The 128,440-nt window shown below is 47.1% G+C and overlaps 9 protein-coding genes and 1 long non-coding RNA gene across 30 annotated transcripts; 4 read left to right on the top strand and 6 right to left on the bottom strand.

Moving 5' to 3' along the window:
• Positions 1-1,081: 1,081 nt before the first annotated feature.
• LOC121595492 lies at positions 1,082-4,709 on the top strand. The gene is made up of 7 exons (XM_041919521.1): positions 1,082-1,841; positions 2,720-2,813; positions 2,906-3,009; positions 3,404-3,502; positions 3,582-3,816; positions 3,911-4,031; positions 4,123-4,709. Exons 1-7 carry the CDS (start codon positions 1,755-1,757, stop codon positions 4,532-4,534), a joined length of 1,152 nt encoding a protein of 383 aa, XP_041775455.1. The 5' UTR covers positions 1,082-1,754; the 3' UTR covers positions 4,535-4,709.
• Positions 4,710-8,719: 4,010 nt separating this feature from the next.
• Positions 8,720-10,003, bottom strand: LOC121590114. Its single transcript, XM_041909517.1, has 3 exons — positions 9,732-10,003; positions 9,340-9,638; positions 8,720-9,268 (listed from the first exon to the last, which is right to left on the bottom strand). Exons 1-3 carry the CDS (start codon positions 9,790-9,792, stop codon positions 9,182-9,184), a joined length of 447 nt encoding a protein of 148 aa, XP_041765451.1. The 5' UTR covers positions 9,793-10,003; the 3' UTR covers positions 8,720-9,181.
• Positions 10,004-10,676: 673 nt separating this feature from the next.
• Positions 10,677-15,013, top strand: LOC121593381. Of its 2 annotated transcripts, XM_041915671.1 has the most exons (7): positions 10,677-11,246; positions 11,786-12,006; positions 12,240-12,595; positions 13,137-14,105; positions 14,251-14,256; positions 14,386-14,541; positions 14,620-15,013. In XM_041915671.1, exons 1-7 carry the CDS (start codon positions 11,099-11,101, stop codon positions 14,693-14,695), a joined length of 1,932 nt encoding a protein of 643 aa, XP_041771605.1. In that variant the 5' UTR covers positions 10,677-11,098; the 3' UTR covers positions 14,696-15,013. The 2 variants fall into 2 exon arrangements, with proteins under 2 accessions (XP_041771605.1, XP_041771614.1); XM_041915680.1 differs by lacking the exon at positions 14,251-14,256 and having other exon boundaries at positions 10,678-11,246.
• Positions 15,014-17,301: 2,288 nt separating this feature from the next.
• LOC121590026 (ectopic P granules protein 5 homolog) lies at positions 17,302-30,474 on the bottom strand. Its single transcript, XM_041909361.1, has 14 exons — positions 30,072-30,474; positions 29,156-29,967; positions 27,718-29,074; positions 26,829-27,160; positions 25,914-26,757; positions 25,288-25,832; positions 25,107-25,233; positions 23,425-24,420; positions 23,195-23,356; positions 22,671-23,109; positions 21,838-22,603; positions 21,420-21,749; positions 18,768-19,160; positions 17,302-18,695 (listed from the first exon to the last, which is right to left on the bottom strand). Exons 1-14 carry the CDS (start codon positions 30,096-30,098, stop codon positions 18,101-18,103), a joined length of 7,725 nt encoding a protein of 2,574 aa, XP_041765295.1. The 5' UTR covers positions 30,099-30,474; the 3' UTR covers positions 17,302-18,100.
• Positions 30,475-30,986: 512 nt separating this feature from the next.
• On the bottom strand, positions 30,987-61,834 carry LOC121592892 (chaoptin). Its single transcript, XM_041914768.1, has 10 exons — positions 61,359-61,834; positions 36,064-36,297; positions 35,096-36,003; positions 34,219-35,020; positions 34,071-34,145; positions 33,340-33,999; positions 32,842-33,200; positions 32,652-32,766; positions 32,024-32,583; positions 30,987-31,952 (listed from the first exon to the last, which is right to left on the bottom strand). The coding sequence occupies exons 1-10, from the start codon at positions 61,365-61,367 to the stop codon at positions 31,655-31,657; spliced, it is 4,020 nt and encodes a 1,339-aa protein (XP_041770702.1). The 5' UTR covers positions 61,368-61,834; the 3' UTR covers positions 30,987-31,654.
• LOC121592896 lies at positions 59,959-61,344 on the top strand. The gene is made up of 2 exons (XM_041914784.1): positions 59,959-60,166; positions 60,238-61,344. The coding sequence occupies exons 1-2, from the start codon at positions 59,993-59,995 to the stop codon at positions 60,580-60,582; spliced, it is 519 nt and encodes a 172-aa protein (XP_041770718.1). The 5' UTR covers positions 59,959-59,992; the 3' UTR covers positions 60,583-61,344.
• A 5,432-nt stretch (positions 61,835-67,266) lies between the features above and the next one.
• LOC121589648 (phosphatidylinositol 4,5-bisphosphate 3-kinase catalytic subunit beta isoform) lies at positions 67,267-86,735 on the bottom strand. 2 transcript variants are annotated; one of them, XM_041908728.1, is made up of 6 exons: positions 85,318-86,735; positions 85,192-85,247; positions 81,117-82,383; positions 69,225-72,083; positions 69,024-69,143; positions 67,267-68,961 (listed from the first exon to the last, which is right to left on the bottom strand). In XM_041908728.1, exons 3-6 carry the CDS (start codon positions 81,402-81,404, stop codon positions 68,833-68,835), a joined length of 3,396 nt encoding a protein of 1,131 aa, XP_041764662.1. In that variant the 5' UTR covers positions 81,405-82,383; positions 85,192-85,247; positions 85,318-86,735; the 3' UTR covers positions 67,267-68,832. The 2 variants fall into 2 exon arrangements, with proteins under 2 accessions (XP_041764662.1, XP_041764670.1); XM_041908736.1 differs by lacking the exon at positions 85,192-85,247.
• A 410-nt stretch (positions 86,736-87,145) lies between these two features.
• On the top strand, positions 87,146-87,890 carry LOC121595954. Its single transcript, XR_006005223.1, has 3 exons — positions 87,146-87,291; positions 87,386-87,477; positions 87,545-87,890. It is a non-coding gene; the product is annotated as an uncharacterized LOC121595954 (long non-coding RNA).
• Positions 87,891-95,806: 7,916 nt separating this feature from the next.
• LOC121597644 (neurobeachin) lies at positions 95,807-122,374 on the bottom strand. 19 transcript variants are annotated; one of them, XM_041923558.1, is made up of 24 exons: positions 122,080-122,374; positions 119,136-119,309; positions 117,635-117,866; positions 117,363-117,559; positions 117,165-117,286; positions 116,823-117,069; positions 116,599-116,745; positions 116,206-116,511; positions 115,290-115,430; positions 115,019-115,155; positions 114,880-114,949; positions 114,667-114,810; positions 112,819-113,405; positions 109,658-112,724; positions 109,337-109,508; positions 107,051-107,767; positions 106,154-106,263; positions 105,164-105,421; positions 100,548-103,488; positions 100,127-100,467; positions 99,821-99,917; positions 99,530-99,726; positions 99,291-99,442; positions 95,807-99,224 (listed from the first exon to the last, which is right to left on the bottom strand). In XM_041923558.1, the coding sequence occupies exons 2-24, from the start codon at positions 119,292-119,294 to the stop codon at positions 99,134-99,136; spliced, it is 10,632 nt and encodes a 3,543-aa protein (XP_041779492.1). In that variant the 5' UTR covers positions 119,295-119,309; positions 122,080-122,374; the 3' UTR covers positions 95,807-99,133. The 19 variants fall into 19 exon arrangements, with proteins under 19 accessions (XP_041779492.1, XP_041779501.1, XP_041779511.1 ...); XM_041923567.1 differs by having other exon boundaries at positions 122,110-122,374; XM_041923577.1 differs by having other exon boundaries at positions 122,114-122,374.
• Positions 122,375-123,781: 1,407 nt separating this feature from the next.
• LOC121592210 (protein peste-like) lies at positions 123,782-127,266 on the bottom strand. The gene is made up of 3 exons (XM_041913619.1): positions 126,883-127,266; positions 125,638-125,803; positions 123,782-125,544 (listed from the first exon to the last, which is right to left on the bottom strand). The coding sequence occupies exons 1-3, from the start codon at positions 126,991-126,993 to the stop codon at positions 124,310-124,312; spliced, it is 1,512 nt and encodes a 503-aa protein (XP_041769553.1). The 5' UTR covers positions 126,994-127,266; the 3' UTR covers positions 123,782-124,309.
• Positions 127,267-128,440: the final 1,174 nt, after the last annotated feature.

Below are 128,440 nucleotides of genomic sequence, written 5' to 3'. Positions count from 1 at the left end.
CCGGTGTGACCCAGTTTGTGGCGTTGGTGGCGGCGACGGTAAAGGTGTCGGCTTAGTGTCGGTGGGCCAAGGTTCAAGCCTGCGAATGGCGCTCCGCTTGCTCTGCATCCATTTGGTTCGAGTGGACGATCCACATCGATAAGCTTCTGGTCCTTCGAGCCGGATTTTCGGGCGGAATGGAGTCGCTCCACAATGCAACAAAAGCTATGTTTAAATGTACGTTCAGTGCAGAACAGTGTATGTGTCAATGGTAAAGCCATGACGTCACATGGAGCATACATTTCAAGCGGCATTCTTAATCTGCTTTCGAACGGCGGAGACCCGGACCCGATCGTGCCTCATTATGTAAGGTCAGGGAAGCGAACGGATTGTGCCGCACGCAATGCCTGCAAGTGACCTGCTGTTCTGTGAGGCTCGCCACCGACATGTTCGGTTTCGATCGAAACGTCCCCCCACCCCTAACCACATCCTTCCCCTCTGGTAATTTCCACCCCTCGGAAGGACGTGGTGGGGTGAGAGGAAGACCAGCATCAAATGGAGCTGCCCCGCTTCCGCTATTGCCCTTAGTTTCTCTCTCTATCTCTCTCTCTATCTATCTCTCTCTATTGATCTCTCTCTTTCTCTCTCTTTCTCGCTCTCGTTCTCTCTCAAACCGAGAGAACACTACTTATAGCAAGAAGAGAACACGTCAGCCCTCCCACTCCTCCCACATTACCCTCAATCGCAACCCTCCCTTCCTCCTTATGATCTAAAGTGTTTTGCGACAGGTGACTAATTTTGCCACAAAACACCCCTTCCCTTCTCCCCCCAACCTCCTCGAATACTACACCGTTGCGCTCCAGTCATTGGGAGATGGAGCCCGGCGAGAAGAACGCAGAGTTCTTGTGTTTCTGTTTCTACTTGTGCTCAAGGAACTGTGGCTTTAAGAACAAAAACAAAAATAAAGAAGAAGGGAAGGAAGGCAACGGAGACGACGGGCGCTTCTTTCGCAGAGCTAATCGTGTACCGTCGTCGTCGTCGTGGTCGTCGTCGTGCCCTGTTAGACCACCACCATCACCACGCGGTTGGTCGTGGTTGGTGTTAAAATGATGGATGATGGGGATGGGACGACGGTCGAGACGTACTAAAACGGTGTGTAAATGTGTGTGCCGGTTTGTGTGTGTTTAGCGATAGGGCTGTCGATGGTGGAGCTCACGGAGCCCGAAGACGAGCGGGAGCGAGAGGGAGCGGTGTTTCGTTGGAGGGTTTTGCGGGTGGCACTAGCCAAAGCACCAGCGGCCCGCGACACGCGCAGGTGGGCAATCGCAACGGGTACGGCACCTCGCGCAGTCGGTTGGTGTAGAATTATTTATAAACAGGACGGAAGCATAACTAGACCACCAGTTACCGTTCGGTGAGAGTCGCAAGCGGGTTCACCGAAATCCGAAAAATTCTAACGTTGCCTTCTCTAACGACATCGCGCTGGAAGCATAATCAGTCGCCTTGCTCCAGTCATCCCCCCCAGATCGTTGCTTGAAAACACGGCCACGCGGCGCCAGTTCGTCTTGTCGGTTGGGCTGTCTCGGGACAGTGAGCGTGTGTGTGTGTGTTGTGCGTCTTATCGCGTACCGTGGTGAAGTGCGTTTTTAATTTCCAAAAACCCATACTGAACAGTGTGAGCCCAACAAGCAACACCAACGGACGGACGGTTATTTTTCGCAGCCCCAATCAATACACACCGAAGTGGTGCATCAAGCAATCAGCCTGCACTTGCGATGGTAGCGCCAGCCGATCTAGAGCGCCGGGATGCCATCCCGGTGCTATATACGCGTGGCACCCACTACTCGGTCGGGTTTGATGTGGTAAGTTGATGTTGGGTTTAGCTTGAACTGGTATCTGGTACCCATGGTGACCGTTTGGAGACACTTACGATATGATTTTTGCGGCCAAGTGATGTTGCAACTAGTGGTTAGCAAGGAATGTCTCGGAGGGGTTGGCTGCACAGAGAGCTTTTAGGATGCAAAATAAGACGCACACAAGCTTTATCAGCATTTAGACAGTACAAGATGTTGCAAGTGATGCGTGTAAACTTCAGTTATCATCAGTTTTTTTAACGAGGCATATCCATCTGTGTGGTTGAATTGCAATATAGAATACATTCCAAGCCTTAAGTCGTCAAGATATTGCAAGATATTGCAAGTGATATGTACCTTTGCCAATCTAAGTTGACTTTTTTTTAAATAAAAAGGTAATTGTCTGGTTGAATTAACAAATAGGATCCAGATAGGAGATATTGCAAATAATCTAGTGTAATAACCTAAGTTATCATATACATATACATTTATTAAGAAGCTCTACATCTCTGATAGGTCCTTCTGTTTTGGCAAAAAAGAACGCTCCCAACTGCTTGAGTACTTCAAGAGATCACGAGGTATTGTAGTACCTTCGAAGACTTCAGTTATTATTGGTTTTTTTTTCTGATCTCAATACGCCTCGAATCGAAAAAATGAACTCAACTCAATGTTGAGAGGAGTCGATTGCAAACATAGATTTACCCTGATTATCTGTTGCAAATGCTGATGTAAAGAAGCTCTACCTATCTAATCGATCTTTCTGGGTGAATTACATTCAAAGCCCGCGTTTGTTGTGTTTCTAGACACTTTGAGCCAAATTGCTAAACTTCTGAAGAGACTGTTCCGCAGGCAGTAAGGATCTGATGGTTCTTCTTTCTCCAAAACAGGGCCGCACCTTTGCATCCATCATTCACAGCTTTCTGGAGAAGTCGGTAACGCTGAACGAAACCTATCTTCCGCTGTTTAATACCGAAAATGGTCGTAAGTATTCTGAGTGCTGAGAAGTTGGAAGATAAGACAATTCAGGTGGCGCACTCATTATGCTGAAAAGTAAAACCTATCTCTCTTATCAGGTAAAATCTACGTTGACACGTACGAAAGCGTCAATAAATCATTCCCACAGTACATCCGCGAGCTGCAGGGTATTGCGGACGGGGCCAAGGTGGAGTTCCATAAGGTAATCATAGGGCAGGAAGTTGCTACCGCACCAGAGGGCAAGAATATGAGAACATCGTGCTATTCTGGGCCCAGTAATTGTTACTAGAAACGCAATTCGCTTGGGTTATGTAAATCAACGACGACTGCAGGACCGCCAAAAGATCAGAAACAAACCCCGTACGGCAACGGCTAATCACATTAGTCGCTTAGTCGCCATAAATGGTGCAACTAATCCTGTTAGCCTGGGCGTAAGCCTATTTGCAGGAGTTCCAGGAGTTACATACGAGACTGCGAGTCGTACAGCGTCAAACCTTGCCGCATGTTCTTATTAGCTTATCTCTCCCTGTCCCTCTCTCCTTCCGTTAAACCATAAGAGTAATAATCGCCTTCCCGTTACCCGTTACATGTTACAGCTGTTCTTGCTGCATATAGACGATGTCATAACTGGTGGCCAGGATGGTAACAACCAACCGATCGGTTGCTCGACCATTTGTGTCAACGAACCCGACTGCGTACGTACCTCCTCCCGTAGCTGCAACCTCTTCAATCTACAGTGAGTTTTATTTTTCCCTGCTGCGTCTTCTTCTGCAGGTTGTGCTGGGCCACACGGAGGACGCACTGTCCGAGGTGCTGAATCACTTCTATTTCGTGTCGGCCCACATCATCTCGGAGTCGCCGGAAGGCAAGCACAAGGTGGTGGAGGAACGGTTCACCTCGCTCTGCTATGCCGGTCACCTGCCTGGCTACACGATGAACGCCAACCATCACGGGCTGGTCTTTTCGATCAACACGCTCAGCGCTAAAACGCTGGTCGGCGGCAAAACACGTAAGTTCCGGTGTCCGGTGTCGGTTCCGGTGGCGCATTTGTCCTACCCAATTCTGTTATCGCCTTTTCCTGTTTTTTTTTTTTGGTTTAAAAGCGCGCCACTTCATTACGCGAGCCCTGCTGGCGGCGGAAAACTTCGTGCAGGCGCAAGAGATACTGCGAGACCACGGCGTCGGTGCGGCTGATGGGTGCTCCATCAACATGACGTTCCTTAGGTAAGTAGTTTATTGCAAATCGTTACTATTGAAGCCGACATTTGGGTACATTACATTCCCCCACTAATTTACTCCCATCCGCCCCCCACAGACAGGAGGGCGACCGGTTGTTCCACAACGCGGAGATGGGTCCCGCCACCAACGGGGATGAGTCGCAGCTGAACATCTTGACCGCCAGCCCGGGCGAGCACATCATCCACGTGAACAGCTACCAGCGGTTGCCGGTGCCGGAGGTATCCGGCCTGATCATTGAGTCGAGCATCGAGCGGATGAAGACGTTCGCCAAGTACGCGCCGCCGAAGACGGTCGCGGACGTGGTGCGGATGCTGAGCGACGTCACCGCGTCCGAGCACAAGGTGTTCCGGGACCACGGCAAGAACCAGAAGGTGAAAACGATCTGCGTCGGCATTATTGATTGCATCAAGCGCACGTGGACGCTATACGCGGAGAATCCCGCGTACGTGCCGCCGCTGGTCGTGCTGCCGCTGGTGCTGAAGGATTAGATGGATTCGTACCCAGGAGCATTGTCGCTCCAGAAGTTTCAAACACTTACACACACTTACATGCGCGCCTTTAATTGATTTGATGGCATTATTTATGGTCCCTCCCCAACGTGTCAGGGTAAGATTAAACCAATAAATGTCTTTTGAGAACTTAATTTTCCTGTTACGTGCTTGATACCCTGTGTACACGAGAGTTTTATTGCATTTTAATTAATGATGACCATTTGCGGCCGCCTAACACTTTATCGGTTTTATCTAAATCCCGAGTCGGATGCTCTAGATAGCGCACGTTTATGGTGCCGTTCTAATCACTGTTGCAAAATAAAAACAAACAGACAGACCCGTCCGCGTGTCGTATTGCTTAGGGGATGATCTAACCCAGTGGACGGCAAAGCAACGGACTCCATATGAAACTATGTTGTAATGTTTTATTAAGTACGTCTATGAATACAGCCGATCAAGTTTGATTTCAGCTGGTTAAACAATACGTCCACACACACGCTCGCATTTCATGAGATCCTCTATCCTATATTGCTTACTAGATGCTAGATGCTTGCATATTCTAGATATAGAGGATCCATTGTTTTTTGGTTGCTTCCCAATATCCCCATAAAATTATTAATAAAGTAGTCAGTACTAACAGCCATAACATTCTTGCCTTTGGTCACATACGATAATCAGACCATAGGTAATACTATTGGTACTAAGGCGTTTTCTTGAGGTGTGATATGCAGTCATGTTCCATGATCCTGTACAATTTTTGTAAAGGAAACTATCTGAAATACTAGACTAACTTTTCTTCCTACAAAAAAGAGCACACAGCGAAAAGAAAGTGACCAAAAATGATTTAAAAGAATCGTCAGTGGTAACATCTATGAATGAATAAACAAATATTTGTCAGGCCTTCAAAATTTCATGAAAGTTGCAAATATTAAAACATTTTTTTTTGTTGGAAACATAAAATCATACGTTGGTATCAACATTTGACTGTTTTATGCCGGGCGACAAGTGTGCCCACCACTGCATTTCGATGCACGGCAAGTCTACCTAACTCGTAAGCCACCGCTTAGCTGCCAGGCACTTGTCGAACAGTTCTTGAAGGCTTCACCAATTTAGCACTCCCTAGCTTAGCGCACTCTTCTGGTCCTCACGATCCTCACGATCACGCGCGCCCGGCTCATTTACATGCCGTGTGATGTGTGTGTCTTCCACCGAGAAAAGGAAAGGGGAGGGGATGTGGGAGTTGTGGATGCAGGCAAAGAGAGTGTACGACAAGGTAATCGACTTAGCCGGGTTATAGATTATTCATTAACTAACCTAGGTCACGAAGAGCGCGCAAAGTTTGATGGTGTATGCGTGTGTGTTTGCGCCACGAAAACACCGGAACACGTTGCTGTGCAAATGGGGGGAGTAGGGGAGGTCTGTGTTTGGGAAATGTGTTTGTGCAATGGTACTTGGTGGCAGTTGTCAATCCGCCAAACAGATTTTGACCATGTTTTCCAGGCGCTGATTGATTGGTCGGCGCTCCACGCTTGGATGACTTGCGTAAAGTGGGGGAGGCCGTCATTATTCGAGGTTCCAACTAGACAACAACCATTTGCTAAACCTGAAACTCAAACTGAATCGGGTCAGCTTATCTAGATGCGGTGGTTGCTATAATTTATTTCACCGTTTGCTTCGCGTGTTCCCGAAATAAGATAGCGCGCGAAATGCGACCGCACCTTTCGTATGCAAATATATATAAACTTTTTTTTGAAGCCACCACGACCGTTTGACCTCGATTGGTTATCTCTCCCTGTCTCTCGGTTTGTGGGACAACAATGTTATCTCTTCTGCCGCTTGTTAGGCTATTCTGCTTCCTTTGCCAGTGGCAGTACGCTACAATGTTTTCTTGTCAATGTTATGATCCCGCACCCCTTGGAATGAATGAATGGCTAATACGAAAATAATAGTGTTATAATTTAATCTCTTTGCGCCACCGGGTCCCCGGCCAGCCAGAGGGTATGATCTCCTTGCTCATTGCTTGATCGGCAGTTTATGTCGAGCGGTTTCCGTTTCACCCGACCCGAGTGTGCAGGGAGGAGGAAGGTGGACGGTGGCGCGGGGCTGCCTGAAGGTGCGACACCAAACGCTTCTGACCATTAGCGCGCTCATGATCATGATCATTGTCGAGGTAAGACACCAGACACGGTCCCAGACACTGATGTATGTGTGGTATGTTTGTTTAAATGATAATTAGCGCTAGACGCGTCTAGACGCTGGACAGCAATAAAACTATTTGCAAGTGCAAGGGTGCACCGATCCGGATTAGGAGGGGGAAGGGTCAGAATGCGCTTCTCGGTCCAGTGGTCCAGAGGGTGGTGGTGGTGCTGTTGGTATGATTTACTAACCATGAGCAGCACGAACAGCATGCTACCTGTGCGTGTTTTTTTTATTAAACTATTTTTATGCTTCGATCCGATTTCATACATTCGTTATTTCCTTTACTGCCTCCGAGGCGATGTAATGCACCGGAGATAAATGATTGTAATGGAGTTATTAGCTCGTTCGAGCGCAAGGCCGTAAGCGACCAGACAGGTCGGTTTCGGGGCACCGTAACGCCGATGTAGAACGCTTTGGCCCGTTGCGAACGGCCGTAACCCGCTCTGGATGTTTGTTTGTTTTACAGTTCTCTCTCTCTCTCTCTATCTCTCGATGACATGGCTTCGCACGGTAGCACGAGGTGACACATTTGGCACTCATATTAGCCGGTCCGTTTAAGGAATGTCGTTTCGGCTACCGCTGCACGAGAACGGTGGATGGAACAAGGGGGATGTTGCCGTGAGAACTACCGAAATGAAAGAGAAAAAAAAACACGAACTTCAAGCTGAGCAAACAGGTGGTGTTTAACAACTAAGCCTGGTAGAGTTCGTTAGGGTAGACGGTGAGATGTTTCGTCTAATTGATTACACTGCAATCTGCGTGTAAAGGCTTGTTTTCATTCGTCGAGTGTGTTCGGTTTTTTTTTTCTTCATTGCAAAAAATAAAGATGAATATAGCAATGACTCGTACGTTTTGCGTATGCATAAATCAGTAAAAAAAATCATACTCCAGAGCTACACAGGTAGTACGCAACGTTATAGTTTAGTAATTGTAAACGTTTTCTAAAACAATTACAATTAACTTCAATTTATTTAGGAACTTCATTTCTGAGCATGTAATTTCCCAAAATTGTAAAAAAATTCAGATGAAAATTAATTAAACTCCCTGTTGATCAGATCAGATGAAAACTCATGTTGTTACTGTGTTTCATCCTTGTATGTTACTTATATGCTTAGTAACTATCAGACATATTCTATTCTTGCAAATGAGTTGCATCGACGTCGAGATCAAAATTGCTTAAAAACAACGGGTTTCTTTGCCATCGCTCACCTAACACCTGTAAAATACGGTGTCGATGCCATATACACTAAATCCCTGCTCCCTTGGTTGGGAATACTGGAATTCCCCATAGACACTATGGAAAGAGAACGGCTGGCATACAACAGAATCCGAGCCCACCCGGAATAAGGTGCACAAAGCCGAGCAAGGAAATGTGCTTCGGCCAGCCCATAGATATTAAGAAATACAATAGAACCATCAATGTTAGATTTAAGTCTAGTCCATAATGATACGGCCAACCTGGCCGTCCTTACGAGAAATAAAAAAAAAAACGGGTTTCTTTGTACCTAAAGTACTTCGCTTTGAAGAGCAGTTTTCAGCGCAGTACATCAAGTAGTAGAGCTTTACGCATGACATCGCCTACATGCTCTGTGGATTCGAAAGCCGATTCAAGGTCTCGACGACAAACCCTAGCGGGAGATGGACATTTTAAAGGCAACTGTTTACATTTTGAACAATAACTTATGATTCGTTGTAAATTAATTTTAATAGTTTTAACGATGTTTTTTCTCCTACTAGGGAATCTATATCATAAGAAGCTCGTATAAATAAAAGCAAGTTTACTTTTACCATTCCTGTTTGATCTAAAGACAGTTAACTCTATGATTATTTTGTGGATTCAGTCAAATTTGTTAATTCTTCATCATGCATGTTAGCATTTATAAAAAAAAAAATAATTGCGGTTTAAATTGTGATATCATCATTGCACGTAAGCTACCAGTCAAACACAACCTTTTCGCGTGCTAATAGAAAAAACCGTTAGTGTTACTGTTACACGTGTTGGTATATTTCAACAGCGATGACCTTATCTGGTTCTGAGAGTGGTCAAGATGAATTTGCATACATAGAAAAATAATTGGACGGATACGTTTCATACACCATTCAGGCGATTCACTTTAGTTGCCCCGTGCGTAGGGGTTCACGCACGGCTGCAATTACTATAACTACTTTTACCTATCTCTAGAGGCACGATTGTTTGCGTCTGTCTATCGTTTGGGGAGGGAAAAGGGCGAACTTCTACTTACTCTTACGCGCAATAGTTTCGATAGAAAAGTGCAACTGAATACTGACGATTGCTTACATGCTGATGGAATGTACGAAGAAATGGATTGAAGGTGCTAGCAGCCGATATTCGCTGGATTTGTTTTTCCCATCTTCTATCGAAACAGCTGGCAGATTTCGTTCCCCGCCAAACACCGGTGCTTCCCGCTGCTTTACGTCCAATTTTCAGCTAGCCATAGCGCTTCGCAGCAACACACCGAGGGCGGCCAGTGTGGCGAGCACGGTCGACAGCATAGCCGTGGGCGCGGCACTCTATAATGGAAACAATCACACCTATGAGTCAATGACACACCCCAGCGCCCCCTTTCCTCCTCTCCACTCACGATCACGTAGTAGTTGCAGCGGTCGCCGAGGCAGCAGGCGGAACAGGTCCAGTCCTCGTACCAGATGTGCGTACAGTACGGCATGTGCTTGGTGCGGATGCGCTGGCAGATCTCCTTCTTGGCGCAGCGCTTCGACACGTAGAACTGCTTCTGGGCGCCGAGGGAAAAGTATGGCGTGCTGCCCCACCGGATCTCCGTCAGGCAGGCGTCCTCGCCCTGCTGGCAGATCTTGACCGTGTTGAGACACTTTTCCGTGTTGCCGGTCTGGTTCGAGCAGACGTAACACTCGTGAGCGGCACCTGGGGGGAAGTGTCGGGAGCAAAACAAAGACGGCGGCGTCAAGTAGTTTTGGGAGAGCGATAAACCATGGTTTGGAAGAAGCGATTACTTACATTCGCCAACGAGCCCGATCAGCAGCACCGCGACCAATGGCAACAGCTTCGAGTAGTCCATGGCTCAGCACGGGAAATTAGACAATCAGGTGGCAGTGTGGGGAAATACCGGGAGGATTGGAAAACTGGGATGAGATTCTGTGTGCAGGGTGGAAAAGCGCGTACACCCGAAACCCGCAAAAGGCACAAAAACAACGTAAATGGGCTACGAGGGGGAAAACGAACCGTAAACAGCGTTTGACGTTTGTCAGTCACACCCAAACGAAGAATGTGGAAAGGGGCGCGTAGCTGCCCATGCAGCAAAACTGCCCTACGAACGGACGGCCTGTAGATGCGGTCCGCTTACATGGCCCGAACGGTTCAATTTGACGGTTGGTGTGCTACAAATGTTTGCTTGCGTTACAAATGCTATCTGATTATTTAAAACAATCGTTGAAAATAGAGACAACAGAAATATAAACACATATCGTTCATGAGAAAGAATTCATTTCGTAAAACAATAGGTTTTTAACAATGAAGTCACTAAACAACAATGTACAAAAAAGCTAAAAACAAAGCAAAGTAGCAAGTACAGCAAGTGGAAAGCATACTTCTAAAATTAAAAAGAAAATTCAATAACCTGTCACTTTATACCATTGCCTCGTTAATGATACAAGACGAGAAGCATTTGCAACACATTTTACACGAAAAACGGCTGCTGTTACTGTTTGCGATGGTAAAAGATATTGCGAACAAACAATACCCCGTCGCTATATGTGAACGGCCGTCCGACGCCATCTTGTGGCTCCCGTGAAGAAGAAAAAAAACGGCGGTTACATGGTGCGTACGCAAGGCCAAAAGGAAAGCGTGAAAGAGATCGTTGAACCGTTGCTCGCAAGCGCACCAGGCGAGAGCGAGCGAGATGCTTTCCAGACCTGGCAACAAGGCGCACATATCACCACATTCCTTAGCGTCGGTCCCGCAAACAACGCGGTGCGCTTGTATTGAAAGTTGCTATTCGCTCTCCTCCAACTCATCTCCACCTTCCCCGCCGTGCAAGATCGTGCCTGCGTAGGCACGCGTTTGTCGTCTCGGAAACTACCTCTCCAACCACGGCCACCTACACATAGGATACATACACACACAGTGCGCGCGTAGGCCGACCCGCGTGTCTACGGATATACCAACACCGAACCAAGCGCCAGGCACTCCGTACACGCACACACACCAGCGTTAGCGCGCAGCAGGCGCAGCGTATCTATTTCTATTTCTACGTGTCATCCCGTCCCTGTCTGGCAGGCGGTGCGCGATTAGGTTCGATTCCAAATCGCCCGAGCGGCTGTCCCCCTTGCGCACGACGAATCCGGGCCGCACCAGCACCAGCAACGATGGATGAGAGCGTACGGAATAGTACGAAGCTCGATATCGAGGGAGTTAGACAGCAGTCCGCGACCGAGGCACTGCGCGCTGAAAGTGAACCGAAGGAAAGCTACAGGAAGCTCGGCGAACCGGACGTTAATAGGAACGGGTTTGACGGTTGGTATTTAGCTAGAATATTTGCATGGAATGCATGAATGTCCCCTTCCCTAGTAGCTGGCAGTAGAATGGGTTGTTCCACGAGAACACTGAGCACAAGATTTAATGAAACAGAAGCAAACGCTCCTAACGAGGTGTGTATCACATGACCCCGACAGCAATGAAGCCTGCCTGTGGGTCGCAGATCTTTATCTCCATCGATCCGTCCCAGCAATCTGTCATAATCTCATTCGAACAAATCTCAACACCATATCACTACACTGCGCTTGAGCTGATGCTGCGACGGTGCACGTTGGGTAAAGATAATGGACAGTGGGATAACAGTATCGTTGAAGCGTAACCCGTTTTTGGGCTGACGTCACACGGGTCGTGCGATTGCGTAGGCATCATCGGCAGCACAGCACACCGCGCTGTCGTCAATCCGTTTCTGACACTGCCAACGAGCGGAGTTGTTTTATATTTAAAAACCTTCCTCTTACCGCATCCACTGATTCGTTTCCTCTCTGCCCCTTTACCCATCACCACACGCACCACCACAGCTACGACCATCCGGGCGGAAAACGGTCACCACGCGATGCCACGCGAGAACGGAACGGGCGCCAAGGATGGCGAGGAGGAGCGGATGCTAAATGGTGCCGGGGTGGAGCCATCCGGGGCCGAACCGACCGAGAAGGACAAGCTTGCCCAGAAGGAGGTGGAGGTGAAGTTCATCCCGTCGCAGAACGGGGACGCCCGTATTGACATGGAGCTGGAGAGTCAGGTAAATTGACAATTGGGTGAAGCAATTAGCATCCCCCGCGGCAATTACATGAGCACACACGGGTGTGTACCGCGCGACGAAAGTCTCAGCCCCCAGGACCATTACACGTAACAAGTGTCCGCAGACGGGTTTAAGCTTTCGTCCTGAGTGGAAGTTGCTGCTGCAGCGGAAAACATTACACTCATCCCTTGCGTTTTTGGTCGTCTTTCTACCGGTTTCCCTCCCGCGTACAGCAAGCACTCACCGGCATGACCAAGGAGGAGCTGATGAAGTACGCCAACGATCCGTTCTGGGTGCGGCTGCGCTGGCTGCTGTTCGTGCTGTTCTGGGCCCTGTGGGGTGCGATGCTGCTCGGCTCGTTCTACATCATCTACGATGCGCCCAAATGTGCCGCGCCGGTCCCGCTGTCCTGGTGGCAGGAGGGACCGCTGGTGGAGTTGGACGGTGAGCGCCAGTTCGCCGACCAGCTGCCCGAGGTGGAGCAGTACGGTGCGAAGGGTGTGATCTATCGGCTGCCTGCGGATGAAACGTACCTGGTGGAGACGGCGGCCGTACAGGGCAAGCTAAAGCAGCTGGTCAGCACGTTCGGGTAAGTGAGAGCCGCTAATCAGTTCGACCTTGAGCAGGCAATTTCGGGAGGACTTTAGCCAGTTGGGACGGGTAACCGACGGTGAACACAATTTCGGCACACAAATCTCTCTTTAAGCTTCTCAATTAACCGTCTCCGGAAGTGGAATTCCTTTCATCACCCTTATTGGTACGGTTGCTCGTTAGTGTTTGCCGTCTGAGTCGTTATAGTTTGAATAGTGCTACAGATTTATCATTCATTGAGGCTACTTGGAGAATCTAGACAATGAAATAGCAACTGCAGGTCAGATAAACTGATCGGTCGTCTAAGGGCAATGTTCCTCTTTAAGAGATAATCAATGTATCTGAAATGACGGGACGATTCAACTTGTTGATATCAGAGAAACAATTGATCTTACAATGCTGCAGCCTGGAGAGACTTTAACACAATGTTGACGTTCATACTCACTTATGAATTATGTGCATTTCCGAAGTGTGTCTGTTTCAACACTTCCGCTGCCATTTTGTTAATACCATTCCCATTGACATTTTACCATTTGCAGCACCAAGGACGTGAAGGTCGTGGTGGACATCACTCCCAACTACGTCACCAAGGAGGATGAGCTGTTCCAGGAGGCGCTCCAGAAGCCGGACAGTGCCGCCCACTCGGCGTTCGTGTGGCGCGAGGCAGGCATGAAACCCCCGAACTGGCTGTCGATTGCCGAGGAGGGTAGTGCCTGGAAGAACGCCTCCAACAACCAGTACGTGCTGTCCCAGTTCGGAGCGGATCGGTACGATCTGCAGCTCGGCGAACCGGCGGCCCGCGACAAGCTGAAGGCCACCCTCAAAGCACTGCTGGGCCAGGGCGTGCGGGGCGTACGATTGGCCAACGCGAAGCATCTGCTGATCAACCGTGACGGCGGCGACGAGGCGCCCATGAACCTGGAGGAGGCGGACAAGTCGCTCACGCACACCGACTACGGCTTCTGGACGCACAAGGAGACGACGTACCGCGAGGGACTCGGCGAGCTGTTCCGCGAGCTGGTGGAGCTGGTGCATGAGCAGACGGACGGCGAAGGGTTCCTGTCCGTGACGGAGGACATTCTGCGGCCAGAGGTCTTCGCCTTGAACGGGACGCTGCAGATGGATGCCCCACTGTACGGCAACATTGAGTTCGATTTGCGCGAGGGCAGCGGGCCGGATGTGGCGCGCAAGTTGCGCCACGACATCGAGAACGCTTACCGAACGATCAGCGAGTACGCGGTGGTGGCTAGCGGGGCCGGTTCGGGCAAACCCTGGCTGCAGCTGCGCTACGATCGGGCCTCGCTCGAGCACGTGCCGGCGTCCGAGTACACCGTGTTCCACTTCCTGCTGCCCGGCGTGCCCGTTTTCCCACTGGACGTGCTGACCCGCGGCAACGTGTCTAGCGAGAGCGTGGAAACGTTGGAAAAGTTCCGCGCCACGCCCTCGTTCCAGCACGGGCTGTTCAACGTGTACACCGATGCGAACGCGTCGGCCATCGCATACACACGGTAAGAGGGTTTAAACCACTGGCTTTAACGCTGCCGGATCTCGCTAACTAACCCCTTCACACATCTCTCTCATCTTCTTTGTAAAATGCTTTCCTATCGCTCTACGATGCGCTAACAATAATTCACAATTACACGCTCAACACAGCTGTTTGTAAGTGACCCGTTTTCGTTACTAACACCCATTTGTTCTGTATACCTTTTTGAGTTCAAATGTAGTTCGATTTCGTCGACTCAATTCAAGCTGCTAACTGCTATTTACTTCATCTCTCACCTTTTTTAGGCTAAAGTCGGGCAACCCGGGATACTTCGTCGTGCTGAATCTCGCTTCGACCGACCAGAAGACAACGTTTGACTTCAGCGGTATCGATGGCATCGGCAGTGAGCTGACGGTGGTGCTGACGAGCCAGAACTATGCCGTCCCGAATGTTGGCGTAAAGTAAGTCACCACTCACCCTTCCCTCGGCCAGTTGCTGGTCTTAACACCCCATGTTTTCGTCTTCTTTTTCTTCCGTAGAACCAAGGTACCGGTCGATGCCGTACCGTTGTCGCCGAAATCTGCCCTGATTGCCACCTACGTACCGACCAAGTAAACCCTCAACCACTCAACATCAAGCGTGGAGTGAGTGAGTGTGTTGGCGGGCACGGTTGGCGGACGAATAAAGTCTCTTGGACGTATAATCTAATACCTATCCTTGCTTGGGAGGTATATGCGTGTGTGCATTTTGCTATTCTATTATCTATCGCTTTAAAGCGCAGCTGCAATCGCGCTGCCGCGTTCAAATTTGGTCACTTTTTTCCGCCCTTAGCCGGAATGGGTGTTTATCTCAAGTACGTGGCAGTTTTGCAGAGGTGTACGCTCAGCTTCTCAATAAAGTAAAATAGCCATTAGGCTATAATAGCATACAGAACTGGTACAACATGTTATCAATTATTATTAAGGTATGTGTAATTGCCGTAGGTTTTTTTCACACAGAAAGAAACGAACATACATTTACCATCAGAGCATTTAGAGGAGTCAAACTCATTTGACCATACGGGACCAAATACAGTACCAAATGTTCGCCTTGCTTCTCTCGTTCGCTTGTCACTCTCTTCTTCGGTGCATTTTTTGCTGTAATGTAGTCACGTCCGTTGCAATCTGATAAGCTTGTCAAAATCTCTTCCGTTGCAGTCGACAAATGGTAATTTGAGCTCCTCCGTTGCAGTCTGGAAACATCCATGACTTGATCCATTATTTTTATTCTTCTTTTATTAATCAATTGCACTGTTTTATCGCCTATCCTTTCCTTTGTGGACGTAACAGAAAATGCTACGGTTCATTAAGGCTCATCTTGAATTATTATGCTACCGTGGCTATCCGGCTATCCAGCGGGACGTTCTGAATGGAAATCGAACTCGGTTGGGTTTGTAGAAGGTCCACGGATATGTCGAATAGACCACCCGGCAACCATCACATACCATTATGTTTATTTTTCTGCCTTCTCTCACGAATGAATGTCCTTGATAGTTCGAATGTATTTTGTGAGCTTAGTGCGCAGCGTTAGTGAAGCGTTCGATGGTATAATTACATTCACCGCTTACTTTTAACATGCCGGTTGGAGACACGTATCCTTCACTGTTGACACAGATAGAAAAGTTCACATTAGCGAAACACTGTAACTGTATTAGCATGTGACATTGTTACCGTAACATCTTTGATCCTTGACGCTCTCTAGTGCCAGCTGAAATGCGTATAAAAAAATTAAGCGATCGGCCGAGAAACCGTTCTAGCAACGTTGCAGTTTTACAATAGAACGTGTCAACGTCGTACATCCAGTAGCGGACACCCATCCTATCGTTATTCACATGCCGTTGCAGATTCTCATTAAGACGATCGTGGCAAGAATGACTCGCTCCAGGCTGGGCCTCTTACAAGCGTGCCGAAAAAATATTGTTTCTCTGTGAAAGCTGTTTAACGAAATGGGTTGGTTCATAGTTGTTCCTCAACCAATCAGTGTTCCAATCGACATAAAATAAATTTCCGGGATGTTGATTTCCTGGTGTTGAATTCTCGGAATCGCACCCAGATCTCCGAACCGCTTCCGAGAATTGTTTGATCGGGCTCGAATTCCGGATTAACAGAATCGACGAGAGGGGCGGTTACGAACCGTCTGGTGCTGTTTTTCAGCAGCTTGAGCCGAAAGCTTTTAATAAGACCAACGTTCATTGCTCATGCCTACGTGCTCGTCCAGCCGTGCTCCATGCCTCAATTGCTCAAGCTGAGCGCCATAGTTCTTACAGTGCCCAGCCCAGCCATTTTCCATCGATTTTAGTACCACGAGGGTATGGTTTAAACCGCGAATTTAAACCGCACGCCATCGCACAGTTATTACAATCCAATAAGCGGTGAGCTCGTCTGATGCATTTTGCGTGCACAAGAGGTGCTTGGTTTTGATTGGCTCTAACATTTGGATAAAAACTGAGTTGAATACAGAGATCGGTTCCAGGATGGAGTGACAGCAGACTTTTTCACACTTATCTTTGTTTTCAATTGTAGCTCATGGGTCCCGTGTCCTCAAGTAATTTGATCGAGCGTGCGCACAAACCGGCTGTGGCTTCTAAGCACTGAAGACGTACGTCAGTGCCATGCGATTGATATGCAGGATCTTATGTTGGTAAGTGATGTAAACCGACGTTTCTGTGCACTCACAGTAATACCATCCTTTTCTGTTGTTACCGTGGGCCATTCTATTAACCACTTATATAATTGCCTGATATTGACAATGAAGAACGTTTTGGTGAAGGTGATAGTTGGTGGTGAAGGTGGTAGACAATCCCACAGGATTGTCTAGAAGATTACAACAAAAAGTGCACAACGATGGTGAAATTGTGAGAAAATGGGAACCTCGCACTTAAATCATGCAGTTTGGGACTTTGCAGTTTTGCGCGCAACGTTTTAGTGCGACCTCCTGTATTAACTCACCAGGTAAATAATGTAAATAAGCAACAATGCTCCTCGAACCAACGGGAGCTGACGCGTAATATTTCCAGCGTTAGATAGGAAGAAAAGGAAAGTAAGATAGGAAGTAAAGTGAAAAAAAACTAGTATGTCGTAGAGCTACGAGAACCTGATACGGAATAGCACATACGTACACACACATACAACTTCATTTCGGATGCTAACACTTATCCTAGGGAATGAAGAACAACCTTAACATTCACCTACAGATTGCCGTATGTTTTTATTTTGACCATACGTAATAAGAAAAAAAACCTCCCACATTCTAGCCATAAGCAGGGAAATACCCTCAACGCCCTGTTGATAATAAAGTCACTTGTTTATCAAAATTTTACGAATCACGTCTTATTTCGTTCTAACCATTAGCACAGCAATATTGATTTGAAGAAAAAAGAAAGGTGTTGAATCTTTATCTTGGGCATGAATGATGGTTGAGCAAAATGTGATCTCAAAACCGACAATGACATTGTTCTTCTCGCTTATCGTCGAATAAGGCAGTTGAGCCATTTTGTTTGTTTGTTTCTTTAGTGCGATGCAAAAAGGCTGGAGGCGATTTGAGGAACATGTTCTGTAACAAACAAGATAGATTCAACAACAAAAAAAGAGAAAAAGGAAACTGAAGCTGTAATTCTGAATAATGTGTTCTTAAGATCTGAACACATTCTGTACTCTGGTTATGTTCAAGGCGTTAGAACGTCTACCTAGAACTTACTAAAAATAAAAATTAAATTTAACTTTAAAAACCACTCGATTACCTAGTGAGTCGACGTTTTGCTAACACAATGCTGAGTATATAGTTGTCCTTGATATGATATGAAGAAAGAAAACCTAAACATTCTTAGCGCAACAGCTAAACCTTGTAACGATCAATAATTGCACATTTCCTCGATCATGCCAAGGGTAATGCTATGATAACACAATAACTTAACTAAACTGGAATGAGGTAAGCAAACTTCCCGTATTCCTTCACTCAACAAAAAAATCCACACCTTAGTTACTAACGCTGAGCAACGATAGCCTCCTCTAGCGTGCTCAGAAACGGTTCTGCCTTACCATCTAGCGATACGATAATGTCTTTGGCCTGCTGCAAAGTTTGGCGCGGTTCCACGTCCACCCCGAGCGTGTCTACGATCGCTTGGATTCGGACCTGATACTCTTTCGGCGCCGATGCACCGCAAACGGACTTCAAATTTTCCACCGCCGCCGACGCAATTCTGTCCCTGGACACTCGCTTCTCCGGTGCGCTCAGCAACTTCGCCAGTGTGAACGGTTCGGTCGCCTCGCTGTAGTCGTCCGGTTCCGGCAACTGTGATGCGTCCCGCCCGGTTCGGCGAGCAGCGTAAGCGTGCGCCAGCAGCACAGCGAACGCGTACGCGACTAAACACCGGGTCGCGCTCACCCGCTCGGTGGCCGTTTTCTCCTTGCCGAGGATTTTCTTCAACATCCCCACCACCCAGAATGAGCTGCTCTCGCTAACCGTGCCGAACTGGGCGATCGTGCTGCGGATGGCCACGTGTGGTTCCGGTCGCAAGGTAAGCAGGGCGTACGCTAGGGTATACCAAAGCGGGTACAGCCGATATTCGATCGGTTCGCTGGAATGGAGAAGTATATGTTCGGTTAGATTACTCTAACCATTACTCGTCAGTTTCGTTACGGTACAGTACCTGATCTTGAGCTCCGGTAGAGTGGCGAGCAGTTGTTCGACCAAACCGAGCAGGGCTACTGGATCGTCTCGCGAAACGTGCCAGTGATGGAGGAAATGAAGCTCCAGGCACAGTGGTAGGCAGTGCTGTGCCAGCAGCTCGTATTGCCACCGAGAGATGGCCGTGTAACCGACAATGTTAAGCGCTTGCAACCATGCCGGTTTTGACGGAAGTGCGAGGCTTCCATTTTCGGCCGACCGGTCGCAGAGATAGTGGCTCAGGGCAGACTCCATCAGCCGCATCCAAGGCACGGTCTGGCTGTCCAACAAGTTGGCCGACTCGAGTACGCACTGAGTCAGCAGCTGCGAGTTGACATCACTGTCCAGCAGGCGTATAAGCTCATCTACAAATAAACTGGAGGAGAAACAAACTAATTTTAGTCTTTGTGTAACTTAACCATAGTTTGTGTTGATCATTTTTCAATGTGCAAATTCATTTGTTATTCCGTCATGAATATTACTGATTGCAATATCTACAACACGATGGCTGATGGTTAATTATTCAAATCTTTTCATCTTAAAATATGTCAACGTATGATGTAATTCTCATTTAAGGTTTTCTATGAATTTAACGATACCGACTGTTCCGATTGTTACCGTTCCAATTGTTTCGATAAATCCAACCGTTCCGACCGTTCCATCCGTTCCTATACATCCAACGGTTCCGGCGGTTCCGAACGTTCCGACCGCTCTGATAGTTCCAATCTTTCCGATACATTCATCGATTCCAACTGTCCTGATTAATCTGACCAATTCTGATAAATTCGACCCGTTCCGACCGTTCCGACCGATTCGGTCGTTCAATCCGTTCCGATGCATCCAATCGTTCCGACAGTTCCATCGTCTCCATACATCCAATCGATCCAACCGTTGCGACTGTTCCATCCGTTCCGACGGTTCTAATTGTTTCGATACATTCAATTATTCCGACGGTTCCGATCGTTCCGCTACATGCAACGATTCCACCTGTTCCGATTGTTAATCAAACCTAATAGGTTCAAAATTTTGAACATAGTTCCGATCGTTCCGATTGAGGAACGGAACGAACCTTCTAGGTGCGCTCCGAAACACACCTCACTAGAGAAAAAAGATACACATCACATCGAGCGCATTGAATGAAGTAATGTGATGTTTGATCAGATTTCGCGAATCGTAGCTCGATAATAGTAAATCCGCGATGCTCAGACATTGCTCTTACACATAGCTTCTAGACGAGCCACAAATTTCCGCGACAAATTGTCTACGATCTCTTTGTCGCAAAAAAAAACCATCGTAAACAATTTTACATACCGTGGTCGGCGTGCTCTACTGTCGCATGCTGGAAATTGCTCTCGAATCCTGCTGGATAAAGACGTTGGAGCCGTTGAACGTCTTCCGTCTCTTTCTTCTGCTTAGCACAATGTGAGCGAGAGGGCGTTAGAGTGCGTGTGCGGCAGAACAGTGCGCCCCCCAGGCACGCAGTTTTAAACACACCGGCTAGTAGACCACACATCAGCAGCTTAGCATTGAAAGCCACCGGATCAGAGAAAATTTGTCATTTCATCTCTGCCAGTCAACGCCCGAGCAGCCATTACAGCAGCAGTGTTGCCAACCCTGCAAAAGTTCAACGAGCAAGATTTGCATCGCAAAAATCTCCGGACGCAGGTGTATAATTTGGTGACTACAACAAGTGTGCCATTCCCATTGTATTGTACAACGCTACCTCGCCCACCAACCGGATTCCGAGGATGATCAACGTAATGCACTTGAGGATCATAAACAAGCTGATGGAAATCGAAAGTTTGCTGAAAAGGTTCCCGAAGGGGAAGCGACGCAACGGTTACCTGCAGCAGGTGGCGGACATTCGATGCGATGTGCAGCGCAATTTGGATCATCATTTTCCACTAGACGGCGAACTGACGCGTGCCAAATTTCTCCTGAAGATGGTACAAAATGCCTTGCGGGAGTACACCGTGTGCTGTTGCTGCTATCGGAAAGAGAAGCGATTTGATGTTTTGTGAAAAGGATGCCCGCGCGGGGAATGTCAGCGGAACGGCAGCATCTTACAAAGGATGAGATTCACCAAAAATGGAACCTGTTACCAACCTGTGCCAGTGCCGTCTGTTCATGGCGTAACAAATGCGTTTGATGTTACGACCTAAATAAAAGTAGGTGGAACCGTGTCTGTGTGTGTCTAATCGTACTTCATGGAACATCAACTATCAGGACTGCCGAGAATCTTCCGGTGGGTGGTAAACAAATTCTAACTAAATTATTGAACTAATGAACTTCTCATTGTACAGTAGAAAAAGGTTTTGGTTAAAAAGACCGAAGGTTGCCGGGATCTAGGGAAAAAAGGGGTAGAATATGTGGATTTTCATTTTCCAGTTCGAGCATTTTTCTAACCAACAAATTGTCCAGCAATGAGAACAATGAAATGTTCTGTCACTTACAGGATCACAGGAGAATGACGCGCGAACTTTGTACCCAGATCGTTGACGTTCTGTTGTGGTAGTATGGAATTTGCTCTAACAAATCCGCCATTTCGCTACAAGGCGCACATTTCCTATTTTTTCATGCTGATTCATCTAGCTACTAGCGGGTAAATGAGGTAAGGATGGGTAAAGAACTGTACCTTAGCGTATTTTCGGTTTGCCACTTTTTGACACTGGTCAGCAGCTCAGTCATCAAGGCGCGCGCCTCGAGCAACCGGGGACAGTCCGAGCAGCCGGTGCCGCACTCGTCCGGCAATTGTGCCAGCACATCCGCTATCGAGGCAACCAACCGCTGTACGGCCGCGGTCAGCTGGGGTTTTCCGTTCGCCACCTTGCTGGCCACCCGGCCGGCATTCATGAGCATCCGCACGATGACGCCGATGTACAGCTTGCGCTTCAACAGATACATGCCGCCCGGCACGAGCTGGTTCGCTTCGTTGCACCGCATTCCCGTCACGATTTCAAGCAAGCTGCAAAGGGAGAACGTGGAGCACGAGACGTTTCCGTCAAACTGATGAATGATCAACGCGTACTTTACTGTACGTATGCTTTACTTACAGCGTTAGCGCATCGTCCAGCTCGCGGTGAGGCACCTTCGGCTCGCGCAGCAGAAAGCCGGCTTCCGCGGTCATTACGAACCAGTCCAGTGCTGGCGTCAGCTCTGCAACGTGCATCGGCATCCACACGAGGCGGGCAAAGTGGTGCAGCAGCCGCACCATAGCCGTGCGCGTTTGCTCCTCCGACCGTACCACCGGCTCGTACGCTAGCCGTACGCAGATCGCGATCGTAGGGGCGTGCGTGCGCCGTATCCATTCGGGCAGGGGATCGAACGGTTCGCCGAACCAGCGGCAACGCACGAACACGCACGCCAGCAGCTCGTGGCACTCGGGGCTGTGGTGCTCTAGCATGGCGTGCATCCGCTCGAGCAGCAGCTCCGACGGCAGCAGCCGCTCCCAGGGCAGATCGAGCACGAGCGTGTTGTACACGTACAGGGCCGAAATCATGATGCGCGGATCGACGAACCATTCCAGGTACCAGTGAAGGAAGTACAGCAGTATCTGGCTGCAATGGTCGGTGTCGGCGTACGCTTCGCGCACCTGCTCGATTGCGTACTCGACGCAGTGCAGCAGCACGCCGAACATCCACTTGGCCTTGTCGTTGTTGCAGTGTCGCACTGTGTCGATCACGGGCGCCATGGTCGTCCTGCCGTACGGTGTGGTCGGCGAGTATCCACCGGGCCGGGCGTGGGCATGGACGTCCGCACCGTACGGTACGATCCACGGCTCAAACATGCGATACACGGTGGGCAGCAGGTTGTCGTGCACTGAGAAAAACAGCAGCATCGCACATTAGAAAATCGGTCAAACAAAACGTTCCGTCCACGCGCTTACCGCATCCGATGCGATTGTCACGCATGCCAGCGGCAAGCAGGCTGTGTGCAAACATGCCCAGCAGCATTCCCAGCACCTCGATGTACGCGCCGTGCCGTCTGTACATGCCGTTCCATGGGAAAGCGCCATCGCGCTGGCGCACAAAGTGCTCGGTCACGGCCACCAGCAGATGGTGCAACAGTTCCGGCCCCAGCACCGGCTCAGTGCAGTTCGCTTCGGCAAACTGGCGGTGGGCCTGGTGCAGTGCGTCCTCCGCCATGCCGAGGTACAGATCGGGCAGATGGTGGGCCCGTAAACGCAGCACGTTCAGCAGCCGTAGCAGCATCACCGGCGGCAGCGTGGGCCACTGCGAGTACGCGTTGATCGTGTGCTGCAGCAGTTTGCCAAAGTTGTCGGGAAATTTGCTGCTCGCCAACGTTACCAGGTGCGAAATTAGGATCTGAAATTTAAATGAAATAAAAAAGCGTACATCCAATATTCCAAATATTGCTACCGTGCGTATAACGTGCTTGTTGATGACATACGTCTGCAAACTTTTCGTCCTGCTCGGCTTGCTCGTCCGATCGCACCGGGCTTACGGTATCCGCGGGCCGCGCTTTGTACAGTCCGATCACTATCAGCTTGGCAAACTGGTCGAGCTCGTCCGGCGCGACGTCATGCTCCTTTAGCCACCGCGACAGGTCGAGCTGTGCGAGAGAACAGTAAATCGTGTTAGTGTGAGCCCACACGTTGCGTTGGTCCCGACCGCGCGTACCTTGCTGCCGAACATGTCCACAAACAGGGTCCGCTCCAGACTGCCGGTTTTCTGCTTCACCAGCTGGCCGTACACCTGCAGCAGCGGCCGGCACGGAATGCGACCATCCTCTAGTAGGGCAACGATCACGCTGGATGGTTTGTGGCCTGCCTCAAGCGCGTCCGCAAACAGCTGCCCGACCTCTTCGAACATCAGCTTCGACAGTTCGCTCCGGTACGTCTCGAGGCTTAGCCGGACGGCGAATGTGAGCGGCGGCACAAAGTTCGCATCGGACACCTCGTGCAGCAGCGTGCGCAGCATCGTCCGGATGATGGCGTTCAGCGACTGGACCGCGGTCTGGTCCGTCTCGGCGCAGTAGTCGACGAACAGACTGTTCCACAGCTCGCGCAGCAAGATGGTGTGGTGGACGATGTACGGTGGAATGTTGATCGCCATCTGCAGGAACGCCTCCAGCCCGCGCAACCGTGCGTCGATGCGCTCCTGCACGGTCTTGTCCAGTGTGGCACACTTCGTGTGCACCTTGACCGTGGCGGCACCGGCACAGTACAGGACGCTACACTTGGCCTGCTTTACCAGCTGCCTGTCCTCGTTGACGTACAGCTGCCGGTACAGCTCGAACAGCTCGTCCCGGCGCTGCTCCAGCTCGGCTTTCGTCGCCCAGTACGTTTTGTCGATGTGCTGCCGCACGATGCGCAGGCTCTCGGTGATGCGCCTGACTCGTACCGCCGCCGGTTTCGCCAGAGCGTCGCGCAAATCCTGCAGCTCACCGCGCACCTCTACCACCGGCACTGGGAGTGGATCGGTGTACGCGTTTGCTAGCCGGCGCTGGATGGCCTCGACTGGCGCAAGCGCCGGTTTGCCGGCAGCAGGCCCTTCCGACGGTTGTGCCTTCAGCGGTTGGGCCGGATGGACGCGGTAAAGCGCGTACCAGCGTTCCACCATCAGACGGTGCAGCGTGACGAGGGCCGGCTGGTTGACGCACTCGGGCCAGCATTCCTTGATAGAGCACAAACAGTTGATTGCGTGAAATGGGTTGAAATCGAATGCGGTTACGGTTAGGGGATAGCGTCTGTTTTTATCCGATACACGTGCTCACATTTTGAACCTCACATACAAATGTAGAAAGCATTAGTTTTTGATTGAAGACATGCAATTGTATCGTTGCTGGGAGGGATAAAGGCAATGAATTCCGGCAAATAATTAGCCTTTGACATCGATATGATAGCTTGTACGATTTGTAACTTAAATTTTAACGTAATCTTTTTGGCGTTTATTCCAATAGTAAAATATCGCAGACACAATTTTCATAGCCAAAATGGAATGAACAATGTATGAACAACGACACACAAACGTGTTTTTATTCAATTTGAACGTCATTTCCTTGCACTTCGTTAATTTTCGCATAGAAAATCCTATTGGATTTTATTAAAAAAAAAAATGGATGTATGTTACGCTCTCCAGCCAAACATATCACCATCAAATAAAGATCTCCAAACGTAGACCATGCAGGCCATGCGATTCATAAACATAAACTTCAAACACTACTGAACTTTAAATCAACAACCAGTCACGAATAAACTAACAAATATTGTTTGAAATAATCCAACCACAAATGGTCATGGTTGTTCGTTTTGATACTTTTTCATTCAAACGCTTTCCGACCACCGACTCTATGTGTTTACCTGCACGCCCTGCAGAGTCGCCTGCAGATGGGGAACGGCGTACTGCACTGGTAGATTGATCGGATCGTCCATCGCGATGCGATTCAGCTCCGGGTCCACCAACCACAGCTGGAACGCTTTGACGAGACTGAAAAGGCGCATAAGCTTTTATACGAAACATCGCCAAAAACGCAACGCTTACCGCAACATTTCCACCGCGGTTTTGTTCGCCTCCTGCGCGCAATGGTAGTGCAGCTCGAGACGGCACAACATCTGTTTCACCTTTTCCATCAGACCGGTGTCCGCACCGTACAGCCGATCCGACACACCGTGCACCGGGTCGCCCACGTCCGTGACGCGCGTCAGCAGGACGGCGAAGAACTGCTGCCAGACGGCCAGACACAGTGGGTGCTCCACGCTGACGCGCACCAGAAAGCGGGCCAGCTTGCAGTAGACCAGCGAATCGGCCGCAGGACAAAAGTCTTCCTCGCGCGTGCGCAGGCCTCCGCTCACGTCGCGCAGTGCAGCGTCCAGCTTGAGCGATTCCTTCCGCTTGAGAGCGCGCAGCAGCCTGGGCCAGAGTTCGGTGTCCAGTTCGAGCTGACGGTGCTCGAGCTCGAACACAAGCAGCGCCAGGGCCACGCAATCGTTTGGCAGGGTGCCGTACAGCAGCGGCGGCTCGGTACCGATTATCTTAGACCAGAGCGAGTGTATGCCCGGTTGCTTTTGTTTCACCTGCGCGAAGGACTGGCAAAGGGAGAGACGGGTGATTAATGCACATGTTGCACTTAAGATTGGTGGCTGAATGTAGCACAACCAATGTTTTACCTTGAAAAATGGGGCCAGCTTTTCGCGCAACGCGTTCCAGGCTTCCGCGTGGCCGAACGAAACCGAGGCGAGCACGTTCAGCAAACGCAGCACTTTGGCACTGTTCGTCCAGCTAGAAATTTGCGTCAACCAGTCGCACCACATGCCGACTAACGCCGCCGGCGTTGCGTAGCCGCAGCGCCAGTGCGAAACCGCTTGCGACACCAGCATCGTGCCCACTTTGCCCACCTTCGCCTGATCGAGCAGCTTCAGTGCGAGCATCTGTTCGCTCTGTTGTGATTCGATCGTGCTGGTGGAAGGCTTCGGCGGCGTCCAAACCAGCTCAACGTCATCCTGCACCAGCTGTGTCAGCAGGGCAGCGAATCGCTCGCTACCCAGCAGCGCATGGGAACACTCGGTAAACAGCAGACTGATCAGCTCCAGGCAGCGCACCACGACCGTGTCGAGGTGGTGATCTAGCAGCAGCTGCAACACGTTCACGCCGTCCTGACAGAAGACGGGCACCCAGTGTCCGATGGTGGTGGTAAGCATCGCGCACAGACACGCAACCGGGCACCGCTCATCAACCGCCGCCTTCACGTCCGGCAGCTGCTCGAGAGCGGGCACGTTGCGCACCTCCACACTGGAGGGATCTTGTAAGATCTGCTGCACGATGGGCAGCGGCTGGTCGAGTGCGTGCAATCGCAGCTGCAGCAGCACAAACAGGCAACGCTCCTGGTAGCTTTCGTATTCGCTTTGCTCCGTAGCGTCGGAGTTTGCTTTGGCCGGTGGTTGATTTTTGCGAAACGCCACCACAACGCTGTACGCTACGCGGTTTTGCAGCGCCTTTGGTACATTCAACCCACTAGAGGACGAAAGCGAGGAGATTGGTTGTAGAAACAATGTAATGCGAATGCTCACATTTACTGACGTTACCTTATTTCCCCATAGTTGATGTACATTAACAGCCCCAGCGCTAGCTTGTGGTACACGTGCGCTCTGGGATAACTTAGCAGCAGCTCCAGCATCACGTTTACATCTGATTCAGTTGGATCCCACAGCATAACCAACTTCCTTTTGCTACTGAATACGTCCAGCAGTCTGCTTCCCTTCGCCTGCCAAGCATCGGCGGTGGGCTGAGGGTTGTCCGCCGCTAGCGTTTGTAGCATTACCGAAAGCACAAACACATTTTTCTCCACGATCGTATGGATCTGCTCGATTATCAGCTCGGCACAGACGAGTTCGGCCGCGTCGACAGCAACCAAAACCTGGGAATGAAGGGAGGAAGCATAGAAAATGGAAAAACGGCGCCGCGAAAAACCAATTAGAATATTTTGACTTCAATTCCAAATGAACTGGTTCGACTATTCCCTATCTCTATCTTATTTTCGTACTAGATCTCTTTTTTGTCTTTTTATTTGCTTAGTGTTAGCGTAAGAATTAGCTTTAATTAATTTTGTTTTGCATTGTTTGTTGCATGCATTGTTGCACAGCCTTCCCGGTAACCTTAACTTTTGGTCTTCTAATTACATAAATTGCACAAGGCAGATGCTAATATGAATTAAATTGTTCATGCCTTTGCATAGCCCATTTTACTCGAGTAAACCTTCGAAATTTAATAAATGAATGAGGTTGTCCAACTATTTAATTCTAAACATGTTGCTATAAACTTCAAACGTGTTCTAATTTGTTTACATTTAATTAAAAAAAATTTCTATAATATGAATCAAAACGCTAACGTATACATCTTTAATTTAAACTTCACTGCACGAGTATAGCACATATCTCAGGAGCTACAAATGTACCGGGCAGCTAGCATACATACCTCAAACAGTGTTTTCGTGATGGTGCAGATGAACTCCTTATCGCTGGATGGATCCCGTGCGAGTGCAAGATCGACGAACGGTTTCAGCACGTTGTACAGATTGTGCGCTGCCTCCTGGCCGAGCAACGCTTTGCTGAATTGGTCCGTAGCGGTGGCGTTGTGCGGGATGGGTGGCTCACATTCATGCTCAAAGTCTGGCCCAAGCGTAAAGTCCCGCTGCACCATGCAACGCAGCATCCACCAGCAAGCGCGCGAGCTGAGCAACGCGAAGGGCAGCGTCGAAAGGTGCCGGGCCAGGGCCACGCCTGCTGCGTAGATGCAACGGGCCGCACCGTACACGAGCGTATCGAAGTGTACCTGCACCAGCTCCACCTCCTCGGACGTATGCGGCCCGTGTGTGTCGCGATAGTAGCGCAGCACGTCTCCCGCAAACTTGACCGTATCGTTGATGAGCAGCGCCAAACGTTGCGCAAAGTGGCTGTATCGGGCGATCCGACCGTACGTCGACAATCCCTCGCCGAGCACGGCCACCAGCCGGTTGGCGAGCGTGACTAGCCACAGCATTTCGGTGGTGGGCAGCTGCCGCACGTCTCCGCTCACCACGCGGCGAATCGCGCGTGACGTAATCGTACCAAACAGCCGCTGGAACGGTATCTGGTCAAGCAGTGCGAGCAGATCGCTTTCCTTAATCGGCCGCACCCGCTTGTCCGGCGAGCTTTCCTCCCCGTCGCTATCGACCCATTCGAAGTTGTCGGCCACTTTCGACCCACTGCCACCCGCCTCTCTAACCGGCATCTTCTCTTGAGCGGTACGGCCCTCTGCTTCCTCTAGCGGCGTTAGGAATGTTTGGCGCTCCAGGATAGGACGCAGCAGCACGTGCGTCAGGGTAAGAATGGCCTGCAGCTCACCGTCCAGCAGATCGGGGCTCGATTCTTTACCTCCGACCGGTAGCGGATGCACCAGCACGTGTGCCCACGTGCCGATACCGCTGGGAAAGCGCAGCAAATGAAACATCAGCCAGACCCGGTCGTGCACGTTGCCCGCCCCCAACATGTTGGTGCCGACGTGCACAAACCACTTCCGCAAATCCTGCACGTACTCGCATCGTTCGCCCTCGTCGCACCCGCTACCGGACGCTTCCGTGCGCAGCGCATTGCCAATGATGCGTAGCTTATGGCGTAGCGCCACGGTCGGATTTTGGCCGGCCTTCGGCGGGTCCGAGACCTTCTTCTCCACCATCGAGCGAGTGTGGTGCAGGTGTATTAGTGCTTCCTTCTCCTTCGTCAGACAGCGATCCAGCAGCGAGGACATGGTACCCTTCGCATCCTTAAACCGTTCCACGTTCAGCGAGGCGACTCTAATCATTCGGAGAGAGAAGAAGGAAAAAGGAACCTGTTTGGATTGGATTCGAGCTTGTGCGGTGCTCCGCTCCACTCACCTGCTTTTCAGTGACACACTCACCACCCGCTCGTCGTCGCACCGGCCAGTCGCACTGAACTTTACCTGCTGGAAGTCCCAGCATCTACCCTGCAGGCTGGCTATTTGCTGGTGGGCCACCTTGCGCTCCCGCACGATCTCACAGTAGCCGTGGTAGCCGGCCCGATACGTCTGAATGCTCATGTGCAGGTCGCCATCGTACCCGCCCGGATCCTTCGCCACGCCGTGCGGGCTTTCGGACCGGATAAACTGCTGCTCCATCGCGTCCAGATGCGCCCGGTCGGTCTGTAGGGCGGTATCCTCCATCTGTTGGATGCATTGCAGGTAGAGTGTGCGGGTTCGCGGTGCACTAATGCAGGGCCGTTCGATTGGTTGCGCGCTGGTGGTTGAAAGACGTGCTAACGTTTGCTCGCCGTCGCTCGCTTCCAGCTTTAGTTGGCTCAAATCGGGATAGAGCATGGTAGTGGCCAGGTTGGTGACAGCTGGAACACTGCAGGGCGGAGCAGTGGGAGCAAAATCGCCACCCATTTCATCCTTCGTTTGGCTATCTTCATTCGCTTCTTGTGATTGATATTTAGTTTCTTCCACCGCTGAGAGTTCAATCGATTGTTCTGGATCGTTGCTAAAGGACGCTTCTGCCACTTCTTTGCATGCCGTCTGTTCCTCTGATGGCGATGTTGGTGCTAGTGCTGTTGGTATAACAGTTGGTTCGGTCTCTAAAACAAGTTCATCGTCAGCAGCAACAGTTTCCTGCACTTCCTCGGCCTTGGTAGCAGTGAATTGTTTTACACTCTTTTTGCTGCTAGTTTTTTTCTACTCGCACCATCGACAGCGCACATTGTTGCCGAAGAAGAAAGTAAACAACCGGAAGGTCAATTGTTACAGAAGATTGCGACGCTGATTCAGTTCGCTCTTACCTTAGTCCTAGGCTTCACGGCTTCCATTGTTGGACCGAGCAGTGGCTCAACCGTGTGCCAGAGATTATTTGAATAGCCAAACTACTCTTGACTTAGTACGACTCACAAACAAAGCTCTATTGTCGATCTACCGTGCACAAGATGGATTAAACGATGACCAAGCGCACATTCTGCATTTATCACGCACGATATTTGGTAGGAATGGAACATCAATACCTTCACTCACAATTTTAAAACGGTCTAGCTAAACTATTCACTAATCGTAGGTTGTGAAATCAACACATTAATTGCGCACCTACCCGTTTGTCCTTCGTCATTATTGAAAAAATCACAACGAAGCCCTACGATACAACAAAACAAAGAAAGGGCACAGGGGAAAATAGATACGGATTGAGCATGTTTTGAAAACACAACACGTTTGACAGCTGATCCGTGCATAAGCTGTCAATGGACATCGATCGGCGTGACGCTCAAGTGCAGTTTACACACGCAAACGAGTTTCCGTCACAAGCTTTGTTTGAATTGGCAGTTAAACGCTGCTGGGTGAAATTCTGCCTACGTACGGTGTTAATAATGTTTCATCACTCACATTTTCATTTATGTTTCCCATGTATTCTGCAAAAACCAAAAACATCTCTTCTATTTCAATTTAATATAAACAATACCCACGATTCTTAACCAGAGGTCCTCTCGTGATGGGCACAGTACTTTGATGAACTAGTTAATGATGAGTTTAACGAACCTTTATTAGTGGAGGGTTAAAGGATTCATTTCACGACCCGGTGCGAACTAGTCGGAACCAATCCCAAATGATGAGTAGGCGCGAGAAAGCATAAGCGACTCCGACCCATTGGTGCAGCGAGTTCGTGTATTATCTTCTTATCCGGCGCTATTACAAGTAATACACGCGATCAATTTCAACTCATTTGACGAAGCTTTATTAATGGTTTGTTCAACAACAATAGTCTTAAATGCTATATGCGTTCTAGAATTTTTATAAACCCAGCAAATGCATGAAATGAACAAGACACGACACATCTACCGATTTGGAACGACGAATAAATAAGTTGTGAGGCGAGATAACACGAACGATGACAGTGAGATGCTTCCTTACTGGTAAATGTCCCCGGCAGTCAGTTGGTAAAGATTCCTGAGTAGTGGAAGGTTGCATTTATTCCCGGACGAGCCATTTGTTGAACCGCATATCAGTCGGTCTTTTTCGTCCCCAGTATTGGTACATTTGTGAACGTTAGCAACATTCTTAACATCAGCAAACGGGCAAACACGTGCACATACAAAATGGGGGTTGAACATTGCGCTAGTTGTAGAGTGTTACTTATATTAAAAAAAAAACAAACAAACAAACGCCATAAACGACAAACTGGGGAAGGATAAAAAGGATGGAAAGGATAAAGCATTCACAGCTCCTCGAGCTCAATGTCTAGTTCGCTGCTGTAGTCGCAGCCATCGTCCAAGTAGCTGCCGACCACGGTAGATCCATTTCCGCCGATCGTCTGCTCGCTATAGAGCTGCTCGAGGTAGTCGTAGAATTCACTGTACATTCGGAACAGGTAGCGCATGAGTCAGATGAGCAGGACGATGAACACCAGCACGAAGGCAATCGCGGGCACAATACCGAGACGGTTGCCCGTGCTGCCCCAGCCACACTCGAGATCCTTCTTCAGCACTTCCAGCAGCAGATCGTTGTTCTTGTTGCTGCACCGGGCTTCCCTCAGCTCGTTCGCCGAATCACCACAGTCGGAGCCCTTGGCGTAGGCGAGCGGGGTCGCGTGCTTGAAGTAGTTCGTTAGGCTCGTTTCCGTCCACGGGTTGGCGGGGCATAGGTACTGTCGTCGCTTGCGCTGCCAGAACTCGATCCACCTGCCAAGGAGGATAAAAGAGCAAGGGTGACATTAGTGGGAGCTGTATGTGCTGTGTATGTTTCCGCTTACCCTATTTCGCAGTCGCAATTCAGCACGCTGCCACTGATCTGCAGCTCGGTCAGAAAGACGTGCTCCGGCAGGGCCAGATAGTGGGCCGTGTTCGGGTTGGGCACGCTCTGCAGCAGATCGTTGTCCTCATCGATCGTGACCGTTATGTTGCGCACCGGTTTGCCCATGTGGCGGAACAGATTACCCGGCAGCGCTACCAGGGAGGTATTGTGCAGCCGGAAGTGTAACGTAGCAGAACGGACACCCTTGAGCACTGTGTCAGAGAGCCTGCTGAAGCCAACGCCACCGAAAGTAATGCTCTGCAGCTTGCGCGGTAGTACACCGTCCATCTCGCGGCGTAAATCTGTTGCTGCCACGGCGATGGGTTTTGAGGCTTTCGACGTGGAGCCGACCGGGCCACCCATAACGCTAATGGGCGAGGGTGGTTTGGGGGCCTCTATCCATAGGTCGCGCAAATTGTTTGTATTCTCCAATATGCGGGGAATGTTAAAATTGGGAAGGGCCGGAAAGGTTGATATTGTGAGCGAGCGTAGATAGTGCAGCTTGTTCAGGACTCCTGTCTGTGAAGCGTGCAAAATGTTTTGTGATAATCTAGAAGAACGCCCATCTAAATATCCCTAGATTTTACCTCTATAGAATGCAGGTTAAGATTGGCAATGTCCAGCTGTTCCAGTGTGTCCGCCGCTCCAAGCAGGCTCGTGTTGGACAGTGTTGTGATAGGATTTCCCGAAAGGGACAGGCGCCTGGAAAGAGAGATTAGCATAAGTTAACATATTGAAACGATTTTGATACCAAAACGAGTGTTTGTGGTAGCATACTTAAGATTTGGCAGTGAGTGCGTTATCAATGGCACACTAGTAAGATCGTTTTCCGACAAGTCCAGCTCCCGGAGAGACGTCATGTTAGCGGCCAGCTCTGGCGGAATCGTCGGCAGATCATTGTGGGAGATCTTGAGCGTGCGCAGCGAGGGATTGGACAGCTCCGGCACCGAGCTGAGCGAAACGTTCGCCAGCTGCAGCTCAATTAGACTGTTTTCCAGCCCTACGAATGCTTTGCCCATCACTTCCAGCTCGTCGTTGTGGGAAAGATTCAGTACGGAGAGTCGAGGCAGGGTGGCGAAAGCCGCATCTTCCAGCCTTACGAGCCGATTGTGAGAAAGATCCAGCCAAGACAGCGACTGCGGAGAGCAAAAAAGTGTAAACTCGTTGGGTTCTTAGGCTAAATGCAATTTTAATTTCTGCAAGACCATGCTGTTAAGCCATGAACATAACATCTATGTCAAGGGAACAGATATCAGGCATTCGAACGATACTCACGCGGAATTTGTTGCTCAAATCGATACTGTGGATCGCTCCGATGTGGTTGTGGCTTAGGTCGAGTTCGCACAGCGACAGTGCCGCCATGTTTGACAGCGCCGTAACGGGTATCTTGGTAAGCTGGTTGTGCGACACGTCCAGCCGCTCCAGACCCTCGCTCAGCAGCAGACTGTCGGGCAAATACTTTAGGCTGTTGTGGGCCAGCTCTAGCACACGCAGGTTGTGCACATTGCGGAACAGCTCGGCTGGCACCTCAGTGAGTAGGTTGTGGGAGAGCTTCAGCACCTGCAGCTTGCGAGTGCTGCGTAGTGCGTCGTACTCCAGCTCCACAATCTCGTTGTTTGACAGATCGAGCCAGCTCAGATGTGGCATATTGCCAAACAGCTCGCGCGAAACAGTGGACAGCTGGTTCTGGCGTAACACGAGCTTCATCAGCGACAGCTCCGTCGGGCGGAAGTAGCCGGGCATGATGCGGGAAATGTTGTTGTTGGAAAAGTCCAGTGCCCGTATGTTGGAGTGTATGGTGGGTTGCTGTGGTGGCTGCGGCTGCAGCTGCTGCTGCTCCCGGTGCCCGCCATTTTCGGTGGCGTTTTCTACCGTGCCAAGCGTTTTGATCTTGTTGTTGCTAACATCCACCTCAAGCAAAGTCAGTGAGCCAACCTATAACAGAAGAACACAACATTATATTGCAATCTTCAATGCCTTCAACAAAGCATCTTCCTGAAGCTTGCCTGATCAAGACACATGAAATCGAATGCAGTAAGGGAGTTGTATGCCAGATCCAACTTCTCCAACTCCGGCAGATTCTGTAAAATCGTAACAAAAAAGAACAGATTAGAGCAAACCGTACAAACCCTTGCGAAAAGCATATCTCCCAACCTGGAACGCTTCGTCTGCGATTTTGCTGAGCCGATTACCGCGCAGGTTGATCAGCTTGAGGTTACTCAAGTTCATGAAGGTGCGCTTTTCGATCGTTTCGATCCGATTGTCCCCCAGCAGCAGCGCCTCCAGCTCCTCCAGATCGACGAACGTGTGCGTGATCAGCTGCTTGATGTTGTTGTAGCCCAGCGAGATCATCATTAGCTTCGTGTGGATGTCGGACTGGAACGTACCCTTTGCGAGCGCATCGATCTGGTTGTCGTGCAGCTCCAGACTGACCAGATTGCGCAGCAGATGGAAGCTGGTGTCGCCGATCGCCTTCAGCCGGTTGTTGCTCAGATCGAGCGCCTCCAATGCGGTCAGCTTGCGGAACGCTTCGATCGGAAACACAACCAGCTGCGAGCCGAGCCCGTGGGACGCCCGGAGCGACACGAGCGAGTGACCCACGTCACTGAACGCGTCCGGCTCGATCGAGTCGATACGATTTTCGCTCAGATCCAGCCGCTTGAGACCACGCACGTGCGTGAAGGCGTGCGCCTTGATAACTTTCAGCGAGGCCCTGTTCAGCCGCAGCTCCTCCAGCTCCGGGCTGAAGTTAGCGAAATCGTCCGGACCGAGGCTGGCGGACGGGAGGTAGGAGGTGGTGAGCGATCGCAGGTTGCGCATATTTCCCAGCTCGGCTAGCGTGATCGGCTGATTGCGTTGACCCACTGCCTCCAGCCGGTTCAGGTTGAGCCGGGCAAAGGGAGATGCATTGCGTTGATCCGAATGGCGCAGCAGATTGTCCTTCACGTTTAGGTATCTGTAAACGAAACAGAAAACAAGTGGATGTTATCACGCGCGTGTTTCAAGATTGGCTCTGACACCAATACCGTACCGCAAATTTTCAAACCCACGGAACTGGTTGTCCGCCACCTCGGTCAGATTGTTGCCGGACAGATCGAGCACCTGCAGATAGTTCTCCAGGCCGGAGAACGCTTCTGGCTCCAGGTGGTCCAAGTCGCAGTGTCGCACGTACAGCTCGCGTATCTTGGCCGAACGGAACGCGTTGTCCTCGATCAGGTTGAGTGGATTGCCATCCAATAGCGTCACGTTGGCCGTGTCGAACAGCGTGAACGAGGCAGCCGGCAGCGTTTCCAGCTCGTTGTAGCTGAGATTGAGCGAATCGAGCGTTAGCCGGTAGTTGCCACCGGGCATCCCCGGCATGCCCTGCTGTTCGTCCTCGTCCGGGGTCAGATCCTGCAGCCTGTTACGCGACAGATCGAGCGTGCGCAGTCGGCTCAGCACGCTCACCGCATCGTACGGCACGTGCTGCAGCAGATTGTCCGCCAGCAGTAGCTTCGACAGCTTGCCCAACCCATCGCGAAATACGTTCGCATCGAGCTGCATCAGCCCGTTGCCGGACAGATCGAGCGTCTCCAAGTTAGGCAGGCCGGCCAGTGTGCTCGGGGCGAGCTGCGTGATCGAGTTGTCGGCCAGGACCAGTGACTGCAGCGTGCTCTCGATGCCGCGGAACGCGTCCGGCGCAACCGTGGTGATGTCGTTGCCGCGCAAGCTAAGAAGCCGCAGCTTGCGCAGATCGCGTATCGTGCGCGACGGTATGTCTACCAGCTGGTTGTGTTCCAGCACAAGCTCCCAGAGCGAACGCTCTAGCCCGTACAGTGCCTCGTCTGGCAGCTCCGTGAGCGGATTATTGGTGATCTCGAGCCGGTACAGACCGGTGGACTGCAGGAAGTATGGCTCAAGCTCGCGCAATCCCGTCCCGTCCATGGTGAGCATGAAAAGCTGCAACAAAGGTAGCATCACGTTAGCATATGAGTCGGTAAAAATGACGCATCACACTACCTTGGAGCTGTTGATGACTTTCGGCACCGCCGGGAACAGCACTTCACGGCAGTTGACGATGCCCAGATCTGGCGCACTCTTGGAGCAGGTGCACAGTGGATTGAACGCGCACGGTGGATGGTTCTGCGTATCTATCTCGCGGGCTCGGGCAAGCGAGGCCCAAATCATTATCGCTACCGTGACGAGCACGAGCGTGTACCCGAACTTGAACATGTACTCGAGTCCAGCGTCACCCTGCAAAGAGAAGCCGGAAGCTTGCGGGTTAGCAATAGCCTTTGAATAGAAGAAGCATTTAGATAACAATCTTGACCAGATTCACAGACTGTTAACAGTTCCAATCAACCTATGTTACATTTAAACTGCCCAAAATATTTTCACATGCATGTAGTAGTTCCAGGAAGAAGGTATTAAAAAAAATGAATATCGAAATGCCCTTGTAATAATGACGGTGAATAGCACTAGCACATCACGCTAGCACGCACATCCTTCATACGAGATCTTGGTGTTCTGCTAGGCAACAAGCTCACATTTCACGAACATCTGGAAAGTGTCATCTCCAGAGGTAATCAATACTCTTGGGGGGTAATCAATCTCAGTTTTAATTTATGTTGACACATGCTCTAATTATAATACATATTTAAATCCTATTTAAACGCCCTGCTGCCTCCCATGCGACAGACACAGGATTTGCCGACCCAGTCGGGTCAACCGTGAGGGATATTTTAACATATTATATACAAGAATGCTTCAAATTAAGCACCATCAGCATCGATGATGGTCTGTATCCGGCTCCGGAGATTTAATTTTTGATAATTGCGCTTTATTAACAACATGGTGGGTTCAAGCCTAGAATGGACCCATCCTCCCCACCCCGTAGGAACGATTGACTATCCGGCTGCATGATTCATTTTAAGTCTCGAAAGTCTGTATGGGGCAGGCATAACCTCGTAAGTCGTTACGTCAAAAAGAAGAAGAACAACACTTACGAAAGACAGCAAGAAGCATCGAATGAGCGTTTGTAGATGATTATTAGTATGATTAAATTACAACTAAAAAAAGTAACATAAAACCTAACGAATTCTACTCGGTGCTTCGTACGCTGGAGCAAACTAGCCCTTCGCACGTCAGCCTTTTTCGCTTGCAGCACCCAAGCTGCCCGAGTGGTCTCCACTCCTTCTTTTCTGTCGTGTTGCCGTTGCGCGTCAAAAACAATCACTTTACTGGAACCAAGCCCAAGCCTATCAATAACGTGTGATAGTGATGATACGGGCAGCACACTGGCCGACCACCCGTGGGCAGGTAGCGCCATAAATTTTCCCCTTTTTGTTTGTTGTTTTTTCGGCCCAGCCTGTTGGCCTTTAACCTGGTGAGCAGGCAAACTATTTAAAAAAATATCCCAAAAGAGAGAAAATACACACTAAAATACTTAGGACGGTTGGAAAGAATGGCAATGCAGTAGTAGCGCTGAACCTAACACTAACAACGGCTAAGCATGGTAGTGGTATTTTTGCTGTAGTGATATGTAGCTGTTGCATTCACGAGCTACAGGATGGCGTCAGAATATTCGCCTTCACATAGGTGTGGCCGGTAGCCTGTACGCCTGATGTAGAGTTGTTTGCTCCCGATAGTCGTCGCACGCGCTCACTGCGTTGTTTATTGGTGTGCTTACCCTTCGTAGTTATCGGCGGCCCCGCAGGATGATTCGTATATCGCTAAAGGGACACACTTACAAAACCATTTATTACCGCTCTGCTTCACCCATACCTCGTTTACCCCTCAGGACAGTCGTCGCATTTTACATTTTGATCTAGGTGTGGTCGTACGTATCGCCCTAGGATGAGCGTTAGCTGTATTTGGTTTTATCGCTTGAAGGCTATTACGTAACCAATAAACGTTGCCATGACGTAAGACGTTATCCTGCATAGAGTTGGACCGAATTGTGATGAGTCGTTTATTTTATAAACAAAAAAGAAGGGATAGAACGTAATGTGATGACCAGTCTAGTATTGCTATGAATTAATTTACTAGTTAGTAAAACTTTATTTTATTTTTTTAACCGCTCTGTATTGTAAGTGATCCTCTTGTTAATCGCCCTTATCGGATTAACCCTACCGAAAGAAAAAAGGAGTTTGTATCCAGCAGATTCGTCACATCGCAGCATATATTCGAAATATCGTAGTAATTTCACGATCTATCAAAGTTGTGGAGTGACATGCGAGCAAGGTTTCAAAATGCAAAGGATTTGAAGCAGATTATTCAACCTGAGCTTTCTATGTCGTGATATGCACAATCCTCACCTTGAAAGCACTCAAATATATATTGGTATACAGTTTATAAAAATGGCAACAGTTCGGTCTACGACTCCATAAATTGAAATGGACCATAGAACAGAACCTCTTTCTTGGGAAGTTCCGGCTGCTAGGGATTACCATAAATTATAAGCAGTACAAGGTGAGAATAACAAACATACTGTCGAAATAGTTCGCATCGTGAGGTCTGAGGCAAAGTGGCGGACTCTTCTGTGCCCTGGAAGGTGTTATACGAAGCAACGGCTAGACAACAAATAGTATGGCATTTTGTATAAAGATAATTGAATAACTTCAGATAGTCATTCTCGTTATTGGATCAGCTTCCTTCACTGTATCTATCGAAGGTTCTACAGCCTGGTTCAGCTTTGACGATTAAAGTCGTCGTTGTGTATTAAGAAAAAAGGTGTAAGAAATTTCATCTATTACTAACTACGCAATGCTCAAACGTTTGTAGCTCCGGAGACCGCTCAATTGAACGATGACAGTTTTTGAACGGCCACTGCCTGAACTGTATTTGATATATCCTAAAGACCTACAGTGCAGCGTTACTTTGGAGACTACAAACTCCTGATACAAGTGAAGCATTTTTCAGCTATCCTCTTCATCATTGGCAAGATTATTGACAAGTGCTAGATCATTGACTTACTGCACCAAGCTGCTTTCTCAAGCAATAAGAATATTGTCAGCTTAACAATAAAAAAAACTTTTCTTCCAAAAAGCAGTACAGTTAACAATCTAGATCAAACTACTTTTTAACAATTCGCACGGGCAGTAAAACGAAACATTGTAGAATTGTCTCCCAATTCTTCCAATTAAATTATTTCACTCAATTACTTCCTCTGATAGCACGATCAGAATGCGCCTCTTAAAGCAAACTACATATCATATTTTTAAAGGGTTATGGAAATAAGCGTACACGCCATCCGAGAATGACGAGAGCGGAACTATCTACCACGCGCAAACCCCCGGTGCAGAAACGAAGGAGTGAGCTTAAGCGTAGACTAATAGGGAAAAGGAGGTCGCCTCACCTTACGACGTTAAATGGCTGTAACGGTGCCACCCGTCGTTCATTAAATTCTACCTATCCTGCGAAAGGTTAGAAACAGTTTGTTAGCAGTTTTACGATTATTGCCATTCTAACCGGCAAGATGGCCATACCATAAGGTAATGATGGTCGCGCCATGATCACCGGCACAAGGGACGTTGCACAATTTTAGATTGCGATAAAATTACAACCACGCTTTATGAGTTGTCTCTACGATGCAAATGTTTGCACATGGTTAGCTTGTGTGACAGGATCATATAAATAAAAGTCAACAAACGATGTATGTCTTAATACATTCAGAACACGTTTTAGATTGAGTTACAAGTGAAAAGGCATAACAAAATCAGAGAGGATTGTAATTTACAGCCATTACACGCGAATTGCTGAATCTAAGTTGCGAATTGTTGAAACAATTTTTATTCTTCTTTACATCTATTGTACAGGCAAACGCTATTATGGAGTGACGAGTCGAAAATGTAATGCTATTTGATTTTAAAGAGTAAATAATTGTTCATTTCTTAATGTTTTTCCCCGTAAGAACATTTCAGGTTGCCAAGTAAACATTTTACTTCTAAGTCGACAATGTTTGACAGTGAGGATGCATTTGTTTCAGTAAGCCTCTAATATCAGGCTGTCAGAAAACACAATGTTTGTGGCGTTAAAGCCCTATACATCAAAATGATTCAAGCACAACCTACCGTGGGCAGATAATGATCTACTTAGGCTAACGATAGGCAGAAGATAGGTAAACAGGGCGACCAACACGCTCGCCACGCTAGGCGAAATACAAACAGCATAAAAGCTGATATTACCCCGCATCGGACAAGAAATTAAAAAGGGAGTGTCAACACCGTTAGTGCACATATACAACATTCCGATCGAACGAATCTACGTAGCTGCGTATCCCTGTCGTGGTACAACAGGGCAACATGGACATGTTAAGGACTTCTCTTCCAGAAATTTCTCGAAACAAGCCGTCATACGATTTGTGTCTCATGTGATATTGGGGATAACTATCCCTTAAAATACTTAAACATTACCTGTTATGAACAAAAGCTGATTATATACTTCCTCTTAACGAGGTTGGTTCAAAACAACTCTTTTGCAAATGTCTATCATAGCCACTGTTACGGGTGCCTCGTTTGCACCATCAGCCGCTACGTCATTTGTTCCTCATTTCCGATGCGATAGTGCTGCCCTGGTGGTGACGGATAGCATTTAAATGCCAAACAAGCTATTATTAAAGGCCACACTAGGGCTGCAAAGGGGACAGGGAAGCTTTCTCCGGTAGTTGAAAGATAGGAAAAATAACCAGCAACTCCTAAAATCGCAAGAGGTGCCTCGCCTCGCCCTGACGATCGTCGTAAAAAAGGACCGATCCCGGTGATTGTGGTGTCGTTGTGCAAGGCCGGTTTACCTACAGGGACAGGATCAAATACAGACACTAGGTATGTGTGTATGTAAGTATGTTTGTGTCTGTGTGTGCGTCTATTTGCCAGTTAGATGGTTAGAAAAAGGTACATATTGTCGTACCGTACAAGTCCGTACGGGCAGAAAATGCTCGCTGCGAGCCGAGTCACTAATTTGACACACCTTCCAAGGCGCCGTCGATTCGATTAGCGGGTGATAGGATACGGCAAATAAATGGAATGCACACACACACTGTGTCACCCATGCACAGAGGCATAAATTGTGTTAATTTACACCGTTTATTTAACAATGTTGACTTACTTTACTTACTTATCCGGCGCTACAGACGTCTTTGTGGTCTTGCGATTTCCTCTGTCCACCCGGATGGTATACCAGCCTTAATGATTTAAAAGGATTTGGTTTGTCCAAATCCATGTGCATAACATGGCCGAAAACTTAAGACTAAAAAACAAGATGGTGTTCAGAGCAGAGAGGATTAGCTAAACAGGATTAGAGATTTCTCGCTTCTTGCCTATCCAGCATTCAAAATGATAATGTTTTAGCAAAAGATACATGTACCTTTATATGACTATGACAGTTATGTAACACATGTAACCAAAATTTGGATACTAATAATAGGAAAATAAAATAATGTTTTATCAAAAAATCCCATACAGAAATAGAGGAAGTGTTATGGACTTATGTCACACTATCTAACATCTCAACGAAACCATGCATTTGTTAAATTATTTCAGTGTGTAAATTGTTAAAAAAAAAATAACGCACATTTACACAACCTGCATGCCTAGGATGACATTTATGCATGGTAAGAAAGTGAAAAACGTTTCAATAAATAAAAACGAAACGCTCCGCGCACGAATAATTTCTACCCATTACGAGAGGTTTTTTTTTGTTCTTGACATTTTTCGCCAAGACAGCTAAGCGGTTAAAACAACACGCTGAAACCTGACCCCAGCCTGACACGAGCCGTTTACCATGGTGCACGCGTCAACAGGGTGCGGCCAATGGCGCCGTCTACCGTTAGGGCCCCCCGGAAATAAGGGTGTGCCATACCGGGGCCATTGCTTATCTTCCCAACTGACTGGGACGGGCCGTTTTTCCTCGCGCAACCAAACCCGTGAAACTACATTCTGCTGGTGGAACTCTCGCCAGCTCCTTACTGCGGACGCGGATAGTTCTATTCAGGGGAGTGTGCAGTGTGTGCTGCCGCAGCTAACCCCACACCATCCGGGCCGGGTAGGGGAAAGCGTGGAACTCCTCATTGCCGGTTGCCCAGACTTGCCGAGCAGCAACAAGACAAGAAGCTACAGCGCACTACCAACCAGGCAGCATTGTGCAAGTATGTGCCTCCCTTTGTGCGAAAGCGTAATGATCATTATGGCGTGGCGAGTGTGAAGGCCCAAACTATCCGCACACGATTGCGTGCCAGATAGCTAGAGATAGTGAGCTGGGGGGAAACGGAAAATACAACAACAACAACAGCATGATTCGGGGAGCAGCCTGAAGTCTCGGTCGGGGTCGGGGTCTCCCTCCCTCTACCTTCAGTTCAGGATTATCGCAGGCACACTATGGGTTTTTTTATCGTGATGAACGTCACCCCGCACGACTGGCTGAATCGACAGCTTTGCCACTCGCGCTGGACTCGCGAAGGTCAGCCCAAGGTGGTCGATGTTGAAGTGCGCCATCTTTTCTTTCTGTCCGGCAGAGGGTAGATTAGGGGTGGGAAACTTCCCCACCCTCAAGTTAGGAAAAGAAAATGAACATAGACACACACACACACACGCACATACACACACAATGCTCATGACTGTGTTTGAAGTCGTTAATGTCCTACGAATAGGATCGTTAAGTGAGTTCTGGAGGACAACGATAGCAAACGGGATAGCGATAAAAAAAACATCATATTGCGAAAGAAACGGAACAGTTTGAGCCGAGGATCAAACAATTTTACCAGCTACCAGCTTAGACCGTATCACGCTTCTGTGCGCAGAACCTGTCGACACTATCTAGTTCATCTACGGAATGGAATACACCGCTCAAGGAGCTGGAACCATAAAAACGTGATTATGATAGATAATAGATTAAAAATGGAATAATTGAATGGAAGGCAGGACACAACAGACTGCGCCAGTGATAGGGGAAGAAAAAAAAGAGCGTGATAATCGTCGTACAATATTTGATCAACAACACAGGACAGCCGAGCTACAATATCCGTAAACAAGGGGCACATTTTACGACGCATATAGCTTATATTTTGGTATCGTGGAACTAAAAAAATGCATACCGAGAAAGTGGTCCTCAGAAGTATTCAAAAAAGGTAATGGTTAAAATAATCCACTATGAAGGCATCAAAACATCCAATCTTGCGCTAAAGAAATAATTAGAGAAAGCTTTTTTAACAATCATGTTGATTATACTTTAAAACTATCGTACAATATAAAAAAAACAATGTTTGACAGCAATATTATTTGCATTGGATATTTATGTTTACATAATGAAAGTCTGTTTGATGTTTGGCAGACGACACATGGATAGGATCCATCAGGCTGATGCTTCAATTTCTTTTCCAAAGCACACGACGAAGTTTCATCATCCTGATGATTATGATGTAAAAAAGTCGAAGAAGATGAAGATTGACCACGCTTTATTGTGGCTCTGTTTACAGGCCGGATGAAGCCACAATCCGTGGGGACACTTGTTTAGCATGATTAATAAGCCGATCATGTGACTTCATGGATTGATTTTCCATTCCTTAGTTTATTTATTTTTGTTTTTTTTTTTAATTTTCGTATTTGTCTTTCAGGGACAAGGAAATACATTTTATATTCACATGTTTTTTTCCTGAGGTTCAGCTACGCTGTAGCAGAAGATAATTCACAGTGGTGTTCTTAGTGTTAAGTCTAAAGAAACGTAGCATTTGACATCCACCAGGCGCCTCCATGATATTTTAAATTTCAACAATATATTGTGACATAACTAATGAGTTGTTTTCTAATTAGCTGTTGAGTTTTGAAAGTATTATTTTTAGCTGTCAATGCATATTAATTCAATCAAATGTAGAATAAAAACCGTGAAGCTTGAATAACACACAGTACACACTATAAAACGAGCTGCTATGTTTGTTCAACTAAAAAAAATAAAACACCATTCTGAAATCAACAACTCTGGTATGTTTTTTAACGAACTCTTGCTACCCTCTTCTGAAGACGCTCCCGAGCCCTTCCGCTTTTACAATCGGCTTTCTAATACAGCGTGTAAATGTTACAACATTGTTTGTTATCGCAAAAGGCTGACGGATAATAAGGCAGTAAGATAAAAGGATAGAGCGAGAGACGGTATTGTTAGAGAAGCAGAGGTACCAATAGTGTTAGGGTGAAAAGGTAGAATAACACACACACACACACACACACACACACACACACACACACACACACACACACACACACACACACACACACACACACACACACACACACAAACAAACGATGTAGCACCCCGTCGAGCGAAAACTACATTCGAGATAATTGGAGAGGACCTTCTGCCATTCCGTCACATCGCATTCCCCTTCGCCCTTTAATTTCGCCCATTCCTACCCGTTTGCCGTAACCGCCCCACCATGCGCACCACAAGCTTCATGGCGTATAATGAGCGGCGCCATTGATACGACACATAAATTGTCAAGTGTAAACGGGCCACGCGTTCGACCAATCTAGGACACATGATGAATGACATATATCCTCCGGAATAAAAAAGGGACAAGCAGTCAATGCACGGACGCAGGGAGGTGTGTGGTGAACCAACACCCACCAAACAATACAACTACACCAAACCCCAAAACCAACGGCTAGTTCAATTTTTTGACATCATTGCCTGATCGTTTCTCTGCCTTTAGCACCCTTTCCGCTATTTTTTTATTCCTCAACAAAAAAAACTAAAAAAAACGCAATCTGTCAAAAGTGTGGACCGTGCTCTTTTTCCCTTTTCTCCCGTCTCTTTTTTATATTATTTTTACTTTTGCTCTTATTTTCTGCGCGGCGCTTCTTCGGTTTGACACGTGTTTGAGGATATGTCGCCACTCTGACCAACGACGCGGGACACCGCACCAGCAAATGGAACAGGGAAGCCAGGGGGGACCGTGTGCGGCAGCTCCCAATAAAGCAATGGCAATATTCGAGTGAGAGAAAGAGATGGTGAGAGAGGAGGCGAAAGCCGAAGGAGGAAGCAGGCAATATGAAAGACCATTAGATGCTTCCGTTTCCCGGCGTCCCGCGCTTTTCACCGTATCGGGTTCGTTTTACGCCTCGCCAAGCCCCATATTTTGTTACGGGCAATCGAAGTCCTCCTCTCCGACGATGGGGTAAGCCGGGTAGATTTACCCAGCCGAGGGAAAGGCCGACCGAAGGAAGGACACAATTTCCATCATTTAAACCGGACGCGGCAACCAACTGTTCCACCCGTTTTTCCGCGTCCGCGTGTTTGCGCTGTTTGGTAAAGCACGTCTATCCTCCTCCCTCATTGCCTCACAGGACAGTGGCAAACGGCGGAAATTGTCCGAATGACAACAACTCGGTTTGCTTTCCCTCCTTCCAGCGAGAGTAGTTCATAATAATCGCAAACAGGAAGAGTACGAGTGCAGGATGCGGAAGCTGTTAGCCGCCACGACAGGCGACGATAGGTCGGGGAACGGGATTTGATGGGTCTGGCGATGGTGTATCTGGTCACTGGGAGTGAAAAACAAAACATGTCAAGGTACAGGGGGCTTTCCTTTATTTTTTGGCAAAGGTGACCATCTGGATGCCTCTTCCCCTTAATGCGGTGTTTGGTTTCGTCAAATGTCAACCCGTAGATAGGAGAAAAGGGAGAACAGACTTCTGATTCCCATTTTAGCAATACCCCTTTAGAAGCAGCAGCAGGAAAAAAAATCGGTGGATGACATTTACTTTCCATTACTTATCTTCTTTTAAGGTGACATTTTAAGCGTGAATTCTTCTATTCCGTCCTTAAATGTTGATTGAATCGTATAAACGGCGATGTCGGGTTTAAAGACATTTATTTACCCCACCCCAGTGTTCTGTGTGATTTGGAGTCAATTTTTTTAACCTTTAATTTAACATCCGATTTACTTAAACCTACTGCTAGCGATGTCTTGAGGAGGATTTTTAAGTCCTTAAATTGCCTATTATCTTCTGATTGTGAGGGTTTTTACGATACTAGCCAGCTCTTTTATATCGAGTTTGACAGTAGACGGCTGAAATCAGGTTCACACTTCATACGAAAACACATACTACTCAAATGTTCATTTTAGCCTGAAAAAATGTAAGCAAACATCGATTCGTCGCATGCTCAATCAGCTCATGGATGACTTAAATCTTTCAGTCAAGCATTTTGTCAAAAAAGGTGAAAAATGGTTTCAATGGATATTTTTCATTAGAATAAACACTACAATCTTCAGCATTCTGGATTAAACTATAGCAGGGGCTTGTAACAGAGAATCTTCAACGCTTCTCATCGATATATCTAATATCTGATAAGGTCCTGCCAAGCGTTCGACATTGGCACACAAAGTCAGGTTTGACATGCAAGCAAGAGTTTAAAGCTTTGAGCAACCCAGGTCATCTCTTATGTTTGTCTGTGAGGTTATTGTGGGGCAATTAAGAAGTATTCTCTTCAAAATGCTGGCTCAACTCCAAAATTCCTTGACTCCAAACCGTTAGGTATAAGAAATATCACTTTTTCAAGATTTTAAATATGAGCCAATCCAACTAATTCAGTTATCTCAAAATGACTGTATTAACCATTTTCAGTGAGGACCAAAAAGTTGAGTTGAGGCATGCACAATGTAGCACAAGGGTAATAAAGTGCGATGAACTAGTTTCCCATTCTATTTTGGTCGTTCTAAGATCATCTGCAAGCCATAAACAAAATGGCACTTGCAATGAAATATCTCTACTAGAGCCCTTTTCTCCTCGACGAAAAAACGGCTAGACTGTGTATTGCTGGATGCACAAATTCTAAAATTTTCGAACGCGACGCTGGTTTGTTGGAATCATGTGTTGTGGTTCGTAAGCTAGCACTAGCAGGTTGGCTAAATGGGTCGTACAATACAACCCATTGCTAGTGCAATGCATTCCATCGGTAATTAGTGCCACACATGTCGCCCAGCTCCACAGGTATTCCTGCTGAGCGGCACACAACGAATCAGCTGTTTCCTATTTACCCGTCAGCGCGCTGTACTGTTGTTGCCGTCCCTCGGTACACAGCGTCCTCTATGTGCCTTGAACTCGCTGATTACTACAATTACTTACAAGACGCTTAATAACCCAACAGAAGGAAGAAAAACAAAACTTCTAAACGCTACAAAACAACACCTTCGATTGTTTTTCTTGTTCGGCTCCGCGCCGTCACCCCGCTGGCGACGATGCAGCATAGCGTGTAATACCTTTCTCCCACGGGCATTGCCCTCCCCTTCCTCAGCACCAGCAATAGGGGTGAGTGCGTGCGTGTATCTTTGTGTGTTTTGTATGCGGCGAAGGGCCACAAGCTATACAAAGCGAACAGCGTGTAGATGCGTGGGAGGGCACGTATGATGAGTAAGTGAGCCGGACGGGCAGATGGATGACTCAACCGTATCGACCCGAAAGCGAGAGTCCAGAAGACGAGCCTCATCCTCGTGCGGTCGGGCGCACTATGGGCGCACAGTGGATGGAAGTGGACGGACCACGAAGTTATTGAAACAGTACATGCAATCTTTATTTTGGGAAGCGCTGGCACTACGTACCCACATTATATCATTTTGTTTAACATGTTTTTACACAAATTGAAAAATACAACAAAAACAGTGACATAATTGCTTCTTTGCATTATGGTACACTGTGGCAGAAAATCGAAATAAACATATTCTATCTAAATGCAGCTTCATTTTAACTGCGTTGCAAATGCTACAAACCGACCAGTTTGTAACAAAGCGCGATTGTGCTTTCCACGCTAAGTTAGCTCCACTCCCGCTGGACCTGCTGCCCACGCCTGATCCAATTGTGTGTATGTGTGCGTGTTTGTGCAGAAATGACCGAACCTATTACTTCACCCATGAGCGAAATGCAAATACAAAAGCATACAAAACGCAAGAGAAGAAAGAATGGGAGGACGCTGGGGTAGAAGAAAAAAAACCTCAACCCCACCGATTGGGCACGGATAGTGGGACGCGGGGCGCCTATCTATTGTCAAGACGCTGTCAAGACTGTTGTTGTTGAGCGACCAGTCCCTCGCTGCGACCCGGTGCAGCAAATCGATCGCGGCACGGAACCCCCGAGTGGACCGATCTTCTAATGCACCGAGCCCATCGTGCACGCGTGTCGAGCGTAGAAAAGAGGCTGTCAGAGCGAGACCGATGCGAATGCAGGGGATGATTGGTAGGCGTGAAAAAAGGGAACACTGCACAGGGAAGTATACCCCGCTTTTCAACCCTCTAGTTCTCTTTGTTCCCCTCCTGTCTTTCGTTCCTTTTCTCTCTCTCTCTCTCTTTCTCTCTCTCTCTCTCTCTCTCTCTCTCTCTATCTCTATCTCTTTCATACACTTTTTGCCTGTCTCTAACTCTCTTCTCTACAATATCATCCCTTACTCGGTGTCTCTTTCTTTTGCTGATTCATTTGTCGTTACACAACCCTCCCACCCTGCGAACCCGCCAACCACCAAGAAGATCCGCCCGACCATGGCCCATTGCCATTCCGTGCCATATGTACCCTCCAAAAAACAGTGACGGTCTCGGCCGCTCCCGCTCAATCGCACGGCGCTCTTTTGCGTCATCGCGACACGCTCCCCTCGAACAGACCGCATGCGGGTGGTACTTCTCTCTCTATCTCTGTCTCTCTCTCTCACACTCTCTCTCTTTCTTTCTCTTTCTCTCTCTCTCCCTTTCTCTCTCTAACTATATCTTATTCTCTATCACTCTCTCTCTCTCTCGCTGAGAGTGAACCCATCCGGCATCCCGCAGCCCCATTGCTGTGCCCGTTTCGATCCAACTCACGCGCGCGGGCCAAACCCGCGCTTGGAGGGGACTGTTTGCTGGAGAAGATAGGAGGGAAGGAGACGGGCATCATCCTGTGCACGGGCCAGGGAGTGTGCTCAGGGTGCCTGGGTGCTCATCAGCAGGGACGGCGTGTGTGTGTGCGTGCGCGGGCGCCGGCGGGGACCACCCGTTTTCCAGAAAAGCGGCCCCGTGAAAAAGTGTTGTGAGCGCTGCTGGACGCTCGGCAAGTCACAGTCGGCTGTTGTTCGCTTTCGGCGCCGGACGCAACTCAAGAACCGGAACACCGGAGGAGTTTTTGGCGAAGACTTCCAAGCGCGGCACGCTCCTGGCTGTTGTTTCCCTTTAAGACATTTATAGCTCTTTCCTGTGCCCCAGTGTTTGTGTATGTGTGCAGCCGTGTTGTTGTGATCGATGTGTGTTCTGTTCTAATGTGTTATTGTTCTTGGGTAGTGCGCCCTGTCGGAGAATGCAATTAGGTACAGTGAGTGATTGTCGGACTAGCCGGATAGACCAACACAACAACGGTGTTATTTGTGTGTCTGAGCGTAGGTCAGAACTTTCGACAATAGAGGTAGGGCTAGGTTAATTTCCATCCAGAGAGCGCCCTAGAGTATGTCGTGAACTCTTCGGTGTGTATGTGTGTGGGTAGGTGTGTATGTTTTCCACATCAACTCCAAACTGTGTGACACATCTGTCCCTTGGAAGGCATTCCAACGCCTGGAACCTTAAACCTCCAACACTCTGACAATCAATATCAAGGCACATTTTCCCCCCGTTTCAATAATTCAAACCCCTTTCCGTGCTCCAACGCCAACACTACACAATAGTCGAACGCGGAAAGCTGCCGTTTCTGGTGCACTCTGGTTGCCTCTTTCTGCCTCGGAGACGTTGGAAAGATTGGCCACGCAAGGTAGGCCAGGATCATTGTTGTTGCCTTCTTATGCTTTCCAAGTTTCGTGTTGCCGAGCACGCGACGAAGGTACACTCAGCTGCTCAGCATATGCTTTTCGCTCCTAAGCATCTTTGCTGGAATATATATATACATTCATCATGTATATATATATTATAAACCCCTTTCCGCTCGATTCTGATGCAATATTGCAGCAGCCTTCAGATACATTCGTCACAAACACACGTGAACCGAAGTACACAGATGACATCAAAAATTTGCATCCATTTCGCGCATCACGATTGCGAGGCTGGGGTGACTGGGCAGGCAAAAACCGACTATTCCAAATCGGCCCGCCAGTCGAGCAGACCTATATATCGGGCGAAATAAAGCTGGCGTCGTCTGGCTGGGACGTGCTGTCGCCAGATTGGCGCTGACACGAGCAGATCTAATGCAACAGCTTCCTCGCAGGGCGCGGACGGGGGTGCCAAGTTATATCCCAGACGTTTGCTCACTAGAGAGTGGGATATAAGGGGTGGGCAAGACAAGACTGCTTTATTACTTTGGAGATGCTGGATGCATTAGTGTTGTCTTGGAGCAATGGGATTGGAACTAAGCGAGGTGACTAATTCTCTTGGAGGTATAAGTCTCTATTGATTGATTCTTCAATTTCAAATTCTCCAAACTGTGTCACCTAGAAAGAGTCGCAAAGTTGCCTAGCTTCGAAAACCCCAGAAAGCACCATTGGATAAATAGATGCTATTGGTCCCTCGTAACGCGAGACGTTGCGAATAAAAACGGCAAACATTGAGAATCGTAGTCGTGCACTGTCTTTCGTTCGGATGATGGTCAAGCGCATTCTCATGTGACGCTAGTATTGCAGTGTAGACCATGTGATGCAGAGTCGCATATTACTGTGACCCACCATCGCCCAGCTATACACCTTTTCGTTTGTTCTTCCAGTAAAAATAAGAGATTCAAGAAGACACCACCGGCAATGCCTCTCAAGTGTGTTCCAGGTCGCACCAGCAGCAGCAAATTGTCGCTGTCGGACATCGAAGTCGTTACCATCCACCAAAAAACCTCCAGAAGACTTTCAATCAACCCACTCAAAACCAGCGGAAACAAAGAACTCGCGGCAGCACACCGCAAGTAAGAAGCCACCCTTTCCCCTATAATCCCTCTAACCTTCTCGCTCCCACCATCGACCATTTCACGCGCTGTTCTAATTCGCCTGGTTGCTGTGCTGTGAAGGTCATCCCCGGCACCATTCTGGACACTGGAGAGAGCCCCGAAGTGAGATGAGCGCGATTGCTGCTGTGTGGTCGTCGCACTTGCACACATGGCGTTATCGGAAACCCCTGCCAGTAACGCGAAACGTGACAAACTAGCAGTAACAGTCAATTACCAATGTATCGAAGGCTATCAGATTTCGAGCATGGCGATGGTCAGGGAAGAGTGCCCATCGAGAAGAACACACTTTTGTTGCAACAAAACATTCATCCAATTCCCTAACAACTGCAGCCCCAGTCGCAGCAGTTTGGGCCTTGGGTGAGGGGGCGTGGGTGAACTGGAACGGGAATAGAGGAGAAAAATAAGAAGAAGAAGAAGAAGAAGAAGAAGAAGAAGAAGAAGAAGAGGAGGAGGAAGAAACAAAAACCTTCTTCCCCATAACACACATACGAATGTATGCGGGGCCACAAACTGTACCAATTTTTATGTTCCTTTGTTTGAAATCTCGCACCTCCGTGACCACCCTTTGCGCTTTGTACGCTTGGGAGGTTTTCTGCTAGAGGTGGGGAGAGTAGTTTGAATTGTCGTGCTCGTTCTTTGCCTCCTCCGCACACCACTTGTTCGCATTTTGATTGTCTGCGGTTGGAGTTTTTCTTTTTTGTTTAGTTGGTGGGACCTAATTTTATGTGTGAGGCGTCTTCGCTCACCCGTCTTCGCCGGACCCGCTTCCCATGCCAGTTTGATATATCTTCCCATCTGGCACCACCGCCGCCGCGGCCCTACGGACATGCCGAATCCGTCTCAGACTTTGGTGACGGTTTGTCTTATTAGTTCTTTATTCTGTAGCTCTTACACAGAATCGCTCGGTATCTCTCGCACTCTTGGATTTCTCGTTCAACTTGTTCCCATCCTCAGCAACAATTGCACGCACTATAAACGTGCCGCTGCCTTCTGCTCGTCAAAAAACGACCCAAACATGTGATACACATGTGCATTTCATTGGGCAAAACTCGCCCGTCCCACCGGCGTGTTTAATAGCGTCCAAAAATAGAAAACCCATTTCGCCGGGAACAATTAGAGTCGCCCGAGCCAGCCCAACCGTCGCTCCCATGCCGGGGTGTTTAGTTCCCTGGATCCCCCTGCGGACACTTCCGGCCATTGCCGACACTAGTCTTATATAACTTGGCCGCTTGTTTGGAGGATAGAGTTCGTGCTCGCGAATATGAAGCGGCGAAGCGGTGGAATTAATACTTTAACTCACACACACACACACACACACACACACACACACACACACACACACACACACACACACACACACACACACACACACACACACACACACACACACACACACACACACACACACACACACACACACACACACACACACACACACCACACACACACAACACACACACACACACACACACACACACACACACACACACACACCACACACACACACACACACACACACACACACACACACACACACACACACACACACACACACACACACACACACACACACACACACACACACACACACACACACACACACACACACACACACACACACACACACACACACACACACACCACACACACACACACACACACACACACACACACATACACCTACTTGGAGCGATTGCATCAGAACTGTAAGCCACTCATGGCCACTGCTCTGCCGGAGGAAGGTGGTGTTAGATGGGCATGTATCTCTCCGCTCCGCTCCAACGAACATAAATGCACATACACATTGTTGGTTTGGTTTCGGTTTCAGCAGCGCCGAACACGGTACACGCAGTCACGGTTCCACATAATTTACATGTGTGGAGAAGGCGCATAGCAAAATAAATTTAAAAGAATCAGAAAAAATATACAAAAATCGAACCACGTTCAGTATTCGTTCGGTTTATGCTTCCTCTTGAGAGGGAAATTCCGAGGGACGTTTTAAGACAACAGAAAGGCACAGCTGGGAGTGTTGTGTCCTTGAACATTCCCGCCAGAACGTCCCGTAATCTTCTTTCCCAACACCGCAAGCAGCCCAAGGGGTTGGGATAGGTAGGTGGTAAAGCTAATGGTGGCCGTACACGAATAAGCAAACCGCTGCGAAGATGGGTAATTCTTCTTTCGAACTCTTCTTGATCTAATGCCGTTGGAAATGGTGAAATTGGGAGCCTAGCAGGAAAGGGGCACTTTTTGGAAGCATTTTATTCTCACCCCTTGGGCCCTGGTTAGCCGATGGGGCGAATGGAGGAACTAGGGGGGGGGGGGGTGTTCGTTTCGCGCACAACGAACACGCAACGATCCGAACTCGGAAACGACCCCCGATCGGCGAGATACCGCGTGGGAGTGGTACGTGCTGGAGAGTGCGGCAACCATATTTTGAGTACCTCCCGAGTAGAAGTAGGAAGGACGAGGTGGACCGAGCAAGATGCCGTACCGTGGTGGTTACTGTTACAACCATCCTGCACCCGCGCTCGCTGTGTGTTGAAGTTCTCTTTTTTTAATTATCATTGTACTTCGCTTGCTGGCTCGGTACAAAAGAAATAACAACAACAACAACAACAAACCCACTGGGGAAGCACGACCAGTCAAACGGCCAGCCTAGTACTTGAAGACATCAATCGGGGCAGAGTTGGCCCAGAGTGTGCACTCGGTACGCGCTCTATCAACAATCATTTAGTGTGGCAAATTGAAAGGCGAGCGAAAGTAGCGGCACTTTAATGGCACTAGGGAATGGGTGGGCGAGGCCAGGTCGGCCCTAATGAAGGTTGCTTCAAATAATGGACTGCTCTGTCTTCAAGAAAATCGGGCAGCGGTCGAAAATTACGACGACATCATGGTCCGAAGACGGGAAACATGTAGAAGCAAACTTGATGTAGAGCAAACAATCCTTTCCCCCTGTCCCTGTCAAGATATCATGTCTGCCAGGCCGAAGTGATTGCTGCTAGTTCCTAGCACAAAAGCGTTTTTCAGGGCTGAAAGTATAGTTTTGCCCATCATGCTCTGCTAGTGTTGGAGAGATCGTACGACTTCGTGCAGTACTGCTCGAACGAAGCGTTACCCCGAGCTTGAGATCGTCATACGCGCTTGATCTCCAGCCATTGCGCAAACGATGGGGGCGATCCGCCTCCACACTGCAAAACCGTTGCAGCATTTCATACCAAATACAGCGTTATTGCGGAGGGCTCGGCAAAGCAACGGGCGCGGGTTCGAGGGTCGGCCGTAAGAAAACCTCTACTGCGTTGTCTGCGGTCTCCCCATTTGACCGCAGCTGGCACGGGCTGGAACCAGTTTTCCGCTGCTCGATGCCTTTTAGAACTTTGCCCGCAACGCATCGGGGTGGTTTGACGAAGGGTTTTGCCGTACACATTGCCGTATTACCCCCCGGGACAGGGGAATGAAATCTGAATCTGTTGGAAGTATAGTGGGCGGTAGTTGGAGAGGACCCAGAAGAAACCAGGTCACTGGATCTTCTGGTTCACTCGCTCTGTTTCGCTCTGTTTCGCTCTTTCGCTGGACCACGCGCACGCTAAAGATTGTCGGGTTGTCGTACCCTTTCCAAAACTCACCCGCAACCGGCTCACCGACCGCTTCCCGTGCATCTGCGAAGCTCTGACTGGCTAGCTGGCTGGCGCTACTAAGACACCCACAAGCGGCCAGAAGGTACAGGCAGAAATAACTACTCATACTAACATGCACCACCCAGCAAGGGATGCCTGTTGCACGGGGTCAAAGCAAAAACCAAACCCTATCGCGTCTTCTTTCCAATGCTCATCTGCTGCTCGGTTTCTTTTTTTTCGATAGCGTGCCTTTCAGTGTATGTCTGTGTACATTGGGGTTTTGTTGCGGCAACTTGGGCTCGTGGGTTTGCTTTCTTGCTGGAGCATCGAGAGATGCTGCTGCTGTTACTCTACCATTCTCTCCCCCTCCATCACCCCAGGGAACAATAGATGGAAATCGCGATCACACACCCGCGTTGATGATGATGATGTCATATTCAACGCTCTCCACGTTTTGCAGCCAGATGTTCGCTACCGGAATGCCTTTGCCACCCTCCAGCTTCTTGCTGATATCGTAAGTAATCTCCTATACAAACATACACACACATGAAAACACCAGTTGTATTCGACTGCAGCACTCGGCTGCATTCCAAAATCAGTTGTAAATATTTATTCTTTAGCTTATATAGCCCCAAATATACGTCAGGCCTGACAGGTTCGCTCCACCGAACTGGCTACGATTTTGAACGAAGCCAGTAATGGGCATAGCGAATTCTAATGTCAATTCCAAATCATTCCTCTCCGATACCTCCATCGCAGGGGGAAAAATCGGGGAATGTAGTCTTAAAATAGAAAAGTAACATGTACAAAACACTTATCTTACTTCTCGTATTCAAAGATCACGTGTGGGCCGGGGACCTTGGTACGATTAATAATCGCGGGAAGAGGAGCTCCAAAACACCAAACAGAGCTCGCCGACAGGAACAAACAGACGCGCCAGTAGCGTTTCGGTTTTGGGTTTAGCCAATAGGCGGGCAATAGACGGGCAACAGAAATACAACACAAACTACGGGAACTCCTCTTCAAGGTCTTTTATGACGTCCCCATTACAAGTCTGACGAGGGCGAGTGTGCATTTGGCTGCTATATAAGGGCGTAGGTGTAACGATGCGTACCTTAGTTACGCACCGACGACCACAAGTTCAAGCAAAGCTTAGAAAAGGAGAATGGCAACCACCGAAATTTACAAAGCATTGTATATGAATGGGTTATTAAGCAGAAATAATAACTTTCGAGACTAAGCTCGTACATTTTCGAACAGTTTAGGTAAATTGCATCAGGATGACTATTCTATTGACACATAAATTTGAACAAAATCGGGATCCAATAGGCTTGGGATGTACTCCCAATTCAATATTAATCGTGATGAAAATACTTGAGAGCCATGAAAAGCGGTAGAAAGGAATCGTGAGCACACCGTCATCAATGACATTCCATTTTATGCATCTCCCGTTTTATTTGATACTTCCCATTTTCCCCCATCCCAAACAAAGCATATCAATAACTTTACATTGGATTAATGAAAGTCCTGCTGCTGTTGGTTTGTTTTTTGCTTCTTTCTCCTTTACCGACACCATAGCGTGATGTTTGATGCTCAAGCATGCCCAAAGCAGCTATGCGGTCCGTATCTAAATGTGAACTAAAACTGTGTCTCCAGTGAACAAAGTCTCGTGGGAGTTCAATTCCGTGCAGCGAACACACATCCCAGCCGAATCATTCAATTTCTGTGGAGCCAAATGCTCACACTGTAGAGCTTGGTACCCTTGTAGTGTGCTGCTTAATTGAAATGAATAGCGAGTTGATTCTGCCAGCCTCAAGGTTCATCCAATATCAATTTAATTAGCAGGAAGCATTGTAGTGAGCGTTGACTGCTAGCTGAACAAGGATTAGCGCGCAATTTGGCGGTTGTTACTGTATTGGAATTTCAGACATCTAATGCGTGAAATTCACCAGATTTACAGTGCAGAGTTCAGGGTACGCTAAAATCGTTACATTAGGCAAGACGATGCAAACATCTGGATTGCTACGCGGCCATTCGTAACATCTTACTTTAGCTATCTGAATCTATAAATCTATACCCATAAGAACGAACCAGGGAAGCGCATAAATGCAAACCTCTGAACGCTGGAGTTCGAGCGCAAGCCTCACATCACTCTTGGGCGAACTAATTCAATTAAGTGTGGTGTATCTTCTTTTCCGTCATTTCCTTGCTCTTTGCTCTTTCCTCGCTATGTGCTATAAGGCAATATCTTGATCACGGTCTTCGTGTTCAAAGAAAAGGCCACATTTCCTTGGACACGAACCAGCAGCTTTCCCTGTGTGCAAATAAGGTGTGCCTTCGGGTAGATAGTCTTCCCATCATATGCTAGGTGGTACATTAATGCCTCAATAATATGGTATTATCAGTAACGCTTTTTGGTATCCGGGGCCGGAAGCAGTGGCCGTATTATCGCGAGCCTTAAGTATACCGTGATGCTACTAGAGCGTCTAGACTTTGCACTATAGCGGAAAACCTCCCACCTTGATACGCTGCCCAGCGGGCTGAGTCATCACAGGCATCATGTTATATTGCTGTCTATGAAACGGGTGTGCGCGCGCGCACTACATTTAACGGCATTGAGTGTGATAGACTTGGAAAATGGAAATACTTTCACTTGCGAAGAGTAGTACCATGCATACCCACAAGCGGAGGGAGCACCATCTTATGGTATGAAAAAAGGAACGATGGTCGTTGAGTGCAAACCAGGTCCCCTACCGACCCAATCGAGGATCCTGCAGCTAAACCTAGAGGGGTAGTGCATATTAATGTCCTAATTAAATTACCGCTCAGCACGGCACGGCGTACCGCTGTACTCAGGCCTTAAGGGATCTTTTAAACCACCAACACGGAAGGTAGTAAAAGAAATTATTTGAAGCACTTGAGGATTTTGTTGTTTCGCCTGCATTAAGCAAGGGGACAGTACAAAATGAGGCCATCATGGGTGATGGGTGCCTCATCCTTACGTTTTAATTGCTAAACCATCTGCATTAATACGCTACTACCATATGGTAGAGTCTTTGAGAAGGATGTTTCTAAAATAGCAAAGAGTTTTATGAAACTTGCCGCTAATTAGGGTATGAAGGGCGGATTGAAATATTAGTGAGAGTTGCAGTATAATGAAGCAACGGGAAGACGGCGATTAAAAGTGCGATGTTTGCTATGGAACCTGTTGATCGATATACAACGCGCCGTGCCGTGATAGGTGTGGAAACTAACAACACTGCGGTTAGCATTTTTGCTTACATTAAGATGGAGTGAGAACTTGATTCGTATAGGCCAACATAAAGAAATTCAGCCCCCTGACAAACCAGGGAGAGCCTGAAGTAGTCTGAAGTACTGCAAGTATATTCATGCTGAAGCAATGATCTACACCAACTTGTAGCATTTAATCATCAATCTACCAAATTTGTATGTTTGTGTTTGTATGTATGTATGGAAAGTACAGTCGTCAACTCGTACGACTTAACAACATGCCCGTCATGGGTTCAAGCCCCGAATAGACCGTGCCCCCATACGTAGATCGCAGGATATAGTAACAATAAGTCACTGTCAGGCCTTGATCGACAACGGTTGTTGTGCCAAAGGAGAGGAAGACAGAAAGTAGATTGAGAATCTTAGAAAGGGACTTCTACTTTTGGATTGCAATAACGAAACTCTCCATCCTTTAGAAATGACTGTACTTCGTCTAAAATGTTGTATTCACCTTCATGTGGAGGGCAAAACTTGAAGTACAGCTAATCCAAACTAATGCTTTAATGTTGAGATGAATAGTAATGACAGTCTCTAATTACTTTGACTGCAAATTGCAAAAACCGTCCCTGAATCTGGCGATGTATTTAGAATAGCTTTCTGAGTCACTATCACACCTGCTATTAGCAAGTAAGAAAAGGTAGTTTAGTCATCCACATCTTGTCTACGTCACTCAGTTCTGGGCCCGATTGTTTTTTTGTTCTTCTCTCTCTATCCCACTCTCTCTCCCCTCCACCTCCTCTCCCACTCTCTCTCTCTCTCTCTAGCCCTTTTTCTATTTGTTGCTGTACAATACCCTACAATACACTAAACTCAACCCAACCGTGTCCACGAGTGCCAACTGTGGGTCGATCGCGGTCAGCAGCTATTTCCCTCTTCCCATCAATCTCCCTCGGAGGGTTGAGCCGGAAACGGAAACCCTTTGTGCTGTCAGCTTGGGTGATGGTGGTTGCATATTATCTCATACTTCCCACCTCCTCCCCCCTCCAATTCTCTTCTTCTTCCGTCACTTTTTCCAACCAGCATGCAGATTAATGTACCTCTATTGTACTTCAGCTTTTTTGGGATGTGCATTTTGAGAGGATCGCGTCATCGTTCCGATTCTCCGATTTGGCGATTTGGGCGGGAAAAGGGCCAGAGGTGGTGGGCACGTAGTTTAGAAACATGGCGTCTCCCGTTCTGGCAAGAGTTATGCAACAACAACACACACAAACGCACGGCAAACAAAAGCACAGTGACGTGGCGTTACACGAGCAGCCGAAGCTGAATGCCTTATTTCACGTTCTCGTTTTTTTGTGTTTGCCCCGTCCCCACCACATTGTCGGTTGACAAAGTGTGTTGCGGTTTTCCAACGCCAATAATGCCATATGAAATCAAATCATCAGATAACGCTAGGTCCCATTGAGGAATTGTTTTGAGAACATTTTTCTTTGCATTCTTTGCTAAACCTACAAAATGTTATAACTAACCAACGTGGACAAATTCTTACCTCCAACTTTAGTCGTCGTTGTACAGTACTGCCACTTTTTACCCGAATTACTTCCGTTGGGGTTAGTGGGACAATGTTTGAATAATTTACATGGAAGCCCGAGTCTCTTCCTTTGTTTTTTTTTTTTCAGAAAACTGATTGGAGCGACATACAACTGCAACATAACAACAATCGATCTTCGTATAACAACAAAATTAGTGAACTGATCAGTGAACTGCCACCTTCTGCCATCGTCAACTGCTACACAGTACCTCGGTGTGGTGACTGTTCACCACGAACCATCATCGTATATAACCTTCCCGAGAAAGCTTTAACCAATTTAACTGCCACACTGCACAAAAGCGATAATTGCATCAGGTGTTAGTAGTACTCAAAACGAACTCCAACTCCAACCAAGTAAGCTACAATGTAAACTAACATTTGTTTATCTTTCATCTCATTAGAATGAAATCTAAATACAAATTAATTCTCTCGAATTAGTATCTTTGTGAGCAACGATCTATGTTTTTTCTTCTCGGTGAGATTAGATTCTTATCTATGTGTACCTTCTGCAACCGACGGAATGATTTCGTGTACTAACTAAAACTAACCCTTTCCAATGCATAACGATTTCTCTCGGCCCAGCCTGAAATTTGCTAAACCTGATGCGTGTTCGAAACCAAGGTGAGCAAATATTCAGGTGTGTCGACGAGCGGTCACATTCGTCGCTCCTCCTTCTGGGGGTTAGTTTGGTTATGCAGGCATACAGGCACACGGGCACTAGGCTTCGTGGCTCCACACCTTCGGCACCGAATGGCTTCCTGTACGCTGATGACAATGTAAGTTAATTATCCGCAGTGCTAAACGATATGAAAATATTATTAACTGCATTTTTTGCCATTTTTTGCAGACTAACAGTACATTAGGTGTGGCGCACCACCACTTGAAAATGTCATCAGAGATCTCATGTTTGGTGGGGGAAGCACGATTATTTCTCATTTACTATCCAAAGCAAAGTTGTTGCCCAGGTACAGCACGCTTCTTGCTGCAAGTCACCATTGGACCATCCAGCGGAGTGCTCAAGTCGGCAGCACCGGTACCGCAAATAGCATTCCAATTTCCTACTTCCTGCCACCTTCTGCCACCGTCACCTGCTACACAGTATCTCGGTGTGGTGACAGTTCACCACGAACCATCATCATTCGGATATAACCTTACCGAGAAAGCTTTAACCCCCGCGCAGCGGACGGAGTAGACATTCAGTATCTATAGATTGGAGAACGACAAACACCAAGTGGAGGTGTGGGGAATACTAGGGCAATATCACATACTGTGTGTTAGGCTCCAGAAACACCCGTTCAAGCTAAAATGTTGTATTGCACGCAACGCATGCAGAGCGAAGACAGGCAAAAGGATGTTAGAAAAGTAATTTCCGCTTTCACTATCTGCACATAAAGCATCGAAGGCACTAAGAACGAGTCCAGCAATGACTGTCACATTTTTCAGGAAAAGCGGATTTTAATGCCACGTGCTTCTGCGTTGATACTTCGTTGGAGAGACAGGACGTGGAAATGTAGCTCACGCTCGCTCAAAAAGGCAAAAGAAAACCGATTAACACACGCCATGAACATGACTCCATCAACTATCGATCTTCAAGTAACGGCTCCACTATCTCACGCACATTACAGGATTCGACAGTTTCGCTTGGAATCCACGCCTGTCACAAAGTCTCGTCCGCCATTGGAAACAAGGCCGTAGGGGAGGCAATATCGACGCTACGACTGTGCCAAATTAGATTAGTAAAGGCGTAATTCAATTAGAATAGCAAACGTCGAAGTATTGTTTCGTAGTGTAGGGGCGTGAAAGAGTTTTTTTTTTTTTTGAGACATGTTAACGCGACGATTAGAATCCGAAATTATTCATTTTTTGGCTACATTATACTTAATCGAATACATAGCACATGAGCTGCGAAAGAAATTCTTAACAGGATGCTAAGCGTATAGTCAAAGGAAATATAAAATAAACACCAACCCGAGCCATTGAGCCGTTTCGCTGCGTCGACGATCCAGCTGTTCTGCAACGTGGCGGTTGATTGATCGCAGCAGCACTAGAGCACACCGTGTCACTAATCCCGGCGCACTTTGTGTTGTATATAGCGAACAGAAACCCAAACTGTCCGTATGCGAACTCTGCTGCTGTAGCTTGATTGTTGATGGCAATACGGAACAACAAAAGAAAGACGGTTCACAACTGATCCGCACACGCGGATCCAGTAACACCTGGACCAGGAGGTTAGGTTTTCGACACTCGCGCTCTCACACCTGTGAACGACCCTGCGTTTTGTTATATCTTCAGGTAACGTCAGGCGACTCGACCAAACTGAACCAACACTTTGACCGTTGGGCAAATCCGGTGGCTACCAGTAGGTGACGACCAGTTGCAAGCCCTTTTTTGAAAACACCAACTGCCGAGATCACAACCGGACAGGTCCGCGTTCGATGAACTAATAAGCTGCAATGGGCGCACTGGGCGAACTACGCGCGCTCCGTTGTGGTCATCTACGTATACGTTCTGCCAGAACCCCCGAAACCCCCCAAACCGAAATGTGTCCCGGGAGGTGTGTGTCTGTGTGGTGCCTCTGTCTCTCGCTCGTGGTGTGCGGTCTTAATCTAATTATCTATGCACTGCCGCCTCCATATCGCTAGGCCGACTTTGTTTTACGCTTCCCCCGGTGCGGAATGTCCCCGGGTGTCTCAGGCGTTTCCCCAGGACTGGAGTGGAGCGACACACGTCGTCCAAATTGCTGAAGGACGAGCTCGGTATATGAACTTCGAAGGGTGATGCAAAAAATTGGAGGCACCCCCCGGGCTGGCTAACTAAGGCTCAAATACGCAAAACAAAAAGTATTCCGTACCCTAGATGGCCGAAAATCCTCAATCGAAGCCAAGTAAGTCGGCAAGTACACGTATACGCTGTTGCAAAGTGCGCGCGTGCGCTCGTACCCCCATTCTAATTTACTAATTTTTCATTTGCTTAACCTATTCCCCATCTTCCACACTCCGGCATGCTGGTAAGAGCGAGCGCAGAGTCTCATAATCTTCGGACCGAATCCGCCCGCGAAAGGGCCACTAATGAACGGGAAAAGAAGCATGTGTGTCCGTTTCAGCTACGGAGATTCGCCGCTTAGCAGCAGTAGGCACCCATTCTGCCACCATGGGGGTTGTTAGTCAATTAAAGAAGATGCTCTCCATGCACTAGGGCGGACCTAATGCATACTTTGGTCCGGTTAGATTTTTAACCCCGCGGGGCAATCTTTAGAGTTTAATTGTAATTAGACACAATTTAGGTTCTATGGAGAACTTTTTTTTTATTTTCTTGTGCACCAGTGCCAGTTTCCGTGTCGAACTTCGAACCAAGGGTAACTCTAAGAGATCAGAATGATCCATAGATGAGTGTTTCAGTGCAAACTACAGATGTAAGAGTCACACTCTTGTTGTCTATATACATTTTTTATTGTAAGATGATCTGAAGCAGAGTCCGGAGATATATTGTTGCACTGCTAAATCATCATCCTAGCCTAGTAAAGACTGACGTAAGAATAGGTAGATTACGTAATCTTGGTCAAACAGATCAGTCTTAAATCGTTTTTAAATTCATTCGTATGTCATGTTTAATTTAAAAAAACGAATGTTTCAGACAAATTTTTTACAGTATCTTTTAGAGACTTGCACTACAGATGATAACATATAATGTCCAGAAGTGTACATTGTGCAGCATTTGCAATAGTAAAGTAATGGCTACCTTGGGTAAGCCGACACGCATAGCACTCTTCTGCAATAAACTCAGCACAGTACAGTGTGCCAAACCCTATAAGCTTGTGTACCGTCAGTCAGCAGACATCCGAACCTGGACCAACGCAACGTTCCTGCCCCAAAATCCAATCAGGCATTTGCAAGGATTCTATAAACGGATTTACTGACATCCGACACCTCCTATAGCGAAACCGAGCCAAACGGTCTCTTCGACTTGCTCGATGGGCCGCCCTCGAAACAGAAAAATAAAGCAAACTTCCAAGTAGCAGAGGCTAAAAGTACCACCACCACCACCAACTCCGACCGTTGTAAGAGATCATTTACATGCGAAGGCTCGTGTAACAAAACATCTAGCTAACCACTTCAATCCTCACTACAGAGAGCGTACGGAGAGAATTTGCGACTCCCGTTGGGTGAGGTTGCACACGTCAGTGAAACTTGATCGACGCAAGGTTTAATTCGTTTCGATGCGGTCAATTTGCTGATCGAAGGAGGGGGGGGGGGGTGTCGGGAGGAACAAACACTAAATCGATGATTCTAATCTGCTGTTACTGTTAACGCTTCTGTGTTTATTTATAAGTCACGCAACAAGTAAAGGAGAGGTGCACCAGAATCGGAGATCACTTCTCAACAAGGGAATAGAGTATCGGCTCTAGAGAACGCATAATAAAGCTAATAGATGCTTTAAACATGCTTCTGAAGTAGTTTTTTTTATAGATTATCTCCACAATATTGTGTCACATTCAATCTATTTTCCTCCTTCAAGATATAAAATCTAGTGAGATATATGAAAGGACTGTAAACAGGACACTTAACGAAAAATGTGAACTCTTTTCCTAAATGTGTTTGATCGGATTCCGCCAACAAAGTAGATCTATTTACAATACGTCCGGGTATTTACCATACGTCTAATATCATCGTAGATGCAATACGTAATGTATCGAGTAGCCATCTACAGATGCTGTAGAGTTAAATCAATAGGCGGCGAACAGGATCTCGTTAGAGCTTTTCGTTTATGTTTTAAATTTTAGCATAACAATAAAGGCATTTCGTGAAAAGTACAGTGATTTTATTTCCCTTCTTCATAAACTGTTTCTATCCTTGTCCGCGTGCCCATTGCAGGCACACGTACACATCACATAAACACACACACACACATACACACACATACACACATACACACAGAAACAATCCTTTGCACACCTTCCATTATAAACCAACGCTCCAACTTGCTAGGATCATTCTCAATCTCAATGTGTTTTATCATTCGCTCTCCTCCGTCTATTACTAATGCCTGGTGCGTGAAATTCTTCGCCTCAAGCTGGTTCGCATAACAGTTTCCTACCTGTTCTTATACGCCTGTACTTTATGTGTTTGTGTGGTTTAAATGTGAAATGTCTGTTCTTTTCTGATTGATTGTGGTATGACATATACTAGATACGTGCACATCTGCATCTTCTGCTAGCCTCGCGCATGGGTGTGTTTGATATTTTGGAGCAATCGATACTCCTGTTTACGTCGTTGGGGGAGGGGAGAGTCGTTTTCAACCGGCTCTTCTCCCTTCTTTCTATAATCTTCTTCACTGACCCTTGCCTATCACATCCTCAGCTCAGCTCCGGCAGTCTATCCTTAGCAACAGTGTTTGTTGATCTCTTTTATTTCTTGTTTTAATCCCTGTAGCGTCACCATTTGATTCATTCGTTTAACCTTCTTCCAGTGTTATTTTTTCTTCCACTTTCTACTATACCGGAAGGTGAAAGTCGATTAAGTTTGCTATATGATGTGAATCAAATCGCTGCTTCTCGCCTTCCAGTTTCACAGTTTTATCGCAACGTCGTACTAAAACTCGCACAGCAGATTGAAAAGCTGTACTATGGAGGATTTTTTAAAATGATTAGTCATTATAGGATACATCTTACACGCTAGTAGTATTCAATTGGGTGCCTACAAATATTACATGTTTAATAAAATTATGTGGTACAATATAGCCCGCCCTTCCCTGCTCTTTCTCTGCGTCTATATACACACGTTACATCCAGAACCTATCGCTACCTATTGTTCGATCTATTGATATAAATGTTCACACATCACTTTTGCGGCTGTGTGATGTGCAACATATTGTATGGTGTTAGTCTGCTTTTCCATTTAATGATTTTTCTCTTGCCAACATTAATTTTGCATAGTTTTTATACATTCATCGTGCAACGCTTTTTATCCTAGCGTTTGTTGCGATTTCAGATACGCATCCGCGGTTTGGTCAAGTTATGTTATTATGTTAGTTATGTTTCTTCTTTTGATTTTGCAGCGTCTTCTAGATCATGATGACACTTACAAGGTGTTTTCAATCAAGTAACCGAAAAGTTCAATCGCTTAGGGGATTGTTCACTTCCACAGTGTGCTTGCAAAATTAAGTAAGTTAAGCTACAGTTTTCTGAAACTATGAGAATTTGTATTAAGCGAGTGGCATCCAGAGTGTTCAAAACTTTGCACGTAACCGCAAAAAACGACAGCGCGTCTTTCGCGCATGCGTAAAATTCCTACAAGCAAAACTTAATACAGAAAACATAGATATTTGAATTTTTTTACACGCATGAAAATCACGCTTTCGTGAATCTAGCTGATCTAAATCGCTTAACGCTGGCGGTTCTTCGTGGGTTTCATCAGTCAACTGTGGCAAGGCAAAAAACATGGGGCTGAAAATGATTGAGCTTAAGTAAGAACATAGAACGAAAGACCGAAACATTGCAAAGGGCCACATGAATGATCAATAAGTTAGAGATAAAAAAAGCTTCAAAATAAATACTCCCAGTACATATCACAAAACACATGAGAAATTCAAATATCAAATCCTGGGCAACGGGCTCTGAAATTCATTCAAGGAGTCCTCAAAGTGTTATCAACAATTACGATAGATTTTCAAGTTGAAATTCCACATTGGAAAATTTTAAGGCAAGTTTCAATCTACAGAATGTCCTAAAAGGGCAAAGCTTCCAAAGGACCAGAGTGGCGCCATAAGTAAACTTTGGAGGTACTGTTGCTTCACCTAATCGCATTTTTTAATTGAAACAATATATATAGAGAATAGTGCTCATAAAGCTCATTCATTTACGGCCTCATTTTCTTCGCCTGCAGATGCTATCACCTCTTCACAGAACTGTTTGCTATGTACAATTATCAGTATGTCTCCTCCTCCCACTAGCTTGCCACAGGTTGTCTGTTGTCGGTGTAAACAAACTATACAATTCACTAAAGCGCACTTTAGTTCGGTTTAACAAAATCCGGAAACGTTATGTCTCACTCTCTTTCCCTATTGGTAGCGATTCATTGCTTCATTCCCTCATTTTCCTATCATTACGTATGTATGCATGAGCGAGTATATCGTATACAGTGCACATTCGATAGTCCGCACACCTTCTTGGATTCGCCCTTTTCATGAGATGATGACTGCGATCGGTTAAATTTAATGAAATATCAGCCAGCAGTTAAATATCTAACTTTTTTGAAAAATGTCAGGCTTTTCTGTAAAAAAAAAAACGTGAACATGTATACCGCATACCAATTCACCGCATACACTCATGAAGCTGGAGAATCCATTACAGACTAGCGAATGTGACACTGTGAAGCAAAAAAAAATCTAAAATATCATCTAAACACTAACTCATTTAAAATCGTGTAACCGAAGGGCTTGCATCGAAGCTACCTACGCTACCTTGGCGTACACCGCTATATATGGTGCACATAATGAAAGCAAAAGAGCTTTTTGTAGATCGGAATACCAGGTATGTTTATTTTTATGTTATGGAGCTTGCTGGGGTAGTGGGTGGGCTGCAATGAGTGGTGCCCGAAAGCACACCAAAATGCACCCCGTGTTACTGTGCACTCACTTCGTTTGGGTGCGAATGGAAATGATTCAATAAAATAGGAGCTTCTCTTCCTCTTCCTCTCTCTCTCTCTCCCTTTCTTTTCTGTACTACTGATATACATTACGTATGGTTGTGCTTGTAGAATGGATTGTGATGCTATATAAATAGGTGGAGTGTAAGCGCTCCAGTACATTTTTCCTGCACTAATTACACACGCCCGTGTTAGAGCGTTCGCATTTTTGAAAAAAAAAATCATGTTTTGTGTTTGCTTAACGTCGGGGGAGGAAAGGGGTGGGGGTCTAGTCTGCTGCATAAAACGGAGTGTTGTGAGTGTGTTTTATGACATACATAATGCTGTTTACCAGGGTGGGGGCTCTTGAGCTAAAACTTTAAGAAAAAACAAACATACACACAAAAATATGCTTACTGCTTTAGTGTAAAGCTCAGACAGCTGCACTATTGCACGAACAGTTTGAATGAATTCACATTAATCTTCTAAAACACGTAAACTAAAAAACAAAAAAAAACACGCATACACTCACACAAACGGGACACAAGGTTTTGTGATCGACACAACTACTCTGAAGACGTGTGCCACGACTGGGTGCACTTGTTTCCTGCTACCTTCGATCCTCGATTACTGTCGCATAAGGGACACACTTCAAGGGGCTTTTTTCAATACAGAGATAGAGTGAACTTGAACGAAGGAATTTTATATAAATCAGCTAGAACACACAGATAAGCTATGGGCATCAAACGATGAGCAATAGAATCGCTCTAATGACTTTGGAATATGTACAGACAAATAACGCGTCTCGAGAAGGTCAATGAATAGCCTTCGGTCGGAAAATTTCATTGCGTATGTCGTTTGATGCTACCTACTTTCAGCATCTGTTCAGCCGCAGCAGTAATGTCAACGAAAATGATGCAAAATTGCTTCCCACTTGTACGCCCTATCTCTATTTACAGCCTTTGCGCGTGCCCCTCTCCGGTAGATGAAGTTGTCACAAGAAACGTAAGCGGGTTGGAAAATAGCAATAGCACAGGTGCATCATGTTTTGCATTGTATTAGCAATGGAAGCCTATTCAGCTGTTTCTCTCAATTGCATTTCGAGTAATATTTCAAGCGTGGAAGTTCCTGGTCATTCGTTCGCATCTTGTGGTTTCTTAATACTGTCCCCATCCCCCGTACGTTTGCGTATAAGCAGCGTGCGTGAACATGTTCAGTTATAGTTGTACTGAGAAGTGGTTACAAAAACAATAAATGAAAAATATACGTAACTTAGTACAGTAATAGTAACCCAATCGGTTGTTGACCGATTCCAGCTTGCACACGCTCCCTTCCTCAGCATATTCTTTCTAACAACACACATTACCGTGCCTAATTTTTTTTTCAAATGTTACCTAATGTATATAGCTATAGCATGTATAGCATGTGTGTCACATACACGAAGCCTTCTTTGCCTTTTCTGTGAATTAACTCGCTCAAGTTTGCCGTCCTTTCTTGCATTAGTGTCACACTCCCTTTACGATGTCATTGTTGCTGCCAGTGCACGTGCCCAGGCAATTTATAACAGCGCGCCAATGCCAATGCCATGCAGATACGAACGTGCCAAAAAAAATAATAATAAAATCAACGAACACGTATCACACCACGTCGGAAACGCAAGGTCTTGGAACCTCTCCAACAAAACACAAATACCATCAGCACTCCCTACTCCTCCCTTGTCTGCTGCATCACTTTCCGCCGCAATTCTGCCCACTTTCGCACCTCGCTGCTCACTGCCAAAGCTACATCGTCTGATGGTTCCGCCCGAGATGATACTGGTGTCACTGTCGATTGTTTTTGGAGAAGTTGTGCGATGCCCAGTTGAGCGACGTTTTCCACGAGTTGGCAAGCGCTTCACTGAACTTGAGCTTGAAGTGGGTGCGCGCCTCTTCTTCCGTTTTGTCCAGCACCTAAAACAACACAAGGTGGGCGATAAGAAGAAGGGACACTCGCGTGGGCGCGCAATACGTACCAGTGTTTCCCGCAGATAGTTCAAATCCTTTTCGGACGACAGCTCCGGGAGGCCAGTTGAGATCATCATCGAGAACAGCGACAGTATCAGACAGCCGTGCTGACGTAGAATAAGGAACGCCTGGCGAAAGCAAAGAAGCAACAAAAGCCAAAACAATCAATAAAGGGAAGCGCTTAAAACGCCATACCTTCCCGCACGCACCTCTTCGCAAAGCGTCTGGAAGCGACAGAACTCCTGCGCCTCCCGATCCGTCCGGCCGTTGTTGATCACGTACACGAAATCGTGCGTCAGCACGAACGGCACGCGCTCCCGCCGGAAGCCAAACTTCTCCTTGAAGTGGCCCAGTATGTGCCCGAAGTCGATGTGAAACAGCTGGCCCGTCTTCTTCACCATAATGTTGTCGGAGTGGCGGTCCGCCACCCCCAGCACGTACGTCGCCACGCAGTAGCCGGCGCAGCTGAGCGTAAACTCCTGGATCGCCTTCGCCAGCAGGTCCTCGGTGCCGTTGTGCTCGCGCAGCCACGCCAGCAGCGAACCCTTCTTGAACGGCGAGGTGGCCGAAAACATGCCTCGCTCCTTCTGGATGTTCGCGATCGTTTCCGCGTTCAGCACCACCTCGATCAGGCCGAGCTTGTGGTCGGTGCTGATGCAGCTATACGGGTTCATCCGGAAGTCGTACCCGTGGCTCTTCCAGATCCGGTCCATGATGCGCAGCATCTGCAGCGTCAGCATATCCTGCCGCAGGTCGTCCCCGTTCTTGAAGATCATGTGTATGTCGTCGCCGTTCGCGTCGCTGTTCTCGTACACGATCCAGAGCGGGCGCATCTTTGAGTCCATCACCTTGCACCGGTCGGTCCGGACCGCCTTGCACCGGTAGCTCGGGTTGAGCGGGCTGATCAGGTCACTGGTCACGTGGCCCTCCTTGGCGAGCTGCTCGATCAGCAGCGTGCGGCCCTTCTCCTTGCTGCCCTTCTTCACGTTGTCTGAGCAGGTTTGCAGGTAGCGCAGGCACTGCATCTGCTTCAGCAGCACCGCCACATGCTCCGGACTGCCGAGCAGGTACGCCTCCAGTATCAGCCCGAACCGGACCTGCACCGACGGTACCGAAATCTCGGACCGCAGATGCCAGAACAGATAGTGGCCGATGTGCTGGTTGTGCAGGGCGCGCTGCAGCAGAAAATACACCAGATCGCAGTTCAGGTACGACTCGTGCTTGAGCGCCTGCACCAGCTGGAGCAGGTACAGCAGCAGCTCGTCGTCCTCGATCGTGCGCAGACAGTCCACGGCGTACCGGCGCACGTACTTGTCCGCGTACGCGTAATCGAGCAGCTCGAGGGCCCGCTCGACCAGCAGCTTGGGCCACTCCTGCAGCAGCGACACGATCTCGGACACCTCGTCCCGGTTGTTCCACTCGACGCAGTAGAGCAGGCAGGGCAGCCCCTGAGGCATCTGCTTCATGCACTCGCGCCGCTTCGCCCAGATTGCGTTACGGTCCTGCTCGTGGATGTCGTTCAGCCGGTCGTTGTACATGTACGCCGACATGATCGCCCGGATCGATCGCGTGTCCTCGGCACTCTCGCGATTCAGATGCTCGTTGCGATGGCTCATCTTGGCCGCGTGTGACAGCAGCTCCTCTTCGCCCGGGTAGACGATGATACGCCCCTCCGGACCGTACGTGCCGAAGCTCAGCAGCACGGACACGACCATGTTGTCCCGGTTCGGGTTCGGCTCGACCGTTCCGAGCGGATGCAGAATGTCCTCCGACTGCGCATCCTCCGCGTAGTCCCACGTGTACAGCGTCACCGAGTCCACCTTCAGCTGGTTCTTGTAATCGTACACCATCGTGTTGACCCACGCGATCGGATTGATCAGCCCGTCCTTGGTGCGGCGCGTCCGTATGCCCGTCCCCTTGGCCGTGCGCATGTTCTCGTACACCACCAGACACAACCGCGCCATGCGCGGCACGTTGCTTACGTTGATGTCGAACAGGATCGTCTCGTTCCAGGTCGCGGCGCCACTGTTCACCGTGACCGTGCGCGTGCGCTCCGTTTTGCACAGCGACTTGCCGCCGTGAAACAGACCGAGCTGCACGCCCAGCTCCTTGTCCGACTCGACATTCAGCCCGCGTATCTCGTGCACCGTGCACTGCAGCTTCGCGTCGATCTCCCAGCTGGTGATGTACTTCACCTTTCGCAGCGTGTGCGACTGCTGCGACTGGGTGCTGTAGGTACTGCCCGCGCCACCGCCGTACCCGCTGCTGCTGCTGACGCTGCCGCCGTACAGCGAGCTCGGCTTGGCCGACGCCGACCACTGCGTAAAGTCTTCGCGCGCGTCGTAGATGTCGTTCTTAAACACCTCCACCGTGCGAACGAGCCGCGGCACAAACGTGGGCGTCTCGTCCCGCGACAGACAGTCCTGCACGTACTGGAAGCTGATCATCGGGTGCGCCCCATAGATGTACTCTTCCCGCCCGCACACCTTCAATATGTACTCCGTACTACTGTTCTCATTGCGCGCCTTCGACGGGTTCTGCTTCTTGAGGATGCGTTTCAGCACCTCGTCCGGGGTCGCCCGGCACGGTACCTTCACCGTCAGCTGCATGTCGGTGCTGATCGCCACCACGCAAAAGTCGCCGTTCGTCAGCCGCCGGCTGATCGGCTCGGGAACGTGAGCACCGCTGACCAGCTTGGCCGGGTACTGGTAGGCTATCCGCTCCATACGCGTCATTACCGCCCGCCGGCTGCCGATATCCTCGCTCAGCATGCTCATCTTGGCGCGGAAGTCGTTCACCTCCGGGTTGACCAGCGTCTTCACCGGCAGCTTGCTGTCCAGCAGGCTGCTAATGTTCTCCATCAGCTTCGTGTTCTCCGACACGTTGCTCTTCTCGACGAAGCGCAGGATGCCGAGGGTGGGCTGCACGTCCATCAGCCGGGTTTCGGCCTCATTTTCGTACGTCGTGTTGCTGTTCGTCCGGCCCGCCGCCAGGGTGCCGAAGCAGTACTTGTTCTTATCGCCCAGATGGCAGTACAGTGGGTACCGTTCTGCCTCCTCCCAAACGTCCTGCAAATATTACGGGGGGGAATTAGAATAAAAAGTTTGTTTTCACAATTGGATCGTCTAGCAGCAACGCTATGTAGTAAATGTTTGCAATCATCATAGTTTCAAGTTCTGCATCTTTTTTTTATCATGTCCTGAAAATGCTCTAAATTCTTGAAAAAATACACAAAAACACCAGCATTAAACATTATCGTTTTGGCTTCCGTCCCAACCTTGTGAACGTTTTTGAAAACCGCCGCCCAGATTGGGTCTAACGATTTGACGTCTACTGCGATTTCGACGGCCTGTCTGTATAAATATCTCGTACAACGAGTGAGTCCCTGCAAGGGATTAAATTTGTTACGCGAGGTCCCCTTTTATTTCCGTGTAATTTCTTTTTTGTTAGAAATCATTGAAATACGGTATCGTTCGCTTCAATTCTGACGTAAAGTTAGATGAAGAAAAACCAACAATTTCGAAGTCGAACAAAAGAGCCAATAAATTGTGGTGAGTCACTCGTCACCCATAAATAGCAATGCAACAGTCTGGAATTGTAAACATCATGCGTTGTTCGCTATATTTTTAGCATATATACATCGCGCTGAGGTGCTTCCAACATGAGGATGCATACTTCAGTCCCAGCGTCATAAACTCCACCCATAATGCATTCCCTATGCCTTGTTTATTTCCACATGTCTAAAGTATGCTATGTTATGAGTGTATTGTATTGGCTTATTGTATGTTTACATATTCTGCATGTTTTCATACTATCAAAACACCAAAACCAACAAATAAGATCGAAAAGTTTTGATCAAACCTGCATCTATCAGTAAATTGCGGACAGTTGCGAATAAAAGCTTAGAAAAAAATCGCCCAAGTCGTAGACAGCAACCAGATGCATAACAAGCTCGTCTTTATGTGCCTCTATGGCGTCATCCATCAATAAAGTTACGTAAAAATAGCTATTTTCGACACCTTCCTCACCTAGTGTAGCAAATGGTAACTTAGGAAGAAACGTAACGTAACCCCAGGATATTAACTGCTGATTGATAAAAACCCCTCCCTCCAAACCCCTTCAAACAAGTCACCACACTCCATCTTTCCTCTGGTATGATAAGAGCATGTGATAAGCGCCCAATAAGAGAGAGGAGCATTAGATCTTCTCACACTAGCGAGAGCGAGACAGAGTGAGGATCGATAGAGCTACCTCCTGATTTTCATGATCTCCTGGTACGATGCCTGGTATTTTGGTCCGCGCTAGCAGCGTTTCGATTGGTCGCAGCATCCCGCAAATGTAGCGGAAGGAGAGAGAGAAAGGATATTCACTCTCCTCGTCATCTTTCCTCTCATATGATAAGAGCATGTGATAAGCGCCTAATAAGAGAGAGGAGCATTAGATCTACTCACACTAGCGAGAGCGAGACAGAGTGAGGATCGATAGAGCTACCTCCTGATTTTCATGATCTCCTGGTACGATGCCTGGTATTTTGGTCCGCGCTAGCAGCGTTTCGATTGGTCGCAGCATCCCGCAAATGTAGCGGAAGGAGAGAGAGAAAGGATATTCACTCTCCTCGTCATCTTTCCTCTCATATGATAAGAGCATGTGATAAGCGCCTAATAAGAGAGAGGAGCATTAGATCTACTCACACTAGCGAGAGCGAGACAGAGTGAGGATCGATAGAGCTACCTCCTGATTTTCATGATCTCCTGGTACGATGCCTGGTATTTTGGTCCGCGCTAGCAGCGTTTCGATTGGTCGCAGCATCCCGCAAATGTAGCGGAAGGAGAGAGAGAAAGGATATTCACTCTCCTTGTCATCTTTCCTCTCGTATGATAAGAGCATGTGATAAGCGCCCAATTAGTGAGAGGAGCATTAGATCTACTCACACTAGCGAGAGCGAGACAGAGTGAGGATCGATAGAGCTACCTCCTGATTTTCATGATCTCCTGGTACGATGCCTGGTATTTTGGTCCGCGCTAGCAGCGTTTCGATTGGTCGCAGCATCCCGCAAATGTAGCGGAAGGAGAGAGAGAAAGGATATTCACTCTCCTTGTCATCTTTCCTCTCATATGATAAGAGCATGTGATAAGCGCCTAATAAGAGAGAGGAGCATTAGATCTACTCACACTAGCGAGAGCGAGACAGAGTGAGGATCGATAGAGCTACCTCCTGATTTTCATGATCTCCTGGTACGATGCCTGGTATTTTGGTCCGCGCTAGCAGCGTTTCGATTGGTCGTAGCATCCCGCAAATGTAGCGGAAGGAGAGAGAGAAAGAATATTCACTCTCCTTGTCATCTTTCCTCTCATATGATAAGAGCATGTGCTAAGCGCCCAATTAGTGAGAGGAGCATTAGATCTACTCACACTAGCGAGAGCGAGACAGAGTGAGGATCGATAGAGCTACCTCCTGATTTTCATGATCTCCTGGTACGATGCCTGGTATTTTGGTCCGCGCTAGCAGCGTTTCGATTGGTCGCAGCATCCCGCAAAGGTAGCGGAAGGAGAGAGAGAAAGGATATTCACTCTTCTCGTCATCTTTTCTCTCGTATGATAAGAGCATGTGATAAGCGCCCAATTAGAGAGAGGAGCATTAGATCTTCTCACACTAGCGAGAGCGAGACAGAGTGAGGATCGATAGAGCTACCTCCTGATTTTCATGATCTCCTGGTACGATGCCTGGTATTTTTGTCCGCGCTAGCAGCGTTTCGATTGGTCGCAGCATCCCGCAAATGTAGCGGAAGGAGAGAGAGAAAGGATATTCACTCTCCTCGTCATCTTTCCTCTCATATGATAAGAGCATGTGATAAGCGCCCAATAAGAGAGAGGATCATTAGATCTTCTCACATTAGCGAGAGCGAGACAGAGTGAGGATCGATAGAGCTACCTCCTGATTTTCATGATCTCCTGGTACGATGCCTGGTATTTTGGTCCGCGCTAGCAGCGTTTCGATTGGTCGCAGCATCCCGCAAAGGTAGCGGAAGGAGAGAGAGAAAGGATATTCACTCTTCTCGTCATCTTTTCTCTCGTATGATAAGAGCATGTGATAAGCGCCCAATTAGAGAGAGGAGCATTAGATCTTCTCACACTAGCGAGAGCGAGACAGAGTGAGGATCGATAGAGCTACCTCCTGATTTTCATGATCTCCTGGTACGATGCCTGGTATTTTGGTCCGCGCTAGCAGCGTTTCGATTGGTCGCAGCATCCCGCAAATGTAGCGGAAGGAGAAAGAGAAAGAATATTCACTCTCCTTGTCATCTTTCCTCTCATATGATAAGAGCATGTGATAAGCGCCTAATAAGAGAGAGGAGCATTAGATCTACTCACACTAGCGAGAGCGAGACAGAGTGAGGATCGATAGAGCTACCTCCTGATTTTCATGATCTCCTGGTACGATGCCTGGTATTTTGGTCCGCGCTAGCAGCGTTTCGATTGGTCGCAGCATCCCGCAAAGGTAGCGGAAGGAGAGAGAGAAAGGATATTCACTCTTCTCGTCATCTTTTCTCTCGTATGATAAGAGCATGTGATAAGCGCCCAATTAGAGAGAGGAGCATTAGATCTTCTCACACTAGCGAGAGCGAGACAGAGTGAGGATCGATAGAGCTACCTCCTGATTTTCATGATCTCCTGTTACAATGCCTGGTATTTTGGTCCGCGCTGGTAGCGTTTCGATTGGTCGCAGCATCTCGCAGAGGTAGCGGAAGGAGAGAGAGAAAGGATATTCACTCTCCTTGTCATCTTTCCTCTCATATGATAAGAGCATGTGATAAGCGCCCAATTAGTGAGAGGAGCATTAGATCTACTCACACTAGCGAGAGCGAGACAGAGTGAGGATCGATAGAGCTACCTCCTGATTTTCATGATCTCCTGGTACGATGCCTGGTATTTTGGTCCGCGCTAGCAGCGTTTCGATTGGTCGCAGCATCCCGCAAATGTAGCGGAAGGAGAGAGAGAAAGGATATTCACTCTCCTTGTCATCTTTCCTCTCGTATGATAAGAGCATGTGATAAGCGCCCAATTAGTGAGAGGAGCATTAGATCTACTCACACTAGCGAGAGCGAGACAGAGTGAGGATCGATAGAGCTACCTCCTGATTTTCATGATCTCCTGGTACGATGCCTGGTATTTTGGTCCGCGCTAGCAGCGTTTCGATTGGTCGCAGCATCCCGCAAATGTAGCGGAAGGAGAGAGAGAAAGGATATTCACTCTCCTTGTCATCTTTCCTCTCATATGATAAGAGCATGTGATAAGCGCCTAATAAGAGAGAGGAGCATTAGATCTACTCACACTAGCGAGAGCGAGACAGAGTGAGGATCGATAGAGCTACCTCCTGATTTTCATGATCTCCTGGTACGATGCCTGGTATTTTGGTCCGCGCTAGCAGCGTTTCGATTGGTCGCAGCATCCCGCAAATGTAGCGGAAGGAGAGAGAGAAAGGATATTCACTCTCCTCGTCATCTTTCCTCTCGTATGATAAGAGCATGTGATAAGCGCCCAATAAGAGAGAGGATCATTAGATCTTCTCACATTAGCGAGAGCGAGACAGTGTGAGGATCGATAGAGCTACCTCCTGATTTTCATGATCTCCTGGTACGATGCCTGGTATTTTGGTCCGCGCTAGCAGCGTTTCGATTGGTCGCAGCATCCCGCAAATGTAGCGGAAGGAGAGAGAGAAAGGATATTCACTCTCCTCGTCATCTTTCCTCTCGTATGATAAGAGCATGTGATAAGCGCCCAATTAGTGAGAGGAGCATTAGATCTACTCACACTAGCGAGAGCGAGACAGAGTGAGGATCGATAGAGCTACCTCCTGATTTTCATGATCTCCTGGTACGATGCCTGGTATTTTGGTCCGCGCTAGCAGCGTTTCGATTGGTCGTAGCATCCCGCAAATGTAGCGGAAGGAGAGAGAGAAAGAATATTCACTCTCCTTGTCATCTTTCCTCTCATATGATAAGAGCATGTGATAAGCGCCTAATAAGAGAGAGGAGCATTAGATCTACTCACACTAGCGAGAGCGAGACAGAGTGAGGATCGATAGAGCTACCTCCTGATTTTCATGATCTCCTGGTACGATGCCTGGTATTTTGGTCCGCGCTAGCAGCGTTTCGATTGGTCGCAGCATCCCGCAAAGGTAGCGGAAGGAGAGAGAGAAAGGATATTCACTCTTCTCGTCATCTTTTCTCTCGTATGATAAGAGCATGTGATAAGCGCCCAATTAGAGAGAGGAGCATTAGATCTTCTCACACTAGCGAGAGCGAGACAGAGTGAGGATCGATAGAGCTACCTCCTGATTTTCATGATCTCCTGGTACGATGCCTGGTATTTTTGTCCGCGCTAGCAGCGTTTCGATTGGTCGCAGCATCCCGCAAATGTAGCGGAAGGAGAGAGAGAAAGGATATTCACTCTCCTCGTCATCTTTCCTCTCGTATGATAAGAGCAAGTGATAAGCGCCCAATTAGTGAGAGGAGCATTAGATCTACTCACACTAGCGAGAGCGAGACAGAGTGAGGATCGATAGAGCTACCTCCTGATTTTCATGATCTCCTGGTACGATGCCTGGTATTTTGGTCCGCGCTAGCAGCGTTTCGATTGGTCGCAGCATCCCGCAAATGTAGCGGAAGGAGAGAGAGAAAGAATATTCACTCTCCTTGTCATCTTTCCTCTCATATGATAAGAGCATGTGATAAGCGCCTAATAAGAGAGAGGAGCATTAGATCTACTCACACTAGCGAGAGCGAGACAGAGTGAGGATCGATAGAGCTACCTCCTGATTTTCATGATCTCCTGGTACGATGCCTGGTATTTTTGTCCGCGCTAGCAGCGTTGCGATTGGTCGCAGCATCCCGCAAATGTAGCGGAAGGAGAGAGAGAAAGGATATTCACTCTCCTCGTCATCTTTCCTCTCATATGATAAGAGCATGTGATAAGCGCCCAATAAGAGAGAGGATCATTAGATCTTCTCACATTAGCGAGAGCGAGACAGAGTGAGGATCGATAGAGCTACCTCCTGATTTTCATGATCTCCTGGTACGATGCCTGGTATTTGGTCCGCGCTAGCAGCGTTTCGATTGGTCGCAGCATCCCGCAAATGTAGCGGAAGGAGAGAGAGAAAGGATATTCACTCTCCTCGTCATCTTTCCTCTCGTATGATAAGAGCATGTGATAAGCGCCCAATTAGTGAGAGGAGCATTAGATCTACTCACACTAGCGAGAGCGAGACAGAGTGAGGATCGATAGAGCTACCTCCTGATTTTCATGATCTCCTGGTACGATGCCTGGTATTTTGGTCCGCGCTAGCAGCGTTGCGATTGGTCGTAGCATCCCGCAAATGTAGCGGAAGGAGAGAGAGAAAGGATATTCACTCTCCTTGTCATCTTTCCTCTCATATGATAAGAGCATGTGATAAGCGCCTAATAAGAGAGAGGAGCATTAGATCTACTCACACTAGCGAGAGCGAGACAGAGTGAGGATCGATAGAGCTACCTCCTGATTTTCATGATCTCCTGGTACGATGCCTGGTATTTTGATCCGCGCTAGCAGCGTTGCGATTGGTCGTAGCATCCCGCAAATGTAGCGGAAGGAGAGAGAGAAAGGATATTCACTCTCCTCGTCATCTTTCCTCTCATATGATAAGAGCATGTGATAAGCGCCCAATAAGAGAGAGGATCATTAGATCTTCTCACATTAGCGAGAGCGAGACAGAGTGAGGATCGATAGAGCTACCTCCTGATTTTCATGATCTCCTGGTACGATGCCTGGTATTTTGGTCCGCGCTAGCAGCGTTTCGATTGGTCGTAGCATCCCGCAAATGTAGCGGAAGGAGAGAGAGAAAGGATATTCACTCTCCTCGTCATCTTTCCTCTCGTATGATAAGAGCATGTGATAAGCGCCCAATTAGTGAGAGGAGCATTAGATCTTCTCACTCCGATCGATAGAGCTACCTCCTGATTTTCATGATCTCCTGGTACGATGCCTGGTATTTTGGTCCGCGCTAGCAGCGTTTCGATTGGTCGTAGCATCCCGCAAATGTAGCGGAAGGAGAGAGAGAAAGGATATTCACTCTCCTCGTCATCTTTCCTCTCATATGATAAGAGCATGTGATAAGCGCCCAATAAGAGAGAGGATCATTAGATCTTCTCACATTAGCGAGAGCGAGACAGAGTGAGGATCGATAGAGCTACCTCCTGATTTTCATGATCTCCTGGTACGATGCCTGGTATTTTGGTCCGCGCTAGCAGCGTTTCGATTGGTCGCAGCATCCCGCAAATGTAGCGGAAGGAGAGAGAGAAAGGATATTCACTCTCCTCGTCATCTTTCCTCTCGTATGATAAGAGCATGTGATAAGCGCCCAATAAGAGAGAGGAGCATTAGATCTTCTCACATTAGCGAGAGCGAGACAGAGTGAGGATCGATAGAGCTACCTCCTGATTTTCATGATCTCCTGGTACGATGCCTGGTATTTTGGTCCGCGCTAGCAGCGTTTCGATTGGTCGCAGCATCCCGCAAATGTAGCGGAAGGAGAGAGAGAAAGGATATTCACTCTCCTCGTCATCTTTCCTCTCGTATGATAAGAGCATGTGATAAGCGCCCAATAAGAGAGAGGAGCATTAGATCTTCTCACATTAGCGAGAGCGAGACAGAGTGAGGATCGATAGAGCTACCTCCTGATTTTCATGATCTCCTGGTACGATGCCTGGTATTTTGGTCCGCGCTAGCAGCGTTTCGATTGGTCGCAGCATCCCGCAAATGTAGCGGAAGGAGAGAGAGAAAGGATATTCACTCTCCTCGTCATCTTTCCTCTCGTATGATAAGAGCATGTGATAAGCGCCCAATAAGAGAGAGGAGCATTAGATCTACTCACACTAGCGAGAGCGAGACAGGGTGAGGATCGATAGAGCTACCTCCTGATTTTCATGATCTCCTGTTACGATGCCTGGTATTTTGGACCGCGCTGGTAGCGTCTCGATTGGTCGCAGCATCCCGCAGAGGTAGCGGAAGGAGAGAGAGAAAGGATATTCACTCTCCTCGTCATCTTTCCTCTCGTATGATAAGCGTATGTGATAAGCGCCCAATAAGTGAGAGGAGCATTAGATCTTCTCACACTAGCGAGAGCGAGACAGAGTGAGGATCGATAGAGCTACCTCCTGATTTTCATGATCTCCTGGTACGATGCCTGGTATTTTGTCCGCGCTAGCAGCGTTTCGATTGGTCGCAGCATCCCGCAAATGTAGCGGAAGGAGAGAGAGAAAAGATATTCACTCTCCTCGCATCTTTCCTCTCGTATGATAAGAGCATGTGATAAGCGCCAAATAAGAGAGAGGAGCATTAGATCTTCTCACATTAGCGAGAGCGAGACAGAGTGAGGATCGATAGAGCTACCTCCTGATTTTCATGATCTCCTGGTACGATGCCTGGTATTTTGATCCGCGCTAGCAGCGTTTCGATTGGTCGCAGCATCCCGCAAATGTAGCGGAAGGAGAGAGAGAAAGGATATTCACTCTCCTCGCATCTTTCCTCTCGTATGATAAGAGCATGTGATAAGCGCCCAATTAGTTAGAGGAGCATTAGATCTTCTCACACTAGCGAGAGCGAGACAGAGTGAGGATCGATAGAGCTACCTCCTGATTTTCATGATCTCCTGGTACGATGCCTGGTATTTTGGTCCGCGCTGGCAGCGTTTCGATTGGTCGCAGCATCTCGCAAATGTAGCGGAAGGAGAGAGAGAAAGGATATTTCAGAAAAAGAGAGAGAGAGTATCCTCGTTTGAACTGGCCCCTTAGCAATAACGGACTATTTGATTGCGTGGTAAATAATTAGTAGCGATATCCGTTTTAGGGCAGCATAACCGCGAAGGTTATTAAATAAATAAGGAGAATCAACGATTAAATACTATCCATTTGTTATTCGAATAAAAAAAAAAATAAACATTTTATTTTGCGTTAAGTAACAGATGTTAATCTCCCCCTCTACCCCATGTAACAAATCGTAAATAAATAATGCTAACAACATCCTTGAAACTATAATAAGATTTGAGGTATTACTTTGGGCACTTACCGACTTCAGTTCATCCAGTGTAATATGGATCGGTATGTACATCGTGATCATCACGCCGTTCGGCATCAGGAAGATCAGTTCGGTTGACTCGTCCGGATTCTTCCAGAATCCGTAATCAAACCGTGGCCGCTGCTGTTGCTGTTGCTGCTGCTGGTGGGCCTGCTGCTGTTGTTGCTGCTGCTGCTGCAGATAAATCCGGTGTGGAACGGACCAGCTAGAATCGGTTCCCCCCGGCATCGTGGTAGTGTTACGCTTCATGGTAGTCGTCGCGTTTCGCATCCGTTGCATTAGCCGCACCCCCTTCTTCCGGTCTCTAGCAATCCGCCTCCTCTAGACGCTTTTTGAGCTCTTGGGGTGGCACTTGCTCGAGAGTGCCTCTCACAAGAACAATTTTATTTCCTGTCGCGCAAAAGGGCTCGCCGATGCGCATGTATTTGAGCTACGCACAAAGTGGAGGATAAATTCTTCAAGACAAGCGTAACTCGAGCACACCACAGTAAAGAGGGAACAACAAACCACAGCCGCGCCCCACCTCTTGTGTGCCTGTATGTTGTGGAGTGTTGGTTTCCTGCCACCGTCAGCCTTACTGCGGTGCCATGGAATGATCCCGTTTATGAGGGGGTGAAGCGCGTGTAGATGGAGTAAGAGACGCAAGAGGTTCGCTCGGTGTTTCTTTTGATAGCAAGTCGTCTCGCCTAGTCTAAGCAACTGGTCGCGCTTGAGGCAACAATTATTTGTTTTAAGCGTATAACACTGTTAACGTTACTTTACGTATGCACACGGTCCAAAATATCTAACTGTATCGTTTTACTGTTCATTTGCAGAGATGAAGTTCGCGGGTTGCGCTTATCGTCTTTTATACACAACTTTTTTAAATCATCACTAAATACTTGAGACAGTACAACTCATATTTTGCACGTATGGTAAATCACACACCTAGCCCCTTTTTAGACTTTAGCGCTCACAAACACACACACACACACACACATACACAATATTGCACTTCAACCAGGATTCATTCCTATAGCTCAAATTTGTTACTTCCTCCTTTACAATAATTTCTCGCCGGAAATCGGTCTACCAAGCGGCTTCGATCGCGGAACGGTGAATGGCGAATGATGTTTCGCTTACTGCTCAGAGGGATCTTGCCCACTAAATGCGACGAGGGGACTCGTTTTGGCGCACTCCTTCCTTCAGCAATGCGTGTAGACTGCTTCTTAGCCAGTTGCTGGGCGCCCATCTAGCGTCAGCTCACAGCATGTTAGCCCTAAAAAGGAAAAGAAACACAATACATTCAATTAAACATGCTGATGACCTCACACAGCGATCGAGATGGCGCGACGCGGGATGTGCGCATACGGTCAACTAGATACATGCGCCCTAAGACTGTAGGCAAAACGTTAGCAATATTTATACAAAAGTAGCTGGATAACCGCGAGGCGGCACAAGCATGGAGGACGCAACGGAAGACGAAATGGTCGTAAAAATGAGGCAACCGGCGTCGCGAGCTTGCCTCCATGCGCGGTTGCGTGTAAATCAAATGAGCAAACCCCGCGTTAGGATTTCCATCACATTTGTCTTGTGTGCGTTTTGCTGCGTCGAATATGCATTGTACAGATTAATCCTGTCTTGCGCGCACAGATTTGGCACATACGGCGTGTGTTCGTTGCGGATGGGCAAAGCTGCATACGGGCTCCGACTGTGTTTTTTGTTTCTAGGCAATTTGCTCTTAGCAGCATCAACTCATGAATGCACTTTTATCTATAATACCAACCCAATTCGAGCAATCTTTAAACTCTCACTGCTGACACTAACACTATACTTTTGCCAAATTGAAAATGCTCAACTCTGTGTACGCACAGCAACGCTCTTCCAAACTAACGTCTTCCCACTATGCCTACACGAATCGTCACGAACGGAGACACACTACGGGTAGTTATCCTTCCAAGCAGCCTCAACGACTGTCCGTTGCCGGCAGAATGTTTATTGCCTCAACTCCAACTCCAATGATCCTAGCCGAACAACACATCAGTAGAACAATTTCCCAGGCACACAAAAACAAAGCAATCAGTCGTGTTTTGCTACTTTCTTTGGCGGCTACGAATTACCCGCCAAGGTACGAGGAAATCGTGCTGAAAATAGGAGGTAAGCGATACACATCATCACGAAGGACGGCCCATTGAACATTAATGCACCTGGAGCTGGCCACCAACGGGCTACCGTGCGCTTTCGTATTCGTGCGCTTCCGTTGCGTTGAAGTCTTTTGGGTCAGAGCGAGACACAATTTTCGTGATAATTTTAACTATACCGTTACATCCACCGTTCCGGGTTGCTATCGAGACAACAGCGATGGAACATTATCGGGCGAGCAGACGAATCAATTTTAAATTGAAGTCTGATCTTTTGTTCCACTTCTTTTTTCGTTGTGTGTAGCATGCCTGGCGCGTGCTTCCAGCTAAAGAGCTGAAAGTCAGACTGTTGAATTTGGTCGGTCGACACACGGGAACGATACATAATCTTTCGTTTTTTGTTTGTTTCTGAACTTGAAAATACATGCTTAAAATCGTTAGTCAAATTATTAGCATACAGCCCAATAATACTGTTTTCATCTGATTCTTGTATAACACGTTCAGCCCGGTGGCAGACCCCAGGACCTGCCAATGAACTTTCCCATATGCTGGTGCCAGGCCCTGGGGCCTGCCATTGGTCTTTTGCTAGGGAAACAAAAAATATTGCGTTTGGTCTGGACACACTTGCTAGGAGACGTGATAATGACCAATGTACGTTTATGTCCAAACTTATTGTCGGTGGCATAGATTATTTGACTGGCACCAACCTACGAGATTCTGTTGAACCGTCTTGACATTGTACACTGGGTTTAATCTGCTCTTTGTGACAGTTATTTAAGTTCTAGTTTAAATTCTGTGCTAAAGCCGCTTGTTTGGCCAATCACTTAAATATAATAAACAATTAAACAATAACTGTACTCTTCTCGCAGCAGTGGGCAAGTAAAACAATACTGTTCTAAGAATGATTGCAGTTGATAAAAACCTCATCCCACATACAACAGTATTGATGAACGGAATAGAATGGAAATTATAGCGAAAAAACTCATTTTTTCTACATGCATGTTAGGATCAAAATCCACAGCTTGCGTTCTAGATGCCGGCGGAACGGAACGGAAAGATCAGCGCCGGGCTGAACGTGCTAACGTTGATTCGAAAACCGAACTAATAGTGCGTCACAATTTTTGGTTCCATTTCTTAAAACTCGCGAATCTGCCAAAGGGGTTAAAAGATAATGAAAAATGATGGCAACAAACATGCATCTAACATTGAACAAAGGTCTTCACTTTCGCAATACCATTTCGGGTCGGGCCGGAGCTACACGCCTAGCGGATTAATAATAGGCAGGGTTATTTTAATCCCTTTTTTAGTATGTTTACAGTTGACTGCTTTGTGGGCCAGAAGTGTAAACAAATAGTGCGTTGCTCTCCCAAAAAGTGCGTTGCTCAAAAAGTGCGCTAACGCGGTAACGTTATACAAACAGAAACGGTCCTAGCCGCCTTGCTCAAGATGCTCATAGGAAGCATTATAAATTCATCTAGTGCCCACGACCCCCCCCCCCCTCCCCCACTGCTAACGACACTTCCAATCGAGAGGTACGAAAGATGCATTGTTTATGTTTTCGTTGGTGATTTAACTCGTTGATGGATGATTATCGCAATACACCAATTCGGAAGCTAAGCTGCAGCCATTTAAACAAGAAGTTAACTTTCGAGGCTAAAATAAACAATATGACGGCCAGCAAGTGGGCAAATAGACAAATAGACAAAATTCGTTTTGGACCGATAATATATGCGATTTTCCTCTCATGGCCCAACGTATCTGCCGTGCTTCGTCCCGCGCCGTGCAACACAGAAAGTGCAGACAGATCCTACTATCCCCGGACTGTCCGGGTATTTGTATCAACCATTGCCTTGCTTGCCTTTTCAAAAGGATGCAATGAAACAACAAACTTATAACACTAAATCGCCCAAAGCATTCAGTGATTTTCTCGCTAACAACACACGAACCCGCATTCGGTCGCGCAGGGTGTCCAATCCATTTCCACCACAGCCGATCAGGGAGCCTAAAAGGTGTAAAAGCAAATCGATCGTAGCATTAGCAGTAATGGTTGAAGGGAGAGGGACATGCCTTACCCGCCTGATGGATGGTACCATCCTCCACTCAGTGCCTGCCGCTGCTGTCCAGTGACCGACATCTCTTCATCGGGAACCATTCGTACGGGTGCTGGAACTGCCGGAGTTGGAGGTGGTGGAGGCTGGCGGGGCGGACGCTTTCCGGCTGCAAGTGCATCATGGTGGTATGTAGTTTCGTTGCACACATCTTGACACACACATACACACGGACAAGACGGACACGTAAAACAGGGAAAGGTGCAGGTAGCGTTGATCGCGTTGCCCGTGAAAGGTTTAATAGAGCGTGGGGTTAAAGGGGGGGGGGGGGGGGGGGAGTAGGCTGGCGTTGGTTGGTAGGATGCTATTGATTGTTGACACGGGCACACACAGGCGCACACGCACAGGGTTACGCTTGATTGGAGTAACAAATTCGTGTCACAAAAACGATGCTTTCTTTCCTCCGCAACCCCTGCACCACCTTCCTTGGCAGCATCAGCTGCCCTAGCAAACGATGACAGTCCAGGGGGATGGGGAGCCCGCTAGTTGTTGCAGGATCTGCTGGTCAGTTGATTGCAGAATATCGAATACGGTCGCCCTGCACACACATACATAGCACACTTTACACACACATATATGCACACACTGTCCGCCGATCCATCGCTGGGTTCGTCAATCGCACGGATGCACTACTGGTTGTGGTAGTGGCTGCTGCTGTTGCTGCCGCTTGCTTCTTCCTGCTGTACACCGTCGGTTCGGTCCGGTAGGGAGGTAAACAAACAATGGCAACACTCGCACACAGGCCGGGGACGGCGGCGATGGTCATACGGGTGAGTACACCAGGGAACACCTCAAACAACCTGCACACACACACACACACACGCTCACTGACTCACTCACAAGAACTTTTCTGTGCCGTTGTTCCGTGCCGTTTGCCGTCCCTTGGCCACTTGGGTGTGCGTGTATGCGTGCGGCATCATCCTTTGGTTTTCCGGCACGTTGCGCCGCGTGGGGTCACTGAGCCCCCTCCTGTGGAGCCCCCTTCTGTGTGTTGGGCTTTGGCTGGACGTGGGGACAGTGTTCCGTTGTTGCTGGTGGCCTCTATGATTGGCGACGACTTGAACGTTTTCGGTGAAGACGCACTTGCGTACCGCGTTGGATGGTTGGAAAGCCGGACACGACACGGACAACGGCCACTCTTTTACCTGCAAACCTTGGCGTGCCAGACCAATAACCAATGGATCGATACACGGATGGTTGTTTTTGTTGTGTCTGGCGTGCGTGTGTACGAGCGCGCGCGCGGTCACCGGGTGGAAGGTGTGTATGTGCATGTGTGTGTATGTGCATGTGTGTGCGTATGTGTACGCGCGTTTACAGCATCGACTCGAAAAGGTCGGCCAACAAAAACACAGGGTAAAAGGGGGTAAAAGTAAGGCTCAGCCCTCTACGTTGCAAAGGAGAAGCGCTTTTGCTTTCGCTAACGTACACCAGATGGCGCTACGGTCGCAGCCAGCACCGAATGACCCAAGCCACATTTTTTCGAATGTCAAAATCAAACCAATCAGCTGATCATATACAGTAGGTGACCGCTAACTGTATGCGTTTTAACTGGAGTGCTTTTTAACTGGAGGTTCGCTAACTGGAGTGATTCTCAGTTAACGAACACTTAAACGTCAAAACATGAAAGATCCGGAATCTCATGAAGGAAAATTTGTGCATTTTTCAAACAAATTTAGGGTCTTTTGTCTACGTTTGCTATTAATTAATGTTATTACACGAATTACTATACTTTATATCAACATAAATGAAAAAAAAAAAGTTTGATATGTTTATTCCAGTCAGCGCCAATCAAAACAATCAATCCATAGAAACGTCACTCCAGTTAGCGAACGTTGTTCGTTAGCTGGAGCTTGTTTACCTTTTAGTTAGCGGTCACCTACTGTATATACAATTTGTGTTAAGATTTCGTACCAGTGCGTGCAATAAAACAAGCAAATTGTGTGTAATTTGAATTGAGTTTCCGTTTGATATTTTCATTAACGATGGTAAGTTGACGCTCATGTTCGAAAAGACAACTTTGAGTTCGTTTCAGATGTTGACGCATTTCGGCGGAGTGGTACGGAGCAAAGGCATGCAAAGGAAAAAAGAGGAGCAAAGGCGACCGTTCAACCAGATATGCTTTTAGTAAGTGTTTCATATGTAATTTTAAAATATATTTGATACACTAATATGTGATCGGATGTAATTGTAGGCTTTCCTCTGGACCATTGATGGAAAGGTTCGTTTGCTAAATCGGATGTATGGAGTGCACGATGTGTGTGCAGTTGCGATGGAGCTCGAAAGCAAATATCAAGCGATTGCTGCAACATTGTCGACAAAAGATACTGTACAGCAGCCTTCTAAGCTGTTAAAAGTCCAGCACAAATCGATGCTACAGCATCGAAAAGAGAAAAAGCTCAGAAACTGTATCATTGCATCGGAAACAAGGTAAGATTATAACGATGACGATGGCGACGACAACGACGAATAAGTGCGTGAATAATCAGTCTAGCAATGGTTTCATCCGCACTTGCTTGAGGATAATGTAAAGGCAATCATTTTTAATGTATTATACAATGTATGTATACAATGTATACATAAAATATATAAACCAATTATGTTCGAAACAGGGACTAACGTTGCAACTAAATGGACAGTGTTTTCAGCTGTTGCATAAAAATATCACAAAAATTGAAAGAAACGGATTATGTATATATCGTTATGATTCGTAGGTATGATATGATTATGTTTGAGGACGTTTTTTAAGAGATAGGATGAATGACTTTACATCATTTGACTGTATCTATTTTTAATTAAATAATATTTTATTCTCTTTTGAGGAAAGGGTTAAAACGCAAGTATTGCAGCACAAGGCATCGTTCGCCGTTTTATCATTCTTGCTATGCGGTATTAGCAGATATGCTTCCATGGCCGTGGTCAAGTTTTGTTTAGTTAAGTTGCGAAATCGCTTTGTCCTAAAGATGTTTGGAGTCGTTATCGAGATGTCCTCGGCCTACTGTTGCCGTCTACATCGCATTACTGTTTGAACAAGTCATGTTGCGCAGTCGCATTACTGTTTTTGTTCTGGCAATCGATACACATAAATAAGCATAAATGTTATTAGGTTTAAAATAAGAATGCTAAGAACACTTTCAAGCAAGTGGTCTTAGTGGATACATCTTGTGGTACTTAATATTGTGTATTTACCTCTTTGACTGATTATCAAATAATCTCGTTATTATCTGTTCAGCACACTCGGGAATGCTTTGCTGGAAAACACGACACCATTACTATTATCTAACGTTCGCTGTCCTCTGTACTTCACTTCCACAAATTTAATTTACATACCTTGGTAGCTTTAAGATAACAAAAAGCATTTGTTATATATTAAACTATTGTGAATGGCAATAGTAATAATCAATTAGCACAATTTCCAGCAATGCAATAGCTCACAGTACTAAAGGAAAACAAAAGTAGAATAGATTCACGTTCTTTTGCATATATACTTTATTAAATTGACCGCACAAACAACAGTTAACAAGAGTATCATTTAAAAAAAGTTTTGGTATAGGGAACAATACGAAGAAGAATAATGTAAAACAAATACAGCCAAATAAGAGTCCACTGCGAGCTAGAAAGGAGAACGATTCATTCCATGGGTAACTTATTGTAAGAGTTGATGTAAAATATTAAATTGTTTTTTTTTTTTGTTTTAGTGATTAAAACCACCAGTGGCTAGATAAAAGATAAATAGAACAATATGTGAATCTACAATAAACGTAGCAAGCTTCCCTTGGTTGTAATGCGCTAATGGGAACTACTATGGAGAAAGTCCAACCTTCAATCTCTCCAGTTTTTTAATCACAACAACATTGCTTCAATTATAATTCTCTTGCGATGAATGTAAGCGTTCCAAACTGTGCCAGCATTTGATTCAATGACAAACTAAGACAATTCTTACCTTACCATGTGGAGTGAAAGGACCTTACTTGTTAAGCTGAAATGAAAAAACTTCCTTTCCAGTTGGTATATACAAAACGTATAAAAAAATACCAATTGAATACTCCAGCCAGCACCACGAGGAGGTCGAAAGGAAATGGCCAGCCATGCTAGAAGAGAAAAATTATTAGTATGTCTATATGAGGTTACGCAAATATCGAAAATCAATGTGTCACTTTCAAAGCATCCAATAAAGGCTGAAAACAATCATCATGGTGCATTTTGCGGAAGTGATACTCCACCAAATACTGGTTCAGATGCGTAATGCGGTTAGTGCCTTTTTTCTTGAGGAAATCTTTAAGCCAACGCCATAGATTTTCGACCTTTTGCGTATGAATAAATTTATTGTCGGGATGAACGAAATTTTTTGAATGGTTAATCATATCGTGATTATACCCAACCTCGGCAAAAGAAACATATCCATCCCAAGTGTCGGTTAGGATTGTTGTGCCCTCATCTACGTTGTTGCATATTAACTGAGTCAACGTATCAGCATTCCGATGTTCAACTCGCTCCAAAAAAATTTCGTTCGTCTCCCGACAAATTCCACCAACCAACCACTCTCCGTCACTCTCTGTACGAGTGAGTCGCCCACGGTTGTACTTACGGGAGGTTATTTTCGTCTCATCGATTTCGACTGTCTTGCCAGGGCCGCCAATTTTTGATGGCGCCAGCATTGCGACAACATCGGAAAGGAGGAGACGTATATTACGGAAATGATCAATTACCGTTATCTTGCTGAGCTGCAGCTGCCTCGCCACTTCTGCCACGCTTGCATTAGTGCTCCACAGATACAGCAAAAGGACCTCCTGCATCAGTGTAAGTCTGGATCCTTCAAAGAAGGATCCAGCACGGACACTGACTTCCGCGTTTTTGCACAAACGTCCTGTGCAAACCCACTTGCAGCGATCCTTTGTCCCCTTGATGTTTGTTCGCAGCCGCATCGGTTGCTCGCACTTCCGACACAGCTGAACAGCCAGCAATAGCTTATGGTCTATAAGCCATTGGACTGCAGCAACGGGCTCATGAAGTTTAAGCACCAGCGATGCAAACGTTTCTGTCGCCCTAAAATTGGTAGAATAAAGTTGAAAAATTATCAAGGCATGTTCGTACATTACTCTTAATGTTCACCCTTTTGTCTTCTGATATGGCGGAAGAACCACAATAAGATGGGGCAGTAAACAGTATTGATAACGCAACCAAATGAATAAAAAAAAGTTGATCCGATATTTTTAAACATGAAAATAATATTAAGTGGAAACACATTGTAACCATTAAACCATAATTAATGTTCTAAGTCTTAAGCCAAACCGTGGGAATGGCGAAAACATTAATCAAACACTATTCTATAACAAATTTTACTAAAGGGTTCACATTTTCTGGCGGTCCTATATGAACTGAATATTAGATATTAGAATCGAGATAAAACCGTAACAGAATCTAGAATGAACAGCGATATAGCGAAAGGCAACGATAAGGGATTGTTTGAAGATTAAAAACGGATAGACCCCTCGGGCCGTTGTTTGAAGACCTCTGGTCTAAATTATCTTAATTCTGCATTTTTAAAATTAAGCGAAAGGGTAAAGCCAACTGCATTGGAGCCCCTAAAAATGAGTTCCCATGATGATGAATGTTTCACATAACTATCAATTATCAATACTCAACAAATGAACAAAGCAAAAATGAGAGCACAAATTATTTGTGCTGAACAACATTTACCACAAAAAAATTCAACCGTGATGAAAATAGTTTAAATTATAGCAAATTAGAAAAAAATAACAGCCTAACAAAGCAACTATTCCTTTACACAAGCAAAAACAAGTTATCTCTCAAATCGATATTTTTGATAAATTAAAAAAAATCAGCCACTTTCTAACGAAAATTGATGAACATTAGTTACATAGATGTTGGTGGATAAAAAACTACACCGACTGCTACACACATTGAGTACTCGGGTACACATATGAGGCTTGAACACAAGCCGGATGCACTAAGCTTTGCAACCGAGCGAGCTGACGGTTGTGCCACGGGGCCGCTCACATGGATTAATTTCGTATGTTTCAAATATTAATTACCAAAACATTTTTCTTTCACTCAGATGCGTATACACATCCTTTCTAGCACATTTGCAGCCCTGGAACCAAATTTTTAACTTTTTATGCAAATTATATGCTACAGAGCCTTCCTCAAAACGCACTGAATCTGATTAAACTCGTCTTGCGGGGATCCACTGTAATACATATTGGGTTAAAAAATCGGAGACAAACCATGCACAAAAACAGAGAAAGAAGTCAAAAATCGCACACATTAATTCAAGGAAGGGGGAGGGACGGAGGGCAGGGGCAGGTGTTGAAAAGAGTCATCCGACAGATGCTGGTGGGGGACACATACTCTCGAGTTCGGATGACTGGAGCAACGTATGCCATGACGTCAAACGGATTACGTCCGTGCTGTACACTACGACTGGGACCATCCGGATAAAATGTTTCGGTCCTACGACAGACCGCGTGCTGGCCAAAAGGACACAACCAAGAGCGAAGCAAAGGGGCGGTTCGCTCGTAACACTAAACATCATCAAACGAAAAATATCGAGACTAGCCCAATACTTCAACGATTGCCCCTTAAAATCGATAGAAAATGTGTGAGGCAAAGGGAAAAAACGAATCCGCCCGAGTGCGGCGGCAGTCAATCTTTGAAAATTTAATTCCAAGAATAAAAAGATTTTTTTTTACCTAAAAGTTACTATAGGAACTGAAACTGAATCAGGCAAGCATGACCACAAACAAAATAATAAAACAATTATTGACTTGACTTTTGCTATGGGGGCACGGCAGATAGAAGGCTTGAACCCAGGACGGACAGGCTATAACATCGTGATAATTTTGATCGGCGTTCTTCTTGTAACGTCCTTTTTTATTTTCCTTAACTTTATTTTGTAGCGATTGGTTTAACCGTAGGCAGATTGAGCTGCTAAAAATGCTACCGCCAACCCCCCCCCCTACCCCCCCTACCCCCCCCCCTTCCCTCCCCGTCCATACATCACCACCACCAAAAACGGGCCTTAGCCACAAAACCCACTGCTTTACACATTCAGCACAATGGCGGTCCCTAGGAACGGCCGTTTGTCTTTCGCTGGGAAAACAATCATTTGCCATAACTGTACTTTACCAGCGGTGCTCAGGTACAACAAACATGTTCCATGAAATATTCCGGTGGCCAAACATCTTTTTGCACACACAACATAATTTATGTAATAAGCAACGTTAAAAATGTAGCAAAAACTAAATTGTTATGCGATAATGTTAAGTTGAAATTCAACTGTTTGCGCTGATGGTGCCGACGGAATGAAAATTTGATGAAAATCGGCATCGCGCTGAACGTGTTAACGCCCGCAATGCCCGATACCTGCCACCGTTTTTTTTTTTTTTTTGTATAAAAAGATTATAACACTTACATCTTTCGATACAACAGAATCACTTGTCCAATTGAACACTGAATAAAAATCTGAATAAAAATCTGAAATTGATGGAAAAATTAGCACAATTTGGAACCGCTCTCTAAATCACTCCACTGCCCAAGAACACTGTCGAGTGTGTTTTGATGTGTGTGTCGAAGAAGCGCGCCAATTTCATATAGGTGTATTGATTATCCATATCGCACACACAGCCCCCATCCTGTGTATGTGGATCGCTACGATTTCAATACAAGCTTTACTAGGAGGTCCCGACAAGCAAAAACACAATGCGCAGACCCCAAGTCGTACAGCACGGACGCACACTATCTAGTGCGATAAAGGCGACAAATATGGTTTTCATGAACATAGCTGCTCGAATGGTGTAAAAACCAACACATTATAATGTGTTTGTGCATTTCAGTAATGCGATTTTACATTTGCATAATAATAACTACAAATCTGCACCAATTGCATGCTGTTTCATACGCTTTAGACTAGTTTAAATTATGTTTTCCTAGCCCAGTTTATTTTCGGCCTGATCACGGTGTTCGAACGACAGTCAAATGGAACAGCGGGATTCAAATGGAACAATGAATGTTTGTTAGACCGTGTTAAAATATAACATATTTATTACTACTCCAAAGTCAAAAACGGATAGTTGATCGAGGTCAGCGTAGCGGCTGACATGTTAAACATTTTACTTAAAGTCGATTAAATGTTCATTTGTTCTAGTAAGTAGTCATGGTTCCAATATTTTGTTGTTCCATTTCGATTTGTCATGCTTTAAACACCGTGATCATGCCGATAGTAAACTAGGCTACGAAAACATCATTATTCAAACTAGTCTAAAGCGTATGAAACAGCATGAAATTGGTGCAGGTATGTAATTATTATTATGCAATTGTAAAATCGTATTACTGAAATGCACAAACCAATATAATGTGTTGGTTTTTAACCATTCGAGCAGCTATGTTCATGAAAACCATATTTGTCGCCTTAATCACATTAGATAGTGTGCATTCCGTGCTGTACGACTTTGGTGCTGCGCATTGTGCTTTTGCTTGTCGGGACCTCCTAGTAAAGATTGATGGAAAATCAATGAATCAAAACACACTCGACAGCGTTCTTGGGCAGTGGAGTGATTTAGAGAGCGATACAAAATGATTTAGAGAGCGCGCAAAATTCAAAAAAGTCTGATTTCTATTCAGATCTCTTTTAGATATTGTTAGATATTTGAAATTGTATTGATCACGGCGTACGTTGAATTGTTAAACTTTGCTATTTTATTCAAAACATAGCAGAAAAATACAATGAAACAGAAGGATTGATGATAATGATATCGGATTGTATTACTAATAAGACAAAAGCATAACATTTTCTGCGGCGAAAAATAAGGGTTCACTTCATACCTTCGTGATATTCTTTACAAAGTTTAGTTGACGTTGCTCTTTGTAGTCAGTTTTGATGAATGAAGAAAGAAAGTTTTATTTTCTTATAATTTGTGTGTTAGCTTGCTTGCGGAATGCACCCTTTTAAGTTTTTTTTTTTTCATTATAAACATCTAACCCATACACTTGCGGCCATGAGAAATATAAACTAATTAAGTACCTGGCATTCATTTTATGTGTGTATATCTGTTTTTTTCTGTTTCTGCACAACAACCACTTCTCCCCACCTAGTTCTTCGACACGTAGTGTAGCGTGTGAAAGTGTTTTTTTTTCTTCAGATTTTTTGGTAATACCTGCTTGCCGATACACTTACTGCAAGTTTGAATTGTTACAATAATGTAAACCAACCGCCCCCCCCCCACTACAATAGTTAGGATTTAATGTTCCGTTAAATTAAGTACGTATGATGCATCTTCTCCTGATTGCCCGATTATTGCGTACATATATACGACCCCGCGGGAATGTGAAGGATTGAGAAGCACAAGAAAAGAGCTTAATTTTAGGACTGGAAATGAAACTTTACTATAGGTATGAAACATTGGGGGCATTTTTTTGCCTATCGTTTGGAGCTTGCATTCTTCCTTGCATAGCTTGTGTATTGACCAATACTACCATAAAAAATCTGATTTTTTTACACTTCCACTGTTCGCCTTTCAAATATTGTATTCTACACATAACATACCCCGGAAGGAGGAAGAAAAAGGAGGAGGAGGAGGTTCAAAAATATTGTTTGAAACGAACCAACCGATAAGAGAACTTATATAGTGTTTTAGGAAAAACGAATTTGAATGTCACGAAAGGTTGAAGACGGGTCACAGCGGGACGCGGGGTACATAAAAAATAAACAATCGAACAAATTATGCACATCAATAATATTACTACTTACATAATTAATACAACTAATAATGCGTTGCCCTTGCTGTTTTAGCTTCCTCTCTCCATTATGTCATTTCAATGTTGCTGATACCGCTGTTTGGCCATTGAAAAAAAAAAACCTCTCAAGGCCTTTCTTTGCTTTGTCGCAAAGGAACTGTGATTTAAGTAAACGTGTTCCATGTAATACCATTACAGTTAACGTTTGTTTAAGTACATACATACGAGCACCCGAGGGTCAGGTTGCAATCGACAAACAACATGATGTATCAAGTAGCACACCGGCAATTGCAGGCTGGGCACTGAGAGGAATGGCAGAAGTCTTTCACTCCATCGGTTTTTGTTTGCACACGAGATGAAGACGATATTGTAAACCGTGTCTTAAAGCGTGTGAGCTACTGCGGGGTAACATTACCGAAACGTAACGAAACTCAAATTACGCGTTTGCACAGAAAATGCCTTTATAGAACATCAACAAAAAATCCCTGTGGACAGGATTGATTTTTGAGTGTTTTTTTCTTCCTCCCTTAATTGTTACTTTTTTGTTTTTGTTTTCGGCTATTTCCCTATTGCGCTTGCAGTGTGTGTGTGTTTTTTTGTTTTGTTTCATATTTAATAATTAATCTACAAATGTCCAATAAGTGCACAAACGTGGGTTGCACATAAGTTCCTCGGTATCAAATGCTAGCCTGTATTTTTCTTGCTTTGGTACACACACACAAGCCACTCCTCGTACTGCTAACGTTTACGGCGTACCCTCTCTCTTCCGTTCCCATTTGCCGACATTTGCCCACACACCTTTTTCCATTCTACTCGTCGGTACCTGTTTTCTTCATCTTTTCTGTTTTACTTCCAGACGTAGCTTAAGAAGTTTAATTAATGTTTGCTGTTTTAAGCGTTTATCAAACTTACTTTTTTTGTTGATTTTTTCCCCATTAAGTACTTTTTTTGTTTTTTAAATACTACACGAGCACATTTAGGCAGGATTTTTGTTTTTTGTGTGTCTTTTTCTTTTAAACATTTGCTTACTTAGAATGTTGTTTGCTTTCTGTCTCTGTTTCTTATTTTTTGTATTTTCCTTTTTTTGCAATTGATTTTTTGTATGTTTGCTTTTCCTTTTCTGTGTTACTACTCCTTTCAGCTTTTGTTGGCTGTGTGTGAGTGTCTCCCATCCTCAGTCTCCCACAAGTTCTCATTACTGCTGATATCGATTTGAATGTATCGTACTGTGTGCGTGCGTGCGCGCTCACTTGCTTCCGACTTTCACTTGTATTGTTTTAATATTGTTCTATTTAATATTATTTTGGCACGTGAAATAAGGTTTTGCGTTAGTTGCATTTTTCTCTCGCTCTTCCGCTTTTTTTTCTTTTTTTTTAAATATCTCGCATTTTCACTTCTATGACTCGTGTTACGTTTTAAGCGGCGAATTTGTGTATGTGTATGTGTGGGTATGTTTTTATGTAAAACGATCGCGTTTACGCGCGCTTCACCCTTTTTTGTAGTTGCTGGTTGCCTTCATTAAACGTTATTACACTACCGATCAAATTAAAACCAAATACGAGTATGTGTGTGTGCGCGCGATTAAAAAAATAACAAAAAAAAAAATAACCGAAAGCCATACTATTTGGACAATGGGTTAAACGAACGGATTCATCTGCCGCGAGCTTTACGGAAGATAATTAATTGCATTTGCAAACGCGCGTTTCGATGAAGTAGGGGGGTGGAAGGAAGAGGGGGATGATATATTCGGAGAGCTTTTTCATAGTTAATGTTTTTTTTTTACGTTCAGCTTTGGTTTCTTTACTCATATGTTTTTTAATCGTTTGTATGTAATGGCTAATGTAAATATTCGCGGACGGATAACCTCAGAATGTTGCATATCTCTCTAACTCTTTGCTTCGCCTTGTGTTTTTTTATCGATATCTCTCACCCTTCCGTTTTACGTCTTGTCCTTAACCCATTAATATTACTACTGGTGATTTATGCTATAATTACGCTCGTCTATACGCCTTGTAGCTTTTCACCTCCACCATCACCATTGCACTACCATTTGGGGAATGTATCTTGCGAATAGTACATACACACAAATTCGCCAATTTCTCTACATTACCGTCATTTCCTGTTTTTTTTTAATGTGGCCACGCGCTAATCAGAGGCCAAAACCTGCGGCATTTGATTTCGTTTGGGTATGTTTGTTTGCTTGTTCTTTTTTTTTTTGCTTTACTTTTCTACCTTTGCACTTCTCTCACTCTTACGCCCGTATAATGTAAATGCAGTGTATTACCTCTCCTCTGTTTAGTTCCACAGTAACCGTCTCCCCCCCCCCCATCCAATTAACATCCACCCCCACCTACATTGCAGCAACTTGCTGTTAGCTCAATATATGTATAATATATATATTTTTTTGTTTTGCTTTATAATCGATTTCTTTAAAAGGCTGTTATTAAAATCTTTACAATTTGGCATTCATGTACTAATGAACTTGCGTTAATGTAAATCGGTGTTCTGTATATGTGTCAGCATGTGTTGGTTTTGTGTGTATGTGTTTTGTTGCTTTACGGTAGTCTAGGTAGTTTATCGATATTGTTTACAACTAAGTTATTGCGTTTCATTTGCTTGCTTATCCTTTCCTGTTCCGCGCCAACAGCCCTATTAACGATATTTGCTCGGGATCCAAGAGTAAATAGTCCTTGCAAAAGGACAATTGTAAGCTATCGGGGCACAGAACGCATTTGCTTGCTTATATGCTGCCAAATATAGAAAAAAAACCAGTTTCTTAAAACATCCACACTTGGACGGGGTTCACAAAAAGAGGAACGCTAACAGCAGTACAGTATCACACACATATGCACACGGACACGTAGGATAAAGCTAGAGCTGCACTGGATTAGCTCCAAGAATAAATATAAAAACAAAACATTACTCCACCTCAAGCACAACATGTACAGGATTCAGTTAAAAAGAACAAATAGAGCTGCAAATCTCAAATAAAGCTTTATACCGTATAATCAACCGTGTCAACACGACAGGCAGCACCTGAATCATGCCGCTGCGTGTGTCCTGTCAGCAACGTGACAAAACGATTCACCTAAGAACCCCATGCAGGTTTCACTAACTCACCCTCACATGATCAATAATCCGAGGGTTTTTTTTCTCTCTACGCATGGTTTCCATATAAAGGCTAGCTAATTTTAAACCTCCTATCCGTTGTTGTGGCTGTGTGATTCTTTCCTTCCATCCTTCTCTTCGTATTAAAATGCTTCCCTAGTTGCTTCATGTTAATGCAATGCAGTAAAACCACGGAAAGGTGGGGTAAGGAGAGTAGGGGGGTGGAGCTATCGGAGTGCGGTGAACGGGGATTTTATGTGGGGTATCGTTTGCCTTTCTGCTCTCTGCTGCACCTATGCCAGCCCCACAGCGACAAAACATCTTGGATGTATGCCCCACACGCACAATGGAGGAATCGTTCGCTTCACCACTTCAACCCTATCGTCATCATTGGAATGCTTGAGTTCCAGTTCTGTTTGCTTAGTCTTTTGTGTGTGGGTAGGTACGTGTACGTGTGGTTAGGGATGTCACGTACGTAAGTTGTTTTTTGTTGCGATTAAAAGTATGGTTTAAGTACATGCGTCGTTCGCTGCGTCACACTATTTCGTCGGTTCTGTTCAGAAAACCGAGTCGTCGTGCAATTTATCACTAAAAACTATGTTGCGATTAAGGATGCAATTAATTGAGTTTGGCAATTTCTAAGTGTCGGTGCACTTCACGGTTTGTGGCTTGCATGTATGCGCGTTTGTTGTGTGTGTTTGCTGTGGTGTTACTTGCACCACTACAAAGGGTGAAGGTAACACGGCTCGAAACAGTAACCAGAACCTTTCCCGCGCCTGTATTCCGCTGTTCTGACGGAAAGTTGATTGCACTGTCACGCACACGTTCGTCCTGCGCTCGGCTTCCTACTCGGTGCTGGTGCCGTCACGTCACATTTCGGTTTGGCTAGCGCCTTCAGATCGGAGCAGCAACGGAGGCTTCAGTAGCGCTGCTGGTACTCGTGATGCCAGCGGTTGAAGTCGATATGGAACACGATGATGGATCCAGTCGCCAAACCGGCCAGCAAATACCTGTGCGGGGAGTAGAGCGCAATGGTTACTATTTGGGTAACGATAACATGTAGAAAAACTACTTACTTCTGGTCGTGCGTAAGGGCCAGCGAACGTATACCACTGTTGCAGGCCGGGAAAGCGTACAACGGTGCGAGGTTGAACGTTCGCCACACCTCCACGATGCCCTTGTTACCGGCGGTCATTAAATATTCGCCATCCCGAGACAGCAGCATGCACTGGTAAGCACGATAACGAGAGATAGAGAGAGAAACAGTAAGCTACAGTTTGCAACCAAAATCCTGTCGCGAAGGCAGAAAATCTACCTGCAGATTATCGTTGTGCGACTCGTAGCGCAGCAGCTTTCCGTTGATCGTGTACGCGGCCACGCTGCCCTCGTCATAGTTGACGACGATGAAACCTTCGCGCGAGAGCGTTATGTTTTCCGGCGAGATGAAATCCTTCGGCGCCTCCAGCGACCGCAACAAATCACCGAACGTCGTGTGGACTAGTACCGGGCCGTCTGGAACAAATAAAATTAAAAAAAAAAGATGCCAATCAGAAAAAGTTTACTGGACAAAGGGAATGAGAATGAAAGGGTTTTGTGGCAAACATACTTATCGAACCGGAAACAACCAGACCGAGCTCGGCACTGATCACCACCGATGTGACGGCCGTCTCGTGTCCTGTCAGCGTAGCGCGAGGTGTTGGTATCTGGAAAAATAGTTGATATTAAAAAACAGGCGATCGAAACAGTACAATACGAAGATGAACTACCAGTTGGTCAAGTAAGTCAAGTATGTTCAAGTATGTATCGAGACAAACATTGATGACAACGTGGTCTTACACCAGGTGATGCCTTAGAGACAAAAACGACTTGGAATTGGAGGCAAAATCGCTCAGCTCCCATGCTGGAGTCTTACCTCGCCCTCGCCAACAATCGACTGCGTGCGGGCATTCCAGTGCCACAGCAGTATGGTGCAGTCGGCCGACCCGGACGCAATATAGCAGTCGGACGTGATGTTACACTCCGACCGCGACAGGCAGGTCACCACGCCAAAGTGACCGAAGATGATCTGCACGATCTTGGCCGTCTCGGTAGAGAACACGCGGAAGCTGTTGTCCCAGAAGCCGCACGCGATCAGGAATCGGCTGTCCACGGTGGTGACGTAGCAGTTCGACTTGATCTGCAGCTTCTGGCTAAAGTTGTCGCCCAGGTGGCGACGATTCTGCTGGTTGCTGTTGTTGTGTCCATTAATTTGTGCTGCAGAGAAAGGAGAAACGCCCGAAACGATAGGTTAATGATGCCACCAGATTGTGTTGCTAGTTTACAAGAATACATACACAGCAGCGGATCCATCGTGAGCGGCAAGTTCGCGTTCAGGTTTTGCGTCGACTCGGCGTAGCTCGGGCTCTGGATGCTGGCGGTGTACTGGCAGTTCCAGCGATTGACCGCAAACTGGTGCCCCGCAGTCACGGTGACGACCGACGGCAGCGGCAGCTGCGGGTACGTGTTCGCCGAGATGTGTATGATCGGCGAGTTGAGGTGGAACTTGAGCGACATGCACACATCGTCCGGCATCGTGTTGAACATCATCGGCGACAGGTGCATGGCGGACGACCGGGGCGGATGCGGTTCCATCAGCAGCAGGCTGGGCGTTTGACCGAAGTTGCGGATCTGATTCTCGATCGCGTCCCGCGTCACCGGATCGCCGATCGTGTCCAGATCAACGCTGCCCTCGTACGTGAGGTAGTAGAACACGTTCGTCGCCCGCATCGCTTCCGGGCCGCGCTGCTTGTAGCCGAAGATGAGGTCGATCCACTGGTGCAGCTGGCAGGAGACGAACTCCGACTCGAGCGCCATCCGGTTGATGCGCACAAACTCCTCGGGCGTTTTCGCCCACGGCGGCAGCTCGACGTCCCCGACCGTACTGCCGTCGTCCCGCTGCCCGAGCCGGTAGTCGGACGCGTTGTAGAACATCTCCGGCAGGAAGTACCACTCCGGGATGAGCTCCTTCACGTCGGACGTGTCGCGCTGGCAGTTCTTCCACGACAGCGCGACGGACGAGAACAGCCGATCGGGATGGTCAAACTTGCCGCCCTGCAGCGCCAGGAACATCGTCGTGAACGGCTCGATGCGGATCAGCCAGTTCAGCACGAAGGCGGCGGTCGAGTAGTGCGTGCCGTAGTGGAACGGCGGTATGCCGGGTGTGTCCCACGTTTCGTACCGCTCCTCGAAGTACTCGCGCCGACTCGGATTGAGCGCACCGATCGGTTTGGAAAGGTCGCGATAGTTCGACGGCTGGCTGAGGTCGAGCTCGCGCGACTCGTAGTTGGTGATGACCCACGGGAACACCGGGTACTGGTTGAGATCGTTGTACGTGCGGCCCGCGATCGTGTTCAGGAACATCAGATACTCAAAGTTGGAGATCTCGCGCCGCTGCCACTTCTGCGTCATGTTCGAGTTGCGCATCAGCTGCCGGGGCGACATCATCGACGCGCGGCGCGTTTGCGGGATGCCGTACTTGATGCCGACGCCCACCCGCGGCAGCGCCTTGATCACCTTCTTCACCGTGTGCTGGTCGGGGAAGGCAAACAAGATCGAGGTGCGACTAGCAAGGAAGATCTCGAGCGCGACGTTCTGCAGCAGATAGCGACGGGAAAAGATGGCCCGTATCTCGGAGAAGTACCACTTGCCGTGCAGATGGTCGCAGTACTTCAGGACCTCCTGGTCGATCTGCTGGAACTCGCCGTTCTCCTCGTCCACCTCGAAGTACATCTCGGTGGAGGTAATTGACATGGTGCCGGGCGCCACCAGACCGGGCGCGATCAGCTTCGCCTTCGTGCTGATGTTGACCGGGCCGGTCAGGTCGAGGTCCAGCTCCCGGTCCTCGATCAGCAGCTCCGAATCGTCCAGCAGGTCCGGCTGCTGCGACCGGGGAACCGCAATCTGCGAGTAGATTTCCTCCCGCGCCACACCACCGCTACCACCGGCTAGTCGGGCACTGGTCGGGGTCGTCGTGTCCCCACCACCGACCGCTTCATCTGCGCTGGCTGCTGCGGTGCTGGCGGTGCTGGAGGTGGCCGCTGCCGCCGTTCCCCCGGTCGTACCGTTCTCGAGCGACGCCTTCAACGTCGCCTGTGGATGGCTGGAGCCGCGCGGGTTCTGCACCATGCGCTTTCGGCGCCGCGCGTCGTCCTCCCACGCGTCCAGCTTCCAGAAAATTTGCTTCTGGTAGTTCGCGTTCATGTCGCCCCACGCTCCGTGCCGGTTGCCCATGATGTTGCGCACCTTCTCCAGCAGCCGGCTCGCGATCACGTTGTCCCGGCGGCGGGCCGCCGTGATCAGATGGTCGCACATGCGCTCCTCTTCCCTCCGCTCGAGCAGCGTTTGGGCGCACTGGGATTCAAAGTCAGCATGCTTTAGCACGTCGTCCGCCCGCATGCGGTTCAGTATGAACTCGGCCTCGTTCGCGACCCGCACGATGTGGTCCTTCATTGCGTGCGACAGCAGCCGGCCCTCGTTGATCAGCTCGATGAACGCGAGGCCCGCGTGCTTCTGCAGACTATTCTGCCACTCCTGCGAGCAGAGCAGCATCACCAGCTCCACCACCGAATGACTGTTCTTGAACGTCGTCAGCCCCTTGCCCTCCATCAGCAGCTCCTGGCCGTGCGAGCCGACGAGCGTTTTTGACAGGAACGGCGCAAAGTCGACCATGATTTCGCGTAACAGCGGACAGACTGGACCGAGCGCTATTTCCAGCTTTTGAGTGAGGCTGGCCTCGCGCGACGGTATTGCTAGCGGCAGCTGGCTCACAAACGGCGCCTTGAGGTTGAGATCCTCCGGCCGGCCGCGTACCGAAACCCCGGTCGGACCCACCACCTGGCCACCGTACCCGTCCGGTACGCGTACCACGGCAATGTCCGACTCGTGCTTCACGCCGCCGGTACCGACGGCCCCACCGCCCAGGTTCACGCCCGCTCCCGTGACGCCATCCATCCGGCCACTAAGCGCGCTGGGCATCGGGCCGAGGCTTCCCGCGCCCGTACCGACACCGCTACCGTTGCTGCCGGGCACACCGCTGATGCCCAACGCACCACCGTCCGTGCGCGGCGGCTTCAACTCACTCGCCCCATCGTCGTTCAGGTTCACGTCCGTCCAGCTTTCGTCGTTCGAGTTCGTCGGTTTGTTATCATCCGGCATAATTTCGCTCGACGTTTCCACTTCCTGCGGGTCGTTCTCGGTCGAGTTCAGATTCAGCGAACCGCCATCGGAGTCCACGCTCTGCACACACGAACACACACGCACACACATACGGGGGGAAGAAATGGTGCAATTAGTACGCTTGTCGAGGCGTGATTTGAGCAATTGCTTAGTCTGGTTAAACCATTGCGTATCGTTTGAGCTAAATTACAGGATTTCCCAAGTTTTTTGTGCTGCTAATATTGGTGTCTTCGTTATAAAATGACATTTTTAAAAGTGTTGTTTAAATTTTATCAAACTCTTTCACAACTAGTCTATTATCGTACCAGTGAATACAGTGACGGCTCTCTAAAGCGAATCTTGAACGGATCTAAAGCTTAGATAGATATTCATCTTAGGGAAAATTAATCACAGTGTTGGAGTATGGAGTATCGAAGCAGTAACTATGGACGTATGGGATTTGACCGCAAAATAAAATAAAAAGAACTGTTTTTCAAATAATCCTTAGAGAATTAATCTACGTAGCTAAATCGCATAGGCTACGAAGAGAATTTCCGTCTTAGAGAGACATGCATGGGCAAGAAACAGAAAAACAATCAATAAGACACGTATCGTAGACTATCAAAATGTTCTTCTGAAAGAAACATTTCATTTGAAAGAGACTACATTTTAGAATGATTTCACTCTATTTAGAGATTTTAAAGGCTATAAAAATGGATTGACCACAACTGAGGAACAGCAATTTATTACAAATTTACTAAACAACCTGTGAAAAAAAAATGATTCGTACGTACAAAGTTGAAATAGTTAAAGGTAACGGTATTGTTCACGGTTGGAGAATATTACAATTATTGAGTGAATCATGCTATACAAATTCAATTCTGGTTAAAAATCGTCATTCAAAAATTACATTTAAAAAATCAAGGAAAGTTGTTTAAAAAAATGGGAAATCCTGTGAACGGATCATTCTTGTTTTATTTATTTTATGCATAATGAGTGCTAGTTGGCAGGTGAAACAAGCTTCATGACCAGCTCTTAGGGGACCAGAAAAGCGGCGATGCACATCCTAATGCTGTTTCAGCTACAAACTTTCCACTAATTACCGGAAAATGGTTTCAGAAACAGGAGAAAGATGGAAGTTTTCGTTTGTTTTGACATATTTGCTATACACATTCAAATCGCTTGATGGACTTGCCTCGCTAGTACAACGCTTGACATGATATCGTTCTGAGTTGTGAAATTAGCACACATAATGTACGGATTAGCAAAGAATGCATTTTGTAAGCACATGCGATACAGTGTAACAAACCGAAAAACATCATTCATTGCGTACTATAGATGTTAGTACGTGCAAATTAGCACACATAAATTTATATTTTACATGGGTAAATGGGTGGGATGATAGCTTGAATCCTTTGACACACTTTAGCCAACGCGGTAATCGAATTTTGTCACAACGCGTCAGTAAAAAGTACCAAACAATTCTCGGGCATCTCCGAAAAGGTACAATTAACAAACCAAAACCACACACTAACTGCAGGACAAGCAATAAGGACAAGTAACATGGAAAGCATAACTACCACCACTACAGGGAAGGGAAGAATTTGGAGGTCGCAAACCCCAAAAACAAGCACTACATTTAGTCTTCGAAGCGAAGGGGGTAGAGGAATGAAGAAGAAATACGGAACCGGATACAGGTTTGTGCTGTGCCACAGATCATCTCGCTCGCTGTGCCGCGCTGGTTTGCCTCATTTACCTTCACCTGTCCCTGGGGCACTGCACGCTGCGCTAGCTCCGAACGTTCGTCGCTTACGGCGATGGTTGCTGTCGCGGACGGTGCTATAACTGTGGCCATGGTGCCGGTCAGACCGACCGACGAGAGCATTGGCTGCTGGTAGCAGGAATGAAGGTGCGGTTCGCCTGTGTTAGCTGCCACAGGTAGCCCTGGATGATCGGTCGGATGAAGTTGTTTCACCGTCGACGTACGCCTCGAGTTGCTAGCGGAAGTTACGGCCTTACCGAATGGGAATCGGCACACATACACGTATAGTTTAAATAGTTTAATGGGTAGAGAGCGATGGTTATCAGAGAGGAAATAGAGTAATAGGGAGTATGAGGATTTTGAAGTTGTTTGGGTGTTTAATATAGCATCCAATTAGGAAGAGATAGAAGGTAAATGAGCAAGGAGTAAAAAAGTTAATTATAAGTAAACTATTAGGGACGTATTAAAAGGAAATAAAGGGGGGGGGGTAGGATGTGAGGACCATGGTTTGATCATTAGAACAACAATCCAGTTAATATTACTATAAGCATGCAACGCAGGAAGTATTGTAACATTTAGCGTATTTAGAACTCATGCACAGTTCAACACTAGCAAAAAATAAAGGTACACTAGAAACTCAAAAAGTTTCCAAATCATAGCGAACGTTTCAGAAATATATGCAATTAACAAGTAACCTCAACAAGAGTTTAACCATTAAGCGATTATGACCATACGTTGCACTGCTGGATAGCTTTCATTGTGCAATTTTACTCGTAATTTTCCAAAGTTAGTATCAACAATGCTAAAACGCGCGTCAAAATACGACGAGTTTTGCAAAAGTTGTTGAATCAATCAGATCAATTGTGCGAAAAAAAAACAAAACGGTGTTCAAACTCGACAGTTTGCGGGTTTCTCGCTTGTCTTTTACGATCGGGACATTCGAAGCGTTCGATTATCTTTCAACACTTCTTACCAAAAACTCACCTTTATCGACAGTGGACCACTGGAGTGTGAATCGTTGTCCGCTATAACGGAGGAGTTGTTCTCGTCGACTACTATCACCTCGTAATCACCTTCTTGCATGGATTGAGTTCCTATACGGGGGAGGAAATAGAAGAAAAAAGTTTAGTTTTGGCTTCGGTGACGAAACCGTCATACGCAAGAGTAGGAAGCATTTCCTTCTTTCTCTATTAGGTAATGTTTTTGTGTTTGTGTTTACCGCTCTTACGACGGATAAACAGGAACTAAATTTACACAAAACACAACAAAATCATTGAAACCATGTAAACACGGCCGACAAAATACAATCCAAAAAATAAAGAATCGAACAGAACAAAAATGACCGCATCGTAAAGAAGGAAATTAAAAACTATGGTAAAAAAAAAACAATTCAATAATAAAACAAATCAAGTCAACAAGAATGCACAAAACGAAAAGGATAATGCAAATAGAAACGGCAAACCTAGAACTAGTAAACAAAAAAAAGACAAAACTTGCAACCCAAAGGTAGAACAAATAAACAAATCAGCGGCAAACAATTGGCAAAATAATGCAAACGAAAGCAACGAAAAGGAAAGAAAACAACATAGACGAACCAAAAAGGCAAACGAATGCTAATCGGGTGTGTGTTTAGGTACAGAGTGATGCGCGCGTGTACAATGTGTGCGTGCCTCAAATTGTGTAAATGTTCCCCGTTGCATCGATCGTATCGGAAGGTCGAACGATTACACAGTAATTTTCCGGTAAAAAATTACTGTATTTCCGAAGAAACATACGACGGGGGGAAGATTTGCGTGTGCATGTATGTGTGTGTTGGGACTAAAAAAAAAAGACGGTGATCAAAGTGACAGTGTGTGAGCGACAAGAAAGAGTGTGTCGTGCCTTTCGATAGCTTGCCACCGTGACCAACGCCGACACCATTGTGCAGACCGGTAGTGACAGTGGTTCCAGCAGTCCGTCCGACAGCGCGCAGCCCAACGACCGGTGCGCCACCTGCACCGTACGAGCCGACCCCTCCCGTATTAACTAGCGCCGTAAGAGAGTTGTTGTTGAGTCCGTGCTGCTGCTGGGTGTAGTGCTGGGGCTGCTGCAGATGGCCACCGGCGATGGCGGCAGCAGAGGCGGCGGCGGCAGCAGCAGCCGGTGAGTAGCAGTTGAGCATTTCGCTGGTGAAGATACAATTGCCTGGCCCGGTACCGAAGCCCTGTCCGTTGTTGTTGTTGTTGTTCAGTGTGTTGTTGGTTGTCGTGTTCGTGGCAGTTGCTGCATGGCCGTAGTACAGTGGCAAGCTGCTCCCGTTCACGCTGGCCCCGGCAACGTCCTTGTGGTTTATGCTACCCCCTGAAGTGTTGTTGTTGATAAGGTTGCTATTGTTGTTGTTGTTATTGTTGTTGTTGTTGTTGTTGCTGTTAAGCAGGCTGCCACATCCGCCGGCGGACGAGGAGCCGGACGACGATGAGATGGTTTGCGACGAGGAGGAGGTGATGGTGTTGCTGCTGCCGTGCACGATCGTCGGCTGGTGGTTCGGATGGGATCCGGGTAGGAACTGTGGGTACACGTGGTGCGACCATTGCGGAAACAGTGGCCTATTGCTTGACTCTGTTGTATTGATTTTTTTTATTTTGGTTGGTTTTAGTCGACAGAGTTCAATTTCAGTTCAGTTGGAATCGCAGGGGTGGGAGGATGTAGGTATAGTAAGTGTTAGTATAGTAGCAGCATTTAGTAGTTGAAGCGTAGCAGGTTTTGAATCGAGCAAAAAAGTTGCACATTTAAGATGGCGTGAGCGTTAAATGGGGCAGGATAAGTACAAAGATAGTACGCAGTATTCGCAACACACATAGTTGAATTGAGCAAATTAATTGGTTGGATGACGTTTCGTTTGGTCATTGGTGCGTAATGCAGACCAAACCGAGGTTTTGTTTTTATTTTCAAAGCAGCATCAAAGAGATAAAAAGAGAAGAGACAGAAAGAAAACACAATGGGGAGAGAGAACATTTTCTTGATTTAGGTTGGCATGTAAACAAAGCTGAAAAATCGAGTTGGTCGAGTAGCAGCTATTGAATCGATATTGATTTTTGGCTAACGGCAGAATAAAAATAACAAAAATAATATACTATAAAACCCATAAATGTTATCGCTAAAGCTATGTGTCCAAGCAAAACTGGCGGGGGCAGTATTTTCGATTTGGATATATTTTGAGCGAGGTTAGTGAATGTTACTACTTAATGAAATTTACGATGATATTTGTACAACAAATACATTTTTTTCTTTTGTAAAAAAGCCAAAGTATTTTTTATGTGATAATTTATGTGTGAAATCAGTACACGCAACTGCACCAACAAACTGTACATAGCCCTAAGAAAGATACTTAGACGTTGTAAATACTATAAAATTTGCAAAAGCTAACATAAACTTGCTCAATTCTGTTCTCAAGGTGTTAAAATTATTGATTTTCATCACTTTTAGTTTGTTTATAATCAATCACACTTCCCTAGGGGTCCAATTACTTATAAATAGTTTCTAGTTAATTGACTTAATAGGTCAACTAAAAACTAGTTGTTTGCTAATTACTTTCAAGTATGTTTTATTTTAATCCGATAGCCAGTTACTAGAAGCTGGAACTCATGGAAAGCTTTTGACTAGTAATTAACTACCATCCATCGAATTTCAAATTTCCCATCTCTTATTGTTACCCTCCGTGTAATAAGCACCAAGGGGCGGTCTCGTGGTACAGTGGTCAACACCTACGACCTAATAATGAGGGTTCAATGTCTGCATGGATCTAATCCAGACAACCTTTATTCGAATTTTCGAAAAATAATCTTGGTGACAAGGCATTAGTTGATTCATCACGTAAAAAAGCTTTTTGTATAAACAAATCTCATCAGAGCTCTAAGAAGAAGGCGAAACTAAACAGCTAAGAAGCACATACTGATCTGGAAGTGCTTTCAAACCGTATTACTACCAACGAATGTCATATCATAAAAAAAGTACAGCACTCTTCGCTGCTGAACGAAAGCCACCCAAAACAACAATAACAACAACGAAAAAGAGATTCTTGATAAGAACGCAAAAGAAAAGAAAACGAACCAAAGACCAAAAGGACCGAAAACGAAAGTTCCTGGAGGGGGTGGGCGAAGGTTTGTACGACGCACTGTGTGTACCTACCCTGTGTTGGCGTCGAGCGATGGATGACCGGCGAGGAGTTGCGGTGTATCTGCAGCTCGACCGGCGGTTCCAGGATGTCCCGATACTTCGACACCATCAGCACCGAGATGAAGTACACGATGGCGAGGGACAGGAACTGTGCCTGCTTCGTTTCCTCCTGAAAGAGTCGTTTCTTGAGATTATAATTAGTTGCACCTTGACGCATCGGCAGGCCAGCCCGAAGCATGGGCCATAACGGGGGTGGAGGGAAGTGTGTTGATGGAAGGGATCTAGGATGGGATTTGCACAGAAAGCGAACGCACACCTGGTTGTCACACTTACCACATCGCGGTATATGACCGCCCGCAGCCGATTGATGTCCATGTCCTGGAGCAGCTTTTCCGGATCCTTGACGGGGCTCATCGGCCCGGACAGCGACTCGATGATCGTCTTGGACGTTGACTGGGCACCGCGTATCAGCGCCTGCAAATGCACCCCGCCCGGAATGTCCTTCAGCGACATGCCGTTGTAAAGGCCGCGCGTACGCTCCTTGCACTCGAGACAGTTGCGAACCGCGCAGGTGCACACCAACCGCAAACACTGGCGTAGTATGCCGCCGGACGACATGTTCTTCTCCGCCTCGAGCTCGCTGAAGTTGAGCGAGCTGGCAAAGATCAGCACGTCCGCCATGTTGACCAGCCGCTGCAGGAACGAGACGGCCACGTCGAGCGGCATGCCCTGCGTCGGCTCGAGCACGTCCAGTTCGGAGTTGGGCGAGGTGGCACTGGCCAGCAGTGGCAGCAGCCCACCGCACGCAATGATCAAATTGTCCGCCAGCTGCGAGATCAGATGTACCGTGTTGACCACGAAGATGGCATTCTCCGCCGAGTTGACAAAGTCGAGGACGCTCTTGGTCGAGTGGCTGCGCCACACCTGGATGTCGGTTTCGAGCGAGAAGAGCACGTCGGAGAGCAGACGCTGATGGATGTAGGACCATTTAAACTCCGGGATGCGGAACGGGGGCCGGGTCGGGCCGGGCGAAAACATGGGTCGTGTCGATGATGACTTGGAACGCTTGGCACCACCACCGCCAGCGGTACTACTGCCACCTTCGTAGCTCATCGGTTGCACCGGTGGCGTTTGTGAGGCCGTTGTCGGTTGCTGCTGCAGCGGCTGGGCGGCTTGTTTCGGGTGCGATTGTGCATCGAGATACTGTTGTGTATTGGTGGACACGCTAACGGCACGCTTGGATCCGGCACTGATCGTACTATTGCTGTTCGGTTTGCCACTATCCGCCGTACCGGCAGCGGCTCCGTCACTGGCAGTGTCTACGCTGACAGCACCACCAGCACGCTCATCGGAAGCATCGAGCGGTTCCTCCGTCTCGGCCACCAATACCTCCCCATCATCGTCCTCTTCTTCCTCTTCCTCTTCCTCTTCTTCATCCTCCTCTTCTTCCACTTCTTCTTCGTCCTCCTCGATCAAACTCTTGCCACCGGCGCGCTGCTTCTCACTGATTGCCATACCCTCCATCGCATCTGACACCACGGAAATGCGCTGATGCTCCTCGCCCTCGTGAGCATGGTGATGATGATGGTGATGGTGATGATGATGGTGAGGATGGTGACGATGGTGATGGTGGTGGCGCTGCACATCAGTAGCACTGCCATCCTGCTGTTGCTCGCCGACCACTGCAGTGCTTGCGCCTTTCTCCGCCTTCTCGACCGCATCCGTTATGATCGATTCCACGACCTCCTGCATCTCGGCAGCAAGTGCCGTCGCACCGTCACCCTCCTCCTGCTCCGATGCAGGGAAGCACCGATCAAGGAGCTCCTCCACGATGCTGTCCACTGCGGCAGCCACCTTCCGTGCGTCCGGTTCGCCCTGCAGCACCGGCGACGCTGGCACGGTCGCTCTATCATTTGACCTATCACTGACGCACACAACTGACGGCGAGCTGCTGACGGTGGACGGTTCCGACGTGCCGACCGGCTCAACACTGCCGCGGGTCGATTCGTCGCCACACTGCTGGTTGCTGTCGGCGCCAGCATCCATATCGCCTCCTTCCCCTTCGACCGGTTTGAGCGAGTTCTGGTTCATCTTTACGACCTCGTTCACCGCCAGCTCGATCTCCTCGTCTTTGATCACTGGCGAGGAGGTCGGTTCGGCCGGTGCCTCTGTGGTCTCACCGTGCTGCTGCTGCTGCTGCTCCACCAGCATATTGGCCGACTTGTCGATGATTTCATCGACGATCGTTTTCACCACATGCTCGGTGGTGGTGGTGTTGGTATTGGTGGCTGACGTTTGGCTGCCGGCGGCCGGTTCGCTGCCAGGCGCCTGTTGCTGCCCACTACTGAACGCTCGCTGCTCATCTCCTTCCTCCTCATCCTGCTCTTCATCCTCTTCCTCTTCCTCCACTTCTTCCTCTTCCTCATCCACCCCATCGACGTCGTCGTTCTCTTCCTCCTCTTCACCGTCCATCCCATCCTGCGGGTCATCCGCCAGGCAAGTTTCGTCCTCCTCGAGCAGGTCCGGTTCGCCTCCCCGCACGTAACCATTACTGCCCGCCGGCGCGTCCTGAAACGCGATCGCCTGCTGCTGCTTCACCATCACGCTCGTGTCGATCATCGTTTCGCCCGTTTCCGGCTCGCAAACGCACCCGGGCGCCACCGCCGTCCCTGGCGGTACCGCCATCTGCTTCACGCACTTGCCGTGCATGTCCAGCTCGCCCTCTTTGCCGGTGCCGGCACCGGTGCTCCCGTTCGCACCGTGCTCCCAGCCGCTGATTGTGCTGATCGGCCGCTGCTGGCGCAGCGCCGGATCGGTAATGTTGTCCGTCCGGTGCTTCTCATAGTGCTCGTACATTTGCGCGAACTGCAGCTTAAATTCCTCGTACGACACCTTCGAGTGTACGATCGCGAGCGTGTCCACCCAGACGCGCCACCCGCCGTACTCGTACTTGATCGCGTGATGGAGCAGCATGCGGAACAGCGAGTAGACCATGTCGGACAGCTTCTGCTCCTCCGAGTTCTTCGGATGGATGTACGCCATCGCGATCAGCCACTCCTGCCAGACGCTCATCTGCAGCACGGTGCGCCGGTTTTCGCGATTGTTGTTGCACAGCAGCGTCATGTCGGAGAGGAACAGCTTCTTCACCTCGATCAGCTGCTCCGACTGCTTCGACTGGCGGATTAGCGTGGCCACCACCTTCAAGATCATCGGGTTTTCCAGCCGGTAGTGGCTTTCCGGTTCGGGATGCTTGGCATACAGTATCTGCTGCGAGATGTGCTCGGTCATAATCTCGTACAGCACGTTGTACGTCGGCAGCGAGACGGACTCCTCGTACAGCAGCAGCCGTTCGGCCAGCAACGTATACAGATTGTGCGGTGACATCACATCGTACTTGCGCCTGTCGATTCGGGGGGAGGGAAAAAGAAGTAACAAAAACCACAAAATACGCATTAAGACGCAACTCTGGCTGTCAGCAATGTTACGAAACTTACTTGTGCGTGCTACGCGACAGGAAAAAGCCCAGCAGCTTGAGTGCCTGCAAGCGTATCAGCTGACTTTCGGCGGCGAGCAGCTTAAAGATGGTGCGCACGCCATGCTTCACGTCGAATGCCGGCACCATCGAGCTCGGATGCTCGGACATAAGCGAGATCAGCATCTGCAGCACGTCGTGCAGGTTCTCGTCCTCGTGCATCGTCATCAGATAGTTAAGGATGCTCTGCAGCTCATCGTCCTTCGCGCCGTTGCCGATCATGATTAGCTGCTTCAGGAACAGCAGGATATACGCACGAATCGCAAGGATGTCCTTTTGGGCCGGCCGGGGCCCATCGAGACCCTTCGGCGTGATGCCGCTCTTGGCGCGCGGGTTCACCACCCAGTAGTAGAACTTGAGCGTGTGCACCGTCTGCAAGACGGTGCTGACGCGCCGCACATTGCTGTAGATCTGCGTGTCGCTGAGGAACTCCGTCGCCAGGTACGCGTACAGGCGGGCCTGTACCGTCGCGGGCGTGTAGATCCACAGTGACGGATTGAAGAGCACGTGATCTAGCAGCTGCCAGGTTAGGAAAGAGAAACAGAAGAGCTTCACTTTAACTTTGAATTTCGTCTGCCCTGCCACAAGCCGATTCAATTTAGGCATGCAGCAAGAGAGTTAAGTTACGCAACATCAACGTACGAAACGGTACAAAATATAATGCAATTGAAAATCAAAAACAATATACAGAACATTCCCTCTAACTAATTCAACGCATCACAACCAAAGCACGGCGAGAGATTAAAAAAAAAACGAAACAATTACATTTCAACTACCAAAACATATGAAGTTAATAATTTCAAGACTAAAGGTTGTATTCAACCCTCAACAATCACAAAAAAAGATACATAAATAAGAACAATCCAAAATGGAACATGTTTGTTTGAACATTTGGCAGTGTATAAGAAATATACACTTTCACAAACAAAATAAACAACAAAACAATGATAAGGATGCAAAAAGTTGATCAACATAAGAAGGACATGCAAGTTAAACGGAATCAGGAGCTTGTTTTGTATAGAATGCAAAACCAAATGTCTTTTTTTTTTAATTTGATGATTTTTTTATCTTTTACTACATCAAAAAAGTTTATTTTTATTTTAGATATACAGGCTTATTCTATTCTGAACTCGATTCGATTCGAGTCGAGAAAATGAACTCCAAAGTGAACTTTTCCATACAAATGAACACACAAAAATCATCAACTCGACGTCGAGACGACTCGATTATAAGAATAGAATAGCGCTGATAGTTTGTGTTATTGATTATTTTAGTTCGAGTACTGATTCCAACGTTGCTGTGACAATTAAGAACGAGTTAGTTTTAGTATGCCATACAACAACAAAAAATACATCCATAAACACGATGGAAGTTAAAAACCAAAAACCTAAAGCAAATACAAAAACTGCTAACAATTAGACATGGATAGTAGATAACGATCAGTATGAATCATGCAGAATTGAAAACGATTCATTGCACGGATATGAACTGCAAATGTTCGACACGCGGCTGGCTAAACGCTATATCCAGCCTCGCTTCTTCTCATCGCCAACGCACTATTCACGTTTTGGCTTGCTTAAAAAGCGTCAATCGCGAACATTGAGAAAATCTAAAACATAAATGTTATTGCCGCCACAGAGACAGTTATGCTTCCTTCCGGGGTTTTTGTTTGTTTGTTTGTTTTGTTTGGTCCTTCGTTGTGTGTGCGTTGTGTTTTCGTTGGCCAGGGCGGCATCGCTTCCGCTCCTTGCGCCACGTTTGCAGCCGAGCTCGTACCAGTTGCCGGCAACGGAAGCTGGGCCAGACGTACCTGTTTGAGCAAGAGATCCGAGTTGGCGGACAGGCAGGTCACCAGATACTTGGTAAGACTCAGGAACGATCCCAGCACGTCTAGCGAGAGGTGATCGCGGGAGGAACGCTGAAGCATGAAGGATATCACCAGGAAACCACGATTCTGTAGAAGTGAAAGAACAAACAGTAAAGGTGATTTCAGCGCTGGACGTGCAAGCTCCCGTGCGCTTACCTGTATCATGTGCTGCTGTACCGTTTGTGAACTTTCGACGAGTTCGCAAATGAATCCAAGCAATTTGGCACTAAGTAAAGAAAGGTAAAATGAAATACTTAAATAGTTTTCAAAAACAACACAGAATTCCCATTCCTACCATAGCGTTGGATCCTTTCGCACATCTGTGCCTTCGTAAGGCATATCAAGCTGGGAAAAGAGAGGAAACAGCACCTGTATACCGCCGATGGAATTCAGCGTACAGTGGATGGAATGAGTCACGACAGCCTTTACGTCCTAGAGAAAACAAAACAACAACAACAAAACCGACCCGAAAAATAAATCAAAACGATTAAGTGATGCATGGCACAATCCATGAAAGGGTATGTTAGCAATGGGCTGTGATGTAACCCCAGTTACGCAATGCTTACCTGCAGCATTAGCGAGTGCGGTGTGTGCACGAAGTACGACAGATTGCCCTTGGGAGCCGACTGTAAGCACAGCTGACCGTCGGTAGCGACCGGATTGTACATGAAGACGATAGCGCTGGACAGTTTGCCATCGTACAGTACCTAGGGTGTGGGTATTATTTTAAAATACAACCGGCGATCGACCGTTATAAATGACGAGGGGGGGGGGAGAGAGAAAAAGCAGAGTATAAAAATGTTGAATATGGCGGCAGGATACAAAATAATCCGAAAGGAAATGCGCACTTCTGTATGGTGAACGCTAGAGTTCGCTCTCGGCACCGCTCACAGGTTGGAGGATGGAGTTTTGAAGCGAAAAGCGACGGGCAAAACCGAAAGTACTAACTAGTAGGTGGATTGGTCTTAAAACTGAACAAAAAAGGATCTTTTGCTGATCGGGGAAAGACGCGATACAGCACTGGGAAAGGTAAATACAAAATGAAAACGAAAAGCAAGAAATTCATGCATTCCAAAGCTACATATTTCTAACTTGATTTTTCCCTTTTTTTGGTTGGCTTGACACATACACGCGCGCGCGTGAGAAAGTAGGCAGTGAGGCATCCAAAATGAAAATGCGGGTTCGGAAAACGCCACGATTTGCGATAAATTTCTCTTCATGAGACTCGGGATGTTTCATGTGTTGACGTGTAAGTATTTTTTTAACTGAGAATCACTACAGTTAGCGAAACTCCAGTTAATCTACTGTACCATACACCGTTTCCCTGGTATAAATAATTGACATGGCTTACTGTTCGATTGACTACCAAAATCTACAGGAATATTTACTAAGGTAGGTGGGTTATCGAGGGGTGGGAGGGGTTGGGTTGGAAAACAGAATTGACAATATACGGAACATAAAAAACAATAAAAGCATGCTTACGGATACTAAATCAAACGGTTCGCCACCGGAGCCCGGGGCGGCGGAAGCAAGCGCAACACCGGGACTGGCCAAGGCCACGGTCGTGGATGAGGAAAACGAGGATGGGTGGTGGTCGGCAGCGGCGGCACTAGTAGCAGCAGCGGCGGCAGCAGCAGTGCTACCACTCACGAGCGTTCTATGGATAGTGGACTCGGTCGGAGCCAGTGGCGTTGGGGAAAGCGACGATAGGATGGCTTTCGCCTCACTCACCCGCTTGTGGTTGTCCGGCAGGTTCAGATAGCACTCGTTGTCAAAGCGGAACTGGGACTGCGGAATGGTGAAAGCGACGATGAGTAAGCCATTGTTATCTGTGAACGTCGAGGGTGGAGCTGTTGGGAGAATGGAATTCCTTACCTTGTAGCCAGGGCCGAGCCGATGCATTGCACAGATCTGCTGCGTGGTTAGTGCCTCCGAGAAGAGATAGATGGCGGCCATCTGTCCGCAGAACACGCGCTCCTCGTCCAGCTCCGGCGTGGCGCCAACGTAACACTTGTCGAACGGCTGTGTTGACAGTGAATGGTGAATTTGGTTAGCGAAACTAGTTCGATGCAACTGCTGTCGCGATCCTCAGTACTCACATCGTTCGTCGACACTAGCCAGGCCATTTCCGTGCTTGACGCTAGCTGCCCATTCACCAGGCACTTGATCTCACTCTTCGTCCACCGGTTGTAGATATATACAATGGCAATCATGTACCACTTGCGCGGCTGAAACTCGTACTTGACGCAGTGCTGGAAACCCTTACCCTTCACCTTCATGGACGTTAGCACCAGGCAGTTGCCCACAAAGTGTGCCGTGTAACCGACACCCTTGGACGTTTTAAAACTGTTTCGTTAGCGCAAGAAAGAAAAGAGATCGTGAGCTTGGCGAAGAAAGGGTTACGATGTGAAAACCAACGACAGGACGCGACTAGAACGTACCAGTATAGGTAGGGCTTTTCACGCTCTATGTTAACCGAGTTGATCGGATCCAGCCGAAACCAGGTGCTAAAAGTGAATCCGTTCTCGTACGGCCATTTCGCCAACGGTGGCAGCACGATTGCCTACGCAAGAGACGCAAAAGACAGAGATGAGTGCGTGATACGAACTGCAGCCGTTCGGAAACCACGCGTTACGTACCGAACCCTTACGGCCTGGGAAGCTGAAAAACACGTCAGGTCCGTTCCGGTGCGGCATCTGCTTCAGCACGTTCAGCAGCTTGGCCGAATGGCGGGGCCATTTCCCGTTCACCGCCTTCATTGCGCCGAACAGCAGCTTCAGCTCCTTCACCGTAATACTGTAACTGGCGAGCACACCAAGCATCTCGATGAGCAAATCTAGCGATGCAATGGGAGAAAGGAGAGTTAGGTGGTTTAAGTGGCGGCTCAGGGGACTCGGCGATTCCGACATACCGGCCACGATGGGTTCGGCCTGCTGCAACCGTGCCAGCACATGCTCGATCAGGCCGATCTCGGTGCACGCCTGCAGGTTGCGGACGCTCTTCTTCAGGATCGCGATGAACACGCTCCACACCTCGGCCTGCAGGTTGGCCGGACAGTGATCCAGCAGCTCGAGCATGTGTTTCACGTTCTGCGCGTCCTGCACGACGAAGTTGAGCTCCATGTCGAATTCGCCACCGACCAGCTGAGTACGGGGAAAATGGTAAAGCGGGGGATTAGTGATTCTTGTAGCTAACAATTCGTTTTCGCGGGAGCAACATCGCTCCAACTTTCACATCAGAACGCACAGTACAGCCCGCGCGACAGTGGCAGGAGCTGAAAGTGAACGTTATCAGAGTTTGCCGGTGCGTTTACGTTGCTCTCGATCAAAGTTTATCGACGGACAGAGAGAGGTAGACAGAGATAGAGAAACCGAGTGAATGTGTTTACTGCCAATAATGGTATAACTTATCACGTTGCTCAATCGGCGTTGCAATTCATTAAGGCATTTCATTGCAAATTTGGAATTTGTTTTGTAGCAAACGGTTATTTACTTCCGTTGATAATTTACCTAACATTTTGGAGCTTTACTGTTTTCTACTGTACTCTGTTTTCAAAGGAAAGGTGAAAATTAAGCATACTGCAAAGGGGAATTGTCGGCGCGCAAACACCAGATAGATGAAAGTTGGTGCCGTGTTGGGCTTACTACCAGTGCTCGAAGACGTCGTGCGTCTTGGGATTCGAGATAAGAGTGCCAACTACCGATAAAAGTGGCACGATAAGGCTCCTACCCTCTCTTTCTCTCTCTCTCTCTCTCTCTAGAAGGTGCACCATAAGAGGGGGACCAGAATCGACACTTGAAGGTTTCCATCCGCGGTGCGGCGAATCATCAATCTGCTACTAGGCGTTGGAAATCAGAGCGCTCGAAAGCTATTACTTTGTCTGATAAAGCTGTTTCTGATAGTAGCAGCAGACCATCGAGCATCGTGTAGGGATGTGGGAATGAAGTTGAGGATCTACTCCCAACTATCTGCTAACAAATGCTGCTACTACTTTCATTTCATCCCCAGGGCAAATCTTTTCGCCCATGAAAATTTGTTTGTTTGTTTATAGTTTTTTTTTGGTTTAAATTTTCCGTGAGCAAGTGCAAAAAAAAAAACTCTAATTCGTTATCATGCCTGTGCTAATTGTTTCATTGATTTAATTTAGCTCCACGGTACACCTTTCCTGGTCGGTTTTTGACATCAATCCGATGTGTTCGGACGACAAAGCTGCTCGACACCCTACGAGTACGGCCGTGACGACACTGCTCGTTAGCACCATCCATCGCTCGTGTTAATTTAGCTAACCTGAAATGTTGTTTCGGTAACGGATCATCTTCCACAGACAGCCTGTGACGTTAGAGCTTAGATTCGAACAAAACCTTGCAATTCTCCGACAATTCAGCCGGAAGCTTTACTTCGCGCCCTCTTACCAGATGCAGCACCGTGTTGACCACCTCCCGGTTCGACACCTGCCCCACCTCGATCAGCCCGATCAGGACGGCGAACTTGAGGTTGTCCGTCATCGACATTTTCACCACTTCCTCGGGTCGCTTGATGTCACACAGCGGCGGTCTCGTAAGATCTGCCATGGTGTGTGGCGTACTCTAAAATGAGGAGAAACAATAGATGGATTAGGAAAAACAAACGAACATGCAAACGTTATTGTGATAATGCTGTTGCTGAGTATGCCGAGGAACAGGAGCAAAATGACTAGAACAAGGGAGGTTGCACCTTCCACATTAATGGTATAAATACACGTAAATTCCGGCTGACACATGTATGCTCGGGCGCCGATGATCGATGGGTTATGGGTGTTTTTATTCATGTGCGCCTGTTGTATCTGTGTGTGTGTTTTTGTGTGTCTAGAGCGAATAGCGAAAGATAGCGCGAGTTGTTTGCGTAGAACAGTACTCCATGTCTTGCTCGCGCTCTGCTCTCTACTGTGCTCAGCTGCTTCCACGTAGGGCGCTGCACCTGCAGCTTTTGTACGAGATTTTTTTTTTCGCAAGTGTGATGTCGCGGTTCGCGACAGCGTAGATATACGTCTGTGCAACATATATCGGTACAACACGACAAATGATAAAGCAAACATCATAAACACAAATACACACACACACACATACAATGGCCGCATGATAGAATTCAACCCCATAAAGTATCGCTCCACTTCCACTTCGCATCCCTTTCCTCATCACCACCACCACTCACTGTTAAGGGGGAAGAGGGTAGCAATCGAACACACAAACACAGTGCACCGACGGAAACATGCAACCGCACTGTGTTTTGTGTGATTGTGTGTGTGTGTGTGCGCGCGCGGATGTATGTTGAACAACCCCTTACGTCACCACGTCAGCCGAAAGGATTTTTGCGTGTCTGTATTTGTGTATGTATGTGTGTGTGTTTTTTGAATGCTTTTGAAAAACGGTTGGTTGTTGATCGATGATGTTGATTGAAGCGTTGAGGGTGCGTGTGGGCGACCGGTGGTTTCGGTACGCACTAGTCCTGTCCCCTGCCTTCGGGACACTCCAACGGGCGCTGGGGTGGCTGATTGTGACACCCAAGCGAGAGGGATGCGCATGTGTCTTTGCTTGTATGTATGTGCGTGTACCGTGCCCATCGGTCCTGACCACTGGAACGGTCAGGCGCACACCGGATACCCATCCCCGAGACACGATGTGTCTGCTGAGTGGTTGATGAAGGTTTTCTTTTTGCGTTTGTATCTTGTCTTCTTTGTGACCCCATCGAAAGCCATCATTTTCCACCACTGTGCTCTAATCGTCACCTCCTCAAAAGGATACACACACACACACACACACACACACACACACACACACACATGTAAATGTACATCAATGAGTAAAACAGGTTCATTCTATGCGTGTTTTTCTCGTCTTTGGTCAGAAGTCGTACAATGGGGTTGAAATGAAGAAAGAAGGGGTTGCAAGCGGACGATGGGTTTCAAAATTTTATCTTGCACACGTGCGCTTACAAACACACACGCGCACATAATCATACACTTTAGGAGATACGCACGCCAAAAAGCACACACAAACACGTAGAAACTGAGGAACGGATGCGCGCGCGCACACACTATACACACTCATTCACACACAGCTACAGACACACAAACGCACATCATACATATACAAATTATTTTTCCCTATATTAGCCCTTTCCGACTCTCAACTGTGTGACTTTTTTACATTCTCTCTCGCTCTCTCGGTTTTTGGATTTTTTTCCGTTCTGCTTTTACTTATTCATAGTCGCACATACATACATACACACACACACACATTCACTTTAGATGACAGTTCGTGGTAGAATGTAGGTGGAAGACTTGAACGATATGAAAAAAATGGGGGAGGGCACCCACAAGGGCGGAATGTGTGCGTGCGTGTGCGTGCCTGTTGAAGATAAAAGAAAAAGGAAAGGGGGATGAGATGGGGAGCTTTAGGATGGAAATGGATCGCACAATTCTTAGCGGCCGGTGTATGCGAGATTTTACACACACACACATACACGTACACTCACACATACACCAAAAGGTACCAAAAGTCGATGACGACGATTCCGAAATACGTCCAAATCCCATTTAGATAAAGGTGCTTTGATAATAAAGCAAAAGAAAAAGGAAAGAAACGCCCCGCTCCGTCTCCCCCACTCTCTTGACTAACACAAATACACACGCGCTTCACAATGGTGGAGCAGATGGGTTGATCAAGAGAAGGGTGTGAAAACCCCCAGATGGACGGAGCTTTCGGGAGTGCTTCCTTCGGACGGGATTTTCCTGTGGGGTGAGGGGAGGATGACAAAAAGCGAACACTTTTCTTTGCGAACATATCCTTCTGTACTTAATTGCTCCATCACCGCTGCACCATCCCCTTCTCGGGTGCTCCTAACAATGCTCCTCTCTGGAAAACGGGAGCGAAATGGTTGCACCACCTGGTTTCCGGTTTACCTTTCCCAGCTCGGTTCCAGCGTTTTTCCTCCGTTTTCCCTTTTACCCTTCTTCCGCCCGTTCACTCTCCAGACGTTTGCTACGTTCTGGATGGCAAAAAGATGGACACTAGCGTTGACTGGCTGGCTGGATGGCTGGCTGACTGGCTGGATGATGATCGATTTTCACTTTTTCACATGCTTCTTCTTCCGTCCTTTAACTTTCCTACCCTGTCTCTCTCTCTCTCTTCTGCCTTCTCTTCCCCCACCCCGATTACTTCAGTGTTTGCTGGCTCGTCGCTGTAGTTTGTATCGTACTATCGGATTTTGCTCTACATGGGGCAGTGATGATGGTGGTGGGGTGGTGATAGTGATAGTGGATGGGATATGCATGTGGAGGTGAGGGTGGCGGTCTCCACCGAAAAAAGGGCCACTCACTGTGCAGCGGTGTCCGCGTCGTCGCCGTACCTACACTTTAGCCGATGTGGAGTGCGACCCGCCGTAGCCTGGTTCCCTTCTGTACGACCCAACTGGAGAACACAGCTGTGGCCACTGGGTAAGCCACCATGTACACTTTTGCTGCCCCCGAAAGAACGCACTTGAACGCCTATTATACCTTTTCCCTTAATTAAATGGTCGAGATTTGTAATGGGACGAAAAAAAAGGTTATCGCGTCCCCGTTGACAGCACCTGTCAAACTGGTTCCGATTGTGCTCTGGCGAAGCGAACGCGACACGGGAGCAAGATATCTGCTTCTTCCTCTTCTCGACAGCGCGCAGTTCGCAGGTTCGCAGCGAGAGTGTGAGATAGTGCAGAGAATTAGACAAAAAGAGAGAGAGAGAGAGAGCGAACAAGAGAGAAAGAGAGAAAAAGAAGCATATTTTGTAATGCGTAGGTAAGCAGCTTGCACTGACAACCCGCTGACGTTGTGTGTATGTGCTACAGCTGTGTAGGTGTGTTGGTGGATGGATAATTTGCAGGGTTCGTCATAGCGTTTTTTAATTTAAAACTATTTCGCGTTTGTGGAAATCGCATGCGATACATGCCCGAGTTACGCGGTTCTCGACTTATGCCAATCCTGAGATACGCGGTTTTCTAATTTTGACACATCGAATATCAAATCAGTTAAATCAAATCATTCAAGTTTAAGACAAATATAATTTATTTATGAAATATTCGTGAGTTGCAGTTGATGGTCTAGTTTGTTATTTTAATAACCCTGCCATTTACATGATTTACAAATCTCACGCTTGCGTCCAACAAAACCCGGATAGTAAATGTCAAACAACAAAGCAATATGGGTGCAGTGGAAGAATTTCCGAAAATTCTGTTGCCAGATTTTACCCTAACAACATAATAATTTTAACAATTTTAACATTATCTATTTGCAACAAATGTATCCTCATATTTGCAAATGAATGCTTACGTCATACCAAATACAATCGACGTACAGTCTGGTCTCGAAATACGTGATTGATGCATTCGGTGTAACTCAAATATCGACAGCTCAAATAACACTTGATAAATTGGTATTTTGAATCAATGTACAGTCAGGATTGAATAGTAAACACTCTTTAGTTGAAAAAGTTTAGTGGCTCTAGTATCACTTTATACACTTATCATTAAGTGAATACGATTCATGCATAAATTTCACACATTTATAACTTTTTTATTATTTTAGAATGTTGGCTAATAAACCTTTTCTGTTTGCTTTTGAAAATCTTTGGAGCAAATTCTACCAGTTAGACACATTAAGTGTTGAATTTAGAAATAAACGTATTTCCGAATCCATGTAATTTAAGAATCGCTTGATTCGGGAGCTAGCTGTAAGTGGCGCACATTCTGTACCTACCTGTTCATATGCAATTGTAACTGCTCGAGTTCGTCTGCTGGAATTGCAAAAGCTCTTGTTGCCGGAAACTTCGAAGTTTTTGTTGATAGATGGTAAGATGGAACAGTAAGAGCTTTGGCTCTTTTCAAGGACTTTCTTGAGATGTAGAACATACAGTTGCATAACTCTTTTTCATATTTTTTGTATAATTGGTTCCAATGACAACACAATTCTATAACAAAGTTTACATCGTCTATCTGAAAATGTAAGAAATCCTATTAAATATTTCAGCAAATATTTATTCGAAAAAGATATTTTCTGTTTATTTTCACAGCATGATACCAACCGCCTCTTCATCAATTAGCCCGTTGCAGATTAATTGATTTTAAACATTAACAGCACAAGTCTTTAAAAATGAATAGTAAATATTACAAAAACAGCTTTTGTCCATGGTGCTCTTTTCCCCTTCTCTTTTCATTCAAACAACATTACCGTTCATGATACAAAAATGTATTAATAACGCAACAGTTGCTACACGTTTTGCGAGATTTTGCTCGTTAAAAGGGATATTTGTCGAGCATTTAGATTAGTTGGTTAGTTATAAATTTTTTTTAAGAAGGTTACTAGTTATGATAGAGTCAACTGTACTTCAAAATATAATATGGAAATATCCCTGTTGTAATATACTTGCTTGTATTCACCTTTTTATATGTCCTACTTCTGTTGTATTTCATTTGTCTTTGTATATTAAATTTTATATTTTTTATCTAAATTTCATCACGTTCGAAACAAAACAACGCGACTGAAATGTTTGCATAGTATATTGCTTTAAATGTATTACTTTAATAAATTATGTTCACACCCCCCAGCGCTCAACGGCATACCGATGATGCGGTATTGATCGTTATTAGTTTTGCTCGGCCGTTGCGCCTTCCAGCAGGCATACACTACAGCTAACAAAATGATCGTAAGGCCCGCGACGCAACCTGCCAGCGCTATCTGATGCCCAACATCGAGTAGATGCAGCAACTGCCGAAGCTTTGCTGCCTTCAGCTCGCTCAATCGATAGTACCGATTAAAGCGGAACAGTGGTATACGTAGCTCGGGAATGCTCTGAAACAGCGCAATATGCTCGTTTGGGCGCAGAAACGTGTAGTACGTTAGACCAATGTTTGACTCGAGTACCGTTCCCGTTGTAGGTTCCAGCACATAGTACAACAGGTCACTGTCTGAAGAGAACGAAGTACTTTCATTGCTGGAAACATGCGCTTGATCCGATTCATACAGTGGGAATCCATTACAATCGTTCGTGTTGAGTATACCATATCTTCCCAACCGGATGGACGTATCCGGACAGCTCCGCATGCTGCTCTCCGACATCTGTTCAGAGCGGAACGAACGTACTAATCGCACCGCGTATCGGAAACCCATAATACCAGCTACGAGCTGTTCGCGATCAAACTCCAGCGTTAACCTGCGACAGAGCTCGGGCAGAACAATTACAATAGCTTGGTCGCGTTTGATGCGAGATGGAAAAAACTCTCCAGTAAGGTCGGCAAATCCGTCGCACGGATGAAACTCTCCGTGCGCCGTAGGTACTGCAGCAGCGTCCCACGATCGTACCGTTCCGTACTTCGAGCGATCCTTCAGCCCGACGTCCAGACTGTAAACTTCGCTAGCACGTCGGGTAACGTTGAACGTGCGAAAGTAGGCAAGCCGTTCATCCTGACATACCATACTGCGACGTTTGGTGGGGCAGACTAGCTTTCGCAACGGTTCTATCATGGGTTCCCGATATCCGGTAAACAGCAGCTGTCCGATCGTTCTAGTCACGGCAACGGTCTGGCGGAAGTTGTGCAGCATGAAGGATAGCTCGCGTTGCACAGAGTAGTCCATGCTGTGGCCAAGATGGGACGCTACCAGGGCGACGAAATTAACGCTGATGATTTCTTCCGATTCGGTACCTTTGGTAGTTGTGCTGTGGGGGCCACTGGGCCGGAAGAAGGTTCGTTTGCGATATGACAGCGTACCGTTTGCTTGATGGTACTTGACGTCTACCACCTCGGCGACCTCTGTTTGTAGGTGTGCGGCGAACGGCGAATGGTAATTGAATTCTAATTAGTATCATTGGGTGCTTGGTTTACTAAAGCACTACATATACACACCTTCATACTCATAAGGTCCGATCTCCTGAAAGCTAGCCGATGAAGCTTGATGCTCTAGAATCGCCTGCGCATTGCTCCAGTTGTACACGTAGAACTGCCACCTTGGACGCTCGGTAGGACGACGCCATTCTTTGTACAACATGGATCCAGGTAGAAGTGATTTTTCCTTAGAAGTTAACCAAAAATATAAAAACAACAACAACAAAACAATTAACCTCATTAATGGTAAAAAAGTTACAAGACTAAGAATAAGGGCTTGATGATCACGCCACCAATGCGCATCCCCATATACGTCGAACCGTTTTTGTTTTGCCGTTTTTTTTTTCGCTGTGCACGTGCGGTAGTCTATTAGAGCACGTCGTTGATACCGATACCGGAACAAAAACGAAATCACCTTACAACGGTTGACCCCACTGGGTGCCCCACAGGTGAGAACGGTTTTGTAAGAGCACTGTGACAACCGAGCGCCTATTAGCTGTGCATACACGATCATGTCAAGTTATTGTCGTCATCTCAATCAGGTTTGCGATAGAATTGCGCGGTAAACAACCGCACACGGCGTCCTTCTAGCTCGCTGCCAGGGTTAGGTGGCAAGGGAATGTGGAATATATTAATAATAGAAGATACGCTAGGAAGTGACGACAATTCCGTCGATTAAAAGATTCAGCAGTCGGATGCCTATTCCGTTAATGAAAAGCACTGTGTGAAACTTTTTCGATATTTGTAATGCATCTTTTGTGAATTCGGTATTAATTGTTACTGATAGATAATTTCTTATCTACGAATGGTGCTAATCATTGGTCACATTTGGCGGTTATTATGCACTTGTGACAGATAAGATTCGCTTAGAACTCTTAGAACTCTTTTAGTGAAACGGATCTTAGTTAATGGTATATTCTTACACTGAATAAATATTTCTTCATAAGTTCTCCATGATGGTCAAGATTCACGTCTTGGTACTCGCCAAGACAAAACAATCTAAGTAAATGATGTACTCAGGCACTGGTGGGGTATTTTTCATAACGTTGGCACTATCCAACGTTGGTCAAGATACATGTCTTTGAACTCATGTACTCAAACGGTTCTAATTGTACGGCCTTTTCTAACACTGGCAGAGCATTACTTCTAATAGATGCACTACCCAACGTTGGTAAACTTTGTTATCGTTACTGCGCATATACAATAATTGTGAGTTTTGACGAATTTAAGATAACCACACACATAAATATAACCACTTGCACTTACCTCTGTCACCAGTATGTCGAAAATGTCCCTCCAAGCGAACAGAAATATCAATCCTGTTCCTACTTTTCCCAAACCCAATCCCACCACCATATACCATCGACAGCAGCCCATCGCCCGGAATTGCCGGAATGTACGCTTTCCACTTGTCGATGAAAGGATCGTACGGCACGTTCGTAGTTGATTGGTGACAGATGAGTGGACCAATCGGAAGGATCAAGATCACCCACGGTTGACTGTCGATTTTATCCGAGCTCGTGCCACTTCCGACCAACGAATCGCTGCATGACGTTCGCAAACGATACTTTAACTACAAATGATTCGCTAGTGTAGAGTTTCAGCAAGCCAACCAGCAGCCGCAACTACTTTCGATCTGATGGCGGGGCGGCTTAGGTAACGCGACTAGCTCCGATGCACTTTGCTGCAAGGCTGAATAGCGTTATTTTTCAGCCCCTTCCATTGGAGATGAAACTTGTGGCGGCTTGTCATGTGCGCCATGTGAAGTTGTCTCAAAATACCTGTGCCGTGACTTCGTTGACGGTGAACCATGTGAATGCCATTAGCGGTATATGAAATGCATGTGGAAGACTTGGTTTGGCAGATGAAGAGTTTACACTTTGCAAATATTAAATATTTAGAGCTCTTCTTCTTCTTCTATTTGACGTAACGTCCTATGCGGATATGCCGGCCTATATAGGCTTTCGAGACTCCATTCATTACCACGTAGCCGGATAGTCAATCCTTTTTACGGGGGGACGGTCCATTCTGGGCTTGAACCCCTGACGGGCATGTTATTGAGTCGTTCGAGTTGACGACTGTACCACGGGACCGCCCTAGGTATCATTTCAAAATCTAAATCTAAATCTAAATCTAAAAAAGGAAGTTAAGCGAAATGATAAAACAATTAACCACGTACATCGTTCATTATAAGCAATGCGAAATGTCTACATGTTTCGAACTATTGAGTTATTGAGTCGTTCGAGTTGACGACTGTACCACGGGACCGCCCTAGGTATCATTTCAAAATCTAAATCTAAATCTAAATCTAAAAAAGGAAGTTAAGCGAAATGATAAAACAATTAACCACGTACATCGTTCATTATAAGCAATGCGAAATGTCTACATGTTTCGAACTATTAGGTACGGAGAGGAAGAACTGCAGCTCACAATTCAATGTCCGGAAGCGCTGCCGAACGGAAGGTGCTTAAAGTCGTAAGCAATGTACAAACCTTGATCTAGTACGCTGGCGTTACAACGGTGTCAATGATTATCAACCTCTCGTGCTCTCACACGAATTCTCTCTCTCTCTCTCTCTCTCTCTCTCTCTCTCTCTCTCTCTCTCTCTCTTTCCCTCTCTCTATCGGCTTCAATTGCTTCTACAGCCATTGTATCACCAGTACAAGATCCTGCAGACCTTGTCACAGTTCTCGTCAGCATAGCGCCCTTTCACTGGACCGCGCACTGGCACCAGAGGCTACCCGCCGTAAGTCTGTAGAGTGTAGTTATTCATACGCTCTACCAATTCGCGTCCATTCATGACCTCTTAGTGCGTGGTGCGCTT

Source organism: Anopheles merus, chromosome X (assembly GCF_017562075.2).
Source record: "Anopheles merus strain MAF chromosome X, AmerM5.1, whole genome shotgun sequence".
Classification (NCBI taxonomy): Eukaryota; Metazoa; Arthropoda; class Insecta; order Diptera; family Culicidae; genus Anopheles; species Anopheles merus.
Note: the sequence above shows the minus strand (reverse complement) of the source record. Positions and strands in the feature narration are given on the sequence as shown.

Coding starts and splice junctions, on each gene's coding strand:
- LOC121590026 (XM_041909361.1), bottom strand. CDS start 30,098: ATGGAAGCCGTGAAGCCTAGGACTAAG. Junction 24,421..25,106: donor CGACTCTGCAGGGCGTGCAG/GTAAACACATAG, acceptor TGCTCTATCAAG/GAATGCTGGCCCGAGTGCGT. Junction 23,110..23,194: donor AGGACGAAAAGTTTGCAGAC/GTATGTCATCAA, acceptor TTTAAATTTCAG/ATCCTAATTTCGCACCTGGT.
- LOC121595492 (XM_041919521.1), top strand. CDS start 1,755: ATGGTAGCGCCAGCCGATCTAGAGCGCCGGGATGCCATCCCGGTGCTA. Junction 1,842..2,719: donor ACTCGGTCGGGTTTGATGTG/GTAAGTTGATGT, acceptor TCTCCAAAACAG/GGCCGCACCTTTGCATCCAT. Junction 3,503..3,581: donor GTGTCAACGAACCCGACTGC/GTACGTACCTCC, acceptor CTTCTTCTGCAG/GTTGTGCTGGGCCACACGGA.
- LOC121592896 (XM_041914784.1), top strand. CDS start 59,993: ATGCGTGTTCGAAACCAAGGTGAGCAAATATTCAGGTGTGTCGACGAG. Junction 60,167..60,237: donor TCCTGTACGCTGATGACAAT/GTAAGTTAATTA, acceptor CATTTTTTGCAG/ACTAACAGTACATTAGGTGT.
- LOC121590114 (XM_041909517.1), bottom strand. CDS start 9,792: ATGGACTACTCGAAGCTGTTGCCATTGGTCGCGGTGCTGCTGATCGGG. Junction 9,639..9,731: donor GATCGGGCTCGTTGGCGAAT/GTAAGTAATCGC, acceptor ACTTCCCCCCAG/GTGCCGCTCACGAGTGTTAC. Junction 9,269..9,339: donor GCTGCAACTACTACGTGATC/GTGAGTGGAGAG, acceptor TTTCCATTATAG/AGTGCCGCGCCCACGGCTAT.
- LOC121592892 (XM_041914768.1), bottom strand. Junction 35,021..35,095: donor CGTGGGTTTGAAAATTTGCG/GTACGGTATTGG, acceptor TTTCGTTTACAG/ATACCTAAACGTGAAGGACA. Junction 32,584..32,651: donor TTAACCTGCATTCTATAGAG/GTAAAATCTAGG, acceptor CACGCTTCACAG/ACAGGAGTCCTGAACAAGCT.
- LOC121593381 (XM_041915671.1), top strand. CDS start 11,099: ATGGATGAGAGCGTACGGAATAGTACGAAGCTCGATATCGAGGGAGTT. Junction 12,596..13,136: donor CAGCTGGTCAGCACGTTCGG/GTAAGTGAGAGC, acceptor TACCATTTGCAG/CACCAAGGACGTGAAGGTCG. Junction 14,542..14,619: donor GTCCCGAATGTTGGCGTAAA/GTAAGTCACCAC, acceptor TTTCTTCCGTAG/AACCAAGGTACCGGTCGATG.
- LOC121597644 (XM_041923544.1), bottom strand. Junction 99,727..99,820: donor GGTTGTTTCCGGTTCGATAA/GTATGTTTGCCA, acceptor TATTTGTTCCAG/ACGGCCCGGTACTAGTCCAC. Junction 99,443..99,529: donor CGCACAACGATAATCTGCAG/GTAGATTTTCTG, acceptor CGTGCTTACCAG/TGCATGCTGCTGTCTCGGGA.
- LOC121589648 (XM_041908728.1), bottom strand. CDS start 81,404: ATGCAACGGATGCGAAACGCGACGACTACCATGAAGCGTAACACTACC. Junction 72,084..81,116: donor CACTGGATGAACTGAAGTCG/GTAAGTGCCCAA, acceptor TAATATTTGCAG/GACGTTTGGGAGGAGGCAGA. Junction 69,144..69,224: donor TCCAGACGCTTTGCGAAGAG/GTGCGTGCGGGA, acceptor TGCTTTCGCCAG/GCGTTCCTTATTCTACGTCA.
- LOC121592210 (XM_041913619.1), bottom strand. CDS start 126,993: ATGGGCTGCTGTCGATGGTATATGGTGGTGGGATTGGGTTTGGGAAAA. Junction 125,804..126,882: donor TCGACATACTGGTGACAGAG/GTAAGTGCAAGT, acceptor TTAACTTCTAAG/GAAAAATCACTTCTACCTGG. Junction 125,545..125,637: donor CGGACCTTATGAGTATGAAG/GTGTGTATATGT, acceptor ACCTACAAACAG/AGGTCGCCGAGGTGGTAGAC.